This window comes from Vigna angularis, chromosome 8 (assembly GCF_016808095.1).
Source record: "Vigna angularis cultivar LongXiaoDou No.4 chromosome 8, ASM1680809v1, whole genome shotgun sequence".
Lineage (NCBI taxonomy): Eukaryota > Viridiplantae > Streptophyta > Magnoliopsida > Fabales > Fabaceae > Vigna > Vigna angularis.
Window position 1 is genome coordinate 27739064 of NC_068977.1, and position 144179 is coordinate 27883242.

Consider the following 144179-nt stretch of genomic DNA (forward strand, 5'->3'; position numbering starts at 1 on the left):
AAATAGATTTACATTCAAAAAAATTCAATAGCAAATGATGACAAAGACCAATTCAAAGCAATGGAATAATCTCCATATATATTATAATTGGTAATAATTCTCACAATCCATTTACGTCTACAAAATGTATAAAAATAGATCTTCTATCAGAAAAAAAAAACCCATACAATCATCACTACTGTTTAAGACCAGTTCCTTTGTACGACGTTCTTAGCGCACGACTCTTGAAACATTTGTGTCAACCATCCTTCATCCGCGTGTACATATTGCTTTGCTCCATGGCAATGCCACCCTCGCCTTCAAAGCCAATGTTCATGTTGGCTGTGGGGTCAATCTTCCATTCAAATCACCAACACACTTCGTTTTGAAAGAATGAGGCACATTCAACTACATGAAAAAAAAATCAATCACTAAAGGGAAAACTGCTAATGCTAATGAATACATCAAAATGATAAAGGCTAAATCAAAATGGAAAGAGGGAAAAAGGGATAGGGGAAAGTGAAAAGGGGAAAGGGCAAACAGGAAAGGGGAAAGGAGAAGAGGAAATTGGAAACATGAAATGCGAAACGGAAAATGGAAAGAGGAAAGGGAATACCTTCTCCTCCATTGCTTCACTGGAGAAGAACAACCCTTTTTGCTTCTTGAGAGAGAAATGAGAGAGAACAATGAGAGAGGTTGGAGAGAGAAACGAAATGGAGAGGGTAGAAAGAATGAAATATGGCTTCAAAATGAAGAGGGCAGGATGGGTAATTTCGAAACCCTGAAAAGGTTACATGTGCACTCTTTTCCACGTCAGCAAAAGCAAAATTTTTATTAAACACCATCCAATAAGAAGTTGACATGTGGCCATTGTTAAATTGATCTCAAATGTCAGTTGTTAACGTATCACGATCCAACTTTTATTTTAAAAAATGAGAAACAATTGACTTTATTTTAAAAAGTGAGAGACAATTGATAGTTTGGTAGTTATATATATATATATATATATATATATATATATATATATATATATATATATATATATATATAATTGAATATTATTCGGTCTTATCACTAAAAAATGGTCCTAGTCCAATATATATTGGATTTTAAGTAAAAAAGTATTTAATTTATCCCAATTCGATCATGAACAATAATATAAATAACACATCTTATGAAGTATATTAATTATTCTCATTATTTTATTTACTATATATTTTTTTTATGCTAGAAAGACTTAGACGTTAAAGTGTTAGAAATTGAAGTTTGAAGTGTTTGGGTTATATATATATATATATATATATATATATATATATATATATATATATATATATATATATATATATATATATATATATATATATATATATAAACAGAAAATTAACAAACAAAAAAGAAAAAAATATTGCAAGGATTTTCGAAGTGACGACCTTAATAGGTATTGAAAGGTTATAACTTTAGAAAAATGTATTGAAAGGGATAAGAAAGGTGGCAAAATTGTGGGTGTGAATAACAAATCTATCTTGTAGTTAAGTTAAGTGTTAATTAATAAAGTTATAATTTATAAGTTCTTAATTGTTAAACTAATTTATTTGTTAGTAGTTTGTATTTTATAAGTTAGAAATTCTTAAATTTATTTTGATATATTAAGATAACATGAGAGACTTTTGGTAGCTATTTAAGATTCTTTGCTCAAAAAAATATACTATATGTGTAGTGCTTAACGTAAAAAATTAAATCCTCGTGAAAAATCAAGATTCTAAATTATTCATTTTAATTTTGTATTTCTTTTATTGAAATTTTCTTTTAACTACTCTTTTAATCTTTCTATTGCACATGATAAATATTTTTTATAAAATTATAATTTTTATAAATAAATATTTTTACATTTATAAATTATACTATATAATTAATATTTATAATAAATATTTTTAAAATTTTATAAACCATATATGATTAAAAAATCATACAAAAAGTTAAAATTTGTAATACAAGTCTTTAGAAACTTTATCCATATTGAATTTAAGCTACACAGAAGATAAAAATAGAGAAGCTGAAAAATAACTAGAAAAGAGTGAATATATTTAAAATTCCATGTAACTAAAAACTACAATTTTCAAAATTATTTCTTAAATTATTTACCAGTAAATTAAGATGTAATCATAATAATATTTTAAGTAACAAATAAAGTAAGAAGAAATATAAAACTCTTAAGTCTAGTATACACTTATTATCATATATCAACCTAAGTACACTAGCAAGTTGTACATTACATATATATAAAACTCTTAAGTCTAGTATGCACTACACCTTAACAAATACTAATCCAGAGAAACTCTAATTAGTTCAATCAGAGTCCAAACCAACTATTAGCATGTCCACTTATGAGTTCACATTGAATGCAAGTTCAAGCAGCCAACTACAAAGTGATTCACGTCATGCAATACATTTTAATGCAAAACAGTACAAGACGTTAGAGTTTTATGACATTTTAGTTCTTATTTTGTTCTTATACCATCTAATCAACGAAGCTTTGGTTCTTATTATTCTAATCCAATTCAATATCATATATATACAACCAAATCAGATTTCATAACCAATTATTTATGGCTACCATTGCACAAAATTAACAGCTTTAAGGCTCGACTTTTCCAGTTAATTCACAAATAGAGAACTTACCTCGACAACAGAGCCTCCCAACAACCTTCGTCGACGATGGTCGCCTCTCTAGACCAAAGCAAGGGAAAAAACACAGTAGAAAACCTCTATCAAAATTCCTCAACCAAGCTCCCTTAAACGTAGGAACAACCCTCAACCAAGATAGCTTAAACATGTTAGCTGAAGAACAAAAATTTTGATGATATCTCAAAATCAAATATCAAGTGTTCTTATTGTAGGAAGATTTTCATGAATATTTGTTTTTATATTAAAGCTTTTGTTATTTAGTAGATTGATGTATAAGATGTGGTTTATCTTTGATTCTATGTATTGTTTGTCTTAGGTTGCGTTAAAATTCTTTTTGAATAAGAAAACATCATTTTGTACTCAAGATAATCGATTATCATTAATCAATTATGACTTGCCATAATTGATTACCACGAACAATTATGCGGATTTTTAAGCAAGTTTTTTATCGTTGTGCATTCAATAAATGCATAATCAATTACCATAAGTTGACAACATATTTTTGGAGGTATCATTGAGTGAGATCTCTATAAATTAGATTGAGACTCTGATCATTTTAAAATACAACATATGAAATAAGTATATTTTGAAATTCTTATCTGTAGTGTGCGGTGATAAGTGTTCTAGGGTTTGTATAACCCTTGTGCTGTGGCTTTGAGAACTTGGTGTGTTGGCATAGAGCGAGAACTTTTACTGGGAGTGTGATTGAGTGTTGTTGTTGTTGAGTTGAAAGTTTGTCATCCTTTGTGAAGATTCAAAGGAGGTATTCATTCTTTGTGAAGATTCAAAGGAGGTGGTCATCTCTTCGTGAAACATTCAGAGGAGGTGTTCATCCCTTGTGGGTTACAGGGGAAGTGAGTTTCATCTCTTGGGGTAACAAGAGAGGTGTTCTAACCTTCAACTTGTTTATTCTCTTTGTGATTATAATAGTTTGTTGGTTTGTGCTACTGAAGCGTTAATTCTTGGTTGAGATTAACAATTGGATGTAGGATCTCTGTGATCCGAACCAAAATAAAAATTACCTGTGCAATTTTTTCTCATCCTCACTCTTTTAATTTGTTTAAATTGTTTTAAGGAATTTATATTTACATGAGAAAATTATTAAAAGAATGATTTGTGATTAGAAACTAATTCACCCCCTTTTGGTTTGTTGAACGCGTTAACCATTCCGCTGCACCGCTCTGACAAAACCCAACGCACCACGAACCCTCAAAGAAGAAACCTTACATCATAATATCGGCCTCCCAATGGTAGCATGAATGTAGGACGAACCCTCCACCGTGATGGCTCAAGCCTACTGCACCACGAACCCTCAAACAAGAACTCTGTCAATGCCTCTATGTGAATGATGGAGACGACCTCTACGAATGAAGGAACGTGACTCTGTTGTGAAGGAGGGAAGGAAGCGCTGGAGGTTGCTCTGTGATGGAGGTTATGCCAATTGGTCTGAGCGAATGATGGAGACGCCTTCTATGAATGACTGAAAAGGCTCCGATACTGCAAACTGGGAACTCCAATTTGGAGAATGGGAGAACGAGGTTGTAGAAGAGATGAACAAATCTTCGAGAAAAGAGAATATTGATTTCCAAAATCCCTAATCAAGTTCACTCATATACTTACCGAGAGACCCTAACCATCGATAATGAGTCATACACTTTATCGACGGATTACCAATTAATATTAAGACAATTATGCATTTACCGACGGATAAATCTACCGGTAATAACATAAACAAAATTTGTCGATAATTTCATCAGTAAATATAGATTACAAACAAATTTAAATTTGTCTATATGTATGCGTCGATAATTTTATTAATGTTTGTAGTGTCTAAATTAATTTTATTTTTAATTGATGTGAAACTTCCAAGAATAAATACTACTAAATATAGAAACTAAATTAGAGAGATAAATTAGAAAGATAAAATTTTTAACCTATAAGTCGAAAAGGAAAACTTCTCCTAAAGGGCTTGTGAATGCAACTTATTTCAAGAACACTTACTCGTGTGTTGAAACTCAAAATATATTTTTGAAGAATAAATTAATCTTTAACTTTTTTTTACTAAGTATATGTAATTTATATATTCTCGTTATTCTTTCAAAATTTGGAAAATATATAATATATTTTCTTCGAAAGAAATATAGCTAACCAATTAATAATTGATTATATTGTATTTAATAGGATTTGAAATTTATAAAATAATAAATTGTTTCAAACAATATTTGATTATATGTATAAGGATGTATTTGTAAAATTTCCTAATAATTAATTTTTTTAACCATAACTAATTATATATGAGTGAATGTATTACTTAAAGTTAAACATATCAAAGTAGTCTATGACATGGCTCTTTAATCAGTTAAAATCGATTAAATAGATCTTAATTAAATTTTCAAAATAATTTATAAAAATCTTAAGTCTTTATATAAAGAAAGTAAATATATGTATCTCAATCAATAAAACAAAAAAACAATAATACTCATTTAAATATATTTTTCGCCATCAACAGCTAACACTAGTATAGTAAAAAGATACGGCTTCGGTTGTTTTTGCTTATAGATAGCGGTTCTGGAACCGAAGCATATACGAGCGAGGTAAAAAGTCTGCTTCTTTTGCCTCGGTTGTAGACCGAAACCGAAAATAATAGGATTTTGCCTCGGTTCTCTTTTGAATCGAGGTAATATACTGGAAAATTCAATAAAAAAAATGTTATTGTGAGTCCTTCTTTCAGTGCTTTACTATAATCTAAAATTTGGCAGTTTCCACTGAGTAGTACAATAATCATCGATATCAAATGTTACCAACATCTTCAACCACAAGAAACAAGGGATAATCTTTTCACAAATTAACAAGATGCAAAAGATATCCTCCTAGACTATCAGGACTCATGACGAAATGACATTGCCCTATTTCTGTGAAGTAAAAAATGGCAAGAACAATGTCACAAAGATGTCCATCAGCTTCCTTACCCACAAGCTTCATCTCCCTCAACTGTTTCTCTGCCTCAATTCCATGACCAGTACAAATGTACATACCAAGGAGTCTTTCATGAATCACTCCATATAGTGATGGGTTGCCATCCTGTATTAGCCAATTGGACAACCGCACTCCATGGACCAGTAGCAAAACTCTGAAAAAAAATTGAACAATATTTTCAATGGTGTTGGTGATGCCTACAACCACAAAACGACAACTATCAAACCCAAAACAATTGATAAAGAAAGAACCCGGCCCAGGTGGGTCTCCTCCTGGGGCACGAGCCCAGGCCAGAGGTGCGGCGGAACAAACTTGTCGAGCTTGGGGGGCGGAGACGAGAGCAAGGAAGCGGCGCCAGTTTGACAAGGAGAGAGATCGCGTCCGTGGCGGAGCCAGATCGCGTCCAGATCGCGTTCGGTGGAGGAGAGAGATCGCGTCTGGTGGCGGAGCCAGATCATGTCCAGATTGCGTCCGGTGGCGTTGCGAGATCGCGTCCAGATCTCGTCCGGTGGCGGAGCAAGATCGCGACCGATGGCGGAGAAAGATCGCGTCCAGATCGCTTCCCGTGGCGGAGCGAGGTGGCGTCCGGTGGCGGTTCTGATTGGTGGTGGGGTTAGGGTTGCGGGGGTGGGAGGCGTGACAGGTTTTGGGGTGGCACAACGACGATGCGGCCATGGGCTTTGGGAGAAGAGACGGAGGAAGAACTGCGGGGGAGAAGAGGAAGAAGAACTGTGCGGGGAGAAGAGGAAGTGGCCTTTGGGAGCAAAGACGGACTGCGGGGGAGAAGAGGAAGAAGAACTATGCGCGGAGAAGAGGAAGAGGAACTGGAGATTAGGGTTCTGCACTTTTGAAGATAAAAAAGTAATACTGACTCGGTTATTTACCAAACCCGATGTCTATACTGAGTTTACTGTCTCGGTCCAATTCAACCGATGCCGTAGGTCAATTTGAAAAAGAATTACGCCTCGTTTTAACCATTAACCGAGGTAATTTGACATTTATGCCTCGGTTTAAAGAGAACCGAGACCTATAAATTTACTTAAATTGCAAAAATGCCACCGCCTTTATATATACCTCGGTTCTCTGAAAACCGCGACCTATTAGCCGCCTTCTTTACCGTATTTTGTACTAGTGTAATGTCATATTAATGGTAGAAGTATTTTAGGATTTTACCAACCATTAAGATAATTGTGTCGGTAAAAGTATTTTTAAAATTTTACCTGCATTAAAGACTAAGTAGGTAATATTTGGTCTGGGTTTTAAGGTTTTACCTACGTTAAGCATATATAGTTATGGTTTTTCTTTTCTTTTTTATCTTAGTAAATTAATTTATTGCATTCATAGTTCTTTTGTATTTATGCAATCATTTTCTATATTATTTCCACTAATCAGTTTTATTAATGTCTATACTATATTTATATTTATGTAAGGAGATAATACATAAATAAGTCTATAAATAAGTCTTTACAATGATGAGATATTATCCGTTCAGAATTAAATCTTTTTGAATTTATTTTAATACTATTTTAAAAGATTTCTTATTAAAGAAAATATATATAAATTGTTTTATATAAAATTTTGTTTATATCTAACAATTTATCCTATCTGGTTCTATATAGATCATAAACATTGTTTATATAAAATCGTCATATTAAATTACTTTCATCTAAACCTAAAATAATTTATTTTAATATAACAAAGGCAGTTAAGGTTTTTAAAATGTTAAAATAAAATTATTATAATTTAGGTGGTGGAAAAATTCAGGTCTCTACCCCCACTGTGATACAAAATAATGAATGGTGGCCATAATTCATCAGAAACAAGGCTATGTGGGAAACTTCTTTTGTTTGTCTTTTTTTATTGAATGTACTGTCATCTACCATATTAATACCATCATGTACAATTTACACAGCGTTTTAAAATATTATAGTCAAGAAATAAAAGAAATATCAAATACGATAATGTATTTTTTTTTAATATTTTTATCTGATTTTAAGTCCTTATTGTAACGCTTCTTTCTTCTCTCTTTTTGTTTTTTTTTCTCTCTATATTTTTTTTCCAATAAATTTCACTATCCTTCTCTCTAATTCCTGAAACAAATTTATACTGAAGATTTAATAAATCTAAATATGTCAAACAAACACATACGTTTAAGCATATTCAGATTATAAGAAAGAAAGCGGAAGTAGAAAGACCAACCTCCAGCCATTGTTGTATGCTTGCTTAACTTCTATTTTCTGAACTCTTGCTCTTAAAACACGATGGTGATGTATATGAAGTAAAGAGTAGGCTGAGTGACCTGATTATAAAATTTCTGTAGAACTCCAAAAACCAACACAGAGTATTTTAACGTTAGAAGAGTTTGTTGCAGGAATCACGTCACATCCACGCACGTTTAAAACAAAACGATTTTAAAATGGACTACTTTCAGGATATTAACTGAAAAAGAAATAAACATAAATAGGAGAGGATATAATCTCAAAATGTAACCTCTCTTCTGTATAAAGGCTAACATTCTCCCACTTGGTCCGTTTTATTCAACCATCAAACGTAATAAGAGACCAAATATATGAATCATGGTGACAGTTCCTCTAATAATGAGTATTATATCCCATGTATTACGATGTATTTAGTCTCACATAACAAGCTCTTAACTCTAATGAATAAACCATATGTCTATTCTAGGTCACAATTAAATAAGTTTTCTCAAAATAATTAATTATGTACACAAATAATTGAGAAAACATTAAACTGAATAAGAGTTTTATCAAAATGAAAGTACTTACAATTATTGTCATATCATGGAACCAAGTCCCATTCGCGTTACATGATCCTTAAAATTCTTTGGTGGCATGCCTTTAGTTAAAGGATCAGCAATCATCAACTCAATGCTAACATGCTCAATGACCACTTTCTTTTCTTTAACACGTTCTCTTATGGCTAGATATTTAATATCGATGTGCTTACTTCGACTTCCACTTTTATTATTCTTAGCCATAAAAACAGCAGCAAAGTTATCACAATACAACTTCAGTGGCCTAGCAATTGAGTCCACAACTCTAAGCCCAGATATAAAACTCTTCAACCATACACCATGTGAAGTAGCCTCAAAACAAGAAACGAACTCAGCCTCCATAGTAGAAGTAGCAGTCAGGTCTGCTTTTTACTACTCCAAGATACAGCTCCACAAGCTAGCATAAAAACATAGCCAGATGTAGATTTTCTGGTATCAACACAACTAGTAAAGTCTGAATCAGAGTAGCCTATCACTTCCAAATTATCAGTTCGTTTATACATAAGCATGAAATCTTTTGTTCCTTGAAGATATCTCATTACTTTCTTTGCAGCTTTCCAATGGTCAACACCTGGATTACTCTGATATCTTCCTAAAACTCCAACTGCAAATGCAATGTTAGGTCTAGTACAAACTTGAGCATACATAAGACTTCCGACAGCTGAAGCATATGGACTATTTTTCATCTGTTCCCGCTCAAGGTCATTTTTTGGGCATTGACTTAATTCAAGTTTGTCACCCTTTACAATGGGAGCTACACTTGGTGAACAATCTTTCATGTTAAATCTCACTAGAACTTTATTGATATAGGTCTCTTAAGACAAACCCAAAATACCTTGAGATCTTTCTCTATGGATCTTAATGCCTATGACATAAGATGCTACATCCATATCCTTCATATGAAAGTTCTTTGAGAGAAATTGTTTCACCCCATATAACATACCCTTGTCGTTTGTTGCAAGCAAAATGTCATCCACATATAAAACAAGAAAACAAATTTTGCTCCCACTAACCTTCTGGTATATACATTGATCCATGATGTTTTCTTCAAAACCAAAAGAAGAGATAACTTCATGAAATTTTAATTACCATTGGCGTGAAGTTTGTTTTAATCTATAGATGGACTTATTAAGCTTACATACCAAGTGCTCACTATTTCTAGAGAAAAATCCTTCAGGTTGTTTCATGTAAACCTCTTCTTCTAGATCACCATTAAGGAATGTTGTTTTCACATCCATTTGATGTAACTCAAAGTCAAAATGAGCGACTAATGCCATGATTATTCGTAAAGAATCCTTCTTAGATACAGGAGAAAAAGTCTCTTTATAATCAATTCCTTCTCTTTGAGTGAATCCTTTGGCAACAAGTCTCGCTTTATATCTTTCAATGTTACCTTGAGAGTCCTTCTTAGTTTTGAAGACCCATCTACATCCAATAGGTTTTAGCCCATTAGGCAACTCAAAAAGATCCCAGACTTGATTAGATGACATAGAATCCATCTCATCTTTCATAACATTATGCCACAAATTTGATTCCTTAGAACTCATGGCTTGTGAAAACGTTTCAGGATCATTTTCAGCTCCAATGTTATAATCCGATTCTTGTAAATACACTTCATAATCACTAGAAACTGCTGGTCTTTTGATTCTAGTAGATCTTCTTAATGTTGTCTCAACATTTGATGAGAAGCTTGTTGTTCAACTGGTTGTTCAACATTTACTTGTTGCTCCTCGTCAACAACTTGATCTACATTATCATTCTCAGCAATTTGTGGAACTTCAATTTGTCTCAGCAATTTGAGGAGCGTGAATGACTACCAATCTATCATTTGATTGAGAGGTTTGAGCTTCATAGTGATCTTTTTCAAGATCAACATCTTGATTTAAATCACTCCCACTAATCAAGTCATTTTCAAGAAAGTTTGCATTTCTTGATTCCACAATCTTAGTGTTATGAGTTGGACAATATAATCTATGCCCTATGGAATTTTCAGCATATCCAATGAAATACCCACTAATAGTCCTTGGATCTAGTTTCTTCTCTTGTGGATTATAAATTCTTACTTTAGACGGACATCCCCAAACGCGTACATGTCGTAAACTAGGTTTCCAACCTTTGAATAACTCAAAAGGTGTTTTTAAAACAGCCTTAGTTGGGACCCGATTTACTATATACACAACCGTCTTAAGTGCTTCAGTCCACAAGAATTAAGGAAGTTTTGAATGACTCCTCATACTTCTCACCATATCCATCAAGGTTCGATTTGTTCTTTCTGCTACACCATTATGATCTAGAGAGCCAGGCATGGTATATTGGGCAACAATCCCATGTTCTTGAAGAAATCTAGCAAATGGACCAGGTGCTTGTCCATTCTCCGTGTATCTACCATAGTACTCTCCACCTCTGTCTGATCTCACAATCTTAATTTTCTTTCCACATTGTAACTCTACTTCAACCTTAAAAACTTTAAAGGCATCTAAGGCTTCATCCTTAGAATGAAGTAAGTACAGATACATGTATCGTGAGTAATCATCTATAAAGGTGATAAAGTATTTTGGACTACTTGCATCCATATCCGGACAACAAATATCTGTATGAATAATTTCTAGTAAACTTGAACTCCTCTTAGCACCTCTTTTGGACTTGTTAGTTTGTTTTCCCTTAATGCAATCCACACAAGTCCCAAAATCAGCAAAATCTAAAGTACGAAGTACTCCATCATTTACTAATTGCTTAATTCTCTCAATGGAGATATGTCCTAATCTACGATGCCATAAAACAGAAGAATCCTCATTCATAACACATCTTTTTAACCCAATGGAAACATGCATAGAATTATAAGCAACCACTACAAGAAAAAATTAAATTACATACAACTAAAATCCGTATATAAGGTCAAAAATTCGTATATAACACTTGATTATATACGACTTATATACGGATAAAAATCCGTATATAAAACTGTCGTAAATAAATTATATACGGATATATCTGTATATAATTTATATACGAATTTTTTCGTATGTAAATTACATACAGAAAAATCCGTATATAAAATCCGTATATAATTACATACGAAAAAATCCGTATGTAACTTTATGATTTTATAAAAAAAAAATTAAATGATCTCACATTTACATTCAATAACTAAGAATTACATATAATAAGAGTCAAACACAATTGTCAAATTACAAAAAATAGTACAGAATATCTGAGTTTTTATTAAAATGTATATATACAATAATAATAAATACACAAACTATATATATATATATATAGAAGAGTGACTTCAAATAACTAACATAATTAAAGTATATAGTTAAAAGTGTAAAATATATATTTATACAAAGTTCCAAAGTTCTTTGATTCTCTTAAGTTTCCTAATCCCTTCCTTGCTGCTTTAAGCCTCAAGTTTGTCTTGTTGTCTCAGCCTCTCGGATGCATATCAAAACTCTAACGAAAACTCCTTTCTTCTTTGCTATTTTCTCTTCCCTGTGTTAGCAAAATGGTAAGAGATCATATAGTAAGTTCATATAGTCATCTAAGCATGATAATCACATCTGAAATGCACTCAAACATACTACAGAGAATTATAACTAAGATATTCATACCAAAATACCACCTACTTCGCATTTAATTGTCAACCAAGACAACCAACCCACAATATAAAACATACATTCCCATTCACATTCAAACACTGAAGAAAAATAACACAAACAAAAGCAAACTAACCCCTTATATACCCACATGACAGCATCCAATACTTCTAATTAAGCGCAACAGGTTCAGGGTTATGGTAGCAGCAGCACAAGGTCAACTTCAAGGGTCAATTTAATCAATATTAAACACAATGCAAGCTAGGGAAGCACTACAAAATATAAAAATTTTCTTTTAGTGATACCAATAATATAATTTATAGATTAATAGATGAAGGAAAGAAATAAGAAATAGTTCTTGCTGCAAATATCAGTATCACATGAAGGATCATGCCCCATTATACTCTAACGATCCTTCCACATTCCTTATTTCTTGCCTAACCTCTTTTTTATTTTTATTTTTTTATTTTTCTATCTTTATATGTTCTATTGGACCCTAATAATGCAGTAAAATAGAAGGTTTTTTCATCATCCATTAATAACAGAATTGCCACATCCTAAATAGTCCCTGAACTAAAAGAGTTATGTAAGTAGCCAAAGTTGTTACTGTCTCTGTTAATTATTTTCTAAGCATGCCATTTCAAAGAAATAAATTCTGGACACGTATGTCTAAGAAAAACATATATATAATTATCTGGTATATATAATGTTTTTTTGGAAATAGAAAAAGGTTATACTTCAAAACAAACAATGACAAAGAATGGGGTTCTGGGCTTTATATAGTTGGAGACCAAAGTCATTGATAAATTAAAACATTATTGTAAAAAAGTAATTGAATAAAATTATTATTCTTTACTGAACGTTCTATTCGAATGGCCCACATGAAAATGGTTTACAAACCAGTAATTACTACCTAGTATGCAATTCACGTCTTGAATGACTATTAGTATAAATTATTATTTATTTTTTGCTAGTAATGAATTATATCCTGTCACACCATAAGAGAAAATAAATTTTCAAATTAAGTATTTGTAAGTCACAATTTTATAATATAGTAATGCATGGTATAATAACAAAAATAGCAAAAATTTATAAAGTAGTTGAAGTTATTAACATCGTAATCAAATTAGTATTTATTAGAGGAGCAAATTGTCATTTTAATATTCATTAAAATAAAAATTGCAAGAGTTTATTAACACCAGAACCCCATTCATTTATCTTCTATTAGACCAAAAATAAATACAAATGATACCTTATCCAATTATACTAGATATACAATCATACTAACCTTGTTTCACTTTGAGGCACTACTGTGATTGTCAGGAATAAAGCGTACTCGTTGCAAATTAGTTTTTATGTGCTTTAATTCTGAATGCTTAAAATAGAAATGGTTAGTACTTAGTAGTGGTTGTTTCAATTTGAAGTAATGACTTTATTTGTTAAATTCAGGTTTACTTTAACTGTCTGAACTATTTGTGTTGTTTGCAAATAAAAAGTTTTATACCCATAACTGCAAGCAGACAAAGTTAAGTATCAAGTGCTATAGATCACTAAACTATAACTTGTTTCAGGATGTTTGGATCATCTGCATAATTAGAAAATTAACGTGTCCATTCCCACCTATCTTATGAGTGCAGATAAATAAGTTGCATCTTCGCACCACTTCATACATCTCCAACTTCATGTGGAAATGTTGTTTATTATTATCACATATAATGATCACATTAAATAGTAACGCTAGTGATATAAAAATGGAAGCAGAGACAACAAATATACAAGATGAGAACAAAACTACAGGGATACAATTTGGTAAGAGAAGAATAAGATTCCATGGTTGTGTACCTTAACAAATAGAGAGGAAGGAGAACCCAAAAAGAGACTAAGCACGGAGGAAGGAGAACCCGAAAGGTCCATGCCATGTTCGGTGCAGCTACCTATTCCCATGCCAAGCAGAATGTTGAAAGAACCAACATCAGAGTGAAGTTATACAAGCCATAAAGTTCTCTTGTGAGGATGTCTTAGAACTAATAATGTAATGTATACAAAAAAACTTAAACATGATAAGCAAGATGAAATTCAAAAATGATCTGTTTTACATAAAAGTTTATCTGAACCATGTAATACTCCTATTAAAAAGAACAAGATTGTTGAAATGCATCACATAACCATGCATACCAATTATGCAGAAATGTAACAAGAATGATTTAGAGACAGTGGCAGTGATTGTAGACATCCAAGAACTAAATTAAATGTCGACTAGATGGCATATGTTATAGTCAAAGTTTTCTCTCAAGCATACTACACATACACTTACAAATGATGGGCAAAGATATTATACAGGATTCATGACAACCATAGGCACTGGAAATATTTAACAAAGCACTGGAAATATTTTGACCACAGTCCTTCCCATCAGCATCTTAACACATATGACACCTCATGCACACGCATCACAAAGAATCAAACTGAGTAATTAACGGATCCCCATCAACAGCGAACTACACAATCCATTGCAGGCCAAAGCATATAATTTTTATTATAAAAAAAATTAATACACTCATTAATTACAAACGCATTGCGTCATAAACATTAAAAAAGCATTCAATTTCTCTATACAGGCAAATTATCAAAGGCGGTTATATCACCACGATGGATCTAAATCTGGCAGAAGAAGTAAAACCCATAACAACATATTATTAAGCAAATGAAGCAAAAGAACACAGTACAAACAATTTTTTCTGCATCTAAGAAACTTCAAAAGGCAAAGGAACTCACTCACCTTTGGTCCCTTCACTAAGGGCCTTCATAATCAAATGGTATATGTCTCAGTCCTACATACCACTGACAATCTTCTTAAACCGCCAAACACTAGCCTCAATCGATGCTTCCTAACACTCCAACCACGGCTTGCGAGACCAACCACAAATGTGTCAAATAAAACAAAAAATGAAAAAGATTAGGGTTCGCGATTAACGATTTCGTCGATTACTAAGCATTAGGATTAAGGTTTACTTACCAGATGAAGAGACTCCTTCAGCGTCCAACTACGACACCCGACGAACAAGGAGATTGCTTGGTGAACGCCGGAACACGACGGAAACTTCGACAGAGAGAGAGGACATAGAAGCAGAGCACGACGGACATGGACTGTGAAGAGGGCTGGAGAGAGGGACAGGGAGAGCGAAGACGGCTCGAGAGAGGGACGGCGAGAGCTCCAGGGTTCGAGAGAGAAAGGACTCGAGGGTTCGAGGAGAGAGATAGCTCGAGGTTTTCAGAGAGAGTAGCTCGGCGGTTCGAGAGGATAGCAAAGAGTGAATGATAGGTTTCAGCTTCTAATTAATCAAAAATACATTTTTTTTAAATTATTTTTGAAATCCGTATATAATATACTTCATTCTACTTACACACGGTTAATGAAAATTACATGGGATATATCTTTATGAAATTTTCCCGCCAACGTGCCAACTTTATATATGGATAAATATCCGTATATAATATTTGTATGTAATTTTTTTTTAAAATACGTATATAATATCCATATATAATATTTAAATTATATACGGATTTATATCTGTATATATTAATCCATATATAATTTCAATATTTCTTGTAGTGAACATTGTTTTGCAATTTAATAAAGTAAAGACCATCACATAATTCCCCAAAACCAATAACTTTGGATTTATTCAATAAAGTAAAACCAGAATCCATAAAATTAACGGAAAAACCCAAAGGTGCAAGTTGTGAAATAGAAATCTAGTTCTTGCTAAAACTAGGAACATAAAAAGTATTTTCTAAACATAAAACAAAATCACTGCTTAAAACTAAATTGCACGTCCCAATGGCTTCTACATGTGAACTCATCTTGCTTCCTGAATAGATGCATTGCTCACTTCCCATCGGTTTCCTTAGGTTTTCCATACCCTGTAAGGTATTAGAAACATGGATTGTAGAACCATAATCAATCCACCATGTGTTATTATTAAAACTAGTCAAATTAGATTCATAACAGACAAAAGCAAATGGAGTACCTTTCTTATCAAGCCAACTCTTAAATTTTAAGCAGTCTTTCTTCATGTGTCCTTTCTTTTTACAAAAGAAACATCTGGACTCCTTCTTAACAACTGGCTTAGCAAGAATCTTTCCCTTCTTATTAACTTGGTTCTTCTTATTCTCAAAAGAAGTAGTCAAGTTCACCTTCTCCCCTTCTTCTATCAATAGCCTTTCTTCTTCTTGAACACACATATGGTCAATAATTCATTAATAGACCACTTATCCTTATGTATGTTGTAAGAGATTTTAAAGGGGGCATAATGGTGAGGCAAACTGCACAAAATATAGTGTACTAGGAAAGAATCAGATATGGTAACTTCCAAAGCTTTTAATTGAGCCACAAGGTCCCTAATGCGCATGATGTGATCACGTACTCCTTTAATTCCAGTGAGCTTTAAGGATGAAAACTGCATTATAAGGGTGCTGGCAAGAGATTTATCAGATGTCGTAAATTGCTAATCAATAACCCTCAGTAAATCCTTGACATACTCATACTGATCAACCGAACCCCGGATTCCAGCGAAAATGTTGGTTTTTATGAATGTTACGGAAAGACGATTTGACCTCTCCCATTTTTCATAAAGATCAATGACATCTGAAGTGCTAGTCTCAGCAAAACATGTCTTTACCAATGAGTCTATTAACATAAAACTTGCCTATGGGCTAAAGTCTTACTCAATTAGACTCATTTAACCTTATGATAAATATTTTAATAAATATATCACATTCCTAATTCCTGTGGGAAAATTAAGAATTATAATAAATATTTTATCCTAATTAATCATACAAATGTAAGAAAAATCCTGTGGATATATTTCATCACATTATATATAATTAATTACAGTTAATGTTTCAATAAAGTGATCTTTATAATATAATTTAATTAATTAAAGATGTTGTGGCTACTCTCTAATTATTAAAAATTATATTTATCACTAAACATTAATTCTCTATCGTAAGACCCATGAAAAATATTTACCTTAATAGTAACAATTTTATTACTAGATTTCTTTGTGAATGAAAAATATAATAAGTTTATGTAAAAAATAAAATGTGGAAAGCTAAATAAGAAATTTTGGTAGCTTAATTGGTAGAAAATTTTGGTGATTTCAAGAACATGGGTTCAAACTCTCTTCTACCTTTTTCTAAAAAAAAAAATTTTAAATATTGATAGTGGATAAAGCACTCAGATTTTAAGGCATTATTGAGGAATCCAATATGTCAAGTGGTGATTAAAATATTAATATAATAAAATAATATTAAAATAATAAATAATATTAAAAAATTGGTGAATAGTAAAATTTTTGGACTATAAATAGCCATGAGAGGGGAGACTATTATGCATAAAGAGAGGAAGAATCAAGTGAGAAAACTTGAGAAATAGAGAAGAAAGAGTTAGGAAGAAATTTTTAGTTGCAAGAAGAGTAGAGGTTCTAGAGGGTTTTCGGGGAAACGAATTCTGAGCAAGAGATTAAGTCTGGAATAGAGGTAGGGGAGCTAACCTTTCTAAGCTTTTATATTATGATTTAGTATTGTTTTATTACTATTCATGTCTTGAAATTCTGTGTCAATACTGTTAATGAAAAGCATAGGTGCTTACTTTATATCTATCTATAGTGAATTTTTGTGCTAATATTATATGTTGTTGTTTTGAATCTGTAAATAAGAAATTTGTTAAAACTAGTTGAGGAACACTTTGGCTAAGGAAAGACTTGGTACTTAAGTTGTCCATTGTGATGCACCTCTCTTTCCTGGAAGTCTACTCGACGAGTTTTTAACTTAAATCTTGTTGAACAGATTATGTACTGTTAAATTATTGTGCAATATATCTTGTTGGAATGAAAATTTCTGATGAATTCATGTTATTGTGGTAGATATATGAATTATAATTGTGATGGTAGGATAGAGGATCTTAAAAATCGGAGTTGGTACATCCCTGATCATAGAGCTGCCCTGGTCAAATCCAGTAAGTTGTGACTAGTCATATGTACTGGCGTTTATGGTGAGTTTGATTCGTCAAACATTTGATTCTTCTCCGGTGACCATTTATGGTGATATTTTAGTATTGTTAATTTATTGTGATATATTCATTTTGTATGATTTTTGCGATGATTGGATTTTATTATATTAGATTTGAATTTATGCATCTGAACATGATATGAGTATTATGGGGAGATTTTGTAAGGGTATAGTGTGAGTTGAGGAATGAGTATGGTATGAGTCTCGCGGAGAGATTCAGTAATGATATGTTATTTGTGTATATGTTGATGTTGAGGGTCATGTAGTTGGAGGTTTTCCTGATACTCTAATAATCATCCAGTCTCAAGTAGAGAAGGATGAATTATGTGGTGAGAGGGGCATGAGGTCCTGGTCTATGTGCCGATTTTGGACATAGTGTTGAGGACTAACCTTGTGGATGGTATGAAGTATTTTGGAAGTGTATTTGTAAGAGGAAGTAGAAGGCATCACAAGTGCATAACCTCCCGTGACCGCTCATCAACGTATCATCCGGATGAGTGTCTATTGGGTATTGTGGAATGAGTGTCCATTGGGTATTGTGGAACGAGTGTCTATTGAGTATTCTGGAACGAGTTTCTATTAAGTATTGTGGGACGAGTGTCTATTAGTAATTGTGGTATTGTGGGATGAGTATCTATGATGCGATTGTTGTATGATGGTATGAGGGTGTCTGACATAATTATTATATGATGTTTGTTGGAGTGTATCAAAGTAATTATGCATGTTTTATAAATGATTGGTTGCATGTTAGCTCACCCTACTTGTTTGTGTTTGTGTATGTGCGATGATCGTATAATTCGTTATAAGGGAGCAAATGGAGGAATGTCGTCTGATCCAGTGCCAATGAAGAAAGAGATAGAAGAATAAATTAGAAGAATTCGAGTTATATTTATGAGTTTGTAGTTGAAATCTTAGTTTAGAACATATATATATATATATATATATATATATATATATATATATATATATATATATATGTCAACTATGAATTTTCAAGTGTGAGATTAAGGGATGTTACCTTAAATGTAATGCTACAATATATAAATTATGAATTATCAAGTGTGAGATTACGGGATGTTACATCTATAGGTCTTATATTTAATCTAAATAAAATATAAGAATCATATTATAAATATATAATATTCAAATTTATTATACTAACATTAAATATTAGTATAAATTCCACGCACACTTTAATTTTAATTGCGTGTATAACAATGCCTATCATAACACCATAACGTGTATATATATATATATATATATATATATATATATATATATATATATATATATATATATATATATATATATATATATATATATATATATATATATATATATATATATATATATATATATATATATATTTACACGCATATATAATAGTATCAGGAAAAAACATCCAATATAAAACGCAAACAATAAACAACATATATTTATATATGTATGAAAAACAATTAATGTGCGCAGAAAGAAAAGAACTCTGGATTAAAACCAGAAGCGGAGCAGCGTACCTTTCAATCTCCAGTGCGCGTATGTATGCAATAGGTAAAGAAGAAAATAAAATTGAAATATATGTTTCTGGTAGATGCTCACAATGAAACGCAAATACAAAAGCGTTTCGATCATCTTCAACCTTTCACATGGTTCAAAACAAAACATATACCAGACGCAAATCCAATAATATGTGAGGGTTTTAGCATCAAAATATTTCATCACGGAAAATTTCACAGAAAACTTTCTTCTTTCTATCCAGTTTCAAAACAATTGATAAAACGAAAACACAATACGCAGAGGAGTAAACCAAACAAGGCAGAGGATAAACATGGCTCTGATACCAAATGAAACAAATTTATACTGAAGATTTAATAAATCTAAATATGTCAAACAAGCACATACGTTTAAGCATATTCAGATTATAAGAATGAAAGCGGAAGCAGAAAGATCAACCTCCAACCATTGTTGTATGCTTGCTTAACTTCTAGTTTATGAACCCTTGCTCTTAAAACACGATGGTGATGTATATGAAGTAAAGAGTAGGCTCAGTGATCTGATTATAAAATTTCTGTAGAACTCCAAAAATCATCACAGAGTATTTTAACGTTAGAAGAGTTTGTTGCGGGAATCAAGGCACATCCATGCACGTTTAAAAAAAACGATTTTAAAATAGATCACTTTAAAAATATTAACTGAAAAAGAAATAAAAATAAATAGAAGAAGATATAACTTTTGTATAAAGGCTAACATTCCATCTCTTCATATCTCATTCTTTTTTATAATATGATCGCACCTCAAATAGCCGAGGAGTTAGATTTTTAAATAAAACAAATTTATAACTATTTTTAAAAAATTATTCATTTACTTTTATTATGATTTTGTCATTAATATTAATCGTGTCACTTCAGGAAAATAATTTTTTCAATTTGATTTATTACATATTAAAATTTTGTTACGTTGAGATAGTGTGCTCTATGTTCCTAAATTTTAAAATAGACTGAATTTTTTAAAATTATTTTGAAAATAAGTATTACGGGAAAGGAAAGTTAATTCAGTATATAATAGTACTATAGGATGGAGATCTATGTTGATATTTTATGCAGGTTTTATGTCTGATTCAATCATGATATATTGAATAGTGAAAATTCAGAATATATGTTTCAAAGTAAGTTTAATGGGTTCATATTGAAATTACTTTAGAACTAAATATATTATGCTAGGCATAAAAAAATTAAAAATAATTAATAGTGCAAAAATATGATTTGACATATGTGTTTTTAGGATAATAAAAATTATAATGACGTGATGTGTAATGGTATGAAGATTTTATAAAGCTATTGGGCCCTAATTTAACAAGCCAGGCCCATTGACCCAAGGACACTTGAACCTTGGGAGGGGCTCTTTCCTTGCAAGTCAGATTTCATTTCACAGATTCCTCTCTCTCTAGAACAGAAACCTTGCCCTAACTCAAGTGCTCTGACTTCTCTCTAGGTTTCCAGCCATTTCCACCGATTGAATCCTAATTTGGTGGTGTTTTCTTGTTCCTGGAATCAAGAGCTACGAAACCATCCGATTGGTTTTGCGTTCCAGCGGGTAAGTAGATTTTCCCTCTTTCCCTTCACTATTCTTGTCCTAGGTTGTACCATTTTCTGATTTCCTGTGCCCTGTGTGATTTTGTCTTTCATTCTCGGTTTATTCCGACTCAAAGAGCTAAAGTCTAGCACCTATTTGGTGATTTATAGGTTCTGTACAGTTTCGCACGGTGTAGGGGGTACTGTTAGAGCATCTGTGAACTGTGTTGAGCAACCCATCAGGTAAGGGGAGCTAGAATACTTCTTTAAATTGCTTGTATGAAATGTATGTATATTGGATTCTAAATTGGTGCATTGTTTGGAGTTGTATTTTTCGTTTTGAGTATGTTGTAATGTATGTGTTGATACATGAAATCCATGAAACTGTGTTGAGCTGTTTGGAATTGATTTGGATGGGTTTGAATTGCTATAATTGACCAATTGGAAGTGATTTAAGTGTGAAATCTGGTATATTTTTGGTTGGATAGAAATTTGGAGTTTTGTGGTTTTTAGGTCACTTTGAGAGGAAGTGAGGTAGTGATTTTGGGCATTTGAGGTCTAAAGCATGATTGGGCTGTTGAGGCAGTCTTACCCACTGTATTGTGACTTGTTTGAGTAACTAAATTGATCAAAATAGGTGCAAAGTAGTAGAATTGGATTTGGGTACCTAAGTTGTGGCAATTGGTGTTTTAGAGTTGAATTTGAAGTTTAATCACTTTAGAATGGTAGTAGGAATGTTTAGAATCATTTAGATAAGTCCAATTAAGTATAAAACAAGAATTAAGGATGTTAGAAGTTAGTAAAAATGGCTATAAATGGTACTCTGGAGTCTGGTTGCAATTCTGCAGAATTATGTAGAAATCTGCAGAACACGATAGCTGACCGTTCGGTCATGCCCTGATTTGGCCATTCGGTCAGGTGTTGATTTGACCATTCGGTCATGTCCTGACTTAGCGTTCGGCCTTATTCTGCTTTGAGTGGTCGGTCTCTTTAGCCTTACCAGTTCAAACCATTCGGTCATGTCCTGACTTAGCGTTCGGCCTTATTCTGCTTTGAGTGGTCGGTCTCTTTAGCCTTACCAGTTCAAACCATTCAGTCATAGGTAGCGTTCGGTCTTGATGGTGCTCGGTCTTGGTACCGTTCGGTCTTAGTGGTACGTGGTCTAACTAGTGTTCGGTCAAAGCTCATAGCGTTCGGCCAAAGCTCTAAGTGTTCGGCCAAAGCTCTAAGTGCTCGGCTCCAGCCTCTTTTGCTCTTGTTTTGGGTTGAATTAAGTGTGTGGGATGATTGCAATGCATAGTATGATGTGATAATGTGATTATATTACAAGTATGTGAGTATGTGAAACATGTTTGATGGTTAAAAGTATGTGCTTGTACTAGTATGGTTGATGGACATAATTCCATGGATCTCAAAGGGAGGTCACATGGTGGTGCCCTATAGTGTTGGACGTAATTCCATGATCTTTTAGGAGAAAATTCATGGTGGTGCCCTAGTAATGTTTAGAATGAATTGCATGGTAGCTCAGTCTTGGGGGTTTTCCTGACGCTCCAATGGTCTTTCATTCTCAAGTAGAGAGGATTGATTCATGTGGTGAGGAGTAGTAGGAGGTCCTAGTCTTGGGTGCTTCCAGTATGACCCAAGGTGAGTGATAACGGACTAACCTCGTGAGTGTGGTAGGGTGAAATCCATTGGCAATGGCTTTGCAAAGCAGTAGAGGCCACCACGAGTACATAACCCGTCATAGCTCGGCAATCATTCTAGTCCGGACGAGTCAAGTTTAAGGGTAGCAAGTCAAGTTTGCATGGTCTAGTATCTGTATTTAACTGTCTATTGTGTATGATTGCTATAACATGACTTTTATATCTAGCTCACCCTTGCTTGTGTGTTTGTGTTTGCTTGGGTATGCTTTCTTTTGCAATGATCATCCATTTGGATGTGTATGATTGCTATAACATGACTTTTATATCTAGCTCACCCTTGCTTGTGTGTTTGTGTTTGCTTGGGTATGCTTTCTTTTGCAATGATCATCCATTTGGATGTGAGCAGAGGCGGATGAGGTGCCTCTGGAGCAGGCTTTGGAGGAAGACGATGTTGCTGCTTAGTCTCCTTAGGGTTCTATTATTGTTTTTTTTGTATTTGGAATTACTATTCAGTTGTTATGAATCCACCTGTGATTCCCACCCTTTTGAAATACTCCATTTGCTTAAGTTCTAAATTTTGTCTGGTTTTGGGATGATTGTAAGCTTAACTTTATTTACAATCTACTTTAACTGTTCTCTCTTATTTAAATGTGGACTTACTATGTTATATGTTCATATATAATCTGGGATGTTACACGATGACATTGTTTTAAATATTTATATAATTATAGGTAGTAGTTTAAGAATAATCAAAATATATAGTTTTGAAAATATTTACATAACAATTCTTTAAATAATCAAAACTTATAGATATATAAATATTTTTAAAAATATTATTGCATTTTTAAAAGGTTTTATTTAGATGTTAAATATAGGTTTTGATTTAACCTAAAACCAATGTTTTTGTTCATTATAAATTTATGAATTTTTATAATCTGTACAAAAATTTATTAGTTAGCGTATTATTTTCCTTTGTCTTTACAGTTTTACATTTTCCTTGAGACACATTTTTTCCTTTATTATAATTTATTTTTCTTTTCATTTATTGCTTTTGTATCTTTCTTTCGTTTTTTCTTCTCTTCCTTCTTTTACTTCTCTTCTCGTTTTGATAAATGGTTACTATCATAATTTTGCGTTGAAGAATTGCAACATGTTTATATTGACCTAAGGCTAGTGATAACAGATTAACTTTGTGTGATAGCTTGAGGTAAGCTAGCTCTTTTACTACAACAAGTGCATGAATTGTCATAGCTCAATATTCATACTAATTCGGATGGTCAAGTCAAAGTATGGTCAGACATAAAGTGCTTGCTTGGTTTGATATGTTGTGTGTATCTTTAAGTGAATGTTTAACAAATATTAATATGTCTTCAACTGTTTGTTTTATAGTATATCCTTGCTTTTGTGTTGTCTATTGTGTGTTGTTTTCTCCTTATGATGATCACCTTAATGATGTAACCTTAAGGAGACAATTTTTTCAATTGTTTCTGTAAGAGGTGAGAGTGAAGTAGTTGAAAAGTCAGATAATTCTACATGTGTAGATCTTATCCTTCATATGTTTGTTTTTTTTTTTTATAAAAATTCAATTTTTATACCTGTAATATTTTATTTTAGTAGTATTTTATTATTAAAAATGAGATGTTACACTTTTTATTACATAAATATATCTTACAATATTTTTTAATGTTAACGACGGCTTTATGATAACAGTTAAATACATATATGTAAAATCCATCCTTACACAAGCCATCAAACTTTAAGCTTCAACAACACACTATTTTCTTACATATATTGGCCATTGTCACTGTTCATTTTTCATGGTCAAATTCATGCTAAAATCCCATAGCTTCTTAGCCAAATCCATGTCCCATCCCTGCAAACATGCTTCTGAAATATTATTATCTGCAAAATACTTTCCATTGATTCCGCTCACTTCTGGGTGCAATGCTAAATAGCATGTTGTTGATGCTCCCTATCATCATGTAACACAAAAAATAGTAAGAAAAAACTATATATTTAACACTAAGAGTTAAAACTCTGAAACTTGTAAGACTATCTATTTTCATGGTGATTCAACTTACTTGCTCAACATTTTTCAACACAAATCGCTCTATGTAACGAGGTACAAATGGACTTACAATATTCCTTAGACCTGCATAAACCATACAAAGATGGCTATAAAACTCAACGTGTATATCCTCTTATAGGGAAAGTATACTTGAAATATATATATATATATATATATATATATATATATATATATATATATATATATATGGGATTTGTTAACACGCGTACGTCTGTTTTTCAGTTGATACATTTTAGAAATTTGTACCGGGTTTTAGTATATATCATGAATTCTAACTTTTAAGGTTAAGGGTATTTTAATAATTTTTATTCTCAAAACTAAAAAAAAAGGAAACCCCGAAACCCTTACTCACCTCTCTCATTCCTCTCAACCCTTTCTCTTTCATCTCTCTCACTCCAACTCCAACATTTTCTCTGTCATCCCTATAACTCCAATTGAAAAAATCATAAACACTTGCCGTTAAACAATTTGTCTTTGTAAAGAGTTGAGTCATTGACATATTCACCTTCAGACAAAGGTTCATTCAAGATCGCTTCAATTTCACCATCTTCACTAACCTCTCTAATTTCATCATCTGCATAGGTTGAATCATCATCTCTAAAAAAACCCTTCAGGCCAATTACCAATTCCTTTGAATGTCATTATCTTGTGAAAATTAGATAAAATTATATACGACAAAAATTATAAAATGAAAAATCATTATAAAATCATTTTTTGTAAGAAATTGTTTAACAACGAGTGTTTCTGATTTTTTCCAGGCCAATTAACAATTCCTTTGATGTCATTATGCTTGTGAAAATTAGATAAAATTAGATAAGACAAAAATTATAAAATGAAAACTCATTATAAAATCATTTTTTGTAAGAAATTGTTTAACAATGAGTATTTTTTATTTTTTCTAGGTCAATTACCAATTCCTTTATACTTGTGAAAATTGGATAAGACAAAAATTATAAAATGAAAACTCATTATAAAATCATTTTTTGTAAGATTGTTTAATAGCCAATGTTTCTGATTTTTTTCAGTTGGACTACTCTAAAATGACAGAGAAAATGTTGCACTGAGAGAGATGAAAGAGGAAGGGTTGAGAAGAATAAGAGAGGTGAGTAAGGGTTTGGGGTTTTTTTTTTTTTAGTTTTGAGAATGAAAATTATTAAAATACCCTTAACCTTAAAACTTAGAAATCCATGATATATAAGGGTATTTTTGTCTACTAAAACCCGATACACATTGTTAAAATGTACCAACTGAAAAACCGGCGTGCGTTAACAAATCCATATATATATATATATATTTATATATATAGATATATATCTATATATATATATATTTATATATATAGATATATATCTATATATATATATATATATATATATTACCTATACGTTGATGTTGCAATATATAATTATAAAGACATGTATGTTTGAATTCATCATGAACACATTGTTGTCATTTTTCAAGCAATGTCATTATTTATGTACAAAATACAAGATTAATATCAGAACTGTATGTATTGAAACTTTTGGAAGATACTTCAAAGTAGAAGATTGTGTAGATCTAATAGTTTAATTATTTAGCAATTTAAACACGATTGTTTACATTATTTTCATGTAGACTGTAAATTTATATAAATATATTAATTAATTACCTGTCATAAATCGATTCTGAAGATATATATTTGTGTTGTTAATAATTCCTGGATGAAGAGAATTCGCAGTAATATCTACTCCATCTTCCTGGTCAATTTTAATATTGAACAAAAGCATTATGTAAATATCACAAACAACTATATAATGCATCTTCTTGTTTCTTAATTTTAAAAAATTACATCATAAACAAGAGAAACTAAAGGCTCTGAAAAGGCGAGACTAAACAGTGGAAGAACATAATTAATTTGTGTTTGAAAGGAAATTAATTTGAGATAATATCAATATATCAATAATCATATATGTTAGAGCTTCAGAGAGAAAATATGTTTTACAAATAATAAATATTTGATAACATGATTATGATACAATGTTAAAAAATTGATTTGAAGCTTAATTTAATACTACAAAATCAACTTTACTTGTAAGGTGTGTATTCACTTATATTTATGAAATCGTTTTTTCTTTTGGTAATATGAAATTTCCAACACTTCAAACTTTTATCACGATTTATTATTACAAAATGTTTTAAAGAAAGAATGAAAAAATAGGTCATGTATTTAAATTGTTTTTTATCTTATGTGAAACTATTTAGTATACTAAAACATAACGTAAAAAATCTAACAACTTTAAAAGAAGTGCTTCTAAGAAGCCCTTTTTTTTTATGTTTTTTTCTGGTTTGGTATGCTTGCATATATATATATATATATATATATATATATATATATATATATATATATATATATATATATATATATATTGATTTCTATTGTCGATAAAAGAAAAAAAAACCTACAGACATCAACATTGTTTCATTATATAATGGAAAATTTAAAGTGGTAGAACCTTGAAACTAGTGGAAAATATACTTTTTATAGCTATTTTTTATACCTGTTAAAATTTATCAGCTATAAAAAGTGGTGTAGTGGCAGTTTTATAAATATAAGAAACTTTTTTACACCGATTATAATAAAAATAGGTATAAAAAGTAGTACGGTGGCATTATAGTAAAAAAATACAAATATTTTATACCGATTATGATTCAAATAGGTATAATTTTTCTTTTTTTTTTATCCCTGTTAACCTAATAGCCGGTGTAGATTATTGTTTTACTCCGGTTAATATTATAACTGGTATGAATTTTTTTTTATCAATATTTTCTCTTTTGTATTATGCAATTTCTTTCTCCTTCTCATTCTTAGTTCTTCGTTCTCCTCTCTTATCCTTCGTTTCAATATCCATTGTAGCCACCTCGCCTCGATCCACAACATCTCTCGCGTCCACGACGGTGACCTCAACCCTAGCCTCGCTCCTCTCTTACCTCAGCCAACTAACAGTGGCGGCGAATTCGAAAACGAAGAAGAAAGAACTCTTGTCTCGGTGTGCAACGCCGAATCCATGGCAAGGCTGACGGAGATGGCGACGTTCTGAGTCTCGTTCTGTACCGCAACCTTGCACGGATTTGTGAAGTTCCACAACCTCGCTAAGATTTCGCGGTCAAACAAGAATAAGAAGAGGAAGGAGGGAATGAAAGTGGAAGACGGTAGGCCGTGGGGCATAACGATTTCCGTGGTTGAGGTACAAAGACCAGTGGAACAAAGACGAACAACTAACAACCACGGCAGCAGATGTTCTCTCTTGAGGTACAAAAAATGTTCCTATTTTGCTCTTAGACTCTAATTTGGACTGCAATTGTGTTAGTTATATGGGTAAGTTGTCTTTGTTTGTGTGCTAAACCAAGAAGCTGAACATAGAAATGAAAATTTTGAGTCTATTACAGGTGTTTGAGATGACAGAGGATTATTTTAGGGTTTTATATGTTGGATTTTGAGTCTATTACAGGTGTTTAACTTTTCATGTGCTATATTATTTTTAATGATTTTGTTGACTCCAGTCTTTGAGGTTGATTTTAAGCCACTAAAAGTTTTTTTGTTGAGAAAGAAAGCATGTATTTTACATCAATATTTCCAATATCGTAAATGTTTTCTTTCCAATCATGAAATTCACACTGCTTGTTAGAATTATAGTCAACAATGTACATATACATGTACCAAAGAATCATGGAGTGTTTGTGGTCTGATGATATGGGGATTCTTTTTGCTTACATGTATTGGGTTAGGGATCACTTATAACACAAATCTGCATCAATTTTAAAGTACCAAAGCTTATCAATTTTAAGCTAACTATTGACTTTTCTTCTAGGATATTACTTCTAGCTCTTTTGATTGCAGAATTGGCTTTCTTATGGAGATCTCATCTATCAGAGAATTAGCTGATATGGTAAGAATTATGAATATCTCTTGTAAATAATGATATTTGAATCTAGGGTAACTTTTTGAGTATGAGAAACAGAGCTAAGTGTATGTAACACACGTCCAATACTTATTTTTGCTTCTGATTGATCTATATTGGATAGTCTATAATACTATGGCTCAATCTTCAGACATGATGCCCTTGCAGATGAATTAGCCATGCTGAAGCAAGTAAATGAGTTTGCTGCAAAGGGTCTCAGTCCTCCAAGAAAGAATGGATTTGCCGGGTACTATTTCTTTTGAAAACAAGTTAATTTAATTTGTCAAGTCTTCCTCTTAAGTTCTCAAAAATATTTGATCTTTGAGGTACTGATGCATAGAAGATATGATGGATAACATATGTTTTCCTGGCTGCTTTTAAAATTGTATTTCCCAGGGCATCCTCCATGTCACCAAATGCAAGAATGACCAGAATAGCTTCACTTGAGAACATGCTAGGTCCTTTGACCTATACCTTTTCTCTCTATAATTAATTATATTTTTTTCTTCAATTCTCTATAAATAAGATAACTAAACAATTTTCTAATTGAACAAAGCACAATTGTGATATTGTATACTGTTATGAATTTGTGTGTTGACAATAGGTGCCAACTCTGGGAGAAGGACATGGAGATAAGGGAAATGAAAGATCGAATAAAAGAACTTGTTGGTCTCTTACGCCAAAGTGAGATGAAGAGAAAAGAAGTTGAGAAGGAACTAAAAGTGAGAGAACAAGCTAATGGAAGCACACTGGCTACACCACCTTCCGTAAGAATATTGTTACTGAGTTATCTGCTAATTACATTTACTAAAAACTTTAATTAATAAGATTGGAATTCAACTTACTTCCTCATAAGGTAATTTCTTCTTTTTGATGGACGTATTCAGCGCGTCAACTTTGTTATATTTGGTATAGCTAGTTATAGATTCCGAGTACCATAGTTAAAGATTCCAAAGTAAAAAGTTTGTCCTAATTATTTAGTTAAAAGTTTTGAAATTTTGACAGGAAATTTTATTTGGTCCAGAGGGATATTGAAAAAGGAAAATTAATTACTGCATTAAGCTTTTGCAAGCCAATCAAAATTTATATATTTTTTATCAAACACCAAACATGCCATCAATCTAATTTATATAATAAAAAATTGATATCCCTTGTAATTCAAAATAGTAAAACCATGAATTTTATTCTTTAATTTATGTTAAATGTAAGAATCTGCGTCATATTTAAATTTTCATCCGTTATATTTTGATTTAACCAATTACATACTTGTTGAGTTGTCTGCTACACTGGTTACACCTTCGGTAAAAGTATATATAACCACTATCAAACCTGTGGTCTCAAAAAATTGTAGTCCAATATTCTTTAAACGAATACATAACTGACCTTTCAACTTTTCATTTTTGCTATATTTTGTGCTAATTATTAGTTATATATAATTCGAACATTATTATCCAAAAAAGTTTAGTATGGTATTGATCTGACATCCATCGTTTCTTTCAACAGAGTAATATAATTGGTTGTTGAAGTAATGTATATGCCTGCCAGTCTTCAATAATGTTGTCCAAATCTTGGAAATTTTGCCATAATTTTTCACATAGGGATGTTAGGTAAAATTATTTAGGAACTTTGTTAGGTAAATATAACATTGAGTTTAGAAACAATTTTGATGTGTTAATAATAGAAAATATATTGATTATTTTGCTCGTTATAGATTATTTAGACTATATTTTGGAATTGATATGGATAATAGCACATGTAAATCTACATTTTAAAAAAACTCACTTTTTACACCGGTTATGACTCTAATAGGTATTAAAAAATTCTCATCTTTTATACCTATTTTAATTTTGACAGGTATAATAGTAAGTGTTTTAGTGTGAGATTTTTCATACCTGTTATACGAACGTTAGGTGTAAAAACATTCTTTTATACCTACTCTTAGACTGGTATAGAAAACACAAATATTTCTATACCCCCACTTCTATACCCGCTCAAAAATAGGTATAAAAAGTCATTTTTAGCAGGTATAAAAAGCTTTTTTTGGCATAGCATGTAAAATGTTTGCAAGCTTTGATTGTCCATACGCACGCCAATTGCTGTAGCTATACGCAAAGAAAGAAAATGAATTATGCACTTCTTCTGTTCTTTTTGTTGAATCATTGACATGATTATAAATACTAAATGATACACAAAATTACATCGTTTTACTTTGTTTTATCAATAAATAGGATTTTGTTAGGATGAATTTGTTCATAACAACTTCTTCAGAAATACTTTTAGAAAAAGAAAGTAAACTTTTCTATAAATTAAAATTGATTTAAGGATTAGTTAGATTACAAATAATATTTTTCATTTCAAGAGAAAAACATATAATAGAATTAAATATCAATAAATTCCTAAAAGAATGAGGTTCTGGATTTTTTTAGAATCTGGTGCAGTTTCTTTTAAAAGTTTTCTAAATGAATAGATTAAAAAATATTTGTGAATATGATTAAGTTATGCTTTGAAAGTACACCTAACACCTAATATATACTTACGAAAAGAATAAAAATGATAAATTTATAAATTATTAGTAACTGATATAAAAATAAATGTATATATATTATTAGTTTTAATATGGATACCATTAATCACTTTCATGCTAATCAATCAACTATATCTCTGTTTAGTACATATTAAGTGTTTAACAAGAGTGTAAAATTAAATTTTCGTAACACTTTTTTTAATTTGGGAGACTGAAGGAAAGCCTTTTTGTCCTGTTTAGTTGTCCAAATTCCAAAGGAAGAAAAATAAAAGCAAAAAATAAAAGCAAAAAGGACATGTACGACTGCTATGTTTCTTAAAAGAAATATAAATGATATTTTATCACGTATAAATTTTTTATATTTATTTAATATTATCTTTTCTATTTTTATTTTTTTTAAATTCTGAAAAATGATATTTTAGAAGTGATGATTGTAACACCCCAAAATATAAAACATCTCACACCCAAATTTATTTCATTAATAAAGAAAACATCATACAATATTACAATCCTCCTTTTAGGAGTAACATAGTTCACACTAGAAATACATTATATTTTCACACAAAAATAAAACACTCTTTATTTTATTTTATTTTATTTTTCTTCTTCTTAAAATATTCTTCATTTTTCTGATGCTTCCTCCTCCGCTTGAATTGGTTCAGACGTCGTTCCCTCATCTGCTCCCGTATAACAAAAACATTATACGATCATCGCAAAAATAAGATTTTTCCGGCACAAACAAACAAGTAAGGGTGAGTTACCATGCAACATTCAAAGAAAAACATTACACTATTATTATACGTAATACATTCACCATAAATTCATGCAAGATGCAATTATCATACTAGACTCTATTATCCGGATATAATGTTGATGGAAGTCTCGGGTGGTCATGCACTTGTGGTGATTTCAACAACAAAAGTTTTGGCCAAATAGAATATATCATATCACCCACAAGGTTAATCCATTAATGTCTATAAACATAGACTAGGACCTCCTACTACTCTCACCACATAACACATCCTTCTCTAATTGAGACTGGAAAATTATTAGAGTTTTAGGATCACCACCAACAACAGGACCCTCAACATCAACATATACACTAATACCATGCCATTATAGAGTCTCTCCCCGAGACTCATACTATATTTCAAATGCATAATTTCATATCAAACATCACAATAAACATTCATAATAGAATTCATACAAGATAATTATAAACAATTAACAATAATAAAATATTACTATAAATGGTCATAGAAGAATACAATATTTGACAATCATAAAAATAATCTTAATATAAAAATTCATGGGGAAACAAGAAGTTGAATCTGGCAGAGCCGGTTAGACAACTTCTAATCCATCCAAAAATACAATATAATTAAATAACAAGAACAATACATGTCTGGGGAAATAAGAAGTTGAATCTGGCAGAGCCGGTTAGACAACTTCTAATCCATCCAAAGATGCGATAAAATAAATAAGTAAAGCAATAAATAGTTTGGGGAAACAAGAAGTTGAATCTGGCAGAGCCGGTTAGACGACTTCTCATCCTTCCAGGAATACAACGTAATTAAATAATAAGAATAATGACAGGTTTGGGGAAATAAGAAGTTGAATCTGGCAGAGCCGGTTAGACAACTTCTCATCCTTCCAGGAATAAAACGTAATTAAATAATAAGAATAATGACAGGTTTGGGGAAATAAGAAGTTGAATCTGGCAGAGCCGGTTAGACAACTTCTAATCCTTCCAAAAATAAAAACGAATAAGGAAAACAATATAAAGTATGGGGAAACAAGAAGTTGAATCTGGCAGAGCCGGTTAGACAACTTCTAATCCATCCATAAACAATTAATAGCATACATATGACATAACATAATCAACATCTCATTTTACAACTATCACATTTGGATCTAAACACAGAAGCATGTTCTCATCCAAATTCAAAATCATACAGAAAGAAAATACTTCACACTCAAGATTTAAGATCAACCAAAAGCAACATATACAAAACTCAAAATAATACCAAACAAAATATAACTCCCCTTACCTCTATTCCAGACTTAGGTTCATCTTCTCAAACCGTTCTCCGGAAACTTCCAGAATTTCCCCTCTTCAACTAGAATTTTCTCCAACTCTCTTCTCTCACAATTTCTCTAGAATTTTGGTGCAAATTTTCAGCCTCCCCCCCTTGGCTATTTATAGCCAAAAAAAATTTACTATTCATTTTTACTATTCATTTTTACTATTCACTTTTACTATTCATTTTTACTATTCAAAAATTATTTTTTATTCACCATTCTTATCTCTGAATCATTCATTCTACGTGGAGTGTTTTCTTCCACAATTTATTTTAATATTTTTTTTTAACTATTTACTATTCACTATTCACTATTTACTATTTACTATTCACTATTCACTATTTACTATTTACTATTTACTATTCACTATTCACTTTCTTAAAAAAAATCCTAAATAAGTTATCAAAATTTGAAGCTCTTCCTCTAGAATTACTATAATTTTATATCCAAAAATTTACATTTTTCTATCCATTAAAATTATTATTACTAATAAAATGCTAAAATTTACTATTATAAATATTTTTTTTTATGGGTCTTACAAATTAAGCTACCAAAATTTCTTATTAATCTTTCCACATTTTATAAACTTATATATTTTCCATTCACAAAGAAATTTATTACTACTAGTAATAAAATTATTATTATTAAAGTAAATATTTTTCATGGGTCTTACATTCTCCCCAACAACAAAAATTTTCGACCTCGAAAATAAAAATAATGTTATGATCATTTCACCTTATCTTCTAGTTTCCTTGTAAATTCACTCATAAACTATTAATCACAAGATCCCAAAAACGTTTCATACACACTATAACCAGAAAGTGGTTCCCCTTATAGATCCTTATTTAATATTTTCATGACCCTGCAAAACTTTGAGAATCATCCTTTTTCTGTAACAACTTTCCATTCTATTTTCTCAACACAGTTTCTACTCCTAGAAATCGTACGCCTTCAAAAGTTGTTTATGTCTACCAAAAATTATACTAGAATGCTCCACCTTGCCCCCTACTTCTATTCTCCAAAAAAATTCATAATTAGTCTAATGATTACACGAAGTCCAAAAATAATACCTATATTGAGTGTGCTTTATAGCATCCATAGAAATCCTTCCATACTTAAGATCATGCATCATTTTCGTCATTCGTCCTAGATGAACTTATTTGATTCTCGGTAATATTGCCTTCACCCTTAACTACACTTAATGTTCAACAATCAACCAACAATTATTGAAGACGATAAACTTAAAAAAAAAACATATTGAAACATGACGAAACCATCCTTTCGATCATACCCTAGACTACAATGTCTATCCTTTATTTAACTCACACTAAATGTTGAACCACTATTTTCTTTCCCTGATAAACATTCCTAAAATACTTAACAAAACTTGGATAATCAAGCTTCTTTCAAGATTATACTCCAAATTACTTCAATCTTCATCTAATTATTTTCCTAGCAAACATTACTAGCCTAACTTAAAACATTCTTCAAGAATTAACTTATAAACTCAAAATCTTAGAAATATAAACCTTGTCCTCAAAATACCTTCCCACATCGTATCCTAATATGAATCCACAAACTTAATGTTGTCTGTAACTCAGTACCTAACAATTGCGTATATCTGATAAGACTCAGCAGATCACTCAATTATAAATTCTGAAACCCACTTATTTTTATCTCAATAAGGCCGAATTTAAAACTAACTAACTTCCAACTATCATACCTTATAAGTACTACTCCTACTCATTTAAATAAACTACTTATGCCACATAAGTTAAATCCATCCTATGACATTAAAATATAGATTAATGGTTATACTAATTAATCCTCTAATACTTGCAATAACTCCCATAGATATAAAAAATTTATGGGTCATCAAAACATGTCATATCACAAAATCATTGTGCCAAGTATCCCTTCCCACCACTCTATTCAATAGTTTCATTGATAAGTATTAAATCGTGCCCCTTCCCATCACTTTATTCAAGAGCTTCCCCATGCAAGTACACTTTCAAATCATTTAAACATGTTACTTCCCACCACTCAACTAGAGAGATTATCAGGGTAATTCCCACCACTCAAAAAGCTTATCAGGGCAACTCCCACCTCTCATCTAGTGAGTTTATCAGGGCCATCACCCAAACGCAACATCAATTATAACGTGCTTCCCGAGATCAAAACCATATCCCAAGGATATTTAGTGTTAACCAAATCTCAAATTTTTATCTTATGCAAACTAAAAGTAAGTATAAACAAGTTTACTCACACGCATCACTGGTTAGAGATCAAGGTGAGACATATAAATCTTTACCCATCCTTTACATCACCATTGAGGTTTGAATATTACCATATAACTATACCCGATGAAGACTACTCTAACACAACCTATAACTTGTTAATTATTCCAAATTCTCTATAATCACATCAGTTTTGTAACCCTTCTTTATATCTATTTCCAAACTCTTCTTCTTCCTTATCTTGCCATGTTGATAATAATATTAATTCAACCTACACTACCTCTACTAACTTTAATATTCCAAAAATCAATAAGGTTTACAACCATTATACCATAAATCATGACCATTTAATCCTCTCATAAAAATACTAAAAATTTGCATAAGCCATAAGCCAAAATTTTCGTACCTGGATTTTCTCCGCTGCTCATCATACCAAAATCTCATACTCTTAAATCTAATCTCCAATACATTTACAAGAAAAAAATATCTAACAATCTCCTTTTAATCATTCTTTTAGCTTAGAATCCTTTCAATACTTTATTATTTTCTAAAGACATCGCGTTCTTTCAACTTATAACTTTCTCCTCCTATTAACTTTCTCTTAATCCACTTTGCGCCTTATACAACTTCTCCTCTACTCTTCTTCGTTTAATATTTGATTTATCCTTAATCTACTTCAGTATTCTTATCCTTTTTTTTTTAGCTTTATCTTCAAATCTTCCACCATTTTCTTTCTTCCAATCTTCAAGCATCACCTATAAGAAGAGATAAGTTGATTTATCAAACCTTGCCACACTAATGTTTACCCAAAACTCCTCTCATTTAAACCTTTGAACTCAACTTTTTTTTTTTGTACAACCATTGATATCTAATCCTCTTGCTCAGTTCTTGAAACACTTCCAAATAAAAACGATGATTCTATACTTCAAGACCAAAACTCCGATGTTTTTGACTTCTAAGCTCTAACACACCATATCTACCTATCTTCTAGAAAAAGAAAAACTTGTCTCAAAAGGTTTTGTTTAAATCTAATAAAGGTATACAGGTCAAGTGATCCTTGAATCTGTAACTCTCTACCACTTATAAAGCACACAACACAAAAAGAACTCAAATCATAACTCTCCCCTTCCAAAACCTTAAGAATTAAGAAAAGAAATTCGTCTATGATAAAGTCATGAGTGTGCACCCTCATTACTCTTATCAAGACGTTTTTCTGTTACTAAAACCTTAGGTGGGTTGCACTCACTCTACTATATAAACTTAAGAAACACATGCCAAATCATGTCACTTAGCCCTCTTCACTGAAAGGAAACTTAAACGTACAACCCGCAGGTCATCTTAAGGACGAACTGCTCTGATACCATTAATGTAACACCCCAAAATATAAAACATCTCACACCCAAATTTATTTCATTAATAAAGAAAACATCATACAATATTACAATCCTCCTTTTAGGAGTAACATAGTTCACACTAGAAATACATTATATTTTCACACAAAAATAAAACACTCTTTATTTTATTTTATTTTATTTTTCTTCTTCTTAAAATATTCTTCATTTTTCTGATGCTTCCTCCTCCGCTTGAATTGGTTCAGACGTCGTTCCCTCATCTGCTCCCGTATAACAAAAACATTATACGATCATCGCAAAAATAAGATTTTTCCGGCACAAACAAACAAGTAAGGGTGAGTTACCATGCAACATTCAAAGAAAAACATTACACTATTATTATACGTAATACATTCACCATAAATTCATGCAAGATGCAATTATCATACTAGACTCTATTATCCGGATATAATGTTGATGGAAGTCTCTCTACGTTTTCTACGTTTTCTGCTTTTTCTACGTTTTCTGCTTTTTCTGTGCAAGCAGCAGCTTTTTTTCTCTCTTCTGCTATTATTCTTCTCTCTTCTACCAATTATAAGAATTGTTCTGACATCATATGTTTAATTGTTCTGCTATTCTTTCTTCGTAAAGAAAATTGCGGTGGACGTATAATGGTGCACGACGAAGTTTGTTTGCTATCGTTTTTTCATATTACTCTACCAAGGCCCAGCTCGTCCCCAATTTCATCATCATCTTCAAATAACTTCAAAAGCCGAGCCTGGTCCTGTTCCCTAATCTTCTTTTCCTAAAACTTGTATGCACCCACCACTTCAAGAATCAGTATAATTGAGACCAAAGCACTCAGCAAAACCACAACAACTATATGCATTCCTTTTCCATCATCATGCTCATCAACTACAGAACATGAAACAACTTATTTTGTTAATATATAAAATACACTGAAGGAAAGCAAGTAAATCACAAACAATGTAAGCACACCAAGTAAATAAAATTTAAATGCTGTACATAAAAAAAGTCTGGGAGACGGGGCGGGGAGGTTGTGGATATTTTTCTCCAAGATTAACAAACTAACTTACGAAAAAAATCCTGAAAGATTCGTTCAGAAATACAAGGAAGTAGAACAAACTTAATTCTGGCATACCTAGTAATTCCACAAAGATTCAATCTTAAAAATAAGAGTTATGATGAAAAAAGTATTTTTTTTTACAAACAAGAGGGGGAGGGGGGAATGCATTTAGTGTAATTAATTCTTCAACTCATGCTTGGGTACCAAGATGACACTTCAATTCATCTATACACCAGACAGATAGATGTATATCTTTTATTATTCTATCTACATATGACGCTGAATAAAAATAGAGAAGAAAATCCATGAGTTGGTGGCCTAATAAACAAATTTGCTGACAACACTTTCTGGGACTATGCAACTTTTCACAATAGAGGGCCGTTTGCAGAGTAAACACAACAGGGAAGATAAACATAACAATTTAGTTTATTAGTATTATTATGTCTGCTAACAATCAAAATTAAAAGGTTGATGGAAGTTGAAAATTTAATGCTTGGAATTTAGCAGAGAGAAGAAGAATAGCAGAAAGAGAAAAAAGCTGGTGCTTGCACAGAAAAAGCAGAAAATGTTGAAAAAGCAGAAGAAAGAGAAAAATAATTAACGCCGTTTGTACGGATTTAACGGAAGGAATTTGATTGATGCAAATTTTATTAAGTGAGGATATAATTGACGCATTTTTTAAAGGATAGAATAATTTGACATTTTCAAGCCAAACTGAGAACAAAATAGGGTATTAAACCTTAAAATAATGTGGAAAAGTATATGATGGTGATAGAGGAAGCAACACCCAAGACGAAAAAAGGGCAACAGAAAATAAGAGGCCCAAAACAAAAATTAGCAAATAAAGAAGGCGGGCTTCTTCCCGCACCTCCATAATTTCATCTCCTATCCTTATCTCATATATAGTGAAGTGACATATTTACCCTTATCTTTAATCTTCTTCCTTACCAAGAAATGTATGGAGGTGCGTGAAGAATATCACAAGAAGGCATTAAGACTTATGAGACAACTTCTTCGTGCACCTTCCTAAAAATTTTCCAGCATCGTATAAGGAAATTTCTCAATTTTTTTTTTCTGAAAAAAAAAATAACATTCGAATTGTATGACTCAAAAATTATTATTTTTCATGAAAAAATATTTTTAAATTATATGATTCAAAAACTAAATATAATTTCTGAATTGTATCATAAAATTTTTTCTAAATTATATAATTTAAAAGTCATTTTTAACTTTAAATTACCCAATAAAAAATGCAAACGAGATATTTTAGTTTATATGGAGTACATTTATGAATGTGCGGAAAGAAACTGTCCACCTCTAAAGCTTCACATAGTTTTTCCTTTTTTTTCTCTTAGTTCTTAACTCAATTATTCTCTATGAATATATATATAGAAAAGGGAAAGATACTTGCATAAAGAAAATGATCATAGCAAAATTTCACACAAAATGTATTTAAAAATCTATTTCATAAGTTTTCATTTGTTATGGCATAAAAAATTTAGAATAATATAATAATATGTTTTTCACAATTTTCGAAGAAAAAAATGTTATTAATGCATGAAGACATAAATGCAAATAAGCACGACATGAGTGATATTTGAGAAGACGAAGGTGATGTGCATTATGAGAAAAGACAACATATGGGGTTTTTGTCTCCAGCTTCTCTCCGTCCCCTCTCCACCCATAATAAATGAGATAAATGAAATTTAGAATGGTTATTTAAACTTTTTCTTCTTCCCTATGTAGGTGGTTATGAAGAGAAAAGAAATAAAGGATCAAGAAAAAGGTGAAAAGAAATAAATTAAATAAAAATATACGTTTTGGTCAAACAGCAATGAAATTAGAATAAGATTTTATTTTCATCATTAATATTATTACTGCTGATATTATTAATATATTATTTTTATTGTTAAATAATAATTCATTTTTATTACTAACTTATCATTATTATTGTTATTGTATAATAATTATAGATATTATTCATGAAAATTATTTCTCCAGTATAAAACATGAACTAACGTGAATACTCACAAACTTTTCCCAATGGATTTTACTATATAAATATATCTTACAATATTTGTTATGTTAACGAGGGCTTTATAATAACATTTGAATACATATACGTAAAATCCACCCTTACAGAAGCCATCAAACTTTAAGCTTCAACAACACACTATTTTCTTATATATTGACCATTGTCACTGTTCATTTTTCATGGTCAAATTCATGCTAAAATCCCAAAGCTTCTTAGCCAAATCCATGTCCCATCTCTGCAAACATGCTTCTGAAACATTATTATCTGCAAAATACTTTCCATTGATTCCACTCACTCCTGGGTGCAATGCTAAATAGCATGTTGTTGATGCTCCCTATCATCATGTAACACAAAAAATAATAAGACAAAACTATATATCTAACACCAACAGTTAAAACTCTGAAACTTACTTGCTGCACATTTTTCAACACAAATCGCTCTAGGTAACGAATTACAAATGGACCTAGAATATTCCTTAGACCTGCATACACCATACAAAGATGGCCATAAAACTCAACGTGTATATCATCTTATAGAAAAAGTATACTTTAAAAAAATATATATCTTTCCTATACGTTGATGTTTCAATATATAATTATAAAGACATGTATGCTTGAATTCATCATGAACACATTGTTGTCATTTTTCAAGCACTGTCATTTACAAAATACAAGATTAATACCAAAACTGTATGTATTGAAACTTTTTTAAAAAAAGTAGAAGATTGTGTAGATCTAATAGTATAATTATTTAGCAATTTAAACACGGTTATTTACATTATTTTCATGTAGACTGTAAATTTATATAAATATATTAATTAATTACCTGTCAGAAATCGATTCTGTAGATATATATTTGTGTTGTTAATAATTCCTGGATGAAGAGAATTCGCAGTAATATCTACTCCATCTTCCTGGTCAATTATAATATTGAACAAAAGTATTATTAAATTTCACAAACAACTATTTAATGCATCTTGTTGTTTTTTAATTTTGTAAACTTACATCACAACAACCTTTAATTGTTGTATGCTTTAATTTATTGTCCTAACTATTTCCTACAATTTTTCAAAATAGAAAATAATGCATTATTGGGTGGCATCTTTTTTGCTAAAATAAAAATAAATATTTTTGTCAAATAAAAAACAAGACCAGAAACTTAAGCTTTTTAGGATATTTGATTGCTGGTTAAAAGTACAATTTTAAAACTTTTGTAAAGACTGATGGGAAGCTCTGTATCAGCAAGGTTCACCAGGTTTTGTGTTAAAAGAGAAACTAAAGGCTCTGAAAAGGTGAAACTAAACAGTGAGAACAGCTCGGAAGCATTAATGAAACGATACACATATACTGGAGAGAAATTTAGTTGAGATAATATCATTATATCAATAATCATATAGGCGGATATAATAATAAGTTTAATAAACAACAAATATTAGGATTAACCTTGATGAATGGTTCAAATATTATACTAATAAATGAATTTTAAATTTAACTTAATTCCATATTGACTTATAAAATAAGATTTATGCAAATTATTTTATATTTAATCGGACTTCTAACACTTTAAACTTTTATCACGGTTTTATTATTAAAAAATCTTTAAAAGAAAGAATAAATTATATATTTAAATTGTTTTTATCTTATGTGAAACAGTTTAGTATACTAAAACATGACGTAAAAAGTCTAACAAGTTTTACATAACGTAAAAAATCTAACAAGTTTTAAAGAAATGCTTCTAAGAAATTAATGAATATGGTAACTACAATTAAGAGGAACAACCCTTAAGTTCACAAACTCAGTTGAGGTTCATTAGTGCAAATAGAACTTTTTATGATAGATAAAATGGCTTTTTAATGATAAGTGTTTTAACTTTATGTTACGAAAATTATAAAAAGTTTGTTTTCTTATGACACAATTCAATTTATTATAACAAGTCTTTTCTCACCAATTATAATATCTATTATTTTTATTATGAAAATATTATTTTTTTAATTTGTCATGATAAATCGTAATAACACTTTTTTTCATTAATGGTTGGAGAAACATGTTTGTTGGTATTTATTTACTTCTAAAAGCAAATAAAACATAAAAACTCTTTCTTGGGGATTTCTATTGTAGATAAAAGAAAAAAAAATTATAGACAACAACATTGTTTCATTATAGAATGAAAAATTTAAAGTGGTAGAACCTTGAAACGTCTTGCAAGTTCATTGGCATGTAAAATGTTTGCAAGCTTTGATTGTCCATACGCACGCCAACTGTTGTAGCTGTACATATAAGAAAGCAAATGCATTATGAAAAACACACATATTTTGCAATCATACTGTAATTCTGATATATTTGTATGCTGAAATCTTTATATCTTTAAAATGAAATAGAAATATTTTATAAATGATAAGAAAATTATATCTTTTCACTGAAGTCATCAATAGATGAAATATATTCATCAGGTTGTATTAATATTTGGTAAAAAAAATTACCACCAATAATGCAAATTGATACTGATGTTTATTTTAGCGGTGGACATGACGTCAACCCTAATAAAATCAACATTAATTAGTTGCATCTACCAAAAAAACGAATAGTTGATACTATTTCTTTTTCTGTCTTGTTATAGTGGAAAGTTCATGAACTTATTATAAAAAATTTGGTATAAGAATTTTTACAAAAGAAAAATAAAAATAAAAAATTAAAATTCACTTCTCCATGAATTAAAATTAATTTATGCATAATTCAATTTATAAAGTTTTTCATAAAACTTTTTCAAAATATTATTTTTAATTTATGCATAACTTGATTTTATCTTATGTAAAAAGTAAATTTCATTTTTTCTTTATATTTTATTTTATTATTTTTTTATGAAGAAAACAGGCACAAATATTCTTCATATTATTACTTGTCTACATTTGAAGTACTGGGTATACCTTGATGGATCGTTAAGTTTGTCAAAAAGGATTCCATTAGGATAAGTAAATCTATGGCCCATGGAGGAGACATTAAGGATTCTTCCTTGAATCTTACTTTCTCTTGCTGTTTTCTTCATATTTTCCAACAACAGATTTGTTAGGAGAAAATGACCTGTGAAATTATGTTCAAAACATTGAGATTATTTTCACAATTTCGACCAAGGCAATATGATAAAAAAATAATAATAATGTAATGAATACCTAAATAATTTATAGCAAATTGAAGTTCAATGTTGTCGTTGGATAGCATGAAAGGGCATGCACAAATCCCTGCATTGTTTCTTAGAATTGAAGAGAAAAAGGAAGTTAGAAAAATAGTAAATGAAAGAAAAAGTAGAATGATGAAGTTGGTGCTTACATCAAAATATTCAATGGAAGAGCAGTTGAATTAAACTGATCTACAAAATGATGAACAGAAGCCATTGAACTTAGATCCAACTTCATGACATCAAGTTTAGCAGTGGGAATTTGTTTAAGTATTGAATCCTTAACATTATAAGCATCCATCATATCAATCACTCCCATTATCACATGCACTCCACGCAATGCAAGAACACGAGCTGTCTCTGCACCTATACCGCTTGATGCACCTGTTCTTCTTTCAACACCATCAACAACTTCAATAAAAAAATGTTTATGCATGTAACAAATTTTTCAAATTTAATTATTTCAAATAAATTCATGTTAAACGTAACTATGAACTTTGATGACTAAATTATGTTATATGATGACATTCCAAAGTTTATTTATCATTTATCATCACTTAAAAATTTTAAATTGAAAAAAAAAATAATACAAACCTAAAAGAATTACATCAAAACAATGATAATGCCTCATAAAACATATACAAATTATATTTATTCTGAAAAAAAATCTAAAGAAATACATTAAATCTTTTATATCTGTAAATAAAAAGTTAAAGTCACTAACTTATTAACACAATAACCTTCTTTTGAAAAAACATAACTATATATATATATATATATATATATATATATATATATATATATATATATATATATATAATTATTTAAACTCAAGAAAATAGAACATTTTCTTATAAGTTAGTCTTGCGCATAGGTTGTATAGTGTTGAACTCCGTGTCAACACCATTACATTTGATAAAGACGAGGAGGAAGTAATCAACTAACTACAAAGATTTTAGGGGTTACGAGAGGAATGACAGGTAAAGAAAAAGAACTTAGAAATCTTTTGGTGCATTTTGTGACAAAGCCTTCCCAAGAGGACATTTATGTTTTAATGTTGGCAAGAAAATTGCCCTTGGAATATTGTGAAATCTCATTGAGTTTCCAACCTTTCAAACAACAATGAATAAATGATTTTCTCAATTAAAGGGATGTGATTTAGTTTGATAAAAGAAAACAAGTAGTTTTCTAATTATATGATGAGAATATTGTGATTTTGTGAGGTGTTGATAAAATAGATTGTGAATTGTATTTGTATGAGGTGTTAGTATATTTGAATAATAGTCTATTTGGATCTCCTGCCATGGTTGCGTAGACATCTACGGTGCTTTATGCAATGATAATCAAAAATAGTTTCATCGAAGAAACATAGTATAACACTAATGGAAAAACAATAATATATGACGATATATTATGTTAGCATACTAAAATAAATCTCTAACTAATATCAAATTTTAGTGATTAAAAATATATGTTTAGATATCAATTTCCTGATTAAAGACCAATTTTTTTAGTAATCAAAACATTGCTATCTAATGTTAATAACTAATTTAAATATTAATTCATAATAAAAACTATTTTAATTATCAATTTAAAAATTAATTATATAATTTTATTTATAATAGAAATTATTTTAATTATTAATAATTTTTAATTTATAAATTAATATCTAAATTGATTAGTATAGTAATTAAGTACTTTTGGTCATTAAAATTAGTAATTGTTTAGTATTTTTCTTGAAATATGGTTATCAACATATAGTAGTTAGACTTACATCAATGAATATTACAACATCAAGTTCAACTTATTATATTATATTTTTCTCTGTCACAAAAGAATTACATTTTTTATATCATCTGAACCTATAATATCAAAATAACCGACATAACAAATACATTCTAAAACTAATATAATAAGTTTCACGGCTAGTAATATATATACAAATTGGTTGTGTATGATATATAACAATTTAATCAATTTAGTTATAAGATGAAAAGTCTGATTTGCATTAAGTTAGTAGTTTTTTTTATTTTTATTATCAGATAATCAAGATAGTATATATTTTTAGGCATCGGTTGATATTAAATCAAAATACTGTGGTTAAAATTACGAAATTGTTAGCACATATCTATACGCTTCTGTTTTTCTTTTTTTAAATTGAAACATAATATATAAGTTAAAAAACTATTTATTTACTAGTGTATGAACGTGAAGTACAAAAGAATAGTAATAATAACGTGTTTCTATGATAAATTCATTCATTCACATAATTATATTACGTTGACTGAGAAAGAAAAGAAAAAAAATATAAAACTCAATGTTGTGGTTAATTTTTTTTTAATATTTAGTATATTTTGTAAATTTGTGATGATTTTATTAATTTTGTCATCTTATTTTGAAGGTTCTTAATTTCATCTCATTTGTTTAATAAGCGAGTCAATATAATCAATGGGCACAATATTATTGGAGTTATACATCATATTTCTTAACTTTGAATGTCGTGGTTGATACTTACAACTGGATTAACACTTAAGGAAATTATGGTTTCTCTTAATTTTTTTACCATAAAATAAAGGACAGTGAAATCTTAACAGAAACATAAATTTCAATGTTCAGATTGGAGAGACAATCTGAGAAAAAAAATTGAAATATATGTTTATTACAATGAAATATCTTTATTTATATTTTATAAGAAAATAATATTTTCTTTACCTGGTTTTTTAGTTTACATCATGAACTGATAGAAAAAGAAAATGATCGAGAAAGAAATAGTGACCTGTGACAATTGCAGTGAGAGCACTAGCATGGATTCCAAGAGTAACTTCTTCTGCTGTGGAAGAGGATGAAAACCCAGAATCTCCTTTTCTACTGAATGGCCACATCTCTAATATCTTACGTATTGATTGCAGAAATGCAGTACCACTTGCTGATATAAATAGATGTGTGCAGGAACACACCTACACAAATCATAAATGAACCTGTTTTAGATGGCCATTTGGTTATATGTTACCTCAAAAACTCCCATTTTCTCTAGTTGCTCAAAGAAATCACGACCCCACTACTCTCAATAATTTCTCTATCTTTAACTTTCAGATATTAAATACTTCAAAAAATACATATGCTATAATTCACTTAGTTTATCTTTTTTTATGTTCCTTTTATTGGCGAGTTTTGTTTCCCGTGTAAGTATAATCTGGATCTGAATATCTCTTAGGTTAGAATGCATATGAAGGATGGCAGTGATATTCACTTGTCTCATAAAATTAAAATTTAGGTGTAAGTTTAAAAAGATGATAAAATTGAATAATATATTTTTAATTATTTTGTTGAATTTCCTGCATATTAAGTAAAGGTTGCTAGTGAAACATAAGATTTTGTCTATCAAATTAAAAACCTTTACAAACAACCAACTAAATTGGTATAAAACCACGTCTCAATAGTTTAAATAGAGAAGTTGTGTATTATGAACTTAATTAAATGATGTCTTTTTTCTTAAATATTTCATTCACTATATTTCATATATATACATATATATATATATATATATATATATATATATATATATATATATATATATATATATATATAAATGAATGTTTTAAAGAGTAGTGTAAAACAATTTTCATTCCCAAATTGTTTCTGCATCTAATTAACCTAGCACTACACCCCACTACACCCTCCGTTAGTTTAAAAACAACGTCACACGTTCAACGTCCAACCACTGAATAGTCCATGTTAAAAATGATTAGTGACATTTTTATAAATAAATACAATTATTAGACCTCGTTTAGAATCATAATTCGATGTCAAATTTGTTCTATTGAGTAAATTTTTGCAAAAATGTTTGGCGCGAAGGTGAAAATGTATCTATGTATGATGTCGAATTCCTTAGAATTAGACGTTAAAAGGTTAGCCAATTCAATAAAAATTTGAGCGGAAAATTGAAAATTCATTCACTTTATCTTAGCTCGCGATATTCTCTTCTCTGCTCAAGCTTTTCTAGAACGAAGTTTGACAACCATCTTATTTGTTACAAATGCATGTTAATTAACTATTTTATGTAAGATTTTCGTTTGTTTTGACCGATTATTTTCGTGTTCTTGTCCTTCATAGGCGCATTTTGATTTCTCTCTCACTTGTGACAACACTTTATTCAGACGAACCCACCTTTTGAAGGTTAACTTTCGTTTTCGTTTTAAATAACTTATTTGTTGGACTTGTTTGTTGTTTTTTTTGTTGAACTTGTTTGTTGTTGTTTGGTTGAACCTGTTTGTTGTTGTTGTTTGGTTGAACTTGTTTGTTGTTGATACTACACGTTCATAATTCATGTTTTATAAAATACAAAAAACTGAAATTTGTTCTTTTTCTGTTTTTCAACACAATTAATTAAAAAAAAACAAAAAAACTTATTAACGTCGAATATTGGAAAAATTCGACGTTAATTTGTTTTACGTCGAATTGTTTTATGTTCGACGTCAATTTAACTTCTCCCGATATCACGTCAACCTCGAATTCGACATGAAAGACCGAAAAACACCAACGTTATACAATATTTTTGTATTAGTGCTGCTATTAAGATTCTCATGGTTTACCCTCAACATGGATTCTCTTTATTTACTCAATTAAAATTCTCAAACTTTATCAAAATCCTTCATTTGATATGGTACACGTTTAATGGAAACTAGTTAAAAAAATTCTCATTTCATTATAGCTTTGTTTTATTGCTGGAGACTTTTTAACGTCGAACCTAGTAGTGTCTACATAAATTGGTTCATTTATGTCAAACCTATAGTAATGTTCGATGTAAGATCCTGTAAAATTATAATAACTAAGAAAAATAAATAAGTTAGATGATAATTAATCATTTTAAAAGGATTTATTTAAAAAAATATTATAAGATATAATGGTTTACTATTATTTTTATTTAAAAGATTTTTTAGGGGATAGAAACAAAAGATAGAAAAAGATATATATATATATATATATATATATATATATATATATATATATATATATATATATAATATTTTGTAGTTATTACAAAGTCACATAAATCTCTTAATTGTATATAACATTTTAAAGGTGAGAGTGAAACGTGAACTTATAAATATACATATAAGTTATTACAATGTTTTGGCTTTATGTTAACTTATCATTCCATTTTTGTTTGTATTTTTCTTTTATTTTTACTATAGTGAACGTGTAATGTATTTTTATATTATACGTTAATAAAGGATAATTCATACAAATATTCATAACAATGAAGAAAAAAAATGTGGCAAAATCAATAAATAAAAAAAATTCTCAAAATTTAATTTCATTGTTAAGTTGACCAATTTATTAATAAATTTGAATGTTAAGATATGTTTATTCAAAATATTAATAATGTAAAATATTCAAAATAACTAACGTGTAAAAAAATATTTTTTTGATCTCATGAATTTGATTATGAAAAAGTCGCATATAATACTCTTCTTTTTACCTATAATGTAATAGTTGAAGATAATTATCTCTTTTTAATTAATGTATCTGTACTTGACTTTATCAATCAAAGTACAGAACCACAAAGAAGATGATATTTCCGAAGCTGACAATAATAAAGCAGATCTTTGGTTTGCTTTCATGCATAAATCATCTTTCTTCTCACTATTTCACTCAAACAGTACAACTTCAATATTTTATTGTTCCAGAACTTAAAACGTTTAATACCTATTTTGGTTCCTCTTTTTTAGGGTATATTCAAAGTTGTCTTCCTTTTTTTTAAAAGTTCGCTAATATTTTACTTCTTGCAAAAACAGTTTAAGTGGATCCTTTTTGCTTACGGCGTTAAAAAACTAACGACAAAGTTGCTCTGCTGGCCAAAATTAAATGACATGTCCAATTAATCCAATTAGTTGGCAAGTTCAGCTAATAAGAAAATGCCACATGGCAGTCCCCTTTCCACCCAAACCCTAATTCCCTTTTCCCCTCTACGCTACTACGCCGCGCCCTATTTCCCCATCCATCTTGGGGTTAACTGTATTAGCATGGGGAAATTCAATGGGAGATTTGATGTCAAATATTGCATTGGCATTGGATGGAGAAGATGGAGTTCAGATTGCTTTATCTGGATGCTATGCAGGTCCTATGTTCAACACACTTGTTGGTTTGGGAATCTCGCTGCTGCTTGGGGCCTGGTCTAAGAAATCTTCTTTGTACGTGGTGCCTAAAGATAGTAGCTTATTTTACACCATGGGATTTTTTATCGCAGGACTGCTATATGCACTTGTTTTGCTACCTACAAAGAACATGCATCCTAACAGAACATTAGGAACGAGTCTCATCACCCTTTATGTGATATTTCTTTCTTTCAGGATATGCACTGCAATTGTGATCACTCAAAATCCAAATCAATGTCTCTTGCAGTAGTTGAAGCAGAAGGGAAACAGGGCGCGACGTAGTAGCGCAGAGGGGAAAAGGGAATTAGGGTTTGAGTGGAAAGGGGACTGCCACGTGGCAATCTCTTATTAGCTGAACTTGCCAATTAATTGGATTAATTGGACATGTCATTTAATTTTGGCCAACAGAGCAACTTTGTCGTTAGTTTTTTAATGCCGTAAGCAAAAAGGATCCACTTAAACTGTTTTTGTGAGAAGTAGGATGTTAGTGAACTTTTGAAAAAAAGGAGGACAACTTTGAACAAACCCTACAAAAAGAGGGACCAAAATAGATATTAAACCAACTTAAAATATAGATAGTTTTAACTTTTTTTATATTTTTCATTAGTTCATTTTTTGTTAAAATATTATCCATTTGATTAAAATTGAAATATTATTGGATATTTCAGTTATTGAAATATTATCTAATGAAATATTATTCATTAGTTCAGTTAATGTTCATTAGAATTTGCCATTAATAAGTTAGACTTAATACATTGGAATATTATAAAATGAAAAAAAAAAATTTAAGTAATTAAAATTAAAGCCTTTTTTAGAAGGGTGATATTAAAAGTATTAATTTTCTATTTAAGTGTATTATAGAGTTAAAAAAAATTAGATGTTCATGTAAAATTTTCCTTTTAAGAAAGGACAAAAAATTAGTTGAGACTAGCAGGAGGAAAGAAATTTAAGAGCTTGCTGCCACTGATACAAATTAATGAATTCTGTGCATTAACACAAAAAATTTAATGTGATTGAAAACTTTCTTTGCTTTTTCTGCTATTTGGTTGGTGAGAGACTATATATAATTAATGTCTACTTTCTTATATTATAAATATATATTTTTGGTGTGTGTAGCAATTGTTTTGACGAGTAAACTCATTAAAATGTGACAGTACATTTTTTAATAATATTTTGATAAATACAGCTAAGTGTCTTAATCGTGGTAGTTAAGGATATTAATAGAGAAATGCTTTTATGAAGATATAGGTTTTACATAATTTTCAGTATTTTATTTTAAATTCTCAATCCATGTTTTTAATAATGCCTAAACCTTTCAGCTTCAGATGTCAATTACAATATATATGAAAAAAAAGTGCCTTATCTTGTCTAATAGTTAAAATATAAAAAAGTATGAGTTTTGCATTAGCAAAAGTAAACCATAAGTATAAATTTAACATTATTATTATTATTATATAAGCAATTTGTTTTATGTTAATTATTATTTATAAAATATTTTATTATTAGTTTATAATTTTAATTTATTTTTTTCAACCTATCAATTAATGTGTATTTTCAACTATTTTTTATTATCTTTTAATTTATATATAATTGTTTCTTGAGTAAGTTATTTTCTTCATTGTAAATTATTTTTAAAATGATTCGTTTTTAAATTAAAAGATATATTATTTTTTTATATTTATTTTATAAAAATAATGTAAATCATTAAATGATGATTATTTTACATGTCATCTATTTTATAAAAATATTTTACATAATAGATAGTTTACATAGTTTAATTAAATATAAAGATTAAATAGTTATATAATTTAGTTTAATTTAGAAACAAAAGATAACCTTGTTTATTTATATATTTTCTATTTATGGAACAAAATGATAAGCAGCTATGAATGTTGATTTATCGTCTCAGCTACCTTCGTTTTTTGGGAACTTCTCAACTATCCAAGTAGGTTCTTCATAAAAGCTGACACTTACTTCCATCCCTGTTTTGTTTGTTTCCAGAAAGAGAATTGTTACACTTTAATATAATAAATAATTTACTTGTAATGTAATTTTTTTTTATCACTATTATTACTCTATCAAAATTTCATAAATAAATAAATAGTAGTCTCTTTTAATGGTCACATACGAATGTTTAAATGCAGAAATCAAGAAAATTTCAAGAATTTCTTTTAAACAGTAACTGAAATAATAAAAAAAGTTCTTCGAATGTAGGATATTACAATAAAAAAAAGTTATAATGATTCTTTGAACTTCCTCGTTTATTTCTTAAATGGTTAAACAAATTTTTGTCTCTTTTATATATATCATTTATTTGTTTTTTATCCTTAAAAGTGGGATTTATAAGGTTAGACCATGCAGTTATACACAAACTAATTAAAAGGAAAAATATATTAGTTAAGCAAAGTCTAAACAAAAATATGAGATTCATGACATATATGTAGATTATGAAAAAAAAAAGCATATAGAAATGAAAACATCTCACAATTAATATTTAGAATAAAACAATCATAAAGACTGATTTATTTATTATCCTATCAGAATTGGAGTTTCACATCAATATAATGCATTTATGCATGAATTAACATTTAGTTGAATCAATTATTATATATATTAAATTATTGAGACCAGTGGGTTCCTTCATATATTTTAAGAAAATAATAAAATAATATATATTTATATAAAGAGAATGAAACACAGGAAAAATTATAGAATTATATAGTTTTAAAAGAAAATTCACAAATAAGTATTAAATATTTAAGTTTTTTATCCGGAGAAAAGCGTTTACGAAAGTAAATAAATAAACTAGTTATCTCTTAAATACAGTAAAGGAGTTGCACTAATTTTTAATAAATTATAATATGTATGAGCATTGGTTTACAAACTATCCAATTGCATAAACAATTTTATTCACTCTTGATTCAATACTAGTCCCCTAATTAAATTGTTTAGCTCAACTGAACTAAAAAATTAAGTATGTTAATTCTCTTCAAAATTTACAAACATGACAAAAGTGTTTTAGAAAAACAAATACAAATCAAAGATTTTGAAAAGAGTGTATTTTTCGTACAATGAAATATGAAGATTTGTAAGACTTTTTTTTAAGCAAAGAAAACATTAGACAATGGAAGCTTAGAAAGAGGATTATAACGTAAGATTCAAAGATATATAAATGTGTGTATTCTCCTCTTCATCCAATCCTATTTTTATAACTTTCTTTGAGAAAGATTTGTTACTCAAAGAGAGTTGATTTCAGTGAGGGCAGGTAGTCTTTATATACGAAGTCTAGTGTTAGGTAACGTGAGAGCAACAATGCTTTTCGCAGAGGTGGCATGTATGACTTCCTTAGAGAAAAAAGTATTAAGGAAACATTTCAAAAAATGTTTTCTTATTTCTTAACGTCTTTCTCATCTTGTATAGAACTTTTGAGTAAACATTGGTATTGTCATTATATGCACAGATAAAGAGAAACAAAACATCATAAACAAAGAGGTACAAATCGTACATGCATTTAATGTTACAAATGTTATAAAGCATTTGGGATGTTTTATGTACTAAGCATTTGGCCTCATAAGTCTATTATTTGAGTAACATAGGGTTTAAAAGATACAACATTTTAATAAAGTTTTGTCTTAAACATTTTGAAATGTTAATCACATTTTCGTCCAACAATGTTTGCAAGTTGTATAAAATAGTATACAAGCTTAACATGTACAAATTGCTTATTTTATTCAACACTACTTTTATCATACTAGATACCTGATACTGGGTACCTTGTATCCAATAGAGGTTGCATGTCAATTATTGAATACTCTGTAAAGGTTAAGCTATCTACGAAAGACTAAGGACTGCACCACAAAGGATTAAGCTCAATACGTTATATAATGAATATTAATGGTCGGACGTCGAGTATCATGTTCCCCCACTAGTAAAAAAACTAGATTTGAAATTCGCACATTAGGCTTCGGTTGAGGCGGAACCGAAATCTATAAGAAAGCGGTGGAATTTTTGTAGTTTAGGTTAACTTTTCTGACCCGGTTGAAGGGGAATCGAGGCATATAGATAATATGACCTCGGTTCAAACCCCACCCGATGCCTTAACACCTTGAGAATGCCTCAGTCTACTGGGACCCGAGGCAATATACCCTATCTTTCCATAACCCTGTCCTCGCGCATTTCACCCTCCTCATCCAACAATGCCCCCTCCTTCTCCTCCTCCCCAAACCCTAACGACTCCCACCCTTCGTCGTCGCATCACGTCCACGACAATGGCGTCTCCTCCACCTCCGCTTCCTCCGCCTCCTCCAAATTCCTCAAACCCCCCTCATCATTCGCCCACAACTACCAAATCATCATCGCCCTAATTCCATCCGCCTTATTCCTCCTCGACCTCGGTGGCACCCCCGTCGTTGCCAACCTCATCGCCGCCTTCAACTCCTCCGTCGTTGTGGTTGTCATCGCCTCTTTCCTCTATGCCCACACCATTTTTCTCCTCGGCGTCTGGTCCTCTCTCCAGTTCAAGTGGCTCTTGCTCGAAAATCCTTCCATCATCGTTGCCCTCGAGCGCTTGCTCTTCGCTTGCCTCCCCGTCTCCGCCGTGGCGGAGGGTTTCGTTTAGTGATTTTCTTTAGTTTAGACTTTTTATTTATTCAAGAATTCAACTTACTTCTGACATTTGTATTTTCAAAAAAGTCTAGAATAAAATGAGCAGTCGTTGTTTGATCTTGAGAAGAGGCACAAACAAGCAAATGCAACAATTAAGGAAAATGAATTTTTGATATCAAATCTCCTAAAATCTGGTTAGTAATTGTGTCGTTTGTGTGTTCTTTATTAAATACGTTTTATGTGTCGGTTCCAATGCTACTTGTTTCATGCCTTAGGTCATAGTTCCAATCTTTTGATACACGTTTAGAGCATTGGTTGAATATTGCTACACGTGTAGAGCATACTTCCAATCTTTTTTATTTTAACAACTTTTCATGCCTTTTTCTAGAGAAAGAACTTGTGGAGCGTGCTATTGAACTAAGAGCAGAGCTTAAGAATGCTGCATCAGAGCGTGCTATTGAACTAAGAGCAGAACTTGAAATCTGAAGTAGCCAAGCATTCATCTGCCTTGGAGGATGTAAGTTGTCTTTGACCTTAAAGTTGATTAATTAAGATTTCTGGTCCTTTTTAACTTAATTTATGTGGTTCAGCTTTTTAAAGGAATTGCCTTAGAAGCTGATTCATTACTAAATGATCTTCAAAGTAGTCTTCACAAGCAAGAGGCGAATTTAACAGCTTATGCTCGTCAACAACAAGAGGTCTGTTATTTTATGTTTTTTGACTGAACTTCTGTAACAGAGATCCTGAATTTTCTGCTATTTTTCATTCAGGCGCATGCTAGAGCTGTTTTTGAAGTGACAAAGTAGAAAACTGGTTTGTTGTGTAAACATTTTCTTGATGTATAAATTGACTGTTCTCTTCCAAATGAGCTTTTGAGCTCTGGGTTGCATCTTAATCAGGCAATATTTAACATATGCATGTTTCTATGGTTATTGATGTTAGTCTCATTAGTTGCACTCTTATTGCCAATGTATGATATGCATGTTTTTTGTGTTTTTTTTAGGGAGAATCAGAATCTGGGAAGGCACCATGGCAAGGGGTATGTTATATTATACCTGTTTCATACAATTTTATCTCTCTTTCTCACATCTATATAATGTTTTGCTTGCATAGTTGTTGAACATTATACTCGTTATATTATTCAAATACTTCGATTACTAAATAGTAATATGCATGTTGATGAATCGTGTCCATGGTGTTGGTGGTAGGTGAGGGAGAGGTGTAAAAAGGAATGGACAATGTTCCAGAGTCGGTTGGCAAATGCAGAAGATGCATATTACAAGGCCATGAGAATAGATATGTTCAATTCAACTACTCCTTAACGATAGAACCTGACTTGTACACAACCATCACCATTGTTGAGTTCGATTTTGCATAATATATAGTTTTTTCTTTAAGATTGGAAGTTACTTGCGCTTGTAACTTAGAGTCCTAAACAACAGTTCAATGTGGGATTCCAATGTTGAAAGTTAGAGAATTAAATAATATAGGTAAGTCTGTAAGTAGTGTATTTGATTATATAATATTCTTTGTTTTAGGAATCTTTGCTTGCAGGGAATACGAAGACAATACAGTATAAAGGTAATAATTTGAAAATGAGTCTAAGTATTAAATTTATTTTATTGGCTAGTTTTTTTTATTAATTTTTTCAAGATACTGTCTCGGTTCAACAGAGAACCGAGGCGAAAAGTCCTTAAAAGAAAAAAGGGCGCAAAATCTTACTGCCTCGGTTACTTTTGAACCGAGGTAAAATCCTACTCCTTTTGCCTCGATCCACAACCGAGGTAAAAAGGGTCGACATTTTGCCTCGCCTGTATATGTCTTGGTTCCAAAATCGCTGCCTATAGGCGAAAATAACCGCTGTCGTTTCCCCTGACTGTATTAGTGCCCAAACCAAAGACTAGGTGTCATCCGCTAATGGACACGCTCCTCATTAGAGTTGAGTGTCGCCTACCTGTACCTATCCTTGTTCGTTAAAAAACGTCAGCATACCACTTAACTTAGTCAAAACTAGTTGCACATCACCACAAGTAAAAGGACTATTAGGCCAATGGACCCATCATTGAGGTCCATACAAGTAAAGATTCATGGTTAGTAAAATATTCTTATAAATATTACTTTAATTGAGTTTTAACTTCACTTTTTTCATTAATCATACTTTGACCATAATTTCTGACTCAAAGTATTGATTTGAGCGTTGGAGAATTTTCTGCATATACATCCACTCACTCATTATGTAAAGAACGAGTACCAGAAGAACAAAAGAGGTTTGAAAGACGAGTACCACATAGAATAAGTTCGTAAAGTTAAAAAAAAACTCTTTACACAATATCTTCAACTCTATAAATACATTATAAATTAAAAATTTAATTAGTTAATATTACATAAAATCGATTTAACTTATTTTAAGTCAGTCTTCAAAGTCAATACTAGTGAATTTTGTGTTAATATACAATTTTAGAATTTAAAATATGATTATTTATTAATATCGACCTTTACTTATTAACACTAAGTTTTACTTATATAAATATTTATTTTCTTGCATTGTTGGGTTTAGAAAGTTAGTTCAAGTGATTATTAATAGTGAAGCAGCTTCGTATCTGCCATATAGTTTATATAGTCTTTTCTATTTAGAGTAGTAATAGGTTGACACGCCTACGTGTCAGTTACACTCATTTGACACGGTCCAGGTCAGTTTTTCTTTAAAAAAAATTGCAAAGTGATGGAGGGTAAAAGTGGAAAAACACCTACTGGGTTTGTTTCTTGTTTGGGTTCATATGAAAATATTCTACCCTCACATCTAACGGGCTCTTACCACTTCCCTCTTCATTAAGAAATCTCTCTAGTCTAAACTCAAGTGGGTTCTCCTAGTGGTTGGGATCCCTACCAACAGAGTTTTGGATTAAAAATGTGTTGATGATTATAAAAGGCATATATGAATTGAAAAGCTGACCAACCACTTTATTATTACACGTTCCGTATTGTTCGTGGTATGGTAGTTTGATCTGCACCATAAGTCGCGTATGTAGTTGGTAGTATTTTAATATTACAGTTCCACTATATGCATGCATTAGTTGAGTAGTGAGCTGTAGTAACTGGTTATCTTGTTAGTCGGATGTGGTTATTTGTAAATCGGGTATTGTACAACTGTAGAAGTTTTTATATTCAATATCAATGTTCACATTTTTTGGTGCAGTAAGTGGTGATACGGTTAGTTATGCATGCATTAGTTAGATACATTGTATTTTTTGGTACAGTAAGTGGTCAATGTTTAAATTTTAATATCACAGTTCCACTTTATGCATGCATTAGTTAGATACATTGTATTTAACCAATTTATTAATTTGAACACGTGACTGTCAAGTGAGATACATAGTATTATACAATCAATTTTATTTTGTTTTGTTAAATTTGCAGGATATAGTGATATGGACAAAGAAGTTAATGAAATGATAAGTATGGTGTAATTTTATTAATTTAATATTAAATATGCACATTGTTGTATTCAATTAAGTAACATATGGTTTGATTTATACTTGCAGGCCTCACTTAGAGTTAGGCATCGAGTCCAGACACAACATATAGTTCAAGTGAACGGTTGCCTATCATCCTTTCAAAAGGAACGTTTAAAGTCAACACCTTTCAAGTGGTTGGTGGATATGGTTGACAATATGGTTATTTCTAGCCCTATTCTTATAGAGTTAATCAGTAGGTGGGACGTGGTTCATAAGGCGTTTAGGATTAGAGAGAATTTAGTGCCTTTTAGAGTTGATGAAGTTTGTTTTTTTTTTAGGTTTACCTAGTGTTGGTGAGAGTGTTAATTTAGAGAGTGATGTTGGTGGCATTGTCAATGACTTGTTTAAGGATGAGGACATCACAATTTTTAGTATAATGGAAAAGATGACGCATAAGACATTTAAATCCAAAAAAAGTTTTGACATGTTTTGTAGGTTGTATATTTTGTTAGGTTTTGGAGCATTTTATTTTCCTAGGAATAGTAATGTGATAAATAGTGTCCCTTTTAGTAAACTAGATAACATTAATGATCTAAATATATACAATTGGGGTGATGATGTACATGGTTTGATAGTAAGTAGTTTGAATCGGGCATGCAATAAATACAATCGCAGATCTTACCACGAAGTTATACACATAGCTGGGTGTGCAACAGTTTTGCAGGTATGTTTATACATTCATTTATTTAACTGTGAACCAGAAATAAATGATGATATTTTTTGAAAGAGTTATAACTATTGTGATGAACTTTACAGTTGTGGGTTGTTGAACACATCAGTTTGTATCATGTTGGTGGACGGTGTATTTATCCCCGATTTCTTCATTGGGTTGTTATTAAAGATAAAAGGAAAAGAATCAAATTAACTTTTCAACAAACAGAGGTAATTCCATAATTTTGTTATATAATCCTTAGATTTATTGTGTTATGTGCTTAATATGATTTATTAACGTTGTTAAAATTCTATTTTGTTTTGAAGATATTGTGGGAATGCAACTTGTCTGAATAGCAATTAGATAATGATGAAATAAAGGAATCACAAACTAACGGTGGGAAAAGTAATCCTGAGTCAAATGATGAGAACTTAGAGTTTGCTAGACTTGTGGAAGACCAGAGAGTATTGAGGAGAAGAGTTGACAAGCATGCAGAACGGCCTGATGAGTTAGAAATGAAAATAAGACGTCTTCAAGAAGAGGTACGCAATGAAATGCCATCTTTTAATGATGGTATGGAGGGACCATCCACAGATGACAAAATGAATGATTTAACTATTGTCAATTTTGTGGATGTGGGAATGGAGGGAGCTTCCAGACATGAGAACATTGATTTTGGAAGTGTTTACACCACCTGCACTTCATCGCTTTGTAATGATGGTGATGTGTAAGTTATACATAACACAATGGTTACAAAAATAAATTAAATGATGTATAAATGTTTTTATAATTGATATTTATGATGAATTTGTTTTGTATATAGAGCGCTTGTGGAGGTGTCTAACAACATCTTAACTAGAGGAGACTTGCAATGCTTTCGACCTCGTGCAAAAATTGATAACATCGTAAGTTCAAATACCCGAAAAGTGTTGTGTACAAGTACTATGTAAGGATATTCATGAAATATAAATATGAAAAGGATATTCAATGATTGGTTATGAACTTTTGGTGTAGGTTATGTTGTTTGCGACTGCGATGACTGTGTACAATCAATTGCATAAATCAGGAATGATTACTCGATGTTGTTTCAATCCATTTTTTGCGGTACGTTAATTATTCATTGATGTTTCACCTTACTGAAGTACATATGTTTGAACTAATGTTACTGATGCAATTTTTGTAGACAATGATCATTGAAAGAATGAAGATTCCTAAAAAAAAGAGAGAATTATTGCAAGCAACAGATTACCATCATTTCTTCCAACCTTAGAGTTGTTCATTAAATCATTTGTTAATTTCTGAATTTGTAAGTACTTCAACCTATACCTTTATCATAACATGTGTTGTTCACTATTTGATCTTTGTGGTTGTGGTTCTTTAGTTGTTTGTGCCCACTATGAGTGATGACCATTGGTGGTGCTATTGTGTCAGTTGCCAATCAAGGGAATTTTTCATTATAGATTCTCTTGGTCATAAGAGGCGGACCAGATATGGTATTGACAAGGCAATGGTAAGAGAAGTTGTTTTGTAGACTTGTTCTTTTGATGGAAGTATTATTTTACAGTAAAAGCTTTACAATAATAATGAATGTGTTGAATACAAATTTGCAAGGTCGGTTGTTTGCAAGAGTTATTTAATATGATAGATAATGAAGCAAATTGTAAGGAGCAACAATTAAAGGTCATTAAAGAAGATTTGCCAATCCAACCAAATACGTTAGTGACCTTATCCATAACCAATGTATTGGGTTGTCTCATATGTGATCCTTCTAATATTATTTTAATGTGTAGGTACGATTGTGGTTTGTTGGTGATGAAATATATGGAGTTATGGGACAACCAATCTAAATTTGATGGCAAAAAAATGCCCGATTACACAACGGTTGGTCTTCTTTAAGTATATGTTTGTATTGTTTTATATGGTTTTTGAAAAGAGGTTATTAATTGTAATATTTCACAACTGTAATATCAATGCAGGAGCAATTACAACTTATTCGACAATAAACGGTTTGTGATTGGGTATTACATGAAGGAAATCTTCATAGAAGTACAGTAATGGAGAATTGTGGAATGTTATAGCAAATGAAGAAGTCATGAAGTAGGACAACATGAAGAATTTGAAGACACTAAAGAAGGGATAGAACTTGTAATGAAGTTGGTGGAATATGATAGAATATGATACAATTTTTGTTATTGATTTTGAAGTTGTTTACTATGTATAATGAAGGATCACAAATTGCATTACTTATGTACTAGTACCACCAATGTCCAATGTAGTTCTAGCAGGTGTGAATGAAAAGGTTTAAATGACCAATGTCCTTTTTGTGTACATAAGTTATTAAGTAAATTAGCAGAACATGTAGTGTACATAAGTTATTGAGCAAATAACCATATAAAACTTAACATATAACCAGTTACTGTACGGAAAATATTTTAACATTTAAATTGAATTTGAACACTTGTATTGTTGTACATAACCAATTCAGTAATTAACCGAATAAAGTTGTCCATATATCCACTTACTGCATCAAAGTATTAGAACATTGATAATGAATTTAACCAGTCAATTGGTATTGGAGCGTGTTGGAGGCTTGTTGGTATCAATTGGTATTGATAGACGTACTAGGTCATCAGTTGGGCCCCAATATCACTTCCAAAAACCTGCACAATCCGAGACTATCATTTAAAGTCATAAAAAAGTTCACAATATATATAACAGTACAATACAAAATTGTTCACAAAAATCATTACCTTAACAATATTCCTCAGAGTTATGTTAACATAGTATGTTTCGCGTATTGGTGAAAAAATTGAAACCTGTACAAATATTATAGGTGGAATCCATATTTTGATGTGGGAATATAAGGTCAATAGCTAAGTATTTATGAAAATAAAATATACTTACATCTTGTAGGATTATCACACTTCCAACTTTTAAGTGTACACCTATTTCAGGATGATCAATGGCCTTGCGGTGAACACTTGCTTTTACAGTCCCTGTTGGATCCTGTTAACAAAAAGAGGTTCATTTTTCACAATAATATTTGAAGATGGTCGTAAAAGTAAATATACATCAACCTACCCAAATTGTTATTTTCATGTCACCCAATCTGTTATGTTCACAAGCTTTAACAATACATCGCAACAAAGATAACTTACAAGTTCCTCTCAATGAATCAAGCTTTACCATGCATATCAATGAATTTTTCAGCCCATAACCAAGCATTGGAAGTGAAGTCACGATCAAAACTAGCTTTAGCTATGTCACTCAAAAATTCTTGTGTTGGAATGTTTTCATTCACTTGTCGGTTAAGCATAGCTGCCTCAATGACACCAGCAGGGCCCGGGATGACACTGTTATTAGAATTGCAACGGCGAATAAAACTATCAAGATCACTTTCATCAATATCAAGTTCTTCCCATGGCTCCATTGCTCTCTGTTGCTGTTGACAGAAATAAAATTGAAGAAAAAAATCAAGTTCACCAAACTAAAATGATGTATTCCCTAAACAAAGTATTGGATCATCGAGAACGAAATGTAACCACAACAGTATAGCATATGGTTGTCTACCGTTCGTTTTCGCCCTTTGCATCGTTCGGTCCCGCCTTTTCCACCTTCCGATACCCTTAGGTACCGTTCGATTCCCTTGTTGTATACCGTTCAGGTTGTATCTTACACTCATTACATCCTATGACCCTAAATCCTACGACGTGTGCATGAGAAAAACACAAAATTGAAGAGGATGTGTGCATCAAAAGTAACCCTAACAATTGGGGGAAATTTCAAAACCGGGGATACAATAACGAAGGTCGATGTTGTTCTTCTAAAAATTAAAAAATGAAGAGGATGTGGACATAACCAAATAAAATCCATAAGCAAAGAATTAGTTGGGGGTGAGGGAAATGAAACCTTAAAATTGGGCATACCATGAAGCGCGAATATTGTGCTTCCGTTCTAGTGAAATGTTTCGTATTCCTACCCAACCACAGTTTTTAATAAGAGAATTGTGCAATTACATAAATGCCCCTATGAAGCATTAAATGTGATTGCTTGTGATAGAAGTTGTAACATCCCAAAAATTCACACTTTAAAATTCAAAATTTAAATATTGTAATAATACATGTAACACCCCAAACTCTCACACTTAAATCTATACATATGTTTAAGCTCAGATTTAACTGCAAATATAACATTGAATTCTTCTAATTTGTTCTTCCACCTCTTTCTTCATTTGCATGAGATCACGCGACAATCCTTCATTTGCTCCCGTATAACGAATTATACGATCATCGCACAGATAAGATTTTCCGGCACAAACAAACAAGTAAGGGTGAGCTAACATATAACACAACATTTATAAAACATGCATAATTACTTTGATATAAACATCATATAAATTTATGTCAGACATCCTCATATACCATCATACTACAATTCTTATTAGACACTCGCCCCACAATCCCCAATAAACACCACAATACCCAATAGACACTCATCTGGATGATACGTTGATGAGCAATTCAACGGAAGATTTACCACTTGTGATGCCAGTCTTAGTCCCCTCACTATGTCCAAAACTGGCACATAGACCAGGACATCCGACCCTCCATATCATTCACAAGGTTAGTCCCCTCACTATGTCCAAAACCGGCACATAGACCAGGACATCCGACCTTCCATATCATTCACAAGGTTAGTCCCCTCACTATGTCCAAAACCGGCACATAAACCAGGACATCCGACCCTCCATATCATTCACAAGGTTAGTCCCCTCACTATGTCCAAAACCGACACATAGACCAGGACATCCGACCCTCCATATCATTCACAAGGTTAGTCCCCTCACTATGTCCAAAACCGGCACATAGACCAGAACATCCGACTACAGGACCCTCAACATCAATATATACAAATACCATAACATTACTGAATTTATTCACGAGACTCATACCATACTCATATTCCTTAACTCATATTATACCATTACAAAATCTCCCCATAATACTGATATCATGAGCAAATGTATAATTTCATGTCAATATCATAAAATAAATTCATCACAGTAATTTTATCATATCACATGCATTCACATATTTTTCACATAAATCACCTGAGAGTATATATTCAAAACACATTGCACAAAACCAGAGCAAATAACCTTGGAAACGAAACTTATTTGCCGAGCACTATTTGGCCGAACACTATTTGGACGAACGCTATTTGACCGAACGCTATCTGTCGAACGTTATCTGCCGAACGATATTTTCCGAATACTAGTTGGTTGAATACTATTTGGACGAACGCTATCTGACCGAACGCTATTTGCTGAATACTATTTAGACGAACACTATATGCTGACAGCTATATTGCCGAACACTATGCTATTTGGACGGACGCTACGAGATCCATCATAATCATGTCGAACGCTAAAACCGAACACCTCACTCAAATTGGATACTGCTAGGACGAACGTTAAGATCAATCTCTTATGCTCAACACTAAAACATCAAACGTTATTAAACTGAATACTATTTAGCCGAACACTATTCGAACGATTGCTAAGATTTGGCACTTAGACTTATCTATTTGGACGAACGCTCAAAGATCAATCATCATCAAAGACTGAACGTTGCCTATGGCGATCACTATCTGAAGACAAACATTATCGAGACCGAACGTTCGCTATGAACGATCACTAACTTAGAATAATCACCATCAAGATCGAACGTTCACTATCAGATCAAGATCAAACGCTAATAATAATTCATACATCAAGACCGAACGCTTACAATCTAAACCTCAAAAATCCAAAATAAGGACGAACGACTACAAACACTAATTCACCAAAATGAACGCTCAAGATCACTTCCTGAAACTACCAATTTAGGACGAACGCTTATAATCACTATTACACCAAAACCGAACGTTCGAGATTCACACCTAAGAATTCAATTTAAGACCGAACGCTCAAAATCACTATTTCACCATAACCGAACGATTTAAGATTCAAACCTAAGAATTAAAATTAAGACCGAACGCTCGGGATTGAAAATACCAATTTACGACCGTACACTCAAGATTGAAACCTAAAATACCAAATTGAGAACGAACGCTCACAATCATTAATCTACCAAGACCGAACGCTCGAGATTGCTTCATGAAAATACTAAATTAATGACGAACGCCTAAATTACTAAATCACTTGAATACCGATTGGACGAACGTCTAATATTTTACTAACTTTACTTAAGGACGAAAGCGAACGCTCTTTACCTTAGAACACCAAAACTGAACGGTCGTACTATTTTGGCCGATCACTAACTGGTCGAGCAAATTGGATGAACGTCCAATTTTGACTCACCAAAATTGGACGTACGCGCGTTCGGTAGAATTCTGCAGAATCGCACCAGATTCCAGAAAACCCCATTTTCCATCCCCTTCTTCCCAGATTTGCAACAGTATAGTTCTACAATCACTCATACGGATTCATAGCAAAGAAGGATACTCTAAACACAAAATTATTCATCAAACAATCATAATATGATCTCAAACATATTATTCCTACAATCTATAGAAACAGATCTAGCTCTCCTTACCTGGTTTTCTCCAAGCACAACCATCCTACAACCAAGAACTTTGCCCCGATCGGAACGACGAAAACGTTCGGTTGAAATGAAGCCCTCTACTCTGCGGAGGCCAAGGTAGCATCAGAATTGAATTCCTATGGTTCAAGGTGCTGGAATTCTAGAGAGAAGCGAGAGAATTTTGGAGATGAAGTTTTAGAGCGAGAAAGAATGGGTTCCTTACTTGTGGGCTGCTCTCCCTGGTGCCAAAAATGCGACCATCCCCCCTTTTTTCCCTCCCCCAATAATTGCACTCTAATAATGCAAGAAGTGGGTGTCCCCACCACTTAAAAAAATGAGGTCCTTATAGAAGTCATGCAATGACGGTATATTTAATGTCTCTGCCAAAACTAAATGACCCACACACTTTTTTTGTTTTATGATTGGAATGAAAGGTAGTGACAATGTTGTTTCCAACACAATGAAGTTCTTACCCAATCATAAACCCTAATATTGGTAGTAGAGGAGATGACTGAATGGGGAGAGCTCAGACTCATTTATTGAAGTGCATTAATCTCAACAACCATTGCAGTTTTATTAAATAGGTAGGGTATTACAACTTTCAATTCAAAGTAAAAAACATTTAGAGTTGCCCAGAAGGTTGTTCACTGCCTTTATTGTTGGGAATGATATTTGTCATCTTCCTTGTCTTTATGATATTGTTCTCAGTGTGATCTTTGAATTTATACCCCCTTTTAATTCATAGAGATGGTACAATGGTGTGTAAAGTTCGGTGTGACAGAAATCATTGCATAGTGTACGTTTCAAAAGATTTAACGTTACAGTAAATGGTTGTTTCCTCATTAGTATGTGGTTATTTGTTAAGCTGGTTATGGACATATAGAAAATTCATTGGTATGTGAATATTTATTGGAGCAGTAAGTGGTTATTTGTTCATTGGTATGTGAATATTTATTTAAATGATTATGGACATATACAAAATTCATTTTCTTGAATATGAAGGACCATATTAATTAGTGCAGTGAGTAGTAATCATTTTTGTATTAATTAAATGTAGGAAAATTAGGTACATGGAGCATACAAATACATCTTTGGATGATATTCAAATTGATGAACAACACGAAAAAGCACAAGAAGAATTAAATGAAAACAATGTTCAACCTCTCTCAATCGCTCCAACAATTGGAATGGTTTTTGAAACTGTTAATGAAGTGAAGTTATTTTATAGACAATATGCAATATCAAAGGGTTTTGGAATTCGTACAAGGAGTTCAAGGAAGAACAACAAGAACGAATTATGTTACTTCATGATGGTGTGTTCTAGGGCTGGAAAATATGTCTCCCCCATTCAGAATCAAATGATTGGACGTCCAACATGTGCTAATGATTGTTCAGCTCGAATGATTGTATCAAAAAGAGATGATAAGTGGTACATTTCAGGATTTGATGATGTATATAGTCATGATCTTAGTCCAACAAAGTCCAGATTGTTCCGAGGCAATAAAAGAATGAATCTCAACGTCAAAAGAACTCTAGACTTGAATGTCGAAGCAGGAGTTAGGATTAACAAGAGTTTTCGGTCCTTGGTTTGTGCAACAGGAGGTTATGAGAACATGGAGTTTGTCGAACACGATGTTAGAAATTATGTGGCCAAACAAAGAAGAGCCTTATCAAAAGATGGTGATGTTAATACACTCATAAACCATTTCTCTTCCATGAGAGAATTAAATAAGGATTTTTTTACGACATTGATGTGCATGACGACAACCGCATACTTAATGTGTTTTGGGCTGATGCACGAAGTAGGGCAGCTTGTAAGTATTTTGGTGATGCCATATCTTTTGACACAACATACTTAACGAATAAGTACGACATGCCATTTGCTCCTTTCGTTGGTGTCAACCATCATGGCTAATCTATATTGTTAGGTTGTGGTTTGTTATGTTCAGAGGACACAAATTCATTTGTTTGGCTATTTAATTCATGGCTTCGATGCATGTCCAATAGACCACCCGAAGGAATTGTTACGGATCAGTGCAAAGCAATGAAGAAAGCCATAAAATTAGTGTTTCCTAACACTCGTCATAGGTGGTGCTTGTGGCATATAATGAAAAAAAAATACCTGAGAAGTTACAGAGTTATTCAGCTTACAAAGATATCAAGCGCCAACGTAAGCAAGTTGTGTACAATTCTGATTTAGTTGATAATTTTGTTTATGGATGGGAGAGGATGATAACAACCTTTTCACTTCACACGAATGAATGGTTTTCTTCACTTTACGAAGAACGTCATAGGTGGGTTCCTTGTTACTTGAGAAACAGTTTTTGGGCTGGCATGTCAACAACTCAGAGAAGTGAGAGCATGAATGCATTCTTTGATGGATATATTAACTCACGCACTACTCTTCAAGAATTTGTTAAACAATATGACAATGCACTACAACACAAGACAGAGAAAGAGACCCAAGCTGACTTCACGTCATTAAACACAACTCTTCCATGCGGTTCACAATCACTCATAGAGCGGCAATTCCAAAAGCATTACACACATGCTAAGTTTACAAAAATACAGTCAGAATTTAGAGGTAAAATTAATTGTTTCGTTGATGGCATTGTGGTACAAGATAATTCGTCACTGTACAAAGTCATGGAGGACTCCATTCATAATGAAATAAGGGAAGAGAGGGCATTCATGGTTACATTTCAGCGAGACACAATGGATGTTAATTGTAGTTGTTTGCTTTTTGAGTTTAGGGGCATTATATGTAGACACTGTGTTTGTGTTTTGGCCCAAGAGCGAGTAACATAGGTTCCTGCTAAGTCAATACTCACAAGATGGTGTAAAAGTGTCCGCAGAAAGCACACGTATATTAGAGCAACATACAACAATAAGGAAAATGACCCACATATTGAACGGTATGATAACTTAATGAAGACTTTTGGAAATATTGCTGAGATTGTCTGTGAGTCAGTACACATGACACAATTATTGGTTGACAACCTTAGTTCATTTGTAAACAAGCATGGCATACAAATTTCATCTTCACCATACGTCGACAACAATAGCCACATACAACAAGAACACCTGTATGATAGTAACATAGGCCATGATGTAGACACCACTACAAACACTGTTCAAATCCAAAGCCCCAAAAGTGTGAAGCGAAAGGGTCGACCTAAGACAAGAAGGTTGAAGTCAACAACTGAGAGAATAAAAAGAAAGAAACCATCAACAAAAGGCACTAATCAAACATCCATTGATATTGGTGTAAGTAATTATGTTATTAATTTTTACCGTTTTTAGTTGCAATAATCATCTGGTTATGTCAAAATTTCCAAACTAATGCAAGTTAAACTAACTTCATATCGACTACTCATAAAGGAAACAATGACGGACGTACCAAATACAACATTGAGAAACAACATTGATGTCACACTCAACACACTTTACACAACATCCAACTCAATTGGACCGGTACGATTCAATTCCGATTTTATAATTTATCGATTTAACATTTAGTAAGTCGTGCATATATTTAAATGTCATTTTATACTCTTGTTCTGTCATGCAGGTATCAGGTGTGCAATCCACTGGGTTCATGTCACTGTTGACATCATTACACAATGACATGCAAAACACACAGTCGTCCACAACTAATATTGACAATGTATTTTGAAATACAATATTCACATTTAGGATTCAATTCCTCACATGTATGTTGTTACATTTTTTTGGTCATGTGATTTGAAATATGTGCTGAAAATGAATGTCATATTTACAATCATTGTACACAAATGTTCTATTTATACTTTGCCAGTTATATCCATTTGAAGTATTCTGTTTTTGTACAAAATGTCTGAGACAACTAACCAAAAAATTGCACTTCAATAACCACTTACTGAACCAAATAATCAAACCAGTTAAAATGACCAAATAACTATTCTGCCAAATACCAGTCCATTTCACCACATCACGCGATGCACATTAACTACTTAATCAAACCTTAATATCAAACGAATTGAAATGAGGTTGATCAATTTATTGTTGAACGAAATATGTGTGAGGACCAACCACAAATTTTCAATAAAATAACCACTAACTGCAGCAAAAAGGCTGAGCATTTAAAATGACCAAATTATTATTGTGCATAATATCATTCCCTTTACCCAAATATTGGGAAGCACATTAACTGCTTACTCAACTATTGTTATCAAACCACTTGAAATCAATTAACTGCTTACTCAACTATTGTTATCAAACCACTTGAAATCAATTATATCATTTTATTCTTGTACACAATATCTGTTAAAACCAACCACTACTTTTCAAACAAATAACCACTTACTGCAGCAAAAAATCTACTAATCTACAATATTGGGTACAAAACTGTTTGAGTTATTGCTTATCTCTAATGAAGCACATGGTTAATTCAATTGCCCTTATCAACAAAAACAACATAAAAAATTACGTATTCCCAAATGAAGTTCCGTCAACCTGGAAATATAACAACTCAATAACAATTACAAATGGATCATAGATTCAACTTCTATTCATCAAAAAATACAATAGTTAACATAATTCAAAATAACATTTGAGTTTGGTAACAATATTTATCATTTCAACCTCATATTGTAACATAAACAACTTCATAAACTATACAATGCGCCTATGATTTTTCCTATCTAATCTTGTCCAAGGGGTTTTCAAAAGAACACTTCTAACACGCTTCCTAGGTTGAGCTTTTAAACGCGTGTACATGTCAGATTTTTCAGTATCCATCTCTTCATTACCTAAAACATCACCACCTTTTTCATTGAAACTTTTTCCAACATCAGGTGTAACGTCAAAAACCTTCTCAGAATTGGACTTGTCCACATCATCACCTTCAATCTCTGACTCTTTCTTAGAATTTGACTTCCCAATAGATGAAACTACTACCTCATAATCTTCCTGTGAACTACTGGTCCCAAATTCATCAACTAACATGTCACACTTTTTTTTGGAATTTGAATTCCCAACATCATCAAACCGTTGACAGTTCTGTGCGACTAACATTTGTAGGTTGTCAACCATTTTCTCAAGCTTGGCAATGGATGCCTCTTGGTCAACAATGATAATAACCAAAGCTTCATTTTCTGCAACAATATCAGCCATAGATCGCCTTTCCAAGTTCTCCTTCAATCCAGCATTATGATGATCATCTAAGCCTTCTTTAACTATTTCAGTACACATCTCTTCATTGCTTACATATACCTCGGTAATGACCTATACAAAACAAAATAACCACAAAAAACATATTAAAATCAATACAAATTACAAAACATCCAATTGGTATAACATATATTAATTTAATCTCACTTCATTACACAGAAAGACTTTCTCAATTTCTGCTTCACCAACTTTAACATGTATCCAATGAAGGATTCTAGGTAAACAACTATTTGTTTTAGCCAACTTCTTGTGACCAAATAAAACATGTTCCATTGCCCAGATCTGTACATACAAACTTCAATTTCAAAAAACTAACAATTATAAATTATAACACAATAACTTTTGTAACTAACATCAAAATATACATGTAATGCAAATACACAACCAACCACATGACAGTGTGATCTGTTTTGTCTCTTTCCCACACACAATGCAGCATCACACAAACTAGAAACCAAATACTCATAAATAACACGCCCCCAGTTATATTTTCCAATACACGATAAATCATCTAATAATTCAAATAAACCTAAGTGAACTTTTCCACCTCTATTTGGGAAGAAAAACTCACTCAACCCTAACAGTAAATATAATCTACAAACATCACCCACTTCATCCCCTTTTATACGCTTTTGAATTTCTTCATAAACATTATGTATACTTACATCAATTGTGTCAAACAATCTCCTAGTATGACAATCAACTTCGTCTTTAAACAACATCTCAATTGTGTCAAAGGTCTAACTTGGTGAATGGAATAAAGACAGACCTAACTTCAAACCCGCCCCTCCTCTCTGACCATCTACTACACAATTCTAAAAGTAGAGTCCTACTCATTTTGGCATCCACATCAATGGACAATATCCATGCAAAAGGAGTTGTTTGTATCAATGTCTTTTGCACATCTGTTAATAATGTGTTCACATGTGCCAAGTATTTTGTCCTGCATGAATGTCGTGCATAAACCTATACATCAAAGTATACAATTGAATAAGTCAGACAAATCATTTCACCAATTTAATTTTAAAAACATAATACATCATCATGTGCATTCAAACCTGTTTCTCCATAATGACTCTTCCAACTATCTCTATGGTTTGTACTGAATGTCCATAAAATAAACAAGTTAGACTTCAAGCCATAAAAGATTAAAATGAAAGACATATATAGGCACATCTCACAACAAAATCACATTCAGAGGAGCATATATAATAATTATATTTTCCAACTATCTCATTTCATCTACCACTCATATATAATTGTAGTACTCCTTATTATGGAATCACAACATACATGATGACTACAAATGAGGTATACCCCAATAACAAACAGGAACATCAAGTGACATGGATATTTGTAATCATTAATGATGACAAAAACAGGAAAAGGAAAGAAACCAGATAAATAGATGAAGATGAAAAATATTGACAAAGACTTTGCACAATTTCAAATCCATCAGAGGGCTAAGCCTAAAAATGCATATTGAAGAAAAGTGTTGAATGAGACTCAGTGGATTCCAAAACCAGAATGTTACGTCACAAAGGACCACACTACCATTATGCTCTTTCTGGGATGATGACTACTTTATAACAGTAAACAGCCTGACAGAATCAACATTAATAGACTTATTCAACTAGATAAACTCAAGTGAAACGATCAAAGAATGTCATCAAACTTGGTTCAAAATTAACTCCTGATATATAAATCATCATTAAATCCATTTTAATATTTTCATAATGTCTTTTTACTTTTCTTTCAACCTCTAATCACAGGGTAAAAGTCATACATAATACTCTCCTCAATAGTCGGAATAAAGATAGAAATGAAATACATACTTGACTAATTGAACAAAAATCTCCACAGGAAACCACTTTTGCACCAGCCACTTGCAACCATGAAGAAAAATTAAAAGAATAACCCTGTCAAGAGGAGTTATGCTTTAAAATTAACAACATTTATCCATCTTAGAATATCAAAACCTCCACCATAATTACATATCAACATTAAAAAAAAGTTCAAAAAATTAAGTACACAAAATGTTAATCAAACCTACAAGAATTACCAAACTATAAAGTACAGAACAAATAATAATCTTCTTCAGTTATAACATATGGTCAAAAGGTCATGGAATATAAAGCTATAATTACCAAACTATAAACTCAAACTAATACTAACCAATGACAGCTTCGAATTTCGATGTTGAAATTCTTTTCTGCAAAATTCAAAGCTATGAATTTTATACAGTGATCATAGTCCAAAAATTCAAAGCTTTAAGTGTTGAATCAAGTTCTACTGATACTCACGTCATCCACCATCACAAACAAGCTTACTATCAAACATACAAATTTAAAATTTCACATCATTTTTCCAAGAATTGGTAATATACTTAATAAATAACATCCATATGATAACAAATTATTCAAGCCCCCACTTGAAAAAGAGAGATTACCAGTAAGAGAGAGTCTGGATCATATTCCCAAGTTGATCAGGCCTCAAGTCCCTCCCGACTGCAAATTAGACCTGAATCAGGTAAATTTCTAATACGCATTAATGGAAAATAAGAAATGGAAAAAAATACAATTAAACACAATAACAGATGATGAAGATGAGCAACTCAAAGCACCAACGCAATTGATGCAACTTTCCTCAGACTATTCCCTGATGAGAGCAACAAAATTAGAAATCTTGTCTGTCATTCATCAAATATCGTTTCAAGCAACCAATTTGTTAACGTAATTATATCAAACATTATACAAAAAGACAAGATAAAAAACAAAATAGTGGTAATAATGATTGTGTGGATAGTAGGAAAGCATTAAATACTCTCTGGAAGGGAATGATGCCTACCGCATACATGCATTCATTAATTACAAAATCTTCAAGTTCACGAACATTTGTCATATCTAACTCCTGCATCAATTGTCATAGGGTAATACATGCAAAACAATTAATTTCGTAAGAGCTGATTCAACAAGGACACTAGAAACAGAAAAAATGGAGAAAGAAACTTTTGGTGTTAATCAAGCACTTAGCTCTGTGAAAGAATAATCTATATTTAAATTCATAAATTAGATGAAACTATTCTCTACATAAAATCCAAGGAGTTAAAAATAACAGTGGGCAAAACACCATATAGAGACCACAAACAACATAATCACGCAATATATCTGGGGGCAAAGAGGGCACCATAAAGGTGCAAGAGTTGCAAACTGTTTCAAATTACATACACAATGCTAACACAACTGACTAAGAAAGGGCAACCTAGCAGTGATACAAATAAAATATATGTGATGGATTCCAAAGCAAATTTATCACTGAGTAAAAAACAAAGGATGCTGGTAAATAACATATACAATACATAAATTAAAAATAAGGTGGTGCCAGAAGCAAATCTTTGAAAAATTCAGGACACCTTAAACTGATGTTCAACTCTCATGAGAATATTTACCTTTTTCTAAAGCAAAAAAAATATCATCAAACAGAAAACAATGAAGGAACATAGAGGGAGCAAGCAAAGCAACCCCAAAAACACAAAGGAGAGTAAATAATCCTACAGGTTTGCCCAATCGAGAATTTTATCTCTCACGACATTTCCCCCTTTAGTCTAGGGTTTTCGAAAATAAACCAAAAATAAAAGGAAAGATAGACAAATGATGAGAAAAGAAGAAAGGAAGAAGAAGCTCATACTTTATATTCTTCAAACGGTACAAAGAGGAGAAATTAGAAAGGGGACAAACCTTCCGCGCTCCACATCGATCACGTTCGATACAAACTTTGCCTTCCACTTCAACTTCGCTAGTACAAACTTTTCCGATCACGTCCAGCCTCCGGTGGCAGCAATGGAGTTCTCCTTTTTTTTTCTCTCTCGTTCTCTCTCAACCCTAACCCTACCATGAAAAAAATTGCCTCTTCCTAAATGAAATGCTCGACCTTTCAAAATTTGAAATCACACACACGATCCTAATGCAGCAACTGAAACGCAATGTTTCATTTAGTCTCTCACAAACCACCTCAGCAGTAGCCCACGGACTGAAATGACCAATATATCCTTAATGACATTGACAATTATTGGGTCCCACGACGTGTCAAATAAATGTAGATTCCTTTAACCGTGTCAAAGAATCATTTTTGTTCTATTTAAGTTAAATTACTGCAAATCTTCCTTTTGTTTGTAGAAATACACTCTCACCATCTTTCTTCCTTTAAAATTGCATCAATCTTATGCAATGTTTAATGGATTAAAATTATTTTGTAACTTATCTGTAGGTTACGACTCTTTTTATTCATAACTATAAACTTGTGATACGCGTGTTATTACATATTTATAAACTTATTTCTATAATCTTATTTAAAATTTAGATTAAAATTGTGTATAGGTAATGATTAAATATGTCTATAGCTACACATATTAAAGTAAATGTTTTTTCAAGCATTAAAATTGACATCTCCCCATAATTTTTTTACGAATTTCTTGTATTACTTACAAGGTAATACTGACTATTTTAGCATCTCTTGATCTCTCCAAATAGTTTTACATCATTTTTTATCTAAGTTCGGTTTACCTATTGATATTTTGAAACCAACTTTTACATGTGAATATATTAAAAATAATTTCAGTTTAAATATAAATCATGAATTCACTCTTGATTTTAATTGGATTGAACTTTTTAACTCACAACACATCCACAAAGTAAATTTTTGACTGCATTAACTTTTAACTAAGTTTAGATTTTATTTGATTTGAGTTCATTCATCCAAAAATGTAAAGTAGTAGACAAATTAAAAAATAAAGTAACAATTCACACCATTGTATTTTGTTTAACTAGTCTCACCATTATTCTAAACCACTCTCATGTAGAATTTAAATTAGAAATTATTAAAAGTCCCACGTCTATTAAAAATAAGATCAATTTATAATATAAATGCATACAAACCTTATCTCACGTGTTAATTTTGTAAGATTGAATTAGATTTAAAATCGTCTGATTGAGTTAAGTTATAGTCTATTTCTTATCACCATTTTTACATTCGTCAACTTTAAAGCATCATATCACCATTTTTAGGCTATATATAACAACAAATACTTCAAAAAAAAATTTCAGGAACTGAGATTTGAAGAAGCTTAAAGGCTAGAAGTAATGACAAATGTGTTGTTTTCTTTTACCTCGTTCCTCGTGCATTCAAAATTGGAGCATGAATTGAAAAGTTTTAGGGCTGAAATGTGCACTCTAATTAACAATGACACAAAGTACTCAGTTGATCAAATTCATGCTGAAATCCCAGAGTTTCTTAGCCAACTCAATATCCCTTCCTTTTGACCCTACTTTCGCCATTCTATTATCTGCAAAATACTCTCCACTAATTCCCTTAACTTCAGGGTGCAATGCTACATAACACGTTGTTGATGCTCCCTGCAAAAACATCGGACAAGATAAAGGAAAAATTAATGCCTTTTCATTATAACATGTTACTGACTAATTTAAAATATAATTTAGAAAACCTTTAGAGAGATGTATTATATGTAAATAGACCGTATTAATTTAAAAGTTAATTATGTTTTTAGTTTTTTAACTTTAAAAATTAAAATTTGTTCCTTTTTGAAATTTTAGATCAATGTAGTCTTTAGAATTGCAGATTTAGTCATTTTAACCATAAGTTTATTTAATATTTTAAACATGTTTATAAGTTAAAAGGTATAAACAATTCAAATAGTATCACAAAACACATTTAAAATGTGAAATAAACTTGACAAAATTTAGTTAAAAGAACTAAATTCATATATTTTTAAAGTTAGATAACTAAATTGGATCAAAGTTTTTAAAACATATTATTTTCAATTTTCACAAAAAGTTAAAAAATAAAAACATATTTAATGTTTAATTTAACTAACTTACCCGTTCGACATTTTTAAATGCAAAACCTATCAACTTCTTAAGTATAGCTGCAAGTCCTGCATAAAACATATGCATGCAACTTTCATTCATGGAAATACACTTGCAGAAAAAATTGCTGAAATAAAATGAAATAAAGAGAAAGCTGAAAACAACGTGGATTGATGTAGCAACTAAGCTTTATTGTAGTTACCAGAGTGAACGTAGTAACGATCAATATTGGTGATAATGGCTCCTGGATGAACAGAATTAGCATTAATATCTACTCCATCTTCCTGCTCACCATATTAAACAAGTAAATTACCATGTTTCATAGAAATTTAGATAAATTAATGGATACAACAAACATGAATTATGATGCAATACCATAGATATTAACATACCTTAAGACGTCTTGCAAGTTCATTGGCATGTAAAACGTTAGCAAGCTTTGACTGAGCATATGCACAAAACTTCCTATAACTGTACACAAAGAACCAGAAATAATGAACAACATAAAACCCTTATCCTGCGTAACACTACACAAAATCACTTTATTCATCATGTGCCTCAAATTTTATCTCTAAGTTATGTACACACATGAATCTGACACACTCAATGAATGGTAATCTAATGGTAATAAAAATTGTCTCTATAGAAATTGCTCTTTCTTTAAAAGTAGAGAGGTCAAAACGAATAACCTTGCTAGACCCGACCCGACCCATCACAGGTTGGTTACTTAGTAAGCTAACTTAATCCGCGTCACTCATTAGCGAGTTGAAAAAATTCAAACCCGGTCTAACCCACCATGAGTTGGTAGGTTAAACGGATTGACTCACTTAATTATAAACTTCTTTTTAAAATAAAAAAATTAATACTTTTTTTAAAATAAAAAATTAATAATTTTTTTACTTCAAATCTAAATAAATTTCACTCTAACTCCAAAGACAATTCAAAATAAAAAAAAAATATCATACAATCCAAACATAATAAAAAAAAACACAAAAGACGAATAAATAAGTTTTTAATATTGATAATTTTTGTACACTTGTCCATCTACAATATTAATTAGAGTCTTGAATACATAAATCTATAATATATTTTTCTCTCTTGAAACATCTTTTTTTTTATCTAATCTATAATATAATAAAGAAAATGTTAATTCATAATATTGAAATTCAAAATAATAAATAATTAAATTAAATTAAGTGAGTTGGTGAGTCAATCCGGCTCATCACGGATTCAATCCGGATAAATCGGGTTCTAAGTGAGACAGGTTGAAAACTAACCCACATAAAATAAATTATATTTTTTTCAAACTCAACTCAGCTAAAACCCATAGTGTTCAAACTCAACTCAGCTCAAACCCATAGTGGGCCAAGTTGACTCGCGGGTTACAATCCATTTTAACAGCACTATTTAAAAGTATTAGGAATTGAGTTTAAGACACATTAAATAAAAATGATAAAATGAAATACTATATAAAAGTAAAAAATCCTTAACTATTGCATTAAAATTTTAGATTGAAAATTGGGTTGGTTGATTTTTAGTAGATAAATCCATCTTCCATAAAAAAGAAAAAGAAAATTTTCGTATAATTTATCATAATTTGTATTGGGACAACTTCTTACCTTGATTCATCATTAATTTTATCGAAACGGATTCCTCCACGATAGGATAATCGATGAGCACAAGAGGTGACATTAACAATTCTTCCTTCTCGCTTACTTTCATGTGCTGTTTTCTTCATAGTATCTAACAACAGATTTGTTAAAAGAAAATGCCCTGCATTATATATATAAACAAAACAAATTAGAAGAGTCTAGATCGACTCTTTGTTTTGAACCTATAAAAAAGATCCCAGAATATTTTTTCAATACTAATTATTAGACTTTAAAAATAAATTAAAAAACTTTTTTAATATTAATTGTTTTAGGTTTTTAAAATAATCTTAAAAAAAATCATTCTTAAGTTTATTAAGTGTACTTTAGACTCTTTAACTGTCTCGGAAAGAGTCACATTATGTTTTAAACTATCCCTACTATATATTACGAGGTTTTAGAAGGACTACATTGTATGATAGTTTCTACATACCTATATGATTCGTAGCAAATTGCAGTTCAATATTGTCCTCAGACAGCGTGAAAGGGGTTCCAAATATTCCTGCATTGTTTCTTAAATTGCAAAAAATAAAGCGCAATATCAGTATATTGTTAATATATTTATCAGTATAAGACTGAATAGGCATTGCATAAGAGACGATGCAATTCATAGTCGGATGAAGAATGAAAAATGTAAGAGTGTGAAAAGTTTTTGATAAATTATAAACTAACAAATATAAATGTATATAAAGAGAATTTATTATTGTATATCTACTCAATTTTTCCACGTTCAATTATCACAACAAGCTATTTCAATCGGCAAAATGTAATTGAACTTAAAATAGACATCATTATAGCTCACATATACAAATAATTTCTTATAAATAAAAACCTAATCCCATGTGTAATACTCACATGTTTGGAGTTATTATCTTAAGTTGACTTTCAGAATTTCAACAAAATCAAAGTATCACAACCATAAATGGTGGCTATTGTCCAAATTGTTAGATTAATAATAATGAGTAATAAACTTTTCATTAGTGAAGCAATCCTCGTTAGCTCATAGAATAGTAAACGAAAGTATATGTAGTCAATGGCCATCAAGAACAAGATAGATAAAAAGTATTTAATCTTTCAACTATAGAACATTTTAGATTTTTTTCTTGATTTTCTCTACAACGTGATAAAGAAAAAAAAAACAGTAATAATACGTACATGCTTACATACGTGGATCATCACCTCTATATGTAATTTTTGTTGATTATCTTTTATAAAAATCAGTATTCTTAATTTGAACCACCTCAAATTAGAATATTATGTATAATATTTACACGATTAATATTTCATAACATATATCTTTTAGCTATAAATATAATTAATTAAATCACTTTAATATTTAATAATATAATAACCATGTTTAATTATTATATATATATATATATATATATATATATATATATATATATATATATATATATATATATATATAACCCGAATTACTAACACAACACATTAAAACATCAGACATATTAAAACCTTAGATGACACTAACATAAAAGTATTAAACAGAATCAAAGTTCAGACAATATCAACATAAAAACATTAGAAAATATTGAAATTCTAGACAATGACATTATGTCGTTTGGTTTGGTAATGGCTATTACATCATCTAAATTTTTTGGTTTTTTTTGTTATGTTTTCTATATCCGTTGGCCTTTGCTTCTCTTTATAAACCTGTATCCTTTAGTAATTTGTGTAACTGATTCTTATTTGAAACATTCTATTAGCAAATAGTTTCTTCTTCCTTTATTTCTTCTTTTCTCCTTTTCATTTTTTTTTTCTATCAACAAACAAAGAATAATAAATATAATAACAAAGCATTTGGGATGCTCTAACCATTTTACAAAAATATAATATCAACATCCAATTTAAGTTATACATGTATCTAATAAGTACTAGTATATAGATGATAGTTCAAATAAATCTCAAATGAGAATGAGTTAAATAACCACTCAAAAAACACAATTATTAATCTTAATCTTCGACCCACGATAACTTGTCTTAACTTTTGGTATAGGGAAAACCAACTCAACCTTTGATATAGGTCAATTTTTCTCGATTTTCAGTTCGGACTAATTCATTTTGATCTTTGATCTTAATTGATTTGTCTCAATATTTGACTTGATCGACTTGTCACAACCTTTAGTCTTAGTCAGTCCTTTTTTATCCAAACTGATCAATCTCAACCTTTAGTTTGGATAAGTTCATCACAACCGAGACCAGTCAATCTTGATCTTTGACTAAGATCGACTCTTCTCGACCTTTATCATGAGTCAGTCATTCTTAACCTTTGACTCGAGCCTATCCACTCGGCCTTCCTTATTCTTCTTTACATGTCACAAATATTTTCTTATTATTGTAAATAATTATTTTACATAAATATAGTTAGAATTTTTATTCTTATGAAAAAAACATATTATTAAAATAAATGCAGATAAATCACTTCTATATCACATTAAAAAAAATAAAAGAATTCATTGAAGCAAAATATATATCCACAAATAAAAAAGAAAACAATATTCAATAAGAGAAACAAAATAACTAATTATATATATATATATATATATATATATATATATATATATATATATATATATATATATATATATATATATATATATATATTATCTATTATATCTAATTATATTTTATTCTCATATATGCATTAATTGGTTGAGTAAAATATATAATAAATTACAACTAGCTTAAAATAGATATCATTAACTCATACTTACAGTATATATATATATATATATATATATATATATATATATATATATATATATATATATATATATATATATATATATATATATATATATATATATATATATATAAAGATTAGTGAATAACTCAAATAAGTCTCAATCTTGAATTTATATAAAAAAATGTGAGAAGTTGATAATACTTACACAAGAATGTTCAATGGAAGGCGAGATGAAATGAAGTCCGATGCAAATTTTCGAACAGATGCCATTGAACTAAGGTCTAACTCCATGTAATCAAGTTTAGCAGTAGGAATCTCTTTAAGTATTGCTTCTTTTACATCTTTTGCAGTAACCAAATTTCTGACCGCCATTATTACATGAACACCACGCATCGCAAGAACACGAGCAGTTTCAGTGCCAATACCACTCGTTGCACCTGTTTGTTCTCATTGTCAACAACAACATAAACGTACAAACAAAATGAGAATCAGATTCCAAAATTTGCAACTACCAGAGGAAGAGAAAATTGAAGCATCGATTTGTTAAAAAGAAGAAAAAGAAGTGAACACCTGTAACAATAGCAGTGAGGGCAGTGGCATCGATTCCTTCAGTAACTTGTTCAGCAGTTGAAGCAGATGAAAACCCAGAAACCTTTCTTCTGCTCATTCTGTGTTATTTTCTTCTGTCTCTGAATGAAAACTCTCAGCAAAACAAAATATAAGACTCATTAATCTTCACACTATACATATATATATATATATATATATATATATATATATATATATATATATATAAGTAATAAATATCCTATAAATAGTGATTGAACATGTACCGTACTTTATGTTGATGATAACGACCCTTCAACAAATTTCTGAGCTGAGTTATTACAAAATTGAAATACTGTAATCTGAAAAGAATTATTTGTTTGATTTGTTTAAAAAAAATATTATTTTGATATTTGGAAACAAAATCTCAATTTCTTTTTTAGAAAATCTCAAGTAATATATACTCTTAACTTTATTAGCTAACTTGGGTTTGAAAGTAAATTAAAAAAAGTGTATTTGTTTGAAAAATAACACAAGATTCTATGATTTAAAATTTTCAAATCGATTAAAGATAAATTGATTTCTTAATATATAATATATAAAATTTTTAAACAAAGTTTTATAAGATTAAATATATTGAAAGTTTATTTGAATATATTATCACTTTCTCTTCAACTAAAATTAAAATAATTTCATAAGAATAGATTTTTCCACTTTTCAACACTATGTTTTAAAGTTATAACCTTGAAATGAAGATGACGCAAAGCACTATTATGTAATAAATATTATGCAAAGTAAATATGTAAATAGATGAGAGAATGTAAAATGTGAAGCACAAACTTCAAAAGTGATTAAATGAGACATAAAGGCATCCAACTAACACCAACAATTAGCGTATATATTGATCATTCTAATGGCTAAGAGCAACTGGGTCCATAATGAATGATGATAATTGTCGCTTATCTATCTACCTAATAATTGCAAAAATATTAAATTATATACTTGGATAACTAAAAGTATTAGTAAATGTCATACATTACTTTCTAGTGTTATACATATGCAGTATAGTTATCTCTGACCTTAAGGTTTATTTATTCTTGTAACGTCACACTTTCAATCATGAAGAAATTTACGGTAATAAACATGTACAAGTTCAAAATTATTTAAGACATATCTAGGTACAGGTATGCATATATTTTAATATAATTATTGATGAAGACACTCTCTCTCTCATATATATATGACAATAAGTTTAAATTTATGTGTATTATATCATCTCTTAATAATACTTATTACAATAAATAGTAGTATTACTCACTATAAAAATCTTTAGATAATGCATAAAATTAGTAAGTAAAATTGATTTACTTATTAATTATATATATAGACAGAATTCTATAAATAAGTAAGGTAGAAAATAATTATTAAAATAATTATTATAAAGTTCAACATAATTACTACATTAACATAAATGCAGAGGATTTAGAAAATATATTTAAGGTAGAAAATAATTAAATTCAGAAATCTAAATATTATAAACTCCAATAATCTTAATAGAAAAACATCTAACCATAATGTAAGAAAAGTTCTGAACATACAGTAATAATAATTTCTAAAGTTCTTTAACAAAAGTTTCATAACCCTAATTTTTCTTTTTAATTTAAATCTTTTTTCTAACATCGTTTAAATAGTTAATGATATGAATAGTATATGTCATGTGTGGTTTTGTTGTTTTTTTCATAATTTTTAATTTTTTTAAAAATATTTATGTGTCAAATCAGTATTATGTTACATCATAACAATGTCACTTCTCAAAATCAATAACACACGTCAATGTTAATGTTTTATATTCAATTTAATTCGAATTTTCATTAATTTTGTTTGATTTTGTCTATTTTTTGTCAGAGCGGCTGCAGCGGAATGGTTAGCGTGGGAACAAACCAAGAGGGGGGGTGAATTGGTTATATTCAAATATTATCCCTTTTTAATCTTTTTCTCTTAATTTCTTACTAAGCAGATAATTAAACGTAAATTAAAGAGTAAGGGAAAGAGAAAAATTACACAGGTATTTTATCCTGGTTCAGATCACTAAGATCCTACGTCCAGTCGCTTATCTCAAACAAGATAAACCTTTTTCACTATCACAAAACTATTACAAATATTAGTCACAAAGAAAAACAATTTGTAACAGTTTAGAAATTACCACCTCTCTTGAAACCACAAGAGATGAACTTACACCTCCTTTGAATCTTCACAAAGGATGATCACCTCCTTCGAATGCTTCACGAAGGATGATTCTCTTCCAGACACTTCCTCAGACACACCAAGGATGATCAAGCTATTCCTCTGTCACCGCAGTACCACTTCAGGACTTTGCAGACAAGAGTTTCCTTAGCTTCAGCAATTTCACAGAGTTCTCACAAGAGTTCAGAGATTTTTGCACAAGGGAAGAGTTGTTGTTGAGAGAAAATGAGAGTCTATTTATAGACTCATCCAAAGGCTCCTCCATTTTCGCTTTTAGACTTTCTGACTGTGTTAATCGATTAGCTACAGTGGTTAATCGATTAACAACCCAACGGATACTTCAAACGGCTCTAAAAACGGCTAGTTTTTCAAACGTTCACTATGTTAATCGATTAACAGCCCTTGTTAATCGATTAACGTTAATCGATTAACACCCTGTGTTAATCGATTAACACTGCATTGCTGGGCTTCTCCATGGCGCACTGGAACAATCGATTAACAGCCCTTGTTAATCGATTAACGTTAATCGATTAACACCCTCTGTTAATCGATTAACACTGCACAGAATTTTGCTTCTTGTTTATTTTTACATCACCTTTGAATGCATACATCAAACTAATAATTCTCCTATGTTTATACAATTATTACAAAAGGTTACAAGTCTTCAAAGATCATTCTTCATGAGTCTTCATGAGTCTTGGTTGTTCTTGACTTGATTTGTACATCATCAAAACTTCAACTGCACATTTCGCTAACATTTTTAAATTGAGACGAAATTTAATTTTTATATAAATATTATATTAAACCTTTTTTTATTAAAATTCACATTTTTATAAATATTTTTAGAATTATTTTTAAACTAACTCTAACTATATTATTATAATATAATTATTACATGTTTTATTTTTACTAATGTAAAAGATAGGGTTAAAGTTGATTTTAAAATAATGAAAATTTTTCTTTCTAATTTAAAACAAAATCTAACCTTATTTTCTTTAACCAAATATAACTCTATTTTAAACCAACTATAACCCTAATTTTTACAAGTAACAAAACTAAAAAATAATTTCAGAAATATTTAATAAAAATGTGAATTTTAATAAAAAATTATGTATAGCATTTATATAAAAATTATATTTTGTCTCAATTTAGAAAGGGATAAAATTGAACAAAATTAATGAAAATTGAAAGTGAATTCAATAAAATTAACAAAAATTGGGATAGAATGAAATATAAAACACTAAGACGTAATATTGACACTGACATGTGTGAGTGACCTTAATACATGACACATCAACTGTCACGTAATATGATGCTAACTTGACACATGAACCACTTTTCAAAATTTCAAAATATTGACACTGACATATGTCATCGACTCTAACACATAACATACATTGTTCATATATTATTAACTATTTAAACTGTGTTAGCAAAAACAATTAAATTTTAAAAAAATAAGAAAAATTGAGGTTTTATTAAAAAGAACTAAGACCATATTAAAAAAAACTCAAAAAAACAGAAACTAAATTAGGATTTAAGCTTTAACTTCTAAAATAAAAATTTACTATTTTTAATTTATATTATTTTAACATCAATTTCGTTCTTCCTATTTTTTTTTCTAACTCATTATATATAATGTGTCATGATATCTTAGTAAGGATTTGTCATCACACAAAAAAAATATTATTAAAAAATAAAAACTAAAAGCATGTGACCAAACAAAAAGAAGTCAAACAACTCAAAAACATAAAAAGTTTATACCTATTATAAAAAAATAAAAAACCATCCTAAATGATATAATGTCATACCATTTATCATTAATTTTATTTTTAATCCTAAAAAATCAACCTATTTGCACAATAATTTTCTTGAGAATACATATCTTTAAGTATTTTCTCCATCTCTTTAAGAAACCAAAAAACAATTTAAGAAAAAAAAATCTTACATAACAATACTGAATCATTTATCAAACAAACATGTCTAAATCCAATTTCAAAAGGCTTGTATATTTATTTTTTGCCGATGAAATTATTATATCAAAAAGCTTTAGAATTTTAGATATACTCCTTACTTAAAGCAATAACAACTCCTATGAGACAAAGAATTGAGAACCTAAAACATTTCAAAAACCTTAAACCACACCTCCTAATCAAATAAAACTAGTTAAATCAAAATAAAATATTCTCAATTAGTAGAATTTGTGTACAAATGTAACAAAAGGGAAAAAGACAAAAAGAAGCTAGAATATAGAAGAAATTTGTCCTAAAATAAATTCTAATTGGATAAGAGTAGTAGCAATAAATTCTAATTGGATAAGAGTAGTAGCAATAAATTCTAATTGGATAGCATTATGAGGTAATTATTAGATCATATTAGTAAATTAAATTAATGAGTTAATGATTTGATAAAAAAAATTAGAAAACTATAAATAATCAGCACTTCGTCAAACAAGTTGATGGAACTCAAGATTTTTCATATCCAAAAAGACAGAAGTCAAACAGTGAATATAACCCTTGATAGTACTTTTCACGCTTCTCAACCATTGCTTTCAATTCATATTTGTGCACAAAAATTGTCTATGGTTTCATTGTCATGATATTTATTTAGAAGTTGGCAGTTTCTAGTTAGATGTGTCCAACATTATATGGTGTGTGTTCATATTTTAATTGAAAATTTGTTAAATTTAATGTAGCTAGAGTTTAATAACCCAATTCATTAATATAAGATAATTTCACTAAATCACTAAACACTTACTTTACAAAGCTACTTTTTAATTTAACCAAAAAATACTTTTATATTTCTTGATAAATTACGTGCTTTTATTTTAATCAACCAATTGAGATACAATTGGATGACTTTGTCTAACTCTATAAAATATTCTTGATTTACAATTAAAGTTGTGACTAGACAAGTATGAACACTTCTTGTTAATTTTAGATAAATAATGTTGTGATTGAACAATTATATCTCTCGTGAATTTCAACTACAATCAATTATCAAAACAATTATATGGTTTATCTGGTTATATATGAACTTCAAAATATACTTTTACTTGCCATCTTCTTTATGGTTCCCAAAAGCTTGTAACACTACTATAAAAACGAATTTTTACGTCATTATTTTTTATTGTTGACATAAGTCCAAACTATCATGTTTTAGCTAGAAACGTCAAATTGATGTCAGAATATAAAATCAACATTAAAGAATGTCGATCCTTGATAAAACTGACGTAAATTGATGACAAACAGAAAAGCAAACCGAGGTCCAAAGACGCTCTCAATTGAATTTTTGAAGTTGGTACATACACTTGAACATGGGAATTTCGAACTTCATCATCGTCACATGCACGTAGTAGGACAGTAGAGTAGTAGGACAGTAGAAAAGCACCATGAATAGGATACCCTTCTTCAAGTTGTCTTCCTACAGCCACTAGGTGGTATCCAAAAATTTTGCAAAGAATAAATTGCCAAGATGAAATCTTAGGATGTTACTCCCTCCACCACTACAGATGTCTCCCTCTACCTCCCGATCTCTTTTTTACCCTTTAATAATATTTAAACGGATGTGGATTAAAAAAATGTGGATATGCATTTTTAAACGGATATCAACATTCGTTGAAGTACAAACGAATGTCGACATCCGTTTATGAGAGTTGAAATCCGTTTAAAAAAGTGGATCTTCCTACTAATGTGTTTTTTGCTTTATTATTTTTCCAACCTAATTCTGTAAAGTATGGATGAGTGGATTTGATTGATTAGTGCAGACATTTCTTTCTCATTTTCCAGGTACTAGCTTTATGTTTTAAATGACACTTATTACCAACTAATTAATTCCACAAAAAAAGCTTAATTACAGGACCACTGTAATGCCATTTTCATGCTCAACAAAATTCACAATTCCATTTTTCCTTTTAATAAATGCAGTGCCATGCTACATCTTCTTTGTACAAATACCCAATCCAAACTAACCTAAAAATCATTAACTGGAATTCCAATTTCATATTATCATCATAAACTACCCACTCCCGTACCCACTCTCTGCTACTCCTAAATGCTTCCTCTTCATGTCTCATTATTCCTTGCAAAACCAAATACTACTACTACTACATCAATCACGAACATCCATTCAAATAAAAAATTATATATATATATATATATATATATATATATATATAGCATCATCACCACCTATAGGGTGACAATTAACAATATATAAGCTCATATAATTGTGTCTGCTTTTGCAATTTACTACAACTACCTGGGTTTAACTTTTGTGATGAAAGTTGGCACTTTTCGGAGACCCACAGAGGCTTGTGGACGTTGTGTGGGTGAAAGCCTTGCAAGCATACAGTGAAGGTGACCACCGCTTCCGAGTTATAAAAGCACCACAAACAGCCACATCATCACGTCACGAATCAAAACCAAAATGAAGAAGAAATGGAAACAGATATGAAGGAGAGAAAGTGAGAGTTGGGAGATGGAAAGAAACGAAGTGAGAGTTGAGGGTGAGAACAAACGGGTTTGGAAAAATGAGAGGGGGGTGGGACTGTGAAAATGAATCAGAGATTTAGAATTTCAGAAAAAGGTAAATAAATATGATTAAAGTAAAAATGGGTACTTTTGTAATTAAAAAAATTTTGGAAAAATTTGAGGAGGTGCAGGGAGCATTGGTGGTGGTGGAGGGAGCAACACCCGAAATCTTATTAAAATATGGCCCAATGCATATACGAGGAATTAAAGGCCCAATTGACTTGGAGTGAGAGAGATAAAATATCTCTTGGGTAAAATTGCTGACGGAGAAGCAATCTTCGTCCCAGACAATAGAGAGAGAAAGAGCTTAAGGCTCTACCAGGCGCTAGAAAGAGAAGTGGAGTAGTGCCTTCCAAACCGATGCAGCCATGGATGTTTGGTGAAAGAAAAAGCACGGTCAGCATAAAGACTTCGTCGGAGGTAAGAAAAATACGCACTTTATTTATTCTCTGTAATAGCATGTGTCTTATGTCTTTTTACAACGCAAATGAAAAAGGGGGAGAACTCTATTTATAGAGTTTTGGGGAAAAACGGAAACAACTAACTAAAGGGAAAAACTAATTGGTTAAAAGACCGATTACTGTCTTTAGACATTAATCGGTCCGTTTGAGGTAAGCTCAATAAATCTAACAACCAATTTATAAACAAAATGCAATATACATTGAAAACCAAAAATTAAACGAACCATATATATTTAAGGGCGATGTCAATGCCGAAGTAGAGGAGTAGCCCCTAGTGAGAAAAAAAAAGGGGGAAATCCTTGTTGTTCAAAATAGTGTCTATACACGAAAATAATCAATCAAAATGAAAAAAAAAATCATACTAAAACATTCAATGAATGTGAATTTTTGTTAAATGAAGCAGAAATTATCCTTGGTGGTCGTCGAATTTGTTGTCGAACTTGTTGTCGAACTGTGCTCGAAATCTTGAGAACAGCGAACGTGCAAAAATAGTGAAAAAAAAGCTCTCGTGCGATTTTTTAAGTGATAAAATAGCATATATGACGTTATACGCTCTAGTAGGCTGACATCTAATGGTACTCATATGACCCTTCGTCGTCTAAAGTGGTCTATGGACAACAAAATATCTTTTGGGTTCAGGTCCTTAGTGATTCTAACAAGTTTGACGACAATTTCTCATCTGAACAACGTCTAAAGTGATTTACACGTCATCTCTGGAGACTTTTGACATCATATGGTTCAATTTTGCAAAGTCCGTAAGCCTAAGCTTAGCACAAAACAACTTAAGCTCGACAATTCGATAGCCTGAGATTGATAGGAGTTCGACATCATATTAGATGTCGATGGGTTATCAAAACCAACTTTGAACGGGTTTATAACATCGGTCCGACCAATTATCAATGTCCAATTGGTCATTTTGTTTACAAAGTCCAAACTCAGTAGGAGTTCAACATCATATTAGATGTTGATGGACTATCAAAGCCGACTTTAAATGGATTTATGATGTTAGTCCACCAAATGGTCAACGTCTAAGTCATTTTACTTATAATAATGTTATTGGTATTTTTTACGTTAATTATTTTTCCATCTGACCTTGAATGGTAGACATTAAAAGCTAGATCACACTAATATAAAAAAAACACTATAATAAAAATTGATAATATTCCATGTAAAAATTCTTTATATGACTCATCCATCAAACTAATATAATTGATTATGTCCTCCATATAAAAAAATAATAAATAAATAAGTCTGGTGTATTACTAATTTTACTTGTCCCATCATAAATGTCAAAATATTTTACCGAAGTATATAGTAACCTCTAACTAAAACATTTAGCCATTGTTCGTTTGGAGTGAATGTACTGTGCACGCGAATAAGCGACGATGGATTTCAAAAAACAGCGTTGTTCCTTTGCGTGGATTTGCGACGATTTACTCAGATGGAAATCCAATGATTTGCGGGATTACATTGTTGAAGCCATCTCGCTAATATGTGTGAGACCCCAGAAAACTAACACTAATAATCTCTGTCACATCACCATTAAAACACACGCCACGTCACTGATCTGTGTAATTAAAACCCACTTTGCATCGCATGCACGAGTGCCATGTGTTGAGTGGAAAATTCTGAAATCAGAAGTGGGAGTGCAGGTGTCCGCAGAGGAGACGCTCGTTCGACTGGAATGAGAATGAACAAAAATGATTTTCGAAAAACCCTTCCACTCACCTGCACCACTCGTCTTCTTCCTCAGAAAATCAACCTTTCATTTTTCTCCAACTTCTCTCTAGAAACCTTCACCTTCTCTCTACTGTAACTCATCACCTTCTTCTCCGATCACGTTTCAGAACCGTAGGAACGTCCCTCGCACCGTGAGCTTCAATCCGAACCGAACTGATCCTAGTTCTGTAACCGGTAAGTCGCTCGACTCTGAACGCTTACTTCTGTATTACCTGCAAACTAAGATTCAGTCGCATGCAAGGGTATAAACTGAGTTCTCTGAGTTTTCTTTTGGTTAGACTTAGTTGAAGAGCGTAAGAAAGATCGTGGAGAGTAGAAAGCCATAGTTGGGCAAGTCCAAGTTATACTGTTAGACGAACACTACTATCCAGGTAAGGGAAGCTTAGTAATTTAATTTATACTTGTATGTTGTATGTAAACATGATATGAACTGAAAGTGTGAAATGTATGTCGGTTGAGTATGCATGGTCGAACGTCGCTGTACTGAATGAATATGATATATGTTGGTTGAAATGTATGATATGGGTGATACGTATGATTATGAAATATACATGCTTAGAAACAAGTGAATGTCAGTGAAACTTGAATATCAATTCCCTACGACAACGTATGTCCGACATTAAACGGTTATGGACCGTTTGGTGTTCTAGTAAACTTCTTTGGATTGGAATACTTTCATTTGGGAAGGATTCTGGTAGAGCATGAGCTATGTAGGTCTTTTATTTTGAGCTCATAATGAGCAGTGTCGACCTTACTCATAGTAATCGTATTGGGTAGTGCTCGGTCTTACACTAAGCGCTCTTACTCTTTTCTGGAAAAGTCTTGGATAATACAGATCTATCCATCTGTGTCGACCTACTGTGTCGATCATCCTTGTGACTACAGATCATCTATCTGTGTCGACCTACTGTGTCGATCACTCTTGTGACTAACAGATCATCCATCTGTGTCGACCTACTGTGTCGATCATCCTTGTGACTACAGATCATCTATCTGTGTCGACCTACTGTGTCGATCACTCTTGTGACTAATAGATCATCCATCTGTGTCGACCTACTGTGTCGATCATCCTTGTGACTACAGATCATCTATCTGTGTCGACCTACTGTGTCGATCACTCTTGTGACTACAGATCATCTATCTGTGTCGACCTACTGTGTCGATCACTCGTGTGAACCACAGATCATTCATCAGTGTCGACCGACAGTGTCGAGTAACCTTGATTGATACAGGTTGTCCATCTATTTGGTAATTGGTTCTATTCTGTTTTGGAATAGAGTAAATTCTTCGGTCTTGTTCTCCACGGTTGCCTCATTATGAAGGGGGCTGAACGTTCATCTCTTTAAGAAAGTGGAACATAGAATGAGAATGTGAATAAAAGGAAGTATTAAGGTGTGCGAGCACTATGAGAAGTGAAATTATGATTTTGGTATTTGAACGAGTGTCCCAAGGAGGGACGACTCTTAATTCTATATCGGATATTGATTTGGTAAAGTATGACTGTGGATAAGTTAAGACTCGCTGTCCATCCTGATGTTCCGTGATACGCCTCTTCAAGTAGAAGGGGGTATTCATGTGTGGGAACGGCAGGAGGTCCTTAGTCCATAAGTTAACATGGGCGACGTAAGAACGGACTTACCTCGAGTGGCAGCTGTTTGGTGTATCCCAGTTACTACATCACTCGGGTGCAAGGACGCTTGTAACTACACAGATTCATACAGTCCGGACGGTCGGTCTAGTATTGATATATTCATGTGTTGATTGATGTGTATGTATATGTGTTGATCGTGTGTTTGTTTGAATATAACTGATGAAGTATGAATTTAAATTACGTAAGCTTACCCTTTCGTCCTTCTTTGTGTTGTCGATCGTCATTGTACGTCCGTCCTGTCTATGCAATGATCATCCGTGTGGATGTGAGCAGAGGGCGAGGCGTTATTAGAAGAAGCATTGGAAGAGGAGAATCTGGAGGAAGCAACTCTTGTAGATGTTGAAGTGAAGTGCGAACAGTAGATGTTCGGTTAACTTTTAGATTAGATGCTTCTTTGTATTTGATTTTTGGGATCGACCTATATATTTTTGGTCGTTCGGTATGTATCCATACTTTGTAACCGTAGGGCCGGGTGCGATTTTTGTCGAGCGTGTTTTTCTTATTCAACTTCTTGTAAGGCCGTTCGACCTAAAACTCTGTTTCCGTTAAATTAAGACTGAATTTTTATCATTAAGTGTAATTAATTCTGATTATGGTTATTACTGTATTTTGGGATGTTACATTAGTGGTATCAGAGCAGTTTTGTTCTCTTAAGGACGCTGTAGGTTATGAGTGCATTGCGTTTTTGCTGTGTGCTTGTTGTATGTTTAATGAGTTAATTTTATTTTAACTCTTGAACGTAACTAACGCTCGTTTTTCTCTGTGTCCAGAGAATCAATGGCACCTAGATTGCCTCCCCCTCCTCAACCGAGTGAACCTGATGCTTCCAACAACTCTAGATTGTTGGAGAACATCATTGAGAGACTTCAACAACAAAATACCACATTGATGGAACAAAATGCCGCGTTAGTGCAGCAAAACCAAACTGCCATGCAAGGTTTGGAAGCTTCACGTGCTAGCTCGGAAACAACTCAACGACAGCTGATGGAGATTCTAGCAGCAACAAGGCACACCGCGGGAGCGTCTTCTTCCAACGCTGCCCCGCCTACTGCTGAATGGAGCTTGGAGAGTTTCCTTCAACACCATCCGGCTAAGTTCAGTGGGAAGGGTCTCCCAGATGAAGCAGATCAATGGTTGAGGGATATAGAGAAAATTTTCAATGCCAAGAGATGCCCAGACGAGAATAGACTAGCGTACGCGGAGTATCTGTTGACGGGAGAAGCAAGTCATTGGTGGACGAGCGCGAGAGCCATTTTAGCAGACGCGCGACAGCCGATCACTTGGGAAGTGTTTAGAACTAAATTTTATGAAGAGTACTTCCCGGACAGCGTTCGGTTTGCGAAGGAGGTGGAATTTCTACAACTGGTTCAAGGGGGTATGTCTGTTTCCGAATACACTAATAAGTTCAAGCACCTCGTCAGATTCAATACCATGGCCACGAGTGAAGTGTGGCAGTGTAGAAAGTTTGAAAACGGATTGCGGAGCGACTTGAAAGTGTTGATATCCAGTTTGTGTATCCGAACGTTCCCTGCTATGGTTGAGAGAGCCAAGGTCTTGGAGAGGAACATGGCAGAAGCGGAACGTCAGAAGAGGTCGCAGCAAGTGAGTAGAGGACCGATGGTGTCCAGGGGAGGTGCTGTACAGAGGAGACCTCCTTACGCTCGTCCAAATCAGTCTTCTCAGACGAGCGGATCCCAAGCAGTAGTGCCTGTCGGACAGTCTGGACAGGGAGGTGTTGTTTGTTTCCGGTGTGGAGGGCCACATTATAGATCTTCATGCCCTCTTTTGGTGGGAGTCAAGCACTGTAATCGTTGTGGGAGAAACGGACATTCGGATCATGAGTGCAATATGAGTGGGCGTGCGGTGATGAGGCCACCCAATGCTGGAAGGAATCAGGCGAGAGGAGGACGAGCCCAAGCTAGTGGGCGAGTGTATGCTATAACGAGCGCTGAAGCAGCGAGCTCAGGTAATCTTATTGTTGGTGAATGCATGCTGTTTGGTAAACCCTGCTGTGCTTTGTATGATTCGGGGGCAACGCACTCCTTCATCTCGAAGGCGTGTGTTGAAAAGCTGGGATTAGAAGTGAGCGAGATGCAGTTTGATCTGGTGGTGTCGACCCCAGCAGCTGGTGAGGTTAGGACGTCCACTATGTGCGTCAGGTGTCCTATAGAAGTGGAGGGACGTAGGTTTAAAGTTAGCCTCATCTGCTTACCTCTTCAAGGTTTGGAGGTGATCTTAGGAATGGATTGGTTGGCTGTCAATCGCATTCTTATTGATTGTGGAGCGAAGGAGTTGATCTTCCCTGGTGAAGAAGAAGAAATTCTTTCAGTGACGCTCGGTCAGCTGAAAGAAGATATTATGGAAGGCGCCAGCTGTTTCTTGATTATGACTCAAGAGGATCAGGAATCCAGAGAAATGGTGGAAGGACGATCGTCCACTAGAAACGGTAATGGACGATCGGTTGTAGGCGAGTTTGCGGATGTTTTTCCGGAAGAGATCCCTGGACTTCCCCCTCAGCGTGAAGTAGAGTTCACGATTGATTTGGTGACTACAGCGGCTCCCATCTCGGTTCAGCCTTATAGGATGTCGCCTGCGGAGTTAGCTGAACTCAAGGAACAGATTGAAGATTTGATAGAGAAGAAGTTCATTAGGCCGAGCGTATCACCTTGGGGAGCGCCCGTGCTGTTAGTAAGGAAGAAGGATGGCAGCTCTCGGTTGTGTATTGACTACAGGCAGTTGAATAAGCTGACCATCAAGAACAAGTACCCATTGCCTAGGATTGATGACTTGCTGGATCAATTACATGGGGCTGCTGTGTTCTCGAAGATTGATTTGAGATCCGGATATCATCAAATCAGAGTTAAGGAAGACGACATCCAGAAGACAGCATTCAGGTCACGTTATGGGCACTATGAATATGTGGTGATGCCTTTTGGGGTAACGAACGCTCCAGCCGTGTTCATGGAGTACATGAACCGCATATTCAAGCCTTATTTGGACGAGTTTGTGGTTGTCTTTATAGATGATATTCTCATCTATTCCAAGACCGAAGACGAGCATGAAGAACACCTTAGACTTGTACTTGGAGTGTTGCGGGAGAAAGAACTATATGCCAAGTTGTCTAAGTGTGAATTCTGGATGAAGGAGATTCAGTTTTTGGGTCATGTGGTGTCGACTGGAGGCATCTCAGTGGACCCAGCGAAAGTGCGAGCAGTACTGGATTGGGAGAGTCCGCGTTCGGTCACGGAAGTACGTAGTTTTGTTGGACTGGCGGGCTACTACAGACGTTTCATTGAAGGTTTTGCTAAGATAGTAGCGCCGTTAACGCAATTGACCCGTAAAGATCAGCCATTCGCTTGGACCGACCGTTGTGAGGCCAGTTTTCAGGAGTTGAAAGTAAAGCTGACGAGCGCCCCAGTGCTGGTTATTCCGGACACGTCTAAACCGTTTGAAGTCTATTGCGACGCTTCTCATCAAGGTCTTGGTTGTGTTTTGATGCAAGAGAGGCGGGCGGTAGCGTATGCATCTCGGCAGCTGAGGATTCACGAGAGGAATTACCCAACGCACGACCTGGAGTTGGCAGCGGTTGTTTTTGCGCTGAAGATCTGGAGGCATTTCTTATATGGATCCACGTTCCAAGTCTTTAGTGATCACAAGAGTCTCAAGTACCTCTTTGATCAAAAAGAGTTGAATATGAGGCAGAGGAGGTGGCTTGAGTTCTTGAAGGATTATGATTTCGAACTACTCTATCATCCAGGAAAAGCGAACGTGGTGGCGGACGCTTTAAGCAGAAAAGTAGTGCATATGTCATCCATGATGGTGCGCGAGCTGAGCTTGGTGGAGAGTTTCAGAGATCTAAGGTTACAGTTTGAGTTAGAACCGAACAGCATCAAGTGCTGTAACCTTAGGATATCTAGCAATGTGTTTGACCGAATCAAGATGAAGCAACGTGAAGATGAAGAGTTAGTAAAGATTTTAGGAGCGCTCGGTACGGATCAAGCTAAGTGGTTCAATACGGGAACGGACGGCATGTTGCGTTACATGGGCAGAACGTGCGTTCCTAATGATGGCGAACTGAAGAGGATTATTCTGGAGGAAGGTCATCATAGTCGTCTTAGTATGCACCCTGGCATGACTAAGATGTATCAAGACCTCCGGAAATCGTTTTGGTGGCCTGGAATGAAGAGTGATGTCGCTCGTTTCGTGGCATCATGTCTAACCTGTCAACGAGCGAAGGCAGAATATCAAAGACCTGGCGGATTGCTTCAACAGTTGGAAATTCCCGAATGGAAGTGGGATAGCATATCCATGGATTTCGTGACCCACCTACCACGTACGGTCAGAAATCATGACTCAATTTGGGTGATTGTGGATCGACTGACGAAGAGCGCCCATTTTCTGGCAGTAAATTTAAAGATGTCGATGACCAATCTGGCCAAGCTATACATTCAGGAAATTGTTCGTCTGCATGGAGTACCTTCGAGCATAATTTCCGATCGTGATACAAGGTTCACTTCACGGTTTTGGCAATCACTTCAAAGCGAGCTTGGTAGTAGGTTGCAAATGAGTTCGGCTTACCACCCTCAGACGGACGGCCAGTCCGAACGAACCATCCAAACGCTAGAAGACTTACTGAGGACGTGTGTCCTAGATCACTTAGGAGCTTGGGATGAAGTCTTGCCGCTGGTGGAGTTCACGTATAACAACAGTTTCCAGGCGAGCATTGGAATGGCACCATTTGAAGCACTTTATGGGAGGAAGTGCCGAACGCCACTTTGTTGGTTCAAGGAAGGAGAGAACGTGCTAACCGGACCCGAACTTATCCAACAGACGACCGAGAAAGTGAAGTTAATCCAGGAGAGGTTGAAGACGTCGAGGAGCAGGCAGAAGTCCTATGCCGACAAAAGAAGAAGGCCGTTAGAATTTCAAGCTGGTGATCACGTATTCCTTAGACTAAATCCAACCATAGGGGTTGGCAGAGCTATGCGACCAAAGAAATTATCCCCGAAGTTCGTCGGACCCTATCAAATTCTGAGGAAAATCGGACCAGTGGCTTACGAACTTGCATTACCGCCTCAACTGTCGAACCTTCACCCTGTATTCCACGTTTCCCAACTTCGGAAGTATGTAGCAAACCCATCACACGTACTGGAGTTAGAAGACGTCCAACTTCGTCCCGATCGAACGCTGGAGTTGCAACCAGTCCATGTAGAAGATAGCCGCACCAAGTACTATAAAGGAAAGGCAGTTCGTCTAGTTAAAATGGTGTGGGACGCGAAGACTGGCGATTCAACGTGGGAAGTGGAGAGAGCCATGAAGGACTTGTATCCCCACTTATTTACGGGTAAGTTTTAAATTTTCGAGGACGAAAATTTTTGTAGATAGGGAGAATGTGAGACCCCAGAAAACTAACACTAATAATCTCTGTCACATCACCATTAAAACACACGCCACGTCACTGATCTGTGTAATTAAAACCCACTTTGCATCGCATGCCCGAGTGCCATGTGTCGAGTGGAAAATTCTGAAATCAGAAGTGGGAGTGCAGGTGTCCGCAGAGGAGACGCTCGTTCGACTGGAATGAGAATGAACAAAAATGATTTTCGAAAAACCCTTCCACTCACCTGCACCACTCGTCTTCTTCCTCAGAAAATCAACCTTTCATTTTTCTCCAACTTCTCTCTAGAAACCTTCACCTTCTCTCTACTGTAACTCATCACCTTCTTCTCCGATCACGTTTCAGAACCGTAGGAACGTCCCTCGCACCGTGAGCTTCAATCCGAACCGAACTGATCCTAGTTCTGTAACCGGTAAGTCGCTCGACTCTGAACGCTTACTTCTGTATTACCTGCAAACTAAGATTCAGTCGCATGCAAGGGTATAAACTGAGTTCTCTGAGTTTTCTTTTGGTTAGACTTAGTTGAAGAGCGTAAGAAAGATCGTGGAGAGTAGAAAGCCATAGTTGGGCAAGTCCAAGTTATACTGTTAGACGAACACTACTATCCAGGTAAGGGAAGCTTAGTAATTTAATTTATACTTGTATGTTGTATGTAAACATGATATGAACTGAAAGTGTGAAATGTATGTCGGTTGAGTATGCATGGTCGAACGTCGCTGTACTGAATGAATATGATATATGTTGGTTGAAATGTATGATATGGGTGATACGTATGATTATGAAATATACATGCTTAGAAACAAGTGAATGTCAGTGAAACTTGAATATCAATTCCCTACGACAACGTATGTCCGACATTAAACGGTTATCGACCGTTTGGTGTTCTAGTAAACTTCTTTGGATTGGAATACTTTCATTTGGGAAGGATTCTGGTAGAGCATGAGCTATGTAGGTCTTTTATTTTGAGCTCATAATGAGCAGTGTCGACCTTACTCATAGTAATCGTATTGGGTAGTGCTCGGTCTTACACTAAGCGCTCTTACTCTTTTCTGGAAAAGTCTTGGATAATACAGATCTATCCATCTGTGTCGACCTACTGTGTCGATCATCCTTGTGACTACAGATCATCTATCTGTGTCGACCTACTGTGTCGATCACTCTTGTGACTAACAGATCATCCATCTGTGTCGACCTACTGTGTCGATCATCCTTGTGACTACAAATCATCTATCTGTGTCGACCTACTGTGTCGATCACTCTTGTGACTAATAGATCATCCATCTGTGTCGACCTACTGTGTCGATCATCCTTGTGACTACAGATCATCTATCTGTGTCGACCTACTGTGTCGATCACTCTTGTGACTACAGATCATCTATCTGTGTCGACCTACTGTGTCGATCACTCGTGTGAACCACAGATCATTCATCAGTGTCGACCGACAGTGTCGAGTAACCTTGATTGATACAGGTTGTCCATCTATTTGGTAATTGGTTCTATTCTGTTTTGGAATAGAGTAAATTCTTCGGTCTTGTTCTCCACGGTTGCCTCATTATGAAGGGGGCTGAACGTTCATCTCTTTAAGAAAGTGGAACATAGAATGAGAATGTGAATAAAAGGAAGTATTAAGGTGTGCGAGCACTATGAGAAGTGAAATTATGATTTTGGTATTTGAACGAGTGTCCCAAGGAGGGACGACTCTTAATTCTATATCGGATATTGATTTGGTAAAGTATGACTGTGGATAAGTTAAGACTCGCTGTCCATCCTGATGTTCCGTGATACGCCTCTTCAAGTAGAAGGGGGTATTCATGTGTGGGAACGGCAGGAGGTCCTTAGTCCATAAGTTAACATGGGCGACGTAAGAACGGACTTACCTCGAGTGGCAGCTGTTTGGTGTATCCCAGTTACTACATCACTCGGGTGCAAGGACGCTTGTAACTACACAGATTCATACAGTCCGGACGGTCGGTCTAGTATTGATATATTCATGTGTTGATTGATGTGTATGTATATGTGTTGATCGTGTGTTTGTTTGAATATAACTGATGAAGTATGAATTTAAATTACGTAAGCTTACCCTTTCGTCCTTCTTTGTGTTGTCGATCGTCATTGTACGTCCGTCCTGTCTATGCAATGATCATCCGTGTGGATGTGAGCAGAGGGCGAGGCGTTATTAGAAGAAGCATTGGAAGAGGAGAATCTGGAGGAAGCAACTCTTGTAGATGTTGAAGTGAAGTGCGAACAGTAGATGTTCGGTTAACTTTTAGATTAGATGCTTCTTTGTATTTGATTTTTGGGATCAACCTATATATTTTTGGTCGTTCGGTATGTATCCATACTTTGTAACCGTAGGGCCGGGTGCGATTTTTGTCGAGCGTGTTTTTCTTATTCAACTTCTTGTAAGGCCGTTCGACCTAAAACTCTGTTTCCGTTAAATTAAGACTGAATTTTTATCATTAAGTGTAATTAATTCTGATTATGGTTATTACTGTATTTTGGGATGTTACATTAGTGGTATCAGAGCAGTTTTGTTCTCTTAAGGACGCTGTAGGTTATGAGTGCATTGCGTTTTTGCTGTGTGCTTGTTGTATGTTTAATGAGTTAATTTTATTTTAACTCTTGAACGTAACTAACGCTCGTTTTTCTCTGTGTCCAGAGAATCAATGGCACCTAGATTGCCTCCCCCTCCTCAACCGAGTGAACCTGATGCTTCCAACAACTCTAGATTGTTGGAGAACATCATTGAGAGACTTCAACAACAAAATACCACATTGATGGAACAAAATGCCGCGTTAGTGCAGCAAAACCAAACTGCCATGCAAGGTTTGGAAGCTTCACGTGCTAGCTCGGAAACAACTCAACGACAGCTGATGGAGATTCTAGCAGCAACAAGGCACACCGCGGGAGCGTCTTCTTCCAACGCTGCCCCGCCTACTGCTGAATGGAGCTTGGAGAGTTTCCTTCAACACCATCCGGCTAAGTTCAGTGGGAAGGGTCTCCCAGATGAAGCAGATCAATGGTTGAGGGATATAGAGAAAATTTTCAATGCCAAGAGATGCCCAGACGAGAATAGACTAGCGTACGCGGAGTATCTGTTGACGGGAGAAGCAAGTCATTGGTGGACGAGCGCGAGAGCCATTTTAGCAGACGCGCGACAGCCGATCACTTGGGAAGTGTTTAGAACTAAATTTTATGAAGAGTACTTCCCGGACAGCGTTCGGTTTGCGAAGGAGGTGGAATTTCTACAACTGGTTCAAGGGGGTATGTCTGTTTCCGAATACACTAATAAGTTCAAGCACCTCGTCAGATTCAATACCATGGCCACGAGTGAAGTGTGGCAGTGTAGAAAGTTTGAAAACGGATTGCGGAGCGACTTGAAAGTGTTGATATCCAGTTTGTGTATCCGAACGTTCCCTGCTATGGTTGAGAGAGCCAAGGTCTTGGAGAGGAACATGGCAGAAGCGGAACGTCAGAAGAGGTCGCAGCAAGTGAGTAGAGGACCGATGGTGTCCAGGGGAGGTGTTGTACAGAGGAGACCTCCTTACGCTCGTCCAAATCAGTCTTCTCAGACGAGCGGATCCCAAGCAGTAGTGCCTGTCGGACAGTCTGGACAGGGAGGTGTTGTTTGTTTCCGGTGTGGAGGGCCACATTATAGATCTTCATGCCCTCTTTTGGTGGGAGTCAAGCACTGTAATCGTTGTGGGAGAAACGGACATTCGGATCATGAGTGCAATATGAGTGGGCGTGCGGTGATGAGGCCACCCAATGCTGGAAGGAATCAGGCGAGAGGAGGACGAGCCCAAGCTAGTGGGCGAGTGTATGCTATAACGAGCGCTGAAGCAGCGAGCTCAGGTAATCTTATTGTTGGTGAATGCATGCTGTTTGGTAAACCCTGCTGTGCTTTGTATGATTCGGGGGCAACGCACTCCTTCATCTCGAAGGCGTGTGTTGAAAAGCTGGGATTAGAAGTGAGCGAGATGCAGTTTGATCTGGTGGTGTCGACCCCAGCAGCTGGTGAGGTTAGGACGTCCACTATGTGCGTCAGGTGTCCTATAGAAGTGGAGGGACGTAGGTTTAAAGTTAGCCTCATCTGCTTACCTCTTCAAGGTTTGGAGGTGATCTTAGGAATGGATTGGTTGGCTGCCAATCGCATTCTTATTGATTGTGGAGCGAAGGAGTTGATCTTCCCTGGTGAAGAAGAAGAAATTCTTTCAGTGACGCTCGGTCAGCTGAAAGAAGATATTATGGAAGGCGCCAGCTGTTTCTTGATTATGACTCAAGAGGATCAGGAATCCAGAGAAATGGTGGAAGGACGATCGTCCACTAGAAACGGTAATGGACGATCGGTTGTAGGCGAGTTTGCGGATGTTTTTCCGGAAGAGATCCCTGGACTTCCCCCTCAGCGTGAAGTAGAGTTCACGATTGATTTGGTGACTACAGCGGCTCCCATCTCGGTTCAGCCTTATAGGATGTCGCCTGCGGAGTTAGCTGAACTCAAGGAACAGATTGAAGATTTGATAGAGAAGAAGTTCATTAGGCCGAGCGTATCACCTTGGGGAGCGCCCGTGCTGTTAGTAAGGAAGAAGGATGGCAGCTCTCGGTTGTGTATTGACTACAGGCAGTTGAATAAGCTGACCATCAAGAACAAGTACCCATTGCCTAGGATTGATGACTTGCTGGATCAATTACATGGGGCTGCTGTGTTCTCGAAGATTGATTTGAGATCCGGATATCATCAAATCAGAGTTAAGGAAGACGACATCCAGAAGACAGCATTCAGGTCACGTTATGGGCACTATGAATATGTGGTGATGCCTTTTGGGGTAACGAACGCTCCAGCCGTGTTCATGGAGTACATGAACCGCATATTCAAGCCTTATTTGGACGAGTTTGTGGTTGTCTTTATAGATGATATTCTCATCTATTCCAAGACCGAAGACGAGCATGAAGAACACCTTAGACTTGTACTTGGAGTGTTGCGGGAGAAAGAACTATATGCCAAGTTGTCTAAGTGTGAATTCTGGATGAAGGAGATTCAGTTTTTGGGTCATGTGGTGTCGACTGGAGGCATCTCAGTGGACCCAGCGAAAGTGCGAGCAGTACTGGATTGGGAGAGTCTGCGTTCAGTCACGGAAGTACGTAGTTTTGTTGGACTGGCGGGCTACTACAGACGTTTCATTGAAGGTTTTGCTAAGATAGTAGCGCCGTTAACGCAATTGACCCGTAAAGATCAGCCATTCGCTTGGACCGACCGTTGTGAGGCCAGTTTTCAGGAGTTGAAAGTAAAGCTGACGAGCGCCCCAGTGCTGGTTATTCCGGACACGTCTAAACCGTTTGAAGTCTATTGCGACGCTTCTCATCAAGGTCTTGGTTGTGTTTTGATGCAAGAGAGGCGGGCGGTAGCGTATGCATCTCGGCAGCTGAGGATTCACGAGAGGAATTACCCAACGCACGACCTGGAGTTGGCAACGGTTGTTTTTGCGCTGAAGATCTGGAGGCATTTCTTATATGGATCCACGTTCCAAGTCTTTAGTGATCACAAGAGTCTCAAGTACCTCTTTGATCAAAAAGAGTTGAATATGAGGCAGAGGAGGTGGCTTGAGTTCTTGAAGGATTATGATTTCGAACTACTCTATCATCCAGGAAAAGCGAACGTGGTGGCGGACGCTTTAAGCAGAAAAGTAGTGCATATGTCATCCATGATGGTGCGCGAGCTGAGCTTGGTGGAGAGTTTCAGAGATCTAAGGTTACAGTTTGAGTTAGAACCGAACAGCATCAAGTGCTGTAACCTTAGGATATCTAGCAATGTGTTTGACCGAATCAAGATGAAGCAACGTGAAGATGAAGAGTTAGTAAAGATTTTAGGAGCGCTCGGTACGGATCAAGCTAAGTGGTTCAATACGGGAACGGACGGCATGTTGCGTTACATGGGCAGAACGTGCGTTCCTAATGATGGCGAACTGAAGAGGATTATTCTGGAGGAAGGTCATCATAGTCGTCTTAGTATGCACCCTGGCATGACTAAGATGTATCAAGACCTCCGGAAATCGTTTTGGTGGCCTGGAATGAAGAGTGATGTCGCTCGTTTCGTGGCATCATGTCTAACCTGTCAACGAGCGAAGGCAGAATATCAAAGACCTGGCGGATTGCTTCAACAGTTGGAAATTCCCGAATGGAAGTGGGATAGCATATCCATGGATTTCGTGACCCACCTACCACGTACGGTCAGAAATCATGACTCAATTTGGGTGATTGTGGATCGACTGACGAAGAGCGCCCATTTTCTGGCAGTAAATTTAAAGATGTCGATGACCAATCTGGCCAAGCTATACATTCAGGAAATTGTTCGTCTGCATGGAGTACCTTCGAGCATAATTTCCGATCGTGATACAAGGTTCACTTCACGGTTTTGGCAATCACTTCAAAGCGAGCTTGGTAGTAGGTTGCAAATGAGTTCGGCTTACCACCCTCAGACGGACGGCCAGTCCGAACGAACCATCCAAACGCTAGAAGACTTACTGAGGACGTGTGTCCTAGATCACTTAGGAGCTTGGGATGAAGTCTTGCCGCTGGTGGAGTTCACGTATAACAACAGTTTCCAGGCGAGCATTGGAATGGCACCATTTGAAGCACTTTATGGGAGGAAGTGCCGAACGCCACTTTGTTGGTTCAAGGAAGGAGAGAACGTGCTAACCGGACCCGAACTTATCCAACAGACGACCGAGAAAGTGAAGTTAATCCAGGAGAGGTTGAAGACGTCGAGGAGCAGGCAGAAGTCCTATGCCGACAAAAGAAGAAGGCCGTTAGAATTTCAAGCTGGTGATCACGTATTCCTTAGACTAAATCCAACCATAGGGGTTGGCAGAGCTATGCGACCAAAGAAATTATCCCCGAAGTTCGTCGGACCCTATCAAATTCTGAGGAAAATCGGACCAGTGGCTTACGAACTTGCATTACCGCCTCAACTGTCGAACCTTCACCCTGTATTCCACGTTTCCCAACTTCGGAAGTATGTAGCAAACCCATCACACGTACTGGAGTTAGAAGACGTCCAACTTCGTCCCGATCGAACGCTGGAGTTGCAACCAGTCCATGTAGAAGATAGCCGCACCAAGTACTATAAAGGAAAGGCAGTTCGTCTAGTTAAAATGGTGTGGGACGCGAAGACTGGCGATTCAACGTGGGAAGTGGAGAGAGCCATGAAGGACTTGTATCCCCACTTATTTACGGGTAAATTTTAAATTTTCGAGGACGAAAATTTTTGTAGATAGGGAGAATGTGAGACCCCAGAAAACTAACACTAATAATCTCTGTCACATCACCATTAAAACACACGCCACGTCACTGATCTGTGTAATTAAAACCCACTTTGCATCGCATGCACGAGTGCCATGTGTCGAGTGGAAAATTCTGAAATCAGAAGTGGGAGTGCAGGTGTCCGCAGAGGAGACGCTCGTTCGACTGGAATGAGAATGAACAAAAATGATTTTCGAAAAACCCTTCCACTCACCTGCACCACTCGTCTTCTTCCTCAGAAAATCAACCTTTCATTTTTCTCCAACTTCTCTCTAGAAACCTTCACCTTCTCTCTACTGTAACTCATCACCTTCTTCTCCGATCACGTTTCAGAACCGTAGGAACGTCCCTCGCACCGTGAGCTTCAATCCGAACCGAACTGATCCTAGTTCTGTAACCGGTAAGTCGCTCGACTCTGAACGCTTACTTCTGTATTACCTGCAAACTAAGATTCAGTCGCATGCAAGGGTATAAACTGAGTTCTTTGAGTTTTCTTTTGGTTAGACTTAGTTGAAGAGCGTAAGAAAGATCGTGGAGAGTAGAAAGCCATAGTTGGGCAAGTCCAAGTTATACTGTTAGACGAACACTACTATCCAGGTAAGGGAAGCTTAGTAATTTAATTTATACTTGTATGTTGTATGTAAACATGATATGAACTGAAAGTGTGAAATGTATGTCGGTTGAGTATGCATGGTCGAACGTCGCTGTACTGAATGAATATGATATATGTTGGTTGAAATGTATGATATGGGTGATACGTATGATTATGAAATATACATGCTTAGAAACAAGTGAATGTCAGTGAAACTTGAATATCAATTCCCTACGACAACGTATGTCCGACATTAAACGGTTATCGACCGTTTGGTGTTCTAGTAAACTTCTTTGGATTGGAATACTTTCATTTGGGAAGGATTCTGGTAGAGCATGAGCTATGTAGGTCTTTTATTTTGAGCTCATAATGAGCAGTGTCGACCTTACTCATAGTAATCGTATTGGGTAGTGCTCGGTCTTACACTAAGCGCTCTTACTCTTTTCTGGAAAAGTCTTGGATAATACAGATCTATCCATCTGTGTCGACCTACTGTGTCGATCATCCTTGTGACTACAGATCATCTATCTGTGTCGACCTACTGTGTCGATCACTCTTGTGACTAACAGATCATCCATCTGTGTCGACCTACTGTGTCGATCATCCTTGTGACTACAGATCATCTATCTGTGTCGACCTACTGTGTCGATCACTCTTGTGACTAATAGATCATCCATCTGTGTCGACCTACTGTGTCGATCATCCTTGTGACTACAGATCATCTATCTGTGTCGACCTACTGTGTCGATCACTCTTGTGACTACAGATCATCTATCTGTGTCGACCTACTGTGTCGATCACTCGTGTGAACCACAGATCATTCATCAGTGTCGACCGACAGTGTCGAGTAACCTTGATTGATACAGGTTGTCCATCTATTTGGTAATTGGTTCTATTCTGTTTTGGAATAGAGTAAATTCTTCGGTCTTGTTCTCCACGGTTGCCTCATTATGAAGGGGGCTGAACGTTCATCTCTTTAAGAAAGTGGAACATAGAATGAGAATGTGAATAAAAGGAAGTATTAAGGTGTGCGAGCACTATGAGAAGTGAAATTATGATTTTGGTATTTGAACGAGTGTCCCAAGGAGGGACGACTCTTAATTCTATATCGGATATTGATTTGGTAAAGTATGACTGTGGATAAGTTAAGACTCGCTGTCCATCCTGATGTTCCGTGATACGCCTCTTCAAGTAGAAGGGGGTATTCATGTGTGGGAACGGCAGGAGGTCCTTAGTCCATAAGTTAACATGGGCGACGTAAGAACGGACTTACCTCGAGTGGCAGCTGTTTGGTGTATCCCAGTTACTACATCACTCGGGTGCAAGGACGCTTGTAACTACACAGATTCATACAGTCCGGACGGTCGGTCTAGTATTGATATATTCATGTGTTGATTGATGTGTATGTATATGTGTTGATCGTGTGTTTGTTTGAATATAACTGATGAAGTATGAATTTAAATTACGTAAGCTTACCCTTTCGTCCTTCTTTGTGTTGTCGATCGTCATTGTACGTCCGTCCTGTCTATGCAATGATCATCCGTGTGGATGTGAGCAGAGGGCGAGGCGTTATTAGAAGAAGCATTGGAAGAGGAGAATCTGGAGGAAGCAACTCTTGTAGATGTTGAAGTGAAGTGCGAACAGTAGATGTTCGGTTAACTTTTAGATTAGATGCTTCTTTGTATTTGATTTTTGGGATCGACCTATATATTTTTGGTCGTTCGGTATGTATCCATACTTTGTAACCGTAGGGTCGGGTGCGATTTTTGTCGAGCGTGTTTTTCTTATTCAACTTCTTGTAAGGCCGTTGACCTAAAACTCTGTTTCCGTTAAATTAAGACTGAATTTTTATCATTAAGTGTAATTAATTCTGATTATGGTTATTACTGTATTTTGGGATGTTACAATATGCGAGGATTTGCGATGATTTATCATAGAAAGACTGAATTGCCCTGTACGAGAAATTATAATTCCCATTTAGTGCTTTCATACATGAACCGAAATATTAAGTTAGGAACGTTTTGATGCGTTTGTTGTAGGTAGAAGCATTGTGATTTAGTTGAAGAGAAAGACAGTCATGAATGGAGGAGCAAGAACGTTGTTGATGATGATGAGCGAGTGGATGAAGCTGACCAAACGTGGAAGTAGGTGTTGAAGAAGTGAACTTGTTGACGGCTGTCTATTCGGAAAGAAGAAGAGAGTATCTGGTTGGAGTTTTCGGAAAGAGTTGCAGGCTTATTCGGTTACAACTTTGTGTATCTGGTTACACCTTCTCGAACAACTTCCATGGGAGGCGTATTCGGTTACACCGAGGCCTATCCGGTTTCAGCTTCTCCAACATCTTGTTGGGAAACAGCGGTACTTGTTTCTGTTGGGAAACAGCGGTACTTGTTCCCTCCTCTGTGAACCCCAAAATGGGCACTATGCGGAAGCGTAAAAATTGAAAGTGTAGGAAAAGAGAAAATAACACCGGAAATTTTAACGTGGAAAATCCTCTCGGAAAAAACCACGGGACCTAGTCCAGAAAAATATCTCCACTATGAAAGTAGGATTACAGTGTTTCTCTCACTCTCTGAGGATCTCTCAATAAATCTCACCCTCTCGGATGGTATACAAAACTCTCACTTTCACACTCACAGTATCTTCTATTGTACTGTGTCTACACCTCTCGGTATTTCTCCCACACACAAAAAACTCTATTTCTTTCCTTCACCGTGGCTCTCTTTTCTTCACGGTGGGTTTCTCTTCTTCTCTGTTTGTTGGTGTGTGGCTTCACTTCCTTTGCTTCTCAATTTATGGAATTGAGAAAGTGCAAGTGTCCAAATAAGAAGATGGTAATGGTGCACTCATTTTCCGTAAAATAAGCAAAGTGGGAGACAACTTCATTTGGCTTCAACTTTCGGTGGAGTGGTAGTGAGAAAGTGGAGGGTCCCATTTTTGTTTTATTCCAACAAAACTCCCCCATAAAACAAAAATGGGTCTTTCATCACTTCTTGACTTAATTTGAAGGTACCAAGATACTAGTACCTTGACAACAGTCTTCAACCTTCTTGGTTGGTATTGACTTAGTCATCATGTCAGACCAATTCAAGTCTGTATGGATTTTCTCTATCTTCAATTTCTTCTCATCCAACGCTTCTCGTATCCAGTGATACCGCACGTCGATATGCTTCGAGCGTGAATGGAACATGGGGTTCTTGGTTAGATGGATGGTACTTTGATTATCACAGTTCACCACATAATCATCTTGATCATGTCCTAATTCACTTAGGAAATTCTTCATCCATAGCATCTCTTTAGAGGCTTCAGTCACCGCTACATACTCTGCTTCAGCAGTAGACAATGTCACACATTTTTGTAGCTTTGACTGCCAAGAAACAGCTCCCCCTGCAAAAGTAATCAGATAACCTGATGTTGACTTCCTTGAATCGACATCTCCAGCCATGTCTGAGTCTGAATATCCGATTAGCTTTAGATCTCCATTGCCAAAACACAAGCTTCTTTTGGCAGATCCTCTTAGATACCTTAGTATCCACTTAACAGCTTCCCAATGCTCTTTTCCTGGATTTGACAGGAATCTGCTCACAACTCCTACAGCATAGCCAATATCTGGCCTTGTACAAACCATTGCATACATAAGGCTACCTACGGCAGAAGAGTAGGGTACCTTGCTCATTTCTTCTTTTTCTTCTTCATTCTTTGGACATTGAGACTTGCTGAGTTTGAAATGTCCAGCAATTGGAACACGAGCAGATTTGGCATTGTGCATGTTGAATCTTTTGAGAATCTTCTCAATGTAATCTTCTTGAGATACCCATAGCATTCTTCTAGAACGATCTCTGGAGATTTTCATTCCAAGTATCTTCTTTACTGCACCCAGGTCTTTCATGGCAAAAGACTTGCTCAATGCCTTCTTGAGAGCAGCTATTTTAATTTTTTCCTTCCCTACAATCAACATATCATCAACATACAAGAGAAGTATGATGGACTCACCATTTTCATAATGCTTCACAAACACGCAATGGTCTGCGGAGGTCTTCTTGAAATTATGTTGGATCATGAAGGAATCAAATTTCTTGTACCATTGTCTTGGAGCTTGTTTCAAACCATAGAGGCTTTTCTTCAGACGACACACCAAGTGTTCTTTGCCTGGTTCTTCAAAACCCTCTGGTTGCTTCATGTAAATTTCTTCCTCTAGGTCTCCATGTAAGAATGCTGTTTTGACGTCCAGTTGTTCAATCTCCAGGTCTAATTTTGCTGCTAGACCGAGAATTGCTCTAATGGATGTCATCTTCACCACTGGTGAAAATATTTCGTCGAAGTCTATTCCTTTCTTCTGGTTGCACCCCTTCACGACAATTCGTGCTTTGTACCTTGGACTTGGGTTGTTCTCTTCATTCTTGAGCTTGAACACCCATTTGTTCTGCAATGCTCTTCTTTCTTTTGGTAATTCTACCAAATCATAAGTCTGATTTTCCTTTAAGGATTGCATCTCCTCTTCCATGGCTTGCAACCATTTGCCTTTGTCTTCCATCTCCATTGCTTCTACAAAGCTTTGAGGTTCACCTTCATCAGTAAAATTAACATATTCATCTGAAAAATACCTTCTTGACGGTTGCTTCTGCCTTGTTGATCGTCTCAATTGGGGTTCTTGCGGAGCATCCTCAATTGGTTGATCTTCTTCCGTCAGATTAGGTTGATCTGCTTCTTCAGCCATTTCATCAAGTTGTAACTCTGGTTCGGCTTGATGAGTCTCTCCCCCTAAGTTGTTCATCACAATAGGGCTTTGATCACTTATCAGCTTAAGTGTTGGTTTCTCCACTTTCTTGATGTCTTGGATTGTCTCATCTTCAAAGAACACCACATCTCTGCTTCGAACAATCTTTCTGTTTGCAGGATTCCATAATCTGAAACCAAATTCATCTCTTGGAGAACCAAGGTATATGCACTCTTTCGCTTTAGCATCGAGCTTTTCTCTTTCATCTTTCGGAATGTGAACTGATGTCTTACATCCGAAGACTTTCAAGTTGCGATATGAGGCCTTTTTACCGGACCATACTTCTTCTGGTATCTTACCGTTTAATGGTCTTGACGGTGATAAGTTGATCAAATCAGCTGCTGTCACCACTGCCTCCCCCCAGAATGACTTAGAAAGTTTTGCGTGAGACAACATGCTCCTGACCTTCTCGGCAATCGTTCTGTTGAATCTTTCAGCTACACCATTCATCTGAGGTGTCTTGGGAGGTACTTTCTCATGTTTGATCCCATGAGTCTTGCAATAGTGCTCGAATGGACCTCTATACTCTCCACCATTATCGTTTCTCAGACATTTCAACTTTCTACCAGTTTCACGTTCAATTGAGGCGTGAAACTCCTTGAAGATTCGTAGAACTTCATCTTTTCTCTTCAATGGATAGACCCACAATTTTCTGGAGTGGTCATCAATGAAGGTAACAAAATATTGAGCACCACCAAGGGATTTTTCAGATGTTGAACAAACATATGAGTGTACAAGATCCAAAATATGCTCTTTTCTTCTTCCATTTTCAGATCTACGGAAGGACACTCTACGTTGTTTACCTGCTAGGCAGTCTTCACATACTTTAAGTGGTTGTCCTTTTATACTCTGGAGATGATCTTTCGCAAGGATCTCTAGTCCTTTCTCGCTCATGTGGCCCAGTCTTTTGTGCCACAACTCCTTACTTTCTTCTTGAGCAACATTTGTCTCTCCTTTGCATATCTTTCCTTGCATGCAGTACAAGGAGCCTTCCTTCTTTCCACGAGCAACAATCATGCTTCCTCGGCTAAGTTTCCATTTTCCATCTCCAAACTGGTTGTTCATTCCAGCATCATCTAGCTTGCCAACTGAGATAAGGTTTAGACGTATCTCTGGTACATGTCTTACCTCCTTCAGCACAAGTTTGTTTCCATTTTCTGTCGTCAAAGTCACTTCTCCTATGCCCACAATTTTGCTTGTGACATGATTACCCATCTTCACTGTTCCAAAATCTCCTTTTTGATAGGATGAGAAGAATCCCTCATGAGGAGTAACATGGAAAGATGCTCCGGTATCTACTATCCAAGTGCAATCATCAAAAGCAATATTTAGATAGTTTACCTCAGTGATAAGGAACACATTCTCATCATTTGATACCACCGCTGTTGTAGTCTTTTCCTCCAACTTCTTTTTGGGATCTACCACATCAGGGTGTACAGTTCCATTCTTCTGATCTCTCTTCAGGAATCTACATTCTGGCTTCTTGTGACCATCTTTTCCACAATAAAAGCATGTCAGACCTTTGGAACGAGACTTGAATCTTCCTCGTGAATTTTCACGTTTTACTTTGTTTCTATTTTCACTCCTTCCTCTATTCTCAACAACATTGGCTTCTGAGTGACTACTCGATCCCCTTTCTTTCCTTCTGGATTCTTCATTCAGTAAACTGTCTGTAATGTTATCCAGACTGAGCTTTCCATCTGGTGCTGAGTTACTGAGAGTGACCACCAATGTGTCCCAACTCTCAGGTAGAGAACTAAGGAGTAAAAGAGCTTGTAACTCGTCATCAATCTTCATATCAACTTTCATTAACTGGTTCACAATACCTTTGAAGGTATTGAGATGCTCGATCATATTCTGGTCGTCAGTGTACTCCAACTTTACGAGTCGTCTGACAAGGTGAGCTTTATTTCTGGGAGTCTTCTTTTGAATCAAAGATTCAAGCTTTGTCCATAACTCATACACATCGGTATAAGTCGATACATGCTCAAACAAGCTTTTGTCGATGTATTTCCGAATCATAGCCACTGTTTTACGATTCAGAATCTCCCAATCTTTTTCAGCCTTCCCTTCCGGAATTTCCGGATTTGTGATCGGCTCATACAAATCCTTGCAGTATAGATGATCTTCCATCATCGGCTTCCAGTAGGAATAATTATCCGCAGTTAGCTTGAACATGTCTCCTTCCATTTTGAGTTTTACAGGATTCTGATTTTTTTTTTTTTTTTTTTGAACCGGTAGCTCTGATACCACTGTTGGGAAACAGCGGTACTTGTTTCTGTTGGGAAACAGCGGTACTTGTTCCCTCCTCTGTGAACCCCAAAATGGGCACTATGCGGAAGCGTAAAAATTGAAAGTGTAGGAAAAGAGAAAATAACACCGGAAATTTTAACGTGGAAAATCCTCTCGGAAAAAACCACGGGACCTAGTCCAGAAAAATATCTCCACTATGAAAGTAGGATTACAATGTTTCTCTCACTCTCTGAGGATCTCTCAATAAATCTCACCCTCTCGGATGGTATACAAAACTCTCACTTTCACACTCACAGTATTTGTACTGTGTCTACACCTCTCGGTATTTCTCCCACACACAAAAAACTCTATTTCTCTCCTTCACCGTGGCTCTCTTTTCTTCACGGTGGGTTTCTCTTCTTCTCTGTTTGTTGGTGTGTGGCTTCACTTCCTTTGCTTCTCAATTTATGGAATTGAGAAAGTGCAAGTGTCCAAATAAGAAGATGGTAATGGTGCACTCATTTTCCGTAAAATAAGCAAGGTGGGAGACAACTTCATTTGGCTTCAACTTTCGGTGGAGTGGTAGTGAGAAAGTGGAGGGTCCCATTTTTGTTTTATTCCAACACATCTTCATAATTTTGTTATTATTTTGTTAATTTCTAATCTGGGCAAGTCGTCTAGTTGATACACTCTTTTTAAAAGATAAAAAGTATTGTTCCCGTTTATCCAGCGATAATGGAGGTGTTGTTTTTCTAATCTGAACAGTGATTTTCATGTTTCCCAGGTGCAAAATAAACATGAACCGGCACCTTCTGAAGAAAAAGCTATATCTGTGCATGATAGGTTGAGGATACCAGTATCATATGATGATGATCTGCTGGGAGAGAATCCAATCAATGATGTAACCTGAATCTGGAAGTAGAGTGGCCTTCATCACTTGACCAGTTTTTCTTCCGTGTCAGATGGAATTCTACGGATACATCCCGCATTTTCCTTCTGTCCCCTTTTGCTCTCCCCGCGGCTCCCTGTTTTTTTTTGCTTGTGCAACGATTTGTGTTAAGGAAAAATGATGTTTATTGTAAAACCAGGGCTTTTTCATTTTGCCTTACTGCTATCTAATATATAGTTACGCTGGCAAAAATAAATAAAAGCCACAAAATGGAAAGACAAAAGATATCACTGTTGGACGTATTGATCTTCCAGTTGGCCAACGTTTTCGCAAAAATTTGGTTTGTCAGCGCTTCTTTAAGTTCGAAAAGCGACTGTTTTTTTTAGATTATTTATACAGAAAAAATTATAAACACACAACTTAAAAAATATTTTTTTCACGCATTGTATTTTTCTATATATCTCTTACTTCATTGATTAACTCAAAATTATTTTATTTATTTATTACAGCATATTTTTCACTGATCACACTTGAGAGTTCTATATTTTTTAGAGAAGTGAAATTATTGGATATACATGGTATGAATCTCATGTTAGTGATATGTTGGCATATAGTTTTTCTTTCCATTTCTCTCAATTACATCGCTTGTTTTTAATTTTCTGCATAATCTGGTCGTGCAAAGGTAATACTCCTGACCAGACTATCACCGCCTGAAATTAGCCTTGTTAATTATCATCCGATTACAATACTCATCAAAATTTAATAGGAACGACGACATTAACTTGGTGTGAGTAGAAGATTATATTATAGGAGATACATGGAGATTTATAAAGTAAAAAGGAGAAACTAGAGGATGCTAACTGAGAATAACAGAAGCAGTACATCTTCTTAGCAGCGTTCTATGTAAATTCCCAACATGTCATGCGAGGCGCCATGTGATGTAAGGAGCTATAATTTCTCGTTCACATGGCAACTTTGTTACCAAGAAAAAAAGGGCCTTTTGAGGGATTTCCACTTTTGACGGGTAGAAACTGTGGTTTCTTCTGTAGGAAGAGGCAAACAGCAGTGCAGTCATCTAATTTAGAAGAAGGATACTTGCTTTTCCATGCTAAAGCTGCTGCTTCCACAACAGCCCTTGCTGCTTCATTTTCAGTGTCTGCTGCCTACACAATTGAGGAAACCTCCTCGTTGCTTAGCACATCCCACACCTAAATCAGAAAAACAAAAAGTCAATAAAGGAAAATCCAAAATAAGCAAATTAACATACAAAATAAAACACTTACCCCATCACTTGCAAGAACAATAAATTGGTATGTAAATTTATATTACAAATAATAAATACATTTATACTACTTGCTAGTAAATTATATTACAAATAAATATTACATTTAAAAATAAATTCATTTTACTACATTATAATTTTTATATTTTCTAAAAATTGATTTTAAAAATTATTTATAATTTTTGTCTCTTTATAAACATTTTTACAATTAAATATAACATTAATAAATATCATTTTATATTACTTTAATAATTAAGAGCATTTTGGCACTACAAAAAATTAGATTTTTTTCGGGAGTTATTTTTTTTGTTTCCGGCGGTTTTAACCCCCGAAAAATATGTTACCCGCGGTTAGAAAAATCGTTGGGAAAAGCTGCGTCGCTAAGTAATTACCGGCGGTTTTTTGCAAAACCGTCGAAATTAGCGGGGGTTTTTCAGAAACTGCCGAAATTAGCGGGAGTTATGCTGAAACAGACGAAAATAATCGGGGTTAAAACCGCCGGTACTAACGGGGTTTCTAAACCGCCCCTATTTATAGGGTTTCTTTATCCAGGGTTCTAAAACCGTCGAAAATGTGTACATTTTTTTTTTTGGTTTTTTACTATAATAAAATAGGATTATGATAAAATTAATTTTATTAACCAAAAAGATAATGAAATAATATGAACTAAAAGTGAATATTATATGTAAAATAAATTACATTATTATATGTTCATACAACTAATTGTTCATGTATTAAAAAGAAAGATGTTCAATAATAAATTAAAGGGTTAAATATGTTTTTAGTCCCTCAACTATCAATCGATTTTGTTTTTCGTCCCTATTTCAAACTTTGTACGATTTAATCCCTCTCCTTAAGGAAACCATAATTTTTGGTCCGCTAAAACAAACAGAGTTAAAAATCGGGTGAGGTGGCTAACGTCTAGCCACGTGTTGTTTGCCACGTTGGTATTTTTTTGTTTCCCAAGAGGTCGTCCGTTGTTTCTTCTGGATCTCCACCGTCGTTCTCTCATCCACAATCGACGAGGATGACACCTCGAACAAAGTCTTGTCCAAACTCCCATTGGGCATCAAGTCATACACCAGCAGAATCTCCCCTTTTTCATGGCACCACCCTTGAAGCCGAACCAGATTTCGATGCCTCAAGCTCCCAATGATAGACAACTCAGACAAAAATTCATTCTTCCCCTGACTACTATGGTTGCATCTCTTCACTGCAACAGTGTCCCCGTTTTCAGGCAAAACCCCCTTATACACAGTCCCAAACGCGCCATGACCAATGATTCTAGTAGCATTGAAACACTTGGTAGCAGACTTCAGCTCCTTGTAGGTAAACCGCCGCTCCTAAATTCTGCTAAGTCCAAGAAATCCACCGGCATCGCTGATCGTTTCATCGTCCGACGCGAAGACGAAGGCGAGGTCGCCGCCGATGGAGGATGGGTTGAGGTTGGCGACGGAGAAGGAAAAGAAGGTGGTGAAGCTGGTCGGATCTTCAATGGGGTACCCTCCACTCGTGGATCTCCAAGTGGTTTTCTTCCCCGGTTCTACCTTTCCTCTGTCCTGGTAAATCTGCCTTCTCAAAAACAGATTTTGCTCCTGCGCCAGAAAGAGCAATACACCGTGAAAGAGAGAGAAAAGGTGAGAAAGATTCAGTGAGTGTCAGAAAAAAAAAATACTTTGGCATACACCGTTAGCCACGTCAGTGAATTTTTAACGCCGTTTGTTTTGGAGGACCAAAAATTATGATTTCTTTAAGGAGAGGGATCAAATCGTACAAAGTTTGAAATAGGGACGAAAAACAAAATCGCTTGATAGTTGAGGGACTAAAAACATATTTAACCCTAAATTAAAATAGTAAAAATATGACTAAGATGTTCATTACATTACTAAAAAAGAAACAAATATATAATTTCTCAAAGGTCTCTTTAGTTGCCCACTTTCCTTAAACTCCTCCAACTAATTGCCTCAGTTCCATTTGTTTGGGAAGAAAACCCAGGAAAATCTCTTCCTAATTTCTCAAATGTATCAGTTCATCTTGTGGTTCCCAAACCCGAGAAAATACTCAATTATGTAGCATCTTCAGGTTTTTCTATTGCATGCAACTTTGGCCACAGATGGCAAAGAAAAAGGAACCTACAATTATGACAATGAAAGCATAACTAGTTTAGACCTTGAAGCTTTTACATTTGATGCAGACCAGTCATTTGGTTCGGTTCCCTCAGTACTTCCAAACTGTGTTGAGCCATCAGAAAAAGCTTCCACTTCCTCTTCAGCCTCCTTTGAGACAGATAGTAGCATAAACAACTATGCAACTGGCAGGTCAAGCCCAATTGGTGCTACTTTCTTTGAGACCCTTTTTTCTTTGTATGCAAGGGATCAGAACCTGGAAAAAGAAGCTTCAAACACAAGAAGTAGGACCCAAAGATTTATCTGATAAAGATGTCATTTCTCAGCTTCAACACATTCATTTACAACCTACACAACATTAAAAAGAAATCAATTTCAAATTTATTCACAAACATTCAAAGAAGCGAGAGAAAGAAAGTTTGAGAAGTCATTACCTTTTGTTTCTCGTTAATGTCAATGTGATCAAATTTGGGGTCCTTTCGACTTTGTAACCTAGCTATGCCAAGGCATTTCACTACTCATTTGGTTTGTCTAACTTTACACAACATTAATAAGATCCAAAACAAAGTTACACACATCAACAGATTAAAATGAACTCAAATTTAGCTAACACAGTAGATATTCATAATATGTAAAATAAAACAATTTAAAATAATATAGTTATTCAATAATATATAAAGTTTTCAATGATTTTAGTTATCATGTATGCTTCTATGTTTCTCAAATTGGTATCACTTGTAAATACCCTTTACAGACATCATTTACTGCTACTTTCACCATCTATTATGCTGACAGTAACTACATGAAATTTCTTTGTTTTCAAAAAGTCATGACCCCAACATTCAATATGGATCTGAAAAATAAGAGAATGTGATTTATGATGAATATCAATTTTACACCAACAAATTCAAATCTTAGTTAAAAAATGTATTTAAATAGATAAATGATAGGCGCTGCCGGGACTCGTGTTCGAATCCCCGGCAACGGCGCCAAAAACTTGTTAACCAAAAACTTGTTGGGCGATTTCGGCAAGCGCACCGAATCGTTCAAGTAATAAACCGGTAAGACCGGGTATCGTTTTCCCAAGAGACTCGTAATACTAGAGAATTGTGCGATTAACAACTCATATAGACTCAAGAACATAACATCAATTTACAAACAAGTGCAGAAATGTAAATTCATACATAATTACAAGGTTGGACTTTGGTATTGAAGACACTTGGAAATGGAAAAGACTAGAAATGGTATGAAATGACATTGTTAAGGTTAGTTTTCACCAATGCACTCTTGTGTATGACTAATTTCATCTCCTCTCTATCAATTTACTAAAGTCAATCCACTAAAACACTCTAGCTCTAATCCCTTAGGTGAAAGAGCCTAGGTTTTCCTTATCAAACTCCAATCCCTTGGACAATCTAACAAGCAAACCCGCATTAAATAGCTAGGATCTTAGGACAACATGTGAATCATCTTTCATCCCTAGAATCAATGACCCACAAGGACTCCTATTTCAGTTCTGGGTTTCATCTTACGTCCCCATAATCCATAAAACTCCAAAATCAAGTCATGAACGTCCCCATTACAAGCAAGCTTTAAGATCGGAAACAAGAATACTAGCAATTGATAGAAAAGGCATATATATATTCAAATCATTCAACAATTACACAAGAATTCAATGGCTACAACTAACCCCAACAAGATGAATCTGGTTCTCCATTTCCATGGATAACCCTAAAGCTTACAAACATGGAAGATGGAAGAAGAAGGAGACCCAAAGGAAGAGGAGGAGATGTTCCCACAAGCTCCTCGCGCCCTCCATGAGCTCCAGACGTGAAATCGCACCTCCAAAGAACCAAAGACCAAAACCCCTTCGCATTTTAGGGTTAAATAAGCTCTATCAGACACATCAGCAAAAGTCGCGCTCGGCGCCCTCTCTGTTTCACGCCCGGGCGCGAGACTCTCTGGAAAGTCACGCCCGGGCGCCCCATTTCTCACGCTCGGGCGTGAAACTCTCTGGAAGCTGAAAGTGGACGAGCGTCCACTTCTCGCTGTCGAGCGTCAGCGCCTCTCTGGACGAGCGTCTTCTTCTCTCGCTGGACGAGCGTCCATTGCGCATCTCTTTGGACGAGCATCCTCTTCTCGCTGACGAGCGTTCGCTTCTGCCTGGCTGGACGAGCGTCCTTTTCTGCCTGGCTGGACGAGCGTCCGCTCGAAACGTCCTGGACGAGCGTCCTCTTGAAGGCGACGAGCGTCCCATGATTTCTGCGTGCTAACTTCTTGGTTCAGTTCTATACATTGTTGGAGACTCTTCCAAGCTCATTATTAGCTACAAAATAAGGGATTATTGATGAAAGTTCATCAAAGTAGCCAAAAACACAATTATTTAGAAAACAAGATAAAAGAAGAGGATTTAACAAGTTATAAGTTAGAAAGGAATTGATTTTGCTACTAAAATGATACTTAAATAATGGTAAAATTTAGCATTATCAATAAATAATAGTAAATTTAAACTATAAAGAATTATTAATATTTTAGTAAAAATATTAGCTCTTTCAAATTAGATTTTCTTTTTAAATTTCTTTTAAGATTAAACTATAACCAGGGTACTAATGTAATGATAGAATAATATAATTTGAAAAGGTACAAGGTGAAGAATACTAAGTGATCAATATTTTTATTAGAGTATAAGTGATTAATTCTCTATTATGATTATTTTTCTTCTCTTTCTATTGCAGTTATTAATTTAAAGGAATTTATATTCTTGTGAGGTTTGATTTATTAAACTTATTGTAAGTTTATTTTTAAAAGTGTAAAGAAAAAATTTGAGATGCTACATGCATTCTTTCAAAATAGAAAAAAACAAGACAAAGGGAAAATACCAAAAAAATCAAATGAAAATGGGAAATGGATTAACATGTGGAGTGAGATTTAAAATGAAAGATTGAGATGTTGCATGCATTCTTTCTTTCAATTGCAACCACAGTACTCTTATTACAATCCAGTCTTTTCCTTTGTCCAAGAGGAAAGCCTATTTTGGTTTCTACATACGACAACCACTCCCAAAAGAGAAGGTGTGCCGGAAAGAATAATAAATATGCTCTACAGTTCTTGGAACTTGTAAGATTTTTTTCCCTCTCTAAGGATAAAAAATGCACACTTTAAGAATAAAATGTCAGGTAATCATACTGATATTGTTCCTACAAAATCATCCATTAAAAGATCTGACAACTCTATATTCACATAATGATCCATTTTGAAACATTGAGAAACCTGAAACCTGATGGAACCAAACTCATGTTTGACAAAGGAAGCATACATTAAATTACATAAGGAAGCATTAACTATACCTAGATTATCTTTTGAACACATTTCTTCTTGTTGGGTAAATTTTTTTAGTATTCTCACTAATAAAAAGTGAACCCAAATGATGATTTAGTGGAGCCTATAAAAAATTTAACCAAACAATAACAATTTTTAAAACAATGTGTTGTCTCTCTTCCTTAAAACATAATTTAAATCCCAATACAGAGTATGCAAAGATAAAATCCATGAACCTGCGAGAATACCACAGGAATATGAATACATATAAGATAAATATATATTAAGAACATATTACTATGGTGGCAACAAGTTTTGTACAACAATCAAATAACTATGTCAAGAAAAAGAAAAGGACGAAACATCAGGAATGAAGGCTTATTTTGGTCCAGCAAGTTCAGGGAAAATGTTATGATGCAAAGATTTTCACTCCTACAAGGACGAAAAACTCCTGAAATTGAAGATGGTAATTTTCTTTTTCTTTCTAGCCATGAGAAACCACAACAAAATTACTAGATAGCATGAAGACAAAAAGTTAGGTTAGATTGTGGATTACCATTATCGGCATAATCACCCTTTGGTTTTTCTGAAAATTGAATGATGTGGCCTCTATCATCTACTTTAACCAATCCATAATCTGATGCAGGGTTGTAAAGCAGATAAATAAATATGTAAATTTTGTTACAAGGAAATTCGCGGAAGAGAACAATTTAAACGGTGGAAAAGATGAATTAGTCAGTGGAAATGAAGAAATCAAAAGTTACGAAGGTTTTTAAACGATACTAACCTCTAGACTAAGAGGAACAAAGACGAATCGGTAGAAAATGGTAGAAAACCCTACCTATTGAACTGAGGGTGGATTTGAGCAAATTTAATCGGTGAGAAAGTGAGACAAAGTGAGAAGAAAGTGACAGATTTGTTTCCAAGTTTACTTGCAATTTCCAAAGTGAGATCAACCCCTAAGAACTTCATACCTTGAAGATGAACAAACGGCGCAGGAAAGGGATACGCTTGAAAGAAAATGAGACAACAGAGACGAGAAGCGGGAACGAAGGCGTGCGGGAAGGAAACTAGGGTTAATTGAAAATATCTAGTGATTACCCCAAAAAATTATTTAAAAAAAATAAATAAATGTTAGGGGCGGTTTAGCTTATAAACCGCCGGAATTATTTGGAGTTTCGAAAACATTAAAATATATTATTTTTGTAGTGTGGTAATCTTTAATTTTTACCAATTAAACTAATTTTTTTAATCTATCACATCAATCAAATCCTACACTAATTCTCAAATTTTACTAATTCTCAAACTTTACTTCCAAATTCACTCTCAATTACCCACAAATCCACTCAAAAAAACAACTAAAAAATTACCCTCAAATCCACTCAAATTCCCCCAAATCATCTTCCTCAAATATTCCCAAAAGAACAAAGCCTTAATGTAAGCCTTAATGTGTTGTCTTTTTTTTGTGATATTTTTTTATGTATCCCTCTTATTTAACCTAATACTTAAAGAACTTTCTTTGATTTATAGACTAGATTTATAATACTTCTTTAATATTATTAAAAATAATTTAAATGTCTTAATAACAACATTAGAATTCACTCATTAAATATATATTAATACAAAATAACTATGAAATGATCAAATCTAAATCCTATCATCGCAACCTATATTAAAAAAAAGAGTAAATTAAAATTAATTTAGGTGTTGTACCTAAAAGTCAAACCCCTTCCATCAAACAACAACTTTCAAATAAATTTAATTATGTCAGAAATGACAACTCATGACTAAATTCACAAAATGTGTGAATTAATTATTGAAAAGATCTCAAGCTATTATTGTAACATCCCCAATATCTTACACTTGAAATTTCATATATTATATATTGTAACATTACATTTACGATACATCCCGTAATTTCACACTTAAAAATTCATAATTGATATATGAATTTTACATATTTTACGCTCATATTTGCAAATTCTTAATCATAACTTGAGTTCTTCTATCTCTCCCTTCCTGGGCATTGAGTCAGACGACGTTCCTTCATCTGCTCCCGTATAACGAATTATACGATCATCGCACATACCCAAACACAAACAAGTAGGGGTGAGCTAGACATAAAAAGCATGTTATTCAACCTCACACGACATGCAAAAGTCATCATGCTTAGTTACATATAAAAGAACAATTTAAGCATACCATTTAAACCACGACTCAAACACTCACACGACTCATTCGGATTTGTATAACTGTCGAACTATTGGTCGTCTTTGCACTTGCATAGTTCAACTGGCCCTCCCCAACACTAGCAAGGTAAATCCCCCAATCTGTCTATGTCTAAACTCAAAGACTATAGACGAAGACCTCCCTCTACTCTCACCACTTACATTGTTCTTTTCTATTTGAACATGAAAAATGCTTTGAGCATGAAAAATGCTTTGAGTGTAGGGATAGACATACTAGTTCAAAGCTCCATACAGTTATACAGAACAACAACAACACCCCACACAACCACTTTCAGTCATCTCACCCTCAGATGTCCAATTCATACTCACATACATCATTATAGTTCACAACTACGTTATTTCCAACCACTCATACCTCATACATAAATGTACATAACAATCTGTTAAGCAAACAACATTAATCAAACATTCACATACTTCTCACATAAATCACATCATGTTCAGACGCATAAATTCAAATAAATTTCCTATTTCGTAAAAAAAACATTACTCTTCACTCATATCATTAATTAAATATCTGAACCCATCAAACTAATTAACAACATGTTTAGATCATGTGGTAAAATTTTCAGTCCAATCCAACGGTTAATAAGGTAGAACTTATAATTTTTGTATAAATGGTCCAAAACTGAAATTAAGCAATATTGAGATCCCTGAGAAGATACGAAATTAATATCTCTAAATATTTAACTCCGATTTAAAATCTGAACGGTCAAACTCATTCCCTATGTGTTAGAAACTATATATTAAATTTTCAGGTTGATCCAACGGTTAACTAGATAGATATTGAGGTTTTATCGAGGTAACTCAGGGACAGAATTTTAAGTGGTTTTCGGTAATACTCAAAATGCGGAACGAATTTCTCTTAAGACAGACATCTAATTACAAATCTGAACGGTGAAGATGACTTACTATGTCGTATCACCTATATACTAAAGTTTGGGCTCAATCTAACGGTAAATGAAATATATATGAAATTTTTACCATTATAACTTAAGAACAGAAATATAGTGTTCATCAGATATTTCAAACTTTCGAAATTTCTTTCTCTAAACATAGACCTTAAACTACAAATCCGATCGGTCAAATTGTATTAATATGTCTTAGTGATCATATATCAAATGTTGAGGTTGATCTAACGGTCAAATAGGTGAGAATCTATATTTTACCGAGACAACTTAGTAACAGAACTACAGGGGTAACTAATTTACTCAAACATACAGGATTTATTTCTCCAAGTACAGACTTCTATTTTCAAATCCGAACGGTCAAAGTGTAGTAATAGGTCTTAGGATTCACATATTAAAATGTTAGCTAAATCCAACGGTGAAAACAATTAATAGAAAAATTTCACCACAGTAACTCGAAAATAAAAAATTATAATCATGAAAACCAAATTTACACAAGTCAATAGATAACTACCATTACCAAAATTTTAACATATTCATAACTCATATTCATGATCATAACATGTATACAAGTCATATATAAGAAGGATTAGCTCCCCTACCTCAATTCCAGACTTAATCTCGTGCTTAGAAATTGTTTCCCGAAAACTTCTAGAATTTCCCCTTTGCAACTAGAATTTCCTCCAACTCTCTTCTCTCAAAAATTTTCTAAATTTTTGGTGCAAGTTTTAGCCTTCTTATGCTTACAATTTATAGTCCAAAAATTTTACTATTCATCATTTTTTTTAATATTATTTATTATTTTAATTTTACCACTTACATAATGAATTCAGCACTTACATAATGGATTCCTTAATAATGACTTCACATTTTATAAACTTATTATATTTTCCATTCATAAAGAAATTTACTACTACTAGTAATAAAATTGTTATTATTACGATAAATATTTTTCATGGGTCTTACAATTATTCCACAGAGCCTTTTGGGTATTCTACTTTATGAGGTTTAAGCTAAAATCCCATAATTTGTTGGCCAACTCAGGGTTCCTTGCTTGTGAGTTTTCTGTGGAAACATTACAATCTTCAAAATAGTGGCCACTGATTTCCCTCACTTGTGGATGCAATGCTACATAGCATGTTGTTGCAGCTCCCTACATCAAGGTTGGAGAACAAAGCCAAATTGGAACATTAAAACAATCTCATGTTAAGGATTTGTTAGTTCAAGTCTTTTGAGACGATTAAAGATGAGTTTTTTTTAATTTAGAATGCAAAAATCTCAATAAAAAATGGTTTTATTACTTTTTCCACTGCTTATGGTTTGGTTTTTCCAGAAAGTAAAAGCTTATATATGGATTTCTCATTTTTGAAAGTTGAAACCAATATTAATTGCAAATTTATAGATTACATATTTTCTTTACCTAATGTTTATTTGTTCTGAATATTTATGAAAGGGAGAAAAAGGGGAAAAAATGTTAAATTGTAGAAATATTAACCAATGAGGTGATTAAAGAATTAGTTTAAAAATAATGAAAACGTGGATAATTATATTATTTCTTAATATTATCATACTACAAACTCAAAAAAAACATTTAAAAAAACGAAGAAGTAATAATCTAGTTAATAAGTCAAGTTAAATTGATATGGTTTAAGTTTGAGTTATAAAAAAATAATGTTATTTGAATGAGTCAAAAATTTAAAAATGTTTGACTTGATTAAAGTTTTGAAGTTTGAGTTTAACTTATAAACTTCTTGTTGAACTTTTTTCATGAATTTTTTTTTTCAATAATTTACCACTAACCCATACCTTTATCTATGAGGTAAAGTAAACTTATGATGAAGTATATACTCATAAAAATAGCTTTAAGTTAGAGAAGATGTGATGAAAAAATGGTATTTCTTTGAAAAAAAATGTATACATCCATTTAAAATATAACTCTAGGAAGTTGAGATTATGCGTATGTAAAAGATTATATTAACAATTATATTTTTTTGAGTAAATATAGTTAATATAATAATATTACAATTATCTAAGTGATATATATCGCCAAGTAAGTGACGATGTTACGTTTACAAGGTTTGAGTTTGAATTATTTAAATAATAAATATTATTATAAAATTTTGCTTGTCTAAGTAACAAACAATCAACAACATTGTAATGAGTAAAACTCCAATATTTTCATTAATAACTCATGTCAATTACTTGTCTTTGATATTTGTTTAACTTACCTGCTGGACATTTTTAAAGACAAGTCTACCCACCGTATTAATCAAACCTGCATAAAAACAAAAAACCCTTAAACTGTCAATAAGTGCATGAATTATTTGCATAAAATTATTCCCTCATTCTCATAGGATTTTTATTAGAGTACTATACAATTAAGAAAATTATCAATTATGTATATTATCAGGAAATTAGTGTGGTTAAAACGGGTCATTTGGTTCGATCAGGTTTGGCCTACCACAGGTTGGTTACTTAGTGAATCAACTTAATCTGGCTTACTTATTAGCAAGTTGAAAAAATTCAAATTCGATTCAGTCCATCATGGATTGGTGGATTAAATGAGTTAATTATAAATTTTTTTTCAATTAAAAAAAATAACAAAAAAATTCTAATTCAAATCTTAAATTAGATTTATGATCAATCAAACGTAAGATTTCATTCACACAAAAATATCACAAAATCTCCTTAACAAATAGCAGTTCAAATTTGCTTTTGAATAAAAATTGAGTTACTAAATATAGTTTGTGGATTTTTCATGTTACATAATTATTCCATAAAAAACAATTTCAAGGGCCTGTGTTTTAATATTTTGTAAAATGACTAGCCCAACAAAAAATACTTATTAGAAAAATTAGGTAGGTTGGTAAGCCAACCTGGTTCATCACATGTTCAACACAAGTGAGTCGAGTTCTTAGTGAACCACATTTCAAAATTTGTCCATATTGAAATTTTATTTTTATTTTTTTAATCCAACTAGTCCCGAACTTGTGGTAGACCAGATGGTTCACGGATTCTAACCATTTTAATAGGAAAAACAACTAAAATATTTTAACTTTTTTTATAATCTAATTTTACCCTTCTTTATATGTAGAGCATTTTGGCAAGTCAAACCAAAAACCAAAGTATGATAATGATGAAAAAAACTAATAAATTAAAGTCAGACAAATTTGGGTGGGTTTCACCTCTTACTCTTTTTCTAACTCCCAATTTAGAAATGAGATCTATAAAAAAATAGTGCAATGTGTAGAGAAATTAATTACCAGACAGTATATTGGTGTGACGAAATATATTGGTGACAACAGCTCCTGGATGAAGAGAATTAGCTGTAATATCTACCCCTTCTTCCTGATCAAGAACATGCAATAACAAAAACAAGTGATTTCACTGTAACAAAACAGAGACAAGTAATTATAATGTAGCAAAACCTATTGTATTTTAAAGGGTTTTGTATAAGAATAACATAAAGTCACTATTAAACTTGTTTCCCATATTAGAACATTAAATCTATTATTTTATCATTGTGTTTGTTCTTAATTTCTTTAAAGATTACAAATACAATAAATTTCTTCATATCTTTAAATTTGTATCTTTTTTTCTCTTAAACACATAGAAGTGCTTATATTTATCTATAATCGTATTTATTCCAATAAAACCCGGATCCATTTTTCCTTAACAAATTATGAGAAAATGTGACCAAAACAAAGGAGGAAAACAATGACGTATATACTATTAGGCTAATTAATGGAGGTCTCAAGTTGAAACTGAAATGTACAATTGTAATGAAATCACTATGCAAGATTACCAACACTGAAACATGCAATAAAAAGACTTAGAAATATAGGTTGTGCCTTAATAAATATAGATACATTAATTCAACTAACTAGTTTTTAGTTTTGAATGAAATTAGATTTTGACTATGTCCTATATCTATTCAAGATTATTTTGACCTATATATTTGGGGTTATTTTTAGTGGATGTTTGACATCTTCTCTCTAATGATCGAAAACATATAGGCAACATCATGTTATGATAAAAAGATGAACGGTAATTAATAAAGGTTAAGAGTTATAAAGTGTATTAGCAAATCATTAAACAAGTTAACTAAAGTAATTATTTATGAGGTTCTGTGCAAAATCTCATAAACTTATGATAAAAGAAACTTTTACGAGATAATTAGATTACATGTTTATTATTATAATATCTATTATCTCCTTTAATGTTTAATATAATGTTTAATATAAGTTTCGGACTTCAACGTTAAAATATCTTTTGTAAATATATCTATTTTTAGACTAAAATAATACCAACCTTTCATAACCCTTTTCTCTTTAAACCAACCTTATATCCATAAATTGTTGGTGGGGAAATTAAACTCACCATCTCTCCCAACATTCATTGAAACTTTACCATTAAATAACCGTATACTTGACCATAATATCATCTAATACTTATGACTAAGTGGTTCAATGTTTTATCATTATATATTTATTTATATTTTATTTTTATAATATATATATATATATATAGATATATATATATATATATAGTTTGTTTATATTCTGTGTATGTAATTTTTGTTATTGTTTGATGTGATTCTCCATATTTTTATAATATAACATATTATATTATGAAATGATAAAATATGAATATGTGAAAGTAAATATTTAACATAAATTTATTTGAAAATAATAGTTGTGTACATACCTTGAATCGTCTTGCAAGTTCATTAGCATGTAAAACGTTAGCCAGCTTTGATTGTCCATATGTAAACCACATATGGTAACTGCGCATAAGGAAGCTAAGATAGTGAATTATATAGCATACCATAAAACTACATTTTATGTAATAAAAGGTTTTGTTCATAAAGGTTTTAGTCTAAAATTCTACAAGTCATGTCTCAGAAAACCTGACGAGTATAAATAATTTTCTTGCATATTTGAACTTATATATAAAAGTTTTTCATTGTATTTTATTTGTAACTTTCTTTTCTGATTTAGTGTTAATAATGTTTTTCACAAACTTGTTCTTCTTTTCCTTTTCTTCTTCTCCTTTTCACATCATATCATGATTAAACACATAAGTCATCATCAATACTATCACAATCACTATAAAAAGGTAGCGTTATGATATGGTTGATATTAATAAATCCATGAATAATAAATGTGACACCCAATTTCACGGATATATAACAATAAAATTCACAAACTAATGTTTAGAGTCATATTTTCCTTATCCATAGTAAAACAAATCTTGGAGTTAAATTGGCAATGGTAATAAAGTTGAAGTCTCCGTCACAGATGTTTTTCTATGAATAAATTCCTTAAATAATATATAAAGTTTTTCTTATTCATTTAAATGTATATACATATCAAGTGACTATATGAATAGATGATATGGTAGTGGTCCAATAAAAGATAATATGATAAGAGTAATAAATAATAATTTTATTATAATTTATTGTAGGATTAAATATATTTTTCTAAGTAAAAATTGAAAATAATATTTTTTAAAATTTTGACTTAATTTAGTCTGTTAATTTTAAAAATACGTATATTTAATTATTTTAACTAAATTATGTAAGAAATAATTTATTTAAAATTTCAAATAAATTTAACAAAATTTAATTAAAATAACTAATTCAGACAGGTTTAAATATGAAAATAAACTGATTCATAAATTTTAAGAGAAATTAGTTTTAGTTTTTACTAAAAGTTAAAAAATTAAATGTAAAGACTCGTTCTTTTCCTTCTTTTCCTTTATCATTCTCCTTCCTATCTTCTTCTCTCATCACTTTCCCTTTTTCTTCTTTCATTTCTCTGAAAATCCTAAGGTCATAGAAGGATGTGGGCTTGAGGGAAAAGGAGTTGCAGGAGGAAACTCATTCCTCTTTGCGATGCAATTGTCTCCATTCAGGGGTGCGATGGCAGCGGCGTTCTCTTCACGACGGTGGAGTTGCGACTTTTTCACGGTGAGTTTCCGGTGACTTTGACACGACGTTCTTTCCCGATCGTTTTAGAGTTTGAATTTGAGATTTCTTTCCTCTTTCTGATTTGTGGTGATTTGGGGTTTAGGGTTTCAAAGAGGGTTTCCTTCCACGTCTCGTGATCTTGAGTGCTGCCGTGAAGAAGAAGAGTTTTAGGTAAGGGAAGTTAGACCATGTTTAGGTGTGTTAGTATTATAAATTTAGTATTTCTTTGATTTATAGATGATTTTGAGAAATATGTATGATTAGGTGTATAATGTGTATGTTAATTTGTGATCTTGTAAGTATGATGTGTGTATGATTGGAATGGTGTGAAATTGATGTTCTATGTTGTTAAGATTTTGTGTGATAATACTGGTTTGATTTTTGAAAACTGAACTCAAGTGATTGGAGTGAGAGTTGGTCAAATTATTGAGTTTTAAGCCTAAAAATGGGGTTTTCATATGTGGGTTTGAGAATTTGGGGCTGATGTGAGAAAATTGTTTTTGAGGTGCTGTCATGAGGTAAATTAAGACTTGTTGGAAGTATAAAATGATTGAAATCTAATCTGTAATGAAAAGGTAGTGTATAGTTGAAGTTTAGAGTGTTTTTAGTGGAAAAATGAGGTTTTGAGTAATGAGATTTTGAAATAAGGGGTTTAATATGTTTTGCAGAGTTTTGAACATGTTATGATACTAATTAGGATTTGGATAGAGGTTCAAACCAGTGAAAATCTGTCATGAAGATGAAAGTTGCATCTTAGGTTGGTTTTAGTCTCTTTTGGAGGTTTTGAGTTATTGAGTTGGTTTGGTACATTTAATTCCTATCTAAATGACCAATGCAATACTCTACTTTCATCTATAAATATGTTCTATATCAATATTAGTGTTACAAATTCTAAATTGATCACTTGGATATGGTTAAGATGCACCAAAACTAGAAAAATCACGTTGTTGTGAAAAACTGATAAGAATAATCGATTATCTCACTTGATAATCGATTATTCTAGTCAGAGAGTGGTATCTTCTTTAAAGCTCTCGCAAATAATCGATTATCACATATGATAATCGATTATTGTCGTCGGAAAATCATTCAAGACAATTTTGGGTGGTTATCGGGGTTCCGGGTACCATTTTTGGACGTTCTTTAGGTCGTTTTGGGGGGTTTTGGACCTTTTCGGAACTGTTGGTGATGGTTTCAAAGTTGTTTTCCTTGTCTAAGTATGAGTTTAAGGGGTTTTGTGTTGTTTAGTGGGTCTTCTTGGACTGTTATTGTCTATTAACGTACATGGAATGGTTTCATGTGATTTTTGATGACTTGTTAAGTTGTTTGTGGTCTTTTGAAGTATAAGTAGCATTATATCTATGTTTGTATGCAATGTAAAAGTGAAAGATTATATGTAATGGATTTTATAATTATCCAAAACTTGAAATATGGTTTCAAAGTGAAAGTATGTGATTTTCAAAGTATGGTTAATGGACATAATTCCATGATCCTCAAGGAGAGGATACATGGTGGTGCCCTATGTTGTGATTCAAAGTTTTGAATATCTTGGTGAGATTCTTAGTTGTTTAGAAAGAAAGTAGGAGCTCAGTCTTGGGGGTCATCCTGAAACTCCAATGGGCAATCATTCTCAAATAGAGAGGATTGAACCATGTCGTGAGGAGTAGCAGGAGGTCTTAGTCTTGGGGGCTTCCAGTACGCCTCACGGCCCGAAACAGGCTAACCTCGTGAGTGTGGTAGGGTGGGAAACCGAAGTATCATAAGCCACCATAAGTGCAAGACCTGTCATAGCTCGACTATCATTCTAAAGTCTGGACGGTCAAAGTCAGTGTGGTGTTATGTATGAAGAGTTATGTGGTGTGAATGAATAGTATGCTTGTATGAAACTTAGTAAATGAGTATATGATTAATCTTTGTTTAAACTAGCTTACCCTTGCTTTTCTGTTGTCTGTCATTGTATGTTTTCTCTTTTGCGATGATCACCTGATTGGTGTGAGCTTAGGGAGACATCTGTTTCAGTTACTTTAGCGATAGGTGTTTGAGGGGATTCAGTAAAGAAGTTTGAAGAATCTACAGGTGTAGATATTATTTTTCGTAGGTTTGTTTCTTATATTAGTTAATTTATCATATATGTAATATTCATTTTAGTAGTATTTTACTATTAAAAATGAGATGTTGCACTAAAAACATATTTAATCCTAAATTTTATATAATTAAGTAATAGTTTAAAAAATAAATAAATTTAATTCAATTTTATAAAATTTGACTTGTCATTAAAAAATATCTTTCCATAAATTATGAAAATAAATTGTCAATCATAAATTTCTCTTTTACCTTGATGGATCATTAATTTGATCAAAACGGATTCCTCTCGGTAATTGATGAACTATAGAGGAGACATTAACGACTCTTCCTTGTTTCTTACTTTCGTGAGCTGTTTTCTTCATAGTATCCAACAACAGATTTGCTAATAGGAAATGACCTGTGGAATTATGCTAAAGGTTAATTTTCATAAGAAAATAAGACCCAAATAAATCCTATATATAGATTAAATTGACTTAAGTATAAATGTATAAGTAAAAGATTATTATATCCTTTTTGTAGAAACTAATTAATATTTCTTTTAAAATTAATTTCATCTTACAAAAAATATCATGTTTCTTCTCCCACTAGTTTAAAACATTGATACACATCTTTTTAGGTTGTGCTTTTAAATAATCATTAGAAGAATTATTTTATTTTCAAATATATAAGCTAAGACAAAACATAAGGATATAAGGACAAACACATCCTTATATAGGATCCATTTCTTACCAATGTGATTTGTGGCAAATATCAGTTCAATGTTGTCTTCAGACAGAGTGAAAGGGACTGCGAAAATTCCTGCATTGTTTCTTACAATTGCAACAAATAAACAAAAATACATTATTACTTTATGAATTAATGCAAGTAAATTTTTTGTAAGGTAACTACACTTACATAAGAATGTTTAATGGAAGGCCAGATGAAATGAAGTTTGATGCAAACTTTCGAACAGATGCCATTGAACTAAGGTCTAACTCCATGTAATCAAGTTTAGCAGTAGGAATCTCTTTAAGTATTGCTTCTTTTACATCTTTTGCAGTAATCAAATTTCTGACTCCCATTATTACATGAACACCACGCATCGCAAGAACACGAGCAGTCTCAACGCCAATACCACTCGTTGCACCTGTTTTTTTTCATTGTCAACAACAACATAAATGTACAAACAAAATGAGAATCAGATTCCAAAATTTGCAACATGATATACATACTGCTGTCCATATAGAAACATAATCGATTAGTAGGTATATATCTCTTCGTATAAATATAACAGAGTTAAATTTAAATTTTATTTCTTAATTAATAGTATAAATTTATTCCAATGAAATCTGATTATTTCATCTTCTATTACATTGATGAAAAATAAAATTAATTTAAAAGTATTATGTGAGTGCATACTCTATCTTATAAATCAGTTTTGAATGGTTCAATTAGTATTATAGTAATGAGATAAAATATATTCTAATTAGATTTATATTTGTTAGACATATTATTTCATTCTTTATTGAATTATAAAAGAATATCAATTAAAAATAAAGTCAAATTTAGATGTAAACCTGATTTTATAGAATTAAATTTAAAATTTATTTTTTAATATTATATTAAAAAAATTAAATATGTTTTTAGTCTCACCTTTAATAAAAATTGAAATTGTTTGATCTTCCAACCTTTGAATTAATTTAGCCTCTCATTTAGAACAACTTAAATTTAATTTTTTTAACTAAATTTTTGTTAAAACTTATTTAAAATTTTAAACATATTTTCTAACTAATATTAAATAAAAATATATCAAACAGTACCTACGCTTCAAATATTAGTATGAAATAAGTTTAAAATATTAAATAAATTAACAAAATTTTGTTAAAAAACATATTTTTAAATTAAAAAACTAAATTATATCAAAATATAAAAAAATAACTAGTAATAATTTTTCACTATAAATTAAAAACCAAAAACCTATTTAAACTAAATAAAAGAAAAAAAAAACTAGATTTAAACGGTACTTTTTAAACAAATCCCACAAACAGATTCCTATAGTGAAACATGAAATTGTGAAAAAGAACAAGTAATAAAGAAAAAAATGAGTGAGAACCTGTAACAATGGCAGTAAGGTTGCTGCCATCGATCCCTTGAGTGACTTCCTCAGCAGTAGAAGAAGATGAAAAACCAGAACTGTTTTTTCTTCCGAACAGCCACCACATCGTTGATTATTGCAGTCGGAAACCGAAAGAGTTATCCCAGCAAATAAATAGACATGGATTTTCTTCTATACTCATCCATAGCATTTATGATCACAATTACCTATGGACATGACCCTTCTGTCTGCACTATAAAGCTTCAGTCATCATTCTATGAATGGTTCATCTCTTTCACATTTATTGTTCACAACAAATTTACGTGAAAATACTTATAATATAATCGTAAATTAACAATAATAGTTAGTTTTATTGATTTATTAAAGAAAATATTATTTTCTTGTTATTATAGTTATCTGGTTATCGAAGATGTACTATAATAAAACATGGACTTATCATCCAACGAATTAAATGTGGGTAGGTACGTATTATTTCATCTTGGTATGACCTTCTTTTCGCTATGTTTTAGTTTTTTTCTTTTTTTTTTTACAATTTTGTTCGTTCTAGTTTTCTTTTTGTGTTTGTTTATGTTTCATTTTCATATTATTATAGATATACAATCATTTTAAGAAAAAAAAACGTCTTAAAGACATATAAAGAGGAAAAAGGTTTCAGAAAAATGGAAAAACACTTTGTCATAAGACTACTGTAATATCGGGATAAAAGAATAATGAATATTCATAAAATTTTAATAAAATTAAAAAATATATTAAAAATATTTTTTTGCACTTCTTTATTAAATCTTATCGTTATCTAATGTACGTGGTAGTATCTTATCTTCATTATGGAAAAGTTATGGATCTAGCATGGCAGTCACACTTAAAATACAGCAAACACCTAGCGAGTCTGTGCACTCAACGCTTCTTTTATAAAAATTGCATTTTTGTTTCAAATATAAGAGATTTTATATTAAACGACTATTAATTTAGTGAAAGTTTCATTAAAACACTGCATTCTGAATAGTACTTGAAAAAAGTTTATCATTTAAACTAATCGCAAAGTACGTTTGACAACTTACATAAAATTATTTATATTAATTCGAAGAAAATAATATATTAGACAGGGTTTAAAAATGTTTTCCATTAACATTATTCAACATTCATCTTCTAGTGTTTTCAAATATTTTATTAAGAACTTAAAAAATAAAGTATTAGAGTTGATAGATATTTTAAAATAATAAGATCAATTATTTAAAAGTTAAAATATTTCAATAATATAAAAATAGAATTTTATAAACACGTCTCATTATATCTAAAACACTCATCATTTCTCTAAAATTCATTCTCTCAGTTCCCTCTCCCTTTTCTCTCACATTTCCAATCTATGATTCAACTCTTTGACGATCAGGAAGTACTTAGGTGATCACAATAGTGATACCCATAACGTCATCCGATTAGTTTTTCATATAGAGTAAGTCAATTTTCACTCTTTTTTCCTTTGATTTTCATATTAAGACACATGCTAATAGAATTTGTAACATCCCGTAATCTTATGTTTGATAATTCATAATTGATATATTGTAGCATTAAGGTAACATCCCTTAATCTCACACTTGATAATTCATAGTTGATATATATATATATATATGTTTTAAACTCAGATTTCAACTATAAACTCATAAACATAACTCGAATTCTTCTAATTTATTCTTCTATCTCTTTCTTCATTGGCACTGAATCAGACGACATTCCTCAATCTGTTCTCGTATAACGAATTATACGATCATCGCACATACACAAACACAAACAAGTAGGGTGAGCTAACATGCAACCAATCATTTATAAAACATGCATAATTACTTTGATACACTCAACAAACCTCATATAATAATTATGTCAGACACCCTACCATCATACAACAATCACATCATAGATACTCATCCATTACTTTGATACACTCAACAAACCTCATATAATAATTATGTCACACACCCTCATACCAGCATACAGCAATCGCATCATAGATACTCATACTATCATACAACAATCGCATCATAGATACTCATCCCACAATACCACAATTACTAATAGACACTCATCCCACAATACTTAATAGACACTCGTTCCACAATACTCAATAGACACCCATTCCACAATACCCAATAGACACTCATTCCACAATACCCAATAAACACTCATTCCGATGATATGTTGATGAGCGGTCACGGGAGGTTATGCACTTGTGATGACTTCTACTTCTTCTTACAAATACACTTCCAAAATACTCCATATCATCCACAAGGTTAGTCCTCAACACTATGTCCAAAACCGGCACATAGACCAGGACCTCCTACCCCTCTCACCACATAATTCATCCTTCTCTACTTGAGACTGGATGATTATTAGAGTATCAGGATAACCTCCAACTACAGGACCCTCAACATCAACATATACACAAATACCATATCATTACTGAATCTCTCCACGAGACTCATACCATGCTCATATTCCTCAACTCACATTATACCCTTACAAAATCTCCCCATAATACTCATATCATGTTCAGATGCATAAATTCAAATCCAATAAAATCTAATCATCGTAGAAATCATACAAAATGAATATATCACAAAATAAATTAACAATACTAAAATATCACCATAAATGGTCACCGGAGAAGAATCAAATGTTTGATGAATCAAACTCACCATAAACGCAGTACATATGACTAGTCACAACTTACTGGATTTGACTAGGGTTGCTCTATGATCAGGGATGTACCAACTCCGGTTTTTAAGATTCCTCTATCCTACCATCACAATTATAATTCATAATTCCATATCTACCACAATAACATGAATTCATCAGAAATTTTCATTCCAACAAGATATATTGCACAATAATTTAACAGTACATAATCTGTTCAACAAGATTTAAGTTAAAAACTTGTCGAGTAGACTTCCAGGAAAGAGAGGTGCGTCAGAATTGACAACTTAAGTACCAAGTCTTTCCTTAGCCAAAGTGTTCCTCAATTAGATTTAACAAATTTCTTATTTACAGATTCAAAACAACAACATATAATATTAACACAGAAATTCATAGACTTTACGCAGTGCCAATATGGTAAGTATGAATTCTTGGCAAAAGTGGGAGTTAAGCTTAGTCATAAACAGGTTGGTGAATTAAAATTTAAGTTTAGAATAGTGAGATTAGATCCATATACACGGGAGTTATGTTTAAATAAGGATAGAATGTTGAACCCAGAAAAGATAGCGGTGAGCGCCTAGGCCAGTGCTTCGTGCTGCAAATTGCAAGAGTTGCGCTCAGGGCGCTGATACCCCAACGCTGAGCGTTGGTTCCTTATGAAGACCAAATGTTGATTCTAGTGAGTAGGGCGTTGAGCGCCCAGGGCCTAGCATTGAGCACTGTCGATGTTGACTTGACAGATCCGATCTATTTAACTCTGAAACACGAAGAGGTCATGGTCTTTGGTTCTTTGGAGGCGTGATTTCACTGTTGGAGCTCATGGAGGCTGCGAGGAGCTTTTTTGTGGGAACATTTCCTCCTCTTTCTTTGAGTTTCCTTCTTCTTTCATCCACCATGTTTGTAAGCTTTAGGGTTCTCCATGGAAGTGAAGAACTAGATTTATCTTGTTAGAAATTGTTGTAGCCTATGAGTTCTTATGTAATTGTCGATTGATTCAAATATATACATGCCTTTTCTATCAATTGCTAGTATTCTTGTTTCCAATCTTAAAGCTTGCATGTAATAGGAATGTTCATGACTTGATTTTAGGGTTTCATGGGTTATTGATGAATCATTATTTTATTCACTTCATTTAGTTTATTGTGCTAGAATTAATCAGGGAATTGTGCTTAATTGTCCAGTATTTTCCCATTTTACTGAATTGAGCCTAATCTGATCAGAAATTCTTATTTTAATTAATTTGAATTATCTGAAACGAATTATTTACATTATTGAGTGCATGAAAAATTTTGGAAAATATTTTTGGACATTTAGACTTTCTGTACAAATTCCCAATTTCTCTCGGGTAATCGTTTACAGGGGCAGAAGTGCCTAAAAGTCAGTTTTTTTGCCAATGGTGACCTGTGTTCACCTGACTGAGTACCTGTGTTGGACTTTCTGTACAAATTTGCAATTCCTCTCGGGTAATCGTTTACAGGGGTGCTGTAAACGATTACCAGTGCTGCGTGAATGTTGTGTCAACTTGTGTGTCTTCGTTTGAGTTCAATTCTTATCCGTTTTGCATGCAATTTTTTTTCATAGTTTCGTCTGGATGTCTATTTTCACGTATAGTTTTTACTTTGTTCAAATTCGTTTTGTGCGGTTCCCAGTATTTATTTTACTCTCCTATGTCAGTCCAGTGATTATTATTTGAGTGACTTCTAATCTGTTTGCATTGTTTGCTTGTTGTTTGATACTTGTGGTAGCTAGAATTGATCATTGGATAGTTCTAAGACCTCTTAACACTCTCAAGCAAGGTTTATGCCACATTCACATAGAAAATAATTTTAAAAGGCTGAATTACAAAGGTCCACGTGAAGCTTTCATTTTGAAAATGCTAAAGTGAATTTTATTGAGTTACTGTAAATGGTTTCACGGCTGCATTAGCTTTGGATGTGCAGATTTGTTTTGACCATATTCTTCCACTCCACATAAGCATTTGGTCTTGGACCTTAATTGCAAAAGAATCTCACGGACCAAATTCAATTGCTGAAATATGAATAAAATTATGAAGACATAGATACATGGGAAGATATTCCCTTGTCACGGATGCTGCAGAGAATGTTGGAAACACAATTTTCTTGTCTTCATTTTAGTTTTTTTTAAAAGCATTGTTACATGTGAAAAGAAGTGCACCGTTTGGTTTTGTTTTCTCGGCTTAAACATGTACACATATGGACAATTGTTTGGAAAGCATATGGAATAAACGTGGGACCCTCCATTAGGAAAGGAAATATTGTTCATAACACATGAGAAGAAGAGGGGGGCCACGTTGAAGGAAGCAACCCAGCAACAACGTCCAAGTCCAGCAGCTTTGAAGAGCATCGCGGATCAGCAGAGAAAAGAGAAGTAACATGTTGGTAGCAGCTGGAAATTAGAAGTGGCACACGGAGGAGTCCATCCACACCTTCAATTCTGGTTTTTGTTTAAACATGAAATGGAAAAGAAGACACACACGCTGGAACGAAGGAGGCTGCAGCACGCTCATCTCAGTAAAGCTGGACTTCATGTTCCCAGCTGAATTAAGTGGCCTTTCCAGCAGTTTTCTTTACGCAACCACAAGAGCCTGGGGAGAAGATAAAGGCTGTCCAGCCACGTTGAAAAGAGAACACAAGAACATATGGAAGAAGTCAGGCATGCAGTGAAGAGCACACAACTGCACAGTAGAAGTTTGGAACAGCCACCGTGAGAGGAAGAAATTCACTCTGGTATAGCATTCCAGCTAGCTTCACGGTGACTGTTGGAAGAAAAGAAAGAAGCTCACAGATGGAAGGAGAGCAGCTGCATGGTGATGGAGGGAAGTATGAGAAGTGTTCACGGGAAGAGAATGGAATAGTGAAAAGAGCCATGGTTGGAAGAAAACTCACGTGAATTTTGGCTGGGAAGCATGGAAGCAAACAGACACAAGAATGGAGGGACCCATCCTAATTCTTTTGCAATTGTTGAAATGAAGAAGAAGTCACGGGAGGATGAGTTTTGGCTATAAAATGAAATGGGCAGCAGAGGAGAATTTTATCAGATATTAGGAGAGGGTAGTTAGGAAGCAATTTACGTTGGCTTTGGTTTTCTCCTCCCCTTGGGGAGGTTTTTGTGTTTCTGTAATTTCAAGTTTCAAGTTGAATGTTATCCTAATCTTCATTCTGCATTTTCCAATCAATCTTGAATTTTACTTTCATCTATGCATTACAATTTGTTTATATTTCCGTTTTCTCGTTTAAATTTTGGATGCAATTATTTTCATTTTCATGTTGTGTATTTTTGCATTTTAATTCTGTCTTTCGTTTCCAATTTATGTTTTCAAAAAGTTAAATTCCATTTTTACTGTTTTTTTTACTGTTCCGTTTTTACCGTCTTTTACTGTTTAGTTTTTATTGTCTTTAAAGTTATTTCAGTGTTTTAAATTCTGTTTTGTTTAAATTTCAGTCCACTTTAATTTTATCGTACCAAAAACCAACAAACCCCCCCCCCCCCCCACTTCGTGTAAAAAAATCTGAGACTAAACCACCAAAATTGGTCCTTGAGAGACGACCTAGGAGTCACTTCCTAGTCCTGTACTGCATTAATTTTGTTGTATCAAATTTGTATGACCGCGACAGTCTTATCAGTTATGAGGAGTAAGATGGAATCTAGAACTGAAACAAGAGTCATTGTGGTTCATTGATTCTAGGGATGGAAGATGACCCACATGTTGTCTTAAGATCCTAGTTCTTTAGTACACGTTTTGTTTGTTAGATTTTTCAAGGGATTGGAGTTTAATAGAGAAAAACTAGGCTCTTTCACCTAAAGGATTAGAACTAGAGTGTTTTTTTGGATTGACTTTAGTAAATATATGGAGAGGGGATGAAATTGTGTATGCACAAGAGTGAAATATGTGAAAACTAACCTTAACAATCTCATTTCATTTCATTTCTAGTCTATGCCATTTTTATGTGCCTTCAATACTAGTAATTATGTGTGAATTAAAGAGCTAGAAATTATGTGTAATTATGTGTGAATTTATTTTGTTGCACATATTTGTAAATGATGTTCTATAGTGTAAACTAGATGTTAATCGCACAATTATTTAGTATTACGAGTCTCTTGGGAAAACGATATCTAGTTTTATCATGATTTATTACTTGAAACGATTCGGTGTACTTGTCACCAACAATGTGAATAAAAGGAGATGAGATATCAGTGGAGCAAGGGTTGGAATTGTAATGATCTTTTGTAAGTAAGTAAATAGTCTTTATTAGAGCTATTTATATGAAGTTGAATTAGTTATTTTTGGGTAACTGAATAAATATTTTATATACCTTTTTCAGATAATTGTTTTACTTTATTGATTTTGTGATATTTTTTTAATAATGTTTTATAATGAGATGTTACCTTAAAAACTCTTACTTACATTTTGAAATATAGTCTCATATTATCGTTAGTAAAAAGAAATGAAAACCTGTTAATTATTATTAGGGTTAACTTCTAAACAAACATACAAGTTAAAGTAATATATTCACACATCAAGTTGTCTCTACAACTAGTGGAGTGATTTATAACTTCACTAATTGTAATTTAAAAACTTTAAAAATATTTAGGCAAAAAGGTTAAATATTATCCTACATTTTTAATAACAATTACAATTATTTTTATATAAAAATCATCGAGATTAGAATGAGTTGAGCGAGTGATTTTCTCATTAAATGAGTCTTCTCTGTTATGACTTCTTTAAGTGTTTATCAAAGCTTCTAATTCTCTACAAAAATGGTATAAAAAATTAGTGACATCTTTAAATGTAATCCTAAATTAAATGACTCTATTGCTTTCATATTTCACAGAAAGTGAGTAATGTCCAGTGCATAGATGTAAACAAGAGATCAAGATGATATGATAAATTAAGTAATTATTACACTTATAATTTGGTAGAAAAATTCTAATTAATATTGAATGAGAATCTAGCATAATCAACATTAAGCGAAATGAAATCCATGAAAAATAATATTTGTTGATGTTAATTAAAAATTATATTTGACATCAGCTAAAAAATATGCTAATATTATCAAAACAAAATTTAATCCTCAATTTTAACCTAAAATAAATATTCGTTGATGTTGAGAGTTAATTACACATTTTGACTGAGTTATTGTCACAACTAAAGTCAAACTAAAATATATAAAAGAAAAATATATGAATTTGAGAAATATAAAGCATGAAAATTTTTAATTCCTTTTAAAATTCTATATCATGTTTTGTTATAAAATATTTTAAATTTCTTATAAAAAATAAGGGTTAAGTACGTAGAATGTGAGGCATAAAAATACAAAAAGGCCAATGTGAAGCATAAAAATAAAAATAAAAATAAGTTTGAAAGAATATCAAAGTAAGCTCTAATATCAATTGTTAAAACAATCGGTACCGATATTGCATAGCGAAAATATAAAATCAGAGAGTACGATACAGATTATTAAAAGCAAAGAGCTTGTTCGGTCAATTTTAAAAACAGTTCCTTTAATTTTCTCTTAAATGTTTTATCAAACAGTTGATGTGCAGAAAATGTAAAGAGTGTAGGGAGTAGAAAAAATCACACAAATGATTTTTATCCTCGTTCGAATCAAAAGATTCTACGTCCAGTCGTTAATCACTATGAATAATGATTAATCTTTTTCACTAAAAATAGTTTCATAGTTTGTACAGATTATAGAATAGTGAATGTAAATAGAAAAACAAAATCTTCCTTCGACGAACGAACCGGAATGAAACTTCCTTCGACAAGCGAACCGGAAGCGAGTAGCCAACACTTTCCTTAGACAGACGAACCGGAAGAGTGTAGCAAGAATCTTCCTTCGACCAACAAACCAGAAGAGAACAACTCTACCAACTTGAAGATAATCGCTCCGACCTTTGACACACAAAGCGCGAGCTTCTCCTATTCACAAGACTTGACAAGAGTGATGAACTAACACTTGAGAACTTCCACAGATCACACTGTATTCTCAAATGACTTTGATAAACCCTCTAAGGGTTTTAGACAACTATATATAGCCCACAAATTAAAAAGACACAATATAACTGCCAGTGATAATCGATTATTGTAAGTAATAATCAATTATTCAAGTTCGTTACAGGGTTTTCAAAAGAGTGATAATCAATTATCCTGAGGAATAATCGATTATCTGCGAGACTTGGGCAATTCTCATCCAGACCAGGATAATCGATTATTTCAAGCAATAATCGATTATCTGCGAGAGCAATGATTTTTCAAAAAAGCTCGTGATAATCGATTATTACATCAAATAATTGATTATATGCGCAGATATCCTAAATACAAGAAATTTCTAAGTGTTTACATGTTTCAAGTTATTCCTAATACATTTTCAGTCTACAAAAAGTGCTTTTAAATAATTACAACTTCATTCTTCGAGTTCTTCTCTTGCAACATCATCAAAATCATTGTCTTTTAAAATACCAATGCACCTTATTGGTAACACTACTTTCATTTCTTTCCTTAATTCATTTTATATTTGCTTTTGCAACTTGTTCTTATTTCTCTTTTGTTTTGATGGATGTCCAATTGAAAACTTCCATATGGAACGTGCTTTCGTCATTTCTTCTTCTATGATTTTTTAGTTCTTCAACTCCTTTTGTTAATTAAAATTCTCGCATCCTTTCAAGGATTACATCATTTATCCATGAAAAAAATAGGTTTATATCCTCGGATTGTCCTTATATTTGTTGAGGAATCTCAAGTGGGTCCTCGTTTTTGCAACGGTCTCAATTGGGTCCTTATATTTGAAAATTTGAGCCAATTAAGCCTTGTCCGTTAAGTTTTCACAAACGGTATTAAAATATGATGACAATGAATATGCTGAGGTGGATATTTTATTACATCGAAATAATTAAATTATGAAATGGAATTTAGTAAATTAAAACAAAAAATAGAAAGATTATGGAAGCAACATTCCTATTCTGAAAATGTTTCCAAAAAAAACCCTAGAAGCTTCATTCCTCGTCACCTACAGAGCATCTCATCCTCCATTAACCTCATCAGCCAACATCAGTCATGATCAACCTCTCTTTGCTAACCAACACCGTAAAAACCCCAAAATGGAGAACCCTAAGTCGTTCCTGTTCTGTTCACCACCGCTCCTCTCTTTATCACTGTTTTCGCTCGGTTCGATCACCACCGCGTCGCTTCACTCCACCACCACACTTGTTTCATTCGGTGGGAGGCGTTTAGCATGAACTTCATTGATTGAGTAAGTTGGGTAGGATGGGGAACTTGATGGATTCTGTAAATATCGCAAGGGAAGTGTTAGTAGAGGGCTCGACAAGGATTTACAGGTGAAAAAGAAATTAGAGGACTGGGGAAGTGGTTGGTGGGTGAAACTAATGAAGATAGTCTCCCTTTGATCTACTTCTAAGATTTAAGGAATTAGCACAAACACTAAAGTATTGAATCTGATTTTGGCGTGAGATTGCTTGCGGTTGGATGGGTTTTGGTGTATGAAAGAAATTGAGGATGAATTTGATGAACTCTAAAAAAAATGTTGGGGAAAGGGTGTGGGAGTTCGGCTTTGTGGTCATCTTCCATTAGGAATCCGAATTGGAATAAACGCACAAACAATGACTAGGATGGGAGCACGACAACTTTTGCCAAAATGGGAATGATGGATAAGATCTTTGCCACTCATTGGGTATTTAGAAGAAGACTAAACCTTGCTTCCAAAGTCACGTCGTTGTACCATACCAAAGACTGCAGATTTTGTTATTACCTAGGTTGATGGAAATCTATGGTTTGCTAGGGAGAAAAAAATTGTTTTTGGATTCTATTATGTATGAAAATTGACATGGAAAGAAATGAATTTGATTGATGCATGAATGTGATGTTCATTGGACTGTTTTCTCCATCTATAACATTTTTCTCTCTACCAATTGCTTTGTTATGGAGTTTTTACTTTTTGTTCTAACAACTGTTTTAGATTAGGTTTTACATAGTTATCAGTCATTGAGGTCAAGGAGGTCGAGGAGGAAGGTTTGGAATTGGAATTGGAATGTTCTGTGTCAGGGAGAAAGGAGAAGGGAGAAGAAAGAGAGGTTGGATGTGAAGGTTCAATGAAGATTTTGCACATGATAAAACACTTTTACATCAACATATATCACGTCATCACATTTTAATATCGTCTGTGAAAACTTAACGAACTGGGCTTAATTGGCTCATTTTTTTAAATATATGGACTCAATTAAAACAGTTGCAAAAACGAGGACCTACTTGAGATTCTCCAACAAATATGAGGATGATTTGAGAATTTAAACCAAAAAAAATAATTAGGAAAAGTTGGATTAAATTGTCTACTAAAGTTGTAGTAAACGTTGGGTTAAGATTATCGTATTTCATTCCTAAAGAAGAACTAGGAGATGGTAACTTGAAAGGATACCTTAGTAGGATTGATTTGACTTTTTATAGGATAGGATCTCATCCAAAATCTGTGTTGGATTTAAGAGACATATAAATAAAAATACCAAATTAATACATGTTCAAAGGGACATAAACAAAAAATTCTATTATAAAAAGGGAAAAAGGTTGATTCACACAATTTGATTCTCAATAAAATAATTACTTAAAAAAAGTAAATTTTTTGTATTTGTAAAAAAAAGTGAAAAACAGTGAAAGATAATATTAAACGGGTGTAAAAAAATTTTGGTTTTAAAATACAATTGTCCTCTATAAAAATATAACTTTTCTTTTTTTATCATGAGTTTGTTCGGTTGTCTATGTTCATTACCAAAGGACATTCTTATTATCATCATTATTAATGC

The 144179-nt window shown here is 33.2% G+C and overlaps 6 protein-coding genes and 4 long non-coding RNA genes across 19 annotated transcripts; 5 read left to right on the plus strand and 5 right to left on the minus strand.

The window, feature by feature from the left end:
- Positions 1-11627: 11627 nt before the first annotated feature.
- LOC128193663 (uncharacterized) lies at positions 11628-15353 on the minus strand. The gene is made up of 4 exons (XR_008245077.1): positions 15047-15353; positions 14810-14936; positions 13873-13964; positions 11628-11926 (listed from the first exon to the last, which is right to left on the minus strand). It is a non-coding gene; the product is annotated as an uncharacterized LOC128193663 (long non-coding RNA).
- A 5613-nt stretch (positions 15354-20966) lies between these two features.
- LOC108345467 (uncharacterized) lies at positions 20967-23467 on the plus strand. The gene is made up of 3 exons (XR_001833672.2): positions 20967-21192; positions 21342-21413; positions 23220-23467. It is a non-coding gene; the product is annotated as an uncharacterized LOC108345467 (long non-coding RNA).
- A 1147-nt stretch (positions 23468-24614) lies between these two features.
- On the minus strand, positions 24615-28107 carry LOC128193790 (short-chain dehydrogenase TIC 32, chloroplastic-like). The gene is made up of 4 exons (XM_052867897.1): positions 27919-28107; positions 26551-26638; positions 24895-24965; positions 24615-24785 (listed from the first exon to the last, which is right to left on the minus strand). Exons 1-4 carry the CDS (start codon positions 28105-28107, stop codon positions 24615-24617), a joined length of 519 nt encoding a protein of 172 aa, XP_052723857.1.
- A 12018-nt stretch (positions 28108-40125) lies between these two features.
- Positions 40126-46280, minus strand: LOC108345056 (short-chain dehydrogenase TIC 32, chloroplastic). 3 transcript variants are annotated; one of them, XM_017583615.2, is made up of 8 exons: positions 46084-46280; positions 43460-43691; positions 43303-43382; positions 43060-43213; positions 42324-42402; positions 40962-41049; positions 40547-40617; positions 40126-40470 (listed from the first exon to the last, which is right to left on the minus strand). In XM_017583615.2, exons 1-8 carry the CDS (start codon positions 46187-46189, stop codon positions 40300-40302), a joined length of 981 nt encoding a protein of 326 aa, XP_017439104.1. In that variant the 5' UTR covers positions 46190-46280; the 3' UTR covers positions 40126-40299. The 3 variants fall into 3 exon arrangements, with proteins under 3 accessions (XP_017439104.1, XP_052723662.1, XP_052723661.1); XM_052867702.1 differs by having other exon boundaries at positions 43460-43699; positions 46084-46211; XM_052867701.1 differs by having other exon boundaries at positions 43460-43696; positions 46084-46198.
- An 8264-nt stretch (positions 46281-54544) lies between these two features.
- Positions 54545-54854, plus strand: LOC108345474 (uncharacterized). Its single transcript, XR_001833673.2, has 3 exons — positions 54545-54587; positions 54661-54768; positions 54841-54854. It is a non-coding gene; the product is annotated as an uncharacterized LOC108345474 (long non-coding RNA).
- A 1266-nt stretch (positions 54855-56120) lies between these two features.
- On the plus strand, positions 56121-60084 carry LOC108344169 (uncharacterized). The gene is made up of 12 exons (XM_017582635.1): positions 56121-56160; positions 57488-57531; positions 57613-57778; positions 57864-57956; positions 58038-58249; positions 58342-58467; positions 58594-58964; positions 59061-59142; positions 59252-59341; positions 59619-59747; positions 59849-59917; positions 60028-60084. The coding sequence occupies exons 1-12, from the start codon at positions 56121-56123 to the stop codon at positions 60082-60084; spliced, it is 1479 nt and encodes a 492-aa protein (XP_017438124.1).
- Positions 60085-65891: 5807 nt separating this feature from the next.
- On the plus strand, positions 65892-67629 carry LOC108344168 (protein FAR-RED ELONGATED HYPOCOTYL 3-like). The gene is made up of 2 exons (XM_017582634.1): positions 65892-66455; positions 66910-67629. Exons 1-2 carry the CDS (start codon positions 65892-65894, stop codon positions 67627-67629), a joined length of 1284 nt encoding a protein of 427 aa, XP_017438123.1.
- A 1760-nt stretch (positions 67630-69389) lies between these two features.
- LOC108346036 (short-chain dehydrogenase TIC 32, chloroplastic-like) lies at positions 69390-80995 on the minus strand. Of its 8 annotated transcripts, none has more exons than XR_008245080.1 (15): positions 80841-80995; positions 80476-80707; positions 77997-78076; positions 77534-77687; positions 76307-76385; positions 76117-76198; positions 75927-75982; positions 75197-75443; positions 73770-73919; positions 72482-72942; positions 72208-72244; positions 71868-71951; positions 71091-71134; positions 70180-70998; positions 69395-70086 (listed from the first exon to the last, which is right to left on the minus strand). XR_008245080.1 is itself a non-coding variant. In XM_052867703.1 (8 exons), exons 1-8 carry the CDS (start codon positions 80935-80937, stop codon positions 75285-75287), a joined length of 939 nt encoding a protein of 312 aa, XP_052723663.1. In that variant the 5' UTR covers positions 80938-80995; the 3' UTR covers positions 75184-75284. The 8 variants fall into 8 exon arrangements, 1 of the variants encoding a protein (XP_052723663.1); XR_008245082.1 differs by lacking the exon at positions 72208-72244 and having other exon boundaries at positions 69398-70086; positions 72482-72552; positions 72880-72942; XR_008245081.1 differs by having other exon boundaries at positions 69393-70086; positions 71868-72552; positions 72880-72942.
- A 42417-nt stretch (positions 80996-123412) lies between these two features.
- On the minus strand, positions 123413-132859 carry LOC108346035 (short-chain dehydrogenase TIC 32, chloroplastic-like). The gene is made up of 8 exons (XM_017584961.2): positions 132660-132859; positions 131462-131693; positions 131297-131376; positions 130817-130964; positions 127222-127300; positions 125778-125862; positions 124743-124789; positions 123413-123667 (listed from the first exon to the last, which is right to left on the minus strand). The coding sequence occupies exons 1-8, from the start codon at positions 132766-132768 to the stop codon at positions 123509-123511; spliced, it is 939 nt and encodes a 312-aa protein (XP_017440450.1). The 5' UTR covers positions 132769-132859; the 3' UTR covers positions 123413-123508.
- Positions 128278-130799, plus strand: LOC108346037 (uncharacterized). The gene is made up of 3 exons (XR_001833767.2): positions 128278-128485; positions 128589-128656; positions 130485-130799. It is a non-coding gene; the product is annotated as an uncharacterized LOC108346037 (long non-coding RNA).
- Positions 132860-144179: the final 11320 nt, after the last annotated feature.

Excerpts from the sequence above, each read along its gene's own strand:
- LOC108346035 (XM_017584961.2), bottom strand. The coding sequence starts at position 132,768 with ATGTGGTGGCTGTTCGGAAGAAAAAACAGTTCTGGTTTTTCATCTTCT. Across the intron at positions 127,301-130,816 it reads CAAATTAATGATCCATCAAG|TTACCATATGTGGTTTACAT; the intron begins GTAAAAGAGAAA and ends CCTTATGCGCAG. Across the intron at positions 123,668-124,742 it reads TCTTTAAAAATGTCCAGCAG|GGAGCTGCAACAACATGCTA; the intron begins GTAAGTTAAACA and ends ACCTTGATGTAG.
- LOC108344169 (XM_017582635.1), top strand. The coding sequence starts at position 56,121 with ATGGACCCATCATTGAGGTCCATACAAGTAAAGATTCATG. Across the intron at positions 57,779-57,863 it reads TATTCTTATAGAGTTAATCA|GTTTACCTAGTGTTGGTGAG; the intron begins GTAGGTGGGACG and ends TTTTTTTTTTAG. Across the intron at positions 59,918-60,027 it reads GTAAGGAGCAACAATTAAAG|GTACGATTGTGGTTTGTTGG; the intron begins GTCATTAAAGAA and ends TTTAATGTGTAG.
- LOC108346036 (XM_052867703.1), bottom strand. The coding sequence starts at position 80,937 with ATGAGCAGAAGAAAGGTTTCTGGGTTTTCATCTGCTTCAACTGCTGAA. Across the intron at positions 77,688-77,996 it reads ATTTGCTACGAATCATATAG|GGCATTTTCTTTTAACAAAT; the intron begins GTATGTAGAAAC and ends TATATAATGCAG. Across the intron at positions 75,444-75,926 it reads CATTTAAAAATGTCGAACGG|GGAGCATCAACAACGTGTTA; the intron begins GTAAGTTAGTTA and ends ATGTTTTTGCAG.
- LOC108345056 (XM_017583615.2), bottom strand. The coding sequence starts at position 46,189 with ATGTGGCCATTCAGTAGAAAAGGAGATTCTGGGTTTTCATCCTCTTCC. Across the intron at positions 43,214-43,302 it reads ATTTGCTATAAATTATTTAG|GTCATTTTCTCCTAACAAAT; the intron begins GTATTCATTACA and ends ATAATTTCACAG. Across the intron at positions 40,618-40,961 it reads ACAGAATCGATTTCTGACAG|GTCTAAGGAATATTCTAGGT; the intron begins GTAATTAATTAA and ends TGGTGTATGCAG.
- LOC128193790 (XM_052867897.1), bottom strand. The coding sequence starts at position 28,107 with ATGCCCCACGGCCTACCGTCTTCCACTTTCATTCCCTCCTTCCTCTTC. Across the intron at positions 26,639-27,918 it reads CGTTGCACACCGAGACAAGA|GAAGATGGAGTAGATATTAC; the intron begins GTTCTTTCTTCT and ends AAAATTGACCAG. Across the intron at positions 24,966-26,550 it reads TCAGAATCGATTTATGACAG|GTCTAAGGAATATTGTAAGT; the intron begins GTAATTAATTAA and ends TGGTTTATGCAG.
- LOC108344168 (XM_017582634.1), top strand. The coding sequence starts at position 65,892 with ATGGAGCATACAAATACATCTTTGGATGATATTCAAATTGATGAACAA. Across the intron at positions 66,456-66,909 it reads TGGAGTTTGTCGAACACGAT|GTGGTGCTTGTGGCATATAA; the intron begins GTTAGAAATTAT and ends CACTCGTCATAG.